Genomic DNA, 144,179 nt, shown 5'->3' on the forward strand with positions numbered 1-144,179 from the left:
AATTTTTCAATTTTGAATTGTTAACTTTTGTACTTGGAAAGAATCAACTTGAATCTGAAGAAAATCGCATAATCCAGACTTTCAACTATGCTGATTTTAAAACTTCCATCAAAATTTTAAACTTGTCATAATGATGCTACCAATTAAATTACATAGTACATCCTAGAAGCCATGTAAAATTTGGCAACCTTCACAAGGTCTCAAGGTCAAAGACAAATTGAAAAATGATATGAAAACATAATGCAGAGAGACAATGAAAATATCCTCCTAATTTACAAACAAAAATACATTCAACATGACAGACACAAATTAAAGCAAACATAATAATCTTTTCCCGTAAATCGTATAATAGAAGCTCAATTTGTATTTACAAAACATGCATGCACATGCTGAAATATGAGGAGGCATGAAGTCAAATTTCTAAAGGTTGTTTAAAGAGTTCTAGCTTTACAGCTTTCAATTTGTCTCTGCAATTTTTCTTCTAGGCTATAAAGGCTTCCTCGATCGAATATACTCGTCCAGAGGTAATGATACCATTTTGCAAAAATATCCTACATGTATATTCTATGCATCATATCAGTATTGGCGAAGCAGTAATTTAAAGCATACTCCAGACACCAAAAGGGCAGAGGGGTGGGGTTATTTTTCAAGTTATTTGAACAAGCCTTCATATAATACTTTCCAATTAGCTTTAGTATCTGCCTCACTGAGAACGGAACATATACCTGTCTCCATTGATAAAGAGACTGATCATTTTTTTTCTTAACTTGATTTAAGTTTTCGAAGACAAATGAAAGCTGTAAAGCTAGGATTTCTATATCTTAACCCTTAATAAAATCTCAAATCATGTCCCTTCTTACTTTAAAGTATTAAAATCTAGTTTGCAAAACCTCTTGGCTCAAACAAACCCAGTAGAATATATTCATTCTATTCATGATGATCTTAAATCACATGACCCTTACTAATCACATGACTAATCATGTGACATCATTAAAATTTGAAACTTCTAGCAAGTACTGTTCCTTTTTTAAATTTCAGATTCTCAATTTTTAAAAAAATTATCTTTCATTCAAAGATGCGCTCTTGATGAATTTCTCTAAATAATTCCTAAAGTTATTCTTTACCTCTGTGGGAGAGGGGGATCAATTGAAATCATTCCTCTTGCCTCCCCCCCCCCATTAATCTCCCCTTTCCTCCACATTACCCCTTTTGATCCTCTCTCTTTCCTTCTTTCTCCCTCCCCCCCATTCTTACCTCAATCTATCCCCTCCCCTCGCGTTCCTAATTTTTTAAATCTCAACAATCATTTGAAATACAATGTTCAAACATGTAATTAAACACCAAATTAAATATTGCTAGGATTATTATATCCCTTTATATTTAAATCCTATGAAAAAAGAAGTCATTTCCCAACTATAACTGCATGAAACTACTAAGGCATAAATAAGTTGAGAGAATATTAACACCCAATGAAAAGGCAAAGCTTTGTAAAATCTAGTAAAATAAATATTGAAAAAAAAAACACCGCAAAATCAAATATAAAATTACCTAAAATCACCATGCCAATGCACGCAAGCCATAAATATAAATGCATTTTTAAATCTATGGTCATTTTTACATATCATCGCAAAGCCATCATATTATTGCTGATATGAATGAATTGCATTTCTATTTTACTTTATAAAACTTTAAACATAGATGTATTCATGCATGAATTGCCTGTATTTTTAAGGCCATCTTACAAGAATGACTGTAAAAATGTATGTCTATGTACTGTACATGTACGTCACCTCCTATTACAGGCAATTTTTGGTGTTCGGTGATAACCATTAATGCTGCCGATATTGAGCACAATTCTCATATAAGTCAGACATCATGTTTTCATGCAAAGGGTCATTTGTAATTTCAGATTATTGCAGTAAGGCATCCCATTGGATTATTGTGTAAGTTGATAGATCATAATCATAAAAAAAAAACATGATTAATGGTGAAATTATACCCTTTGCATCAATGCTTCTTAACTCGTATAACATAAGCTTAGCATTAAATAGGTCATTTTTATCATAAAAAGTAAACATCATAAGGAAGATAAATAGCACCATTTAAAACTAAGGGAAAATCCCATAGAATGTCCAGAGAAACATATATCTAAGGCATCGAGTATGACACTCCATCACAAATGATTGAATAATACAAATTGACTCTTTTTTGTCGTTTTCAACTGTGGGGATGTGAGGTGAGAAAGAGAGTATTTGAAGCTTTGAAATAACAATCAATTTTTCATGACTTCGAGAAAATTCCTTGAAAATGTAATCAAAATGTTAGAAATTTCGAGAAAAAAAATCAGAGATAACAGAGAAAAGAAGGGTTTAGGATGGAGTGAGACCTCTCACAGATTCAGACCTCCCCCCCCCATTTTCATGTAAAAAAAAATGAGGCTGCATTCTTACTAAGTGTTCAGATGGGATTATCATATGAATGTGAAGAATAACGTTTGCATACATACAATCCTTTCCGGTTACTCGACTCATACACCAAACTATCTCTAAAAAAATGACCAAGATAATGGGAGTTTCTGGTCCATAAATGTAATAATATGTTCAAATCCTGGAAATGAAAGTTTGGCAACCATATGTGATTTCTAAATATAACAGATGATTGATTGGGGAAAAATTAATAAAAACATGGCATTTCACCTCTTTCTCTCTTAGTTTAAAAACTTCAAGTCTGACTTGTTTTTTGTGGTGGAGAGTCACACAAAAAAAATATTCCTTAACCTTAGGGCACAGAAGCATCAAGTTTAAAGGGGAAGTTCAGTTGCAGAAATATAATTAAAAAATTTAGTGGATGTTTGACGGAAATCCATTAAAGATTAAGAAAGTTATTAGAAATGTAAGTTTTTTTTTAATTTATGACGTCATATACAAGCAGCTGCCTCGTAAGCTATGTAATTACTTATTGGGCAATATTTATACTATTAATATTAATACAAAATGCATTGAAATTTCTATTTTTAATGGATCATTTCTTTTCTTTCTATAGTGGGTGTATTAATTTGCCTTTTAATATATTGAAGGTACAATAAAAACCCATTTCCCTTTTTTTTTTTAAAATAATATTTCATTGACCTTTTTTACTACATGGTATATGGGGAAGCTGCTCCATATGCCTCACAATTCAAAAAAATAAAATTCTTTTTTTTGAGTTTTTAATCTTTGACGGATTTTCCTCAAACCTTCACCAATAATTTTTATTATTTTTCTGCTATTTTCAAATGAACTTTTCTTCAGGAAGAACTTCCCCTTTAAATTCTGCGCTAAGTAATCAAGAACAAATTACTTGTCACTTTTTTCAAATTATTGTTGAAAATATACAAAACTGCCGGCATTCTATAAAAAAAGCATGAGTTGTAACTAGATAGATATGGAGAAAAGGCCGAATCTGTGTGTGCCCCTAACAATTCTGAAATCATGTTCATTATTTTCACACCATCTACTATTTTTTAAGTGCAGCAAAAAGAGTGCACAATATCGATGTCTTACGAATGATCTCTATCTCATTAGCATAAGATATGCAAATTTATGCATATATTATAATGAGCTGTTGCATCATTCATCAGTAGGGCTCCTGTTCTTCATATCGGAGATGACAGTAAAGACACATAGAGAAGATGAGACCCATGATCTGAAATAATAAATAATCAAAAGATAAATAATACACAAGTGATTATTGGTATACTCATGTTCTGTTTGTTTATACTAAATCCCCAAATAAGCCTGTTCATGGTTGTAAACTGCGCACGAGCAGAAAAAGGTCATTGGAGAAAACCATGAAGGTGGCTTTTAAATTCACTGACATAGGCATTTGTGACTTGATGATTATTCATGTATTCCTTTCAGAGGAATAAATAGAGCCTTCATAATCACTGGTATTTAACAGTAGCCTAAACAATAGTAAAACGTACCAAAGGCAGACAATAAAACAGATTTCCAAACTTTATCCCTGATGTACTATTCTAGTCACCTGGTCTATACAATGCCTTTTGTTCTTAGAATTTGAATACTCTACTGGTAAAACTTACGCAACATCTACATTTGAAAATGATAGTGCTTATCCTAATGAAAAATCACAAAGGTCATTTGAGAATAGTTGATCATGAGCTAACCGTGAACTGGCTTATTATTTTTGTTTTTATTATCTTGATTGATCGATTTGAATAAGTGTGTAATTTCAGGATCAAGGGCGGAAATCTCTCCCAAAAGGTAGGGGAACCAGGGGCTGGAAAAGTTGACAAGCAGAAAAAAAAAAGGAAAAAAAAGGTTATCACCACAAATGTAAATTCATTTCAACCAAAATAAATTTGACAAGGAAAAAAAAAGTTAATAACCTCAAAAGTAAATTCATCTCGTCCAAAATACATATTTTATTTTCGATTTTGAATGATGCATTTCTTTCCATCATAAAAGACCAAAAATAGTAGGGGGGACATTTGATATTGTGTCCTCCCTACTATTTTGGGTAGGGGGCGCATCCCCCCCCCCCTGGGATTTCTGCCCATGTTCAGGATCATCAATTCACAAGTTCTTAGTAACTTCTCAATGATCTTTCCCCTATTCTTGTAAATGTGCTTAGTTAGGCAATAATTTGTTTTTTATCAAGTACTCAACATTTCTTGGTTTGTATGTTTTTACAAATGCTTCTATGAAAGTTTTTATGAAAGTGGTGATTAAAATTTCAATAGTATAAAAATATTGTTTCATAAAGCTGTCTGCAAAGGCTGTAGTGTCATCTGAACGGGATGGGGGAAACACATTAGAATATGTCCATTGTTTGGGCATGACATGGTTATTGGTAGATTTTTTTTGTTCTGGTATGTCACAAAAATTTCAAAGTTTAGCATATTGCCATTTATAAAACAATAAAATAAATACTTGAGTGAACTTACCTCAGCACCCGCTATAGTGGTTATTGGTAGATTTTTTTTAGTTCTGGTATGTCACAAAAAATTTCAAAGTTTAGCATATTGCCATTTATAAAACAATAAAATAAATTCTTGAGTGAACTTACCTCAGCACCCGCTATGGCTAAGCTAACAGCACCTATTATGATAAGATGATCTTCAACAATCAATGACAGGCCAACTACACAACCCTGTAAAATAAAGGTCAAAGGTCATTAAGCACAGCAACAATTATGATAAAATTATCTTGAATGACCAGTGACAGACCAACAACACAAGCCTGTAAAGATCAAGGTCAAAGGGCATATTAAGGTCAAAGGTCATTAAGCACAGCACCAATTATGATGAAATGATCAACGATAAGTTACAGACCAACTACACAACCATGTAAGATGAAGGTCAAAGGTCATGTTATCAAAGAAACAAATCAATTATTCCAATCCATCTCATCACGGTCCCAGGGAAAGGATTTTTAAAAATGCCAGCACTATTAAACCAATATTTTATTCCCTTCTTTGAGTCTTGGCTGAAAAAAAAGGGAGTTCTGAGCATTGCTTGACAATTATTCATCAGGAATGATGTATTGCCGTATCATGATCTTTACAGCTGGTGCCACAACTGAATACCCGAACATGTAATGTCATAAGCCCATAAAATTCATATGAATTTACCCATTAGTAATTATTTGAAGGATTTGTTCCGACGGTGAGGCAGAGACATATGACTTTGCAGCGGCTGTCAGGGATGCTACCATTCCCTGCAAATCATTCACCTTCCATTAAATTTTACCCCTATCTTCATATGCAGTCCCACACATAGACTTACCCGATGGTATATATTTGAAGGATGTGTCCTGACAGAGCAGTAGGGACTTATGGTTTTACAGCAGCTCTCCGGGACGCTACGATTCCCTGCTAACCCGCTGACCTTCCACTCACTCTTGGTCCAGTCTTCAAAGCTAGCAGCACCACAGCAGTTGAACTGAAACAAGGAAACAAATAGTCTAGATTTCAAAAATGCTGATGTAACAACAAAGTCTTCTATAAGGCAGTCCTATCAAATTATCATGGCTTGAATATATTTTGACTTCATTTCATAAACTATTCAAGCCATGATAATTTGATCGACTTCCACACTTTCATATAAAGCGCAAAGCTGATGCAGATGATATCAAAAAGGTCTTGCATATAGAGGCACATGTAAATTTTACTGAACTGCCCATAAGAAACCTGACCATAGGTTTGTGCATCTTTTTGGCAGGAATCCCGAACAAAATCTTTCACTACTTCTTTCTGCAGGGAAGCCCTCTTCTGCTACTACCAAGCACACATAGATACTCACACTCATCTGTAAATCATAAACCATTGCAGTTCATTGCTGATCCATAGTTCTTAGACTAGGGCACAGCCCAAATAGACAAAAGATCAAGTATGCTTAGACCAAGCATGCATGGATCCACTACTTACACTATTCTGTAAATCATCTACCGTTGCAGTGTAAGCACTGTTACCGTCTAGTCCATAGTTCTTAGTCATTGAACTGTTCATACACTTCTCAAGTTCAACTTGTAGCTGCATAACAAAGGAAGTAAAGGCGAGAGAAAAAGGACAGCAAAAATCATTGATACAAACATGTACATATACAGGCAACAAAAACTGGCTATTCAGAACCTCAATGTTCAACAGATATTGGTAAAGTTGTTTACTCAAGTCAATTCAAATTCAAATTGATAGATAACAATGTGAGTTTACTTTACAATTACTGACAATTAAAAACGCATATGATACATGATCAATTGCATTGTGCACCAATTTATCAATTAGGAGGAATTACCAATTTTTCCTCCAAGTTTAAACAGGCATGATATTAACCTCTGAAAAAAAATCTGAAAAATAGCCAAGGGTCGCTAAGTCACCGCCCAAGTCCGAGGCGCCTCGATAGGGGTTACAAGCTCTTGCATAGTAAAGAAATCAAAAGTGATTTTTTAAGGTGAGCCTGCATGATAGCTTTATCATGCAGTAAAAAGCAGTAAAAACAGCATGAGAATGTTCTTGGGCAATGGATTTCATGAAAAAAAAAATATTTATTTTTCAAATACAATTATTATTATTTTTTTTAATTATTCAAGAAATGGGAATTCTCATTGTTTAATCGAGAGACTATCATGCCTGTTAAAGGAATGGAGGGAAATAAATTGCAAAGAACGCTGAGGATCAGAGGAAGCAATTTTCTTTTTTCTTAATTTCCTCAAAATTCGTAACAAAACAACATTTTCAATTCTCAATAATTTCACTTTCTATGGCGACCATAAAAATGGCAACTTTACTTCCTTCGAGGTCTCTTCTCTGTTTGATACATACCTCTCCTCTGTAATAATAGACAAAGACACCGACACCTAGCTCAATCAGACACAGAAGCAGCAGCAATGTGAAGTACTGAAATTTAACCAAAAAAAGAATGATCGGCAAAATTTATTACAAACAAAAGTAAACAGTGTACATGTACATGTTCATGCCATGATTAAGTTCACGAAGATGAAACGAGCCATGCAAAGACATACAGTGTATAGTGTACGTGAGATCAGGGAATAATTTTCCTGGCATCGCATCGCAATTTACTCCACATTTTTGAAAGACTACATGTACATGTCAAGAGCTACCAAGTCTCACGCATTATGCGTGAGACTCAAGCATTTTGGACTCTTGTTCATCCCCTCAAATCTCTGTCTCACGCAACTATCACAGCCTATCCCCATATATATTGTACACAATGTCTACGATCTCACTCAGATTCACAGAAAATCTCACGCATAGCTGGTCTTTGAACTTGGCATCTCTGACATGTATGTGTATGCATAAAGTCTTTTGTATAGCATATTTTTACATAAGACTGTACATTACTTAAGCAATGCAAATGCATCAGAAGACAATTTTCCTGGTATCGCATCACAATTTGCTCCTCATTCTTTAAAGACTGCTATGCATAAAGTCTTTCGTATAGCATGTTTTTACATAGAACTGTACATTTCTTAGTTGAGGGCTTTTGTCTTAAAAAAATAGCCAAAAATGCTATTCAAATTTGTAAAGCAAAATTATTCCCTAGACTCGAGACCATTAATCTTTTTTCTTGTAATTTTTGGCTATTCATTATAAGACAGAGTGGAAATGAAAGACAGAGCGAAAGTGACAGTAATGAAGTGATCAAGTGATAAAATTATCACACAACTTAAAAATTGAGACACTTCATACATGTGGAATGTATTGTACACCTGTACAGCCCATGTACATACATACATGTCTAGGCTTAAAGAAAACAAATGGCAGCCTTCTTGGTGAAAAAAAATCCCACCCTTTCCTGTGTATCTCATGTACCGTCTACAGACAAGGTTCACGACATGCGCCACTGGTGTCACATCAGTGCTCATATTCTGAACTTGGATTTTAATATCTTAATACAGATTCCATCGGCCTATTAGAATATGTAGGATGGTCAAATGAGACACAACCCTGTACAAAATATGTCCCCGTACATATGTTCAATTCATTTATAGTAGTACACTCAAAATACAGTGGTGTTCAAAACTTGTAAACCCCACAAGAAAATGAGCACATTAACTTTCAAGTTCTGCCATGTTTTAGATATTGAATTGTGAAGTCAGGTGATCAAAACATTATGTAATTCATGAAAGTTCATTTCTACAAGCTTTTCGAACATTGCAATGTTGTGCATTTTGTGGAGAGGTTCGCTAAACTTTTGAGCACAACTCTACATCTGCTACATGTATTTCAATTTACATGTGAAAAGCATATTAATTTCAAGAGCATGAATTCACAAGCATAAAAAATACATGTACCCCCCATGTACTATCATTAAGAGAAAAGTGTCAAGCAGTAAAAGTGAAATACATGTACAATTGGGTTATAAAATGCATAAACCTTACCAGCAACAGACAACCTTTGACCTCCTGCACGGCACCATAGCAACCCGTCGCCACGACGATGATGACCACGCCCCCTGATATGATAAGTGCGTATGTCGAGATGATGTAGGCATGTGAGCATAGGACCTCCGTGTAATCAAACTTTGATATGACCGTCCAGATTCCAACGCCTAATACACCCGCTCCACCAATCTGCATAATGCATGTAAATAATAAAAATAATAATAGTTTCATCAATATAGCACTTCATACGTTTCAGCGCTTCATACATTTTTTTCTATTAAAGCATTGTAATTATTATTACCCTGGTGGTCATAGGATCCATCACTGTTCCACACTTAGGCCAGTATTCTGAAGTTAGGTTTAACTTTAGACCATGGTCTAACCCTAGATTATGGAAAGCCAAAAAATGTCACATTTCCTTACATTGTATGCTTCTTATGCTTACTGAACTCTTTCCTACATGTAACTTGTGAACGGTAAGGAAAGCTATCTTATTTATCCTTCCGAAACAGTTATTAAAGAATTATTTGAGTGACAAAATGAGCTACTATGCAATTAATTTCAACTGTATAAAGATTGGCTATCCATACATGTACATGTAGTTACATGTAAACCACAACTTTAAACCAGAATTCAAATCAAACCCGTCTTCAGAATACGGGCCATAAAGTGCACCATCTCCACTCCCTGGGGAGTATCCTGGCCTACATGTAGGCAACTGTTTATCAGTGCACACGTGCCAATCTAATCACATTGACATTCACATCTTACCGGGTATCCATTTAACACCAGGGTGGAGAGTGACAAACATGGATGAGTGCCTTGCCTGAGGACATTAGCGCCGGGTGGGATTCGAACACTCGACCCTTGGTATAAGAGTCAAGTGACTGAACCACTACACCAAGACAGCTCCACAAATGTGGGAAAACAAAAAATTTCCTAGATATAGGCCCCCTATCTAGTTTGTTTCATCACAAAATAGAATATGAAGTATACATGTATTTAGGATTTATGATTTATGATTCAAATCAGCTTTGTATCTTAATAGAATTTTTTCTGTGGCTATTTTTGTCAGCCCACCAGCCTAATTTTAATTTTGGTCAAAATTTACATACTATCAGACTCTATTATAACCAGGGACCTTTTTCAATTTTTCAGGGGTGTATAGGGTTATTTTGAGGTAAATTAACCTACACCCCCATGTAAATATCATTCATATTATTTGAATTTGATAATACATGTAATTGACACTACCAGGCTACCATTCAGCTTTTTAAAAGAAATCCAGCCAAATTATCATCTACAAAGCTAGGTAATCTACATTGTCAACAAACACTATGTAAAGTACATGGTCAGTCTTTGGACCTTCTTCTTCACACAAAACAGTTTCATAATTTCTTTCTATACCATATTTGACACAAAAATCTGTTGTTCCTATGGAATTTTAAATAATAATGTTACATGTAGGCCTTCTTGAGTTCTAAACTTGCATCTAAACTTGGTATCATAAGGTGGTTTCAGACCGCCTCGAAGTTCGCCAGTTCCAGGTATTCTCTGATCGGGAAATTTACCCCGATCAGAAAATACCAGGTATTTTGGTAATGTGAAAGCAAACTACGCGTAATCTCCCCGAAAGAAAATACCCGCTAAATAGTAGGTACTTGGCGAAATTACGAGAACTTTCGTGGGGATTTTTCCAAGGTCGCAGGTATTTTGGCGATGTGAAAGCAAATTACGGGAACTTTTATCCCAGCGTGTCGTTGGGCACGGCGGTGTGGGTGGCTGCTGGGCTAGTGATTTTGAATCTCCCGCCTTGCCTGCTTATCAGACCACACTGCGCATGCTCGTAACTTCGGGAACTTATCCCGAAGGATGTGTTTCGGGGCGGTGTGAATGCAGGAATAATTAACGGGTATTTTTTAGCCTTAAAAAGTTCTCGTAATTTAACGGGGATTCTTGTGATCGAGGCGGTTTGAAACCGCCTACAGAAGGTGGTTTCAGACCGCCTCGAAGTTCGCCAGTTCCAGGTATTCTCTGATCGGGAAATTTACCCCGATCAGAAAATACCAGGTATTTTGGTAATGTGAAAGCAAACTACGCGTAGTTTCCCCGAAAGAAAATACCCGCTAAGTAGGTACTTGGCGAAATTACGAGAACTTTCGTGGGGATTTTTCCAAGGTCGCAGGTATTTTGGCGATGTGAAAGCAAATTACGGGAACTTTTATCCCAGCGTGTCGTTGGGCGCGGCGGCGTGGGTGGCTGCTGGGCAAGTGATTTTGAATCTCCCGCCTTGCCTGCTTATCAGACCACACTGCGCATGCTCGTAACTTCGGGAACTTATCCCGAAGGATGTGTTTCGGGGCGGTGTGAATGCAGGAATAATTAACGGGTATTTTTTAGCCTTAAAAAGTTCTCGTAATTTAACGGGGATTCTTGTGATCGAGGCGGTTTGAAACCGCCTATAGTAGGGGGGGGGGAGAAAGCTGCATTTCTACTTTATTTTACCATTTTTAAGCGAGTCTTTTTTTTTACTTGTAGGTGATGTACATGTACATGTACAGTAGTTTCTGGGTGAGGTTGCTCTCATAAACATGCATGCAGTTTTTCTACAAGGTGCATAAAAATGGATCAATAAACCTTTGCTTCAAAGGACTTCCCAGTCATTATCATAATTCATATTTTGCCCTTGTCCCTGTCTTGGCCAGGCAAAAATAGCCCTCCGCTCCCAAGTGAGATAACATGACTGATGTCACACCTGATTTGGGCATTCAATATCTATGGTATGCAGGCCAACTACATACACAGCCTAGTCTAAAATAACAGACCCATATCAGATCACATACTGCAGGACAATATGAAGTTTGTGTGAAAGTGGACTGTGAACAGTGTGAATTAATACTTTCGTACATTCCAAAATGCAGTATTGTGCTATTAAAGCATTGGTGTGTATAATGATAAAAGCTTACAAGTGTAAAATAGGATCAATGAGAATTAAACTCTGTAGACATAAAAGTAAAATGTACTTAATTATGAGATACATGAACATGTATATTTTATTTCTTTGTTTTTGTTTTTTTTAAACCAGTACATGATTGAGGCCTGTATTCAAATGTAAATGTAGGCCTACATGTAAATATGTACAATGAAATCTTAACACTGACTGTCCTCCAAGACTGTACAGGTGTACATGTTCTGTAGCATTGGTGTGTATAATGATAACAGCTTGTGTAAAAAAAAAAGATCAGTGAGCATTAAACTTTGTTGCTATGTCAGTGAATTCCTTAGACAAAAGTAAAATGTATATGTACTTAATTATGAGATATATATTTTTGTTTATTTGTTTGTTTTTTACATCAGTACATGATCAAGGCCTGCATCATAGGCCTACATGTATGTACAAGTAGAACAATAAAATCTTAACACTGCCTGTCCTCCAAGACTACTATACATGTCCTGTATTTATACTCATGGTGATATCACCAAGATTAAATCATAAATGCATTAAGAGGGGATGCATTCAGCAGTGTGTCACAACCATGCATGGTCACATCATCTTGGTCAAGTCAAGTACATATAAATTAGCAGCAAATATTATTTCATTAGCTGGACTTATCCTTGACTGGGAGTACATTATGTTGTACACTGGCCTTCCCCACATCTGCAGTGTGCAAAAAACAAGAAAAACCTCCCCACTTTCTTTGGCATTTCACTTGACTTTAATGATCTACTGCAGGACATATGGGCATACTGCACGAAAAAGCAGTCCTTGATAGAAAATACATACATGTAGGCTTTTAGTTTAACTTTCATTTCTTTTTATGCCCAAATAAATTTTCTTTGCCATACTTCTCAAATTTCAGAGAGCTATGCATTTCATACCATCTCCCTAAGAAAGAGTCCTAAGAAAAAAAATAAACAATGTAAAATTCGTATTGGTAAAACAAATCATCACATGCCCAACAGACATGCACTGTACATTGAGAACAACATACAGTGTACATTTTTGTGCAGGTCTAAATTTTACAGGTGTAAGATCATGTTACTTCATGTATGCTACAGATTATGTTACAGATTAAACAAACACGCCCTTGACATTTTCGGCTCACTGGGGTACATGTATGACAATGCATTGTCCCGAGATGACCTCATTATCATTGCAATGCTTGGCCACTGGACCAATCATTCTCCAATTTACACTACAGTCATGACTCACTGCAATACAAATACCATGGACCGTCGAGTTGGTTGAGTTGGCATCTCCATGCAAATACAGGGGACTACCAGTGCACAGCACAGGTTTCATTTTCAAGATGTGATCATAGCCTCTTGGTATTTTCAGTGAGTCCCTATGGGGTTTTTCAACCTGATGTAACTACATGCTTTGTATTTCAAACATTTCATGTTTAAATACTTGTTCATGTAGGCATATGAACAAGCAATAATTATTATTTTCATTTCTTGTACTGCATTGTACATGTACATATATTACGTGCTTGATTCTTTTAGAAAATATTGTTGTCAAGGCTATTACTTTCATATAAAATGAATAGATGCGTATTATAGGGTACATGTATAATGTGCAAAATTCCAGCCATGATAATAATCTTTTTGTGTTAAATATTGAAATTATATAAAAAGGATATTTAAATTTAAATTTAAACACAATTTAAGCAAGTTTGGAAATTGGAATAAATGTGATATTCCCCAAAAATTGCAAATGTTGTTTAGATTGAACTTTAATTTTTTATTGCTTGTAATTGTGAAATGTGAATAAATACATGTATCTGTACCTCGATCCAGCTAAAAAGAAAAGGCGAGACTGCACATTACTGCCTCATGCATACATGCAGGCTCTAATTTAGAAAAAATATAGACAGATTTATTTGTATTCACGATTGCCTGTATCAAACCTTAAAGTAGACAACCGAAGAATCAAAAGTATTTTATAATGACTTTTTTTGGTCATCATTGTAAAGGGGAAGTATTACTAATCAGATATATAACTTCACCTTTTAAAATAGTGATTAGAGTTTGCAGAAATCAGCTTTCAAAAATGACTTATTTTCATGGCATATTTCTGCCTTCGTCCGTCCTCTGGCGAGCTCCAGCTGAGTGACGTCACACCACGAGCAGCGAGCAGCTGAGCTGACAGCAGCCCATTGAAGACGATCTTTCCAATCAGCGTTTTTTGCTCTTAGAATAGTTTATTCCTCTCAAGATTGGTCTTATTACATAGATAAAAGTTTGAATTTTCTGAACAGTAAAATGAAATGCACATTTAACATATTTTGGTAACCGATATTTAGCTTAGAAAAAATTGTTTTCAAGAAATATACGTGAATAAACAAAGCATATTTTCACTTAGAAATCATGCTTGCACCACATTGATATTATTATCAATATAAAGCATAGACATTCGTCTTCACAACTGAATAAAAATTATGAAATTTAATTACGTAGCAAGTTCAGGAACCACAAAAAAACACGGCAATATATGATCGCGAAATGATTGGAATTGCACTTGGATTGCCGAAGCATTGCGAGGCAACTGCAGCGAACGCACTTTGTTCATATATCGTTATGAACACGGTCTATATAACATGGTCTGTGGACAAATCTGTACGCACGCAGTTTTTTTATGAGTGCGGGGATCCTGGTTCGAAACTCTTTGATTTTTTTTTCGTTCTGGATTTTTTTTTTAATTATGTTCCTTCCTCATTCCTATCAGCTCTTTTTTCTCTTTTTATTTTCATGTGAGATTCTATTCAGTCCTGTATTTATTAAATCTTACTTCTTAATTGCTGCTTTTGATTTTCAAGTTCTTGATTAGATTCTCTACTTATATTATTTGGGCAGCGACTCACTCACTCACTGACTGGAGTGGAGCAACACAATGACGACTGCAGTGGACAAAATTGGTCTTTACAGTCCACAATTCAATAAAAACGGGCAAAGGAACACAGTTCTGAATCACGTTTGGTCTGAAGTTGTCGAAAACAGAAATTGAATATCACATTACATGAAGAAAACGGTAAATTCGGAAGATATTGAACAGGTCAGTAAGGTGATTCAGTGCATGATGCACAGAGAGATGATGAGCACGTCGATTGTGTGACGTCATAATTCTCGACCGTTTTCGGCTGCGTGATTGTCGGTCTGGGGGGCTGAGAAGGGTGTCTAATAATTTCATTTCTTGCATTTCCACGACATCTATAAGACTTTTTAGTGACATATTTGTGTATAAAAAGACAATACCTTTCCATCCATATATAATTTGTCTATAATCATCACTTTCGTGAAATTTTCTTCGTGTGTCTCCTTTAAAAAAAGCCCTGCAGAGGTTCTTGTCAACATCATCACCAGCATAGGATCTCTATCATCGTCATCATGTTTATTGTCATCTTCATCGTTACCATCATCATCATCATCGTCATTCTCATCATCATCATCATCATCACCATCATCACCACCACCATCATCATCATTATCATCATCTTCTTCATCATTCATCATAATCGTCATCATCATCATCACCATCATTATCCTCAACCTCCTCCTCTTCCTCATCATCATCATCTTCATCATTATCACCATAACCACCACCATCATCATTACCATCATCATAATCAGCAGCAGCAGCATCCTAATCATCATCACCATCATTCTCATCATCAATATCATCATCATCAACATCATTATCATCATCACCATCATAATCATCATCATAACAATCTTCATTATCTTCTTCTTCATCATCATCATCATCACCATCATCACCACCATCCTCATCATCATTACCATCATCTTCATCATCATCATCATAACAATCTTCATTATCATCTTCTTCATCATCACCACCAACATTATCATCATCATAATCATCATCACCACCACCACCATCATCATCATCATCATAATCATCATCACCACCAACATCATCATCACCACCACCACCATCATCTTCATAATCATCATCACCACCAACATCATCATAATCATCATCACCACCAACATCATCATCACCACCACCAACATCATCATAATCATCACCACCACCACCATCATCATCATAATCATCACCACCAACATTATCATCATCATAATCACCACCACCACCACCACCATCATCATCATCATCACCACCACCACCATCATCATCATAATCACCACCACCACCATCATCATCATCATAATCATCATCACCACCAACATCATCATCTTCATAATCATTATCATCACCACCGTCATCATCATCACCACCAACATCATCATAATCATCATCACCACCACCATCATCATCATCATCATCACCACCAAAATCATCATCATCATCATAATCATCACCACCATCATCATCTTCATCACCATAACCATCCCCATTATCATCATTGACATCATCTTCATCATCATCATCACCTTTATCACAATCATATTCTGTATCTTCACCCATCACCATAATCTTCATCATCATCATCACAACCACCACCATCAGCTGCGGCAACAGCATCATCGTCATTCTTATCATCACCATCTTCATCATTTACTCCATCATCCACCATCATTGTGACCATCACCAATTACACAATCATCTTCTTCATATCCATTACCATCATCACCAACATCATCATCATCTTCATAATCATCATCACCACCACCATCATCATCATCATCCAAGAATAGTGGAGGTTCTACATGTAAATCAATGGAAATTACACACTGCACACGAGAATCATACATAAATGTAACCAGAGCAATACTACAAGTATCATTCTTTCTTTCAATTTGTTGCTCAGAAAAATAATAATGAAAATAATCAAACAACCAGTTTCCATGGTGATGACTTACCAATAGGAAGAAATTGAAGATGAAGAGAACATACTTGAGCAGTGAGATCCCACAACAAGGTTCCTTGTCATACTTTGACCCCATTTTCGATAATTCAAATTAAAGCCAGTTCAGGTTACAGGTCAAATCTGGCAGAAATGAAAGAAAATAGCGAAAGTCAGGTTAGACCAAAAGCTTCAGTTTCTGTTTCGTTGGTTGTTCCACTGGACTTTGTCTTACTTCACTCATGAGGAAAAAGTATATGTTCAATTTAAGTTTTAAAAAAATGTATAATTATTCCTCCAAACAGATGGATTTCAGCTGTGTAAAGTCAGGTGAGAGAGGAAATGATTTGATTCTTAAGATTTTTTTTAAAGCTAATTTTGATTGGACAAAAGTTTGTCTCTTAATGCTTTCATTCACTTTCTGAACCGGGGGGGAGGGGGGGCTATTTCATTGAAGCTGTTCGTAAGAAGATGGACTTAAAGAACAACTGGTGATGCCTTCTTGTGGACAAAAGTTTGTCTCTTAATGCTTTCATTCACTTTCTGAACCAGGGGGCCATTTCATAAGACTGTTCATAAGAGCGACTTTAAGAACTGGTGATCCTTTCTTGTGGTACATGTAAATGCTAAAAATTGTGTACACCAAAAGTATATAATCCGTGGTGGGTATGTGAAACGGAGAGGAACCCTATTTATACATTTTTACACTAAAATTTCCACTCCAAGGCATAGCATTTTTATCTTATGGATGAAAAAGAACAAACAAAGCCGTTCCAAAGCATGGCATTTTGTTCTTATTAAGAAAAAAGAAATCCATTCCAAAGCTTTGCATAATTTTCGTTACGCCGTTCCGGGCGCATTGATCCATCACAATGAGCTGCCTGTTTGGTGAAAAGTGACCTGCAGAGCGATGTCCGACCATCATCTCTGCGCAAGTGCACCCGGCTTCCGTGCCGCTGGGCTAGCTGCATGCATGTATGCCCGTTCCATAGGGATGCAAATAAACGCACTCGCACACAGGCGAACCGTTCCAAGGACCCCCGTTTTCACAAACATTTGTAGTTCTGAGGACCCTCCTTTTTAATAGCCCGTTCCAAAGCCCCGGTTTTTTTTGTCTAGCCCGCGGCACATACATGTACCTAGCACTTTTCGAGTGGGTTTCGAGTGATATCGTCTGAATACATGATAGCCCCACATATTGCATTTGTGTGTGTGTTGATACACTTGGTTTCTTCTGTAGCTATGTTTTAATTGAGCCAAAAAGAAACTTTTAATTTTATTTGTGATAGTTTCAGCTTTCTTCCTCTGTTCTCTTTCTTTCTGTCTTTCTTTCTTTCAATCTTTCTTTGTTTCTTTCCTCTCTTCTTTCATTTATTGTTACTGTCTTTCTTTTCTACTGTCGTTTGTTCTTTCATTCTTTCTATCCTGTAAATATTTTTCTCTCTTTCTTTTTTGATTTTGTTATTTCTTTTCTTCATTTTACCTTTTCTATATTTCTTCCTTAGTTCCTGTCTTCCTTCTTTCAATCCTTCCTTTCTTTTTCTTTCTTTCTTTCTTTCTTTCTTCCCTGTCTTTCTTTCTATTTTCCTTCTTTCCATCTCTCCTTTTACCCTTTCTTTCATTTTTTATTGCTTCTTTCCTTCTTTCTTTCCTTCATTACTTTCTGTCTTTTGTTCTTTCTTTCTTTATTGCTTGGTTAATTTCTTTTCTTCATTCCTTTATTTCTTTTGTTCTTTCTTTCTTATTTTTGTTCTTTCTTTCCTTCCTTCCTTTCTTTCCTTCTTTCTTTCTTCCTTTATTTCTTTAGTTCTTTCTTTTTTTCTCTCTTCCTTCACATCTAGCCTTTCTTTACCTTTTCTTTTTCCTTCCTTTCTTTCTTTTGTCTTTCATTCATGCCCTCATTTTTCTGGGGGTTTTTTAGGGGGGGTAACAAGAAAGGACAGCAAAATAAACTCGCGCCTTTTTCACATGTTTTCTTTATTTTGGGGGACCAGTAGATTTTAGGTTCGGACCACTAAAAATCTACTGGTCCGACATGAATACATGTAGGTTGGACCAGTAGAAAAAAAGGGTTAGTGTGGAGCCCATCACTCTTAATTTACAAACAGCTTTATAAAACACCCACCAGCTCCTCTACTGATGTGTGTGCACTAGTACTCTAGTGCGTAACTTTGATCTAGGACTAGACTAACAATTTTTTTAATAAAAACAAGTAAACCTGTTTCTATCACCCACTGACAAAATAAATGCAAGGCTTTCTGCAATATTTTTGATCATATACAGAGTGTATGTCTTTTCTAAACATGTTTATTTTCACCTTCTGTTTCAATATTTCATAAAATCTTGAAATATGTTGCCACGTTTTGCAGCCGGAATTCGACAGCCCCTGCCCTTTGTTCGTTATACCGCATCGCGCATTCAAGTCAATTGATGCGTGCGAGCGCCGCTGAATTGAACCGCACCGCGATATAAAAATGCAACCTGGCAGTTGCAGCAGCCACTCCCCCTCCTGCATTACGCTCAGACTGACAGACCCCATTTCGAATAAAGGCCTAGAGGCCGCCTGGTCCTAGATCCCGCCTAGTCCTAGATTCCTCATTCAATGAACAAGGTTATGATATAATCTTGTTCTCTGTTACTCCTTGTATGGCAAAATAAGGTTGGCAATGTTTGGCTTGTACTTGTACATACATTTTCTTTTTTTCTTTGGGACAAATGCTTGATTTTTTAACTCTGTCAGTTTCCATTACAGCTATTCATCATATAACTTGGCTCTTGAGTAAATTTGATTCTTTAAATTATTTTTTCTTAATTAAAAATAGTGATTGAAAAATGACAATGTTCTTGTCATATTTCTTTCCACCAATAGAGGGTGTACACAAAAATAAGCCCAAGATTCAAGTTTTCGAGTGCTGTGGTGAACAAAAATAATATATTCCCAAGTTACATGTAGATCTAATAATGAAAAATAAATTGCAACTGTATGAAAATTAGTATTTTGGGTCACAAAATAGTCAGGCAGCATATGTAATTATTTATTTCGACAAATTGGCTAAGTCTGATTTTTCACTTTTATGTGATTATGACATCACAAGGAACAACTTTCAACTTGGTGACAAATTTCTAATGGTCATCTTGACCATGTTAGGGGTCAAAATAAGGTCAATAGGGGTCAATTTTTTAAATTGCCCCAAGTCTGTTGAGTGACACATCAAATTGTTTGTCTTGTTATACTGAACAAAAAAGTGTACACAACCATATACTCTTGACCTTCTGTTAAAAAGTTATGACCGGAAATGTCAAAGGTCAACGAACTTTCGTTAAATGGCAAATTACACTGAAGGCGTTAAGGAAGCTCATTTTCCGTGTTTTAATGCATGTGTGTACTTCTTTATTTTCGATTTTTGATAAGTCCATCGTCAGAAGTCCTTATCCAGAAGATATAAAGGGTCAAGACAAGGTCAGGGAAAGGTCAAAAGGTCAACAAACTTTCATTGGAAGCCAAAATACAAGTCTAAAAGCGGTTAGAAGTCTCATTTTTCGTGGGTTCTTCATTTTAAAAAGTCTTTATCTAAAGAGACATTATATTTTTAAGGGGTCCAATGTGCTTATTTAGTAACAAAATTTGTCACTCAACAGACTTGGGGCAATTCAAAAAATTGACCCCTATTGACCTTACTTTGACCCCTAACATGGTCAAGATGACCATTTGAAATTTGTCACCAAGTTGAAAGTTGTTCCTTGTGATGTCACCAATCACATAAAAGTGAAAAATCAGATTTAGCCAATTTGTCGAAGTAGCCGGTAAATCATGACATATGCTGCCTGACTAAAAGTGATATTTCAAAAAAATTTTAAAGTGTGTGCTGTGTACTTACAGTGTTGGCATACCCGCCACAGGTAGGATGGTTGCAGTGAGCAAGCACCCTGCCCCTAAGCACTTGTTCACTGCAACCATCCTGCCTGTGGGGAATCTACAGGTTGGACTATGGTTAGACCAAAAGCTTCGGTCTCTGTTATGTTGGTTGTTCAGCTGAACTCCGTTGGCTTCACACACCAAATACAGAGACCGAAGTTGTAGCGCGATCTGTACAGGGGACTCAATGGCCATATGTTTATGTACTTAAGATCGGATAAAACGGGGAAGTGAATTTGCGCGACAGCTGAGGTAAGTCACTGTTTTTGTCCCTTTTAACTTGATTTTTCTCCGTTTTTTGGCTATTAATGCCAAGAGGGAATATTAATTTGCATTTTGGTCGCGTTAATTTTCAAAATTTTTATTCATTAAAGACAAAAATTGAAAAGCCCCGACGGGGGGATTTTGCATTGCAAGTCCCCTAATGGTGGGTGCACGATAGCGAGCCGTCTGTGTACGAGGAGAAATTTAAAAAAAAAAATGTTAAAAAACTCCTCGAAACAGACGGCTGCCAGCTGTCTAGACTATGGTATGCCAATGCTGTACATAGCACACACTTTAAAAATTCATTGAAATATCACTTTTTTGACCAAAATTACTAATTTCCATACAGTTGCAATTTATTTTTCATTAGTAACTTGGGAATAATTTTTGTATTCACCAGAGCGCTCAAAAACTTGAATTTTGGGCATATTTTTGTGTACACCCTCTATTGGTGGAAAGTAATAATCGCAAATTATTTTCATTTTTCAATGTCTAATTTTAATTAAGAAAAAATAATTTAAAAAATCAAATTTACTTAAGAGCCAAATTATATGATAAAAAGCTGTAATGGAAACAGTGTTTACAAAAATCAAGCATTTGTCTCGATAAAAAAGAGGAAATAAGCCAAACATTGCCAACCTTATTTTGCCACACATGGAGATGTAACTGAGAACAAAGTCAAGGTTATCATGGTTATATCATACATGTATTCATAACCTGTCCTTGTTCGTTGAATGAGTGCCCCTGCCTAAGTTAGATCTCGTTGAGGCTAGAATGCCAGCAATATCTGTAAAAATTCAGTCGGCTAGATCTAGAATCTGAGGTTTCTCATTACTAGAGTCATGAGACGCCTTTTTTTTATGGGTCATTTTGAACATAAAGTGATAAACTAATGAGTTACAGAAGTTACGATTAAATAAAATTAGCAGGAACGTTCTGAAACTCGGAACAAAAAAACACGCAGAAATCTTAATTTTTAGCGACCAGTGGCAGTGCTTTATTTGAAAGATCTTTTGGTAGGGTGCGAGTTGTGGATAAATTACATACACTTGACAACTGACTTGACTTAACACACAAACACCGACTCGAGAGAAAAACTTTGCATCCGCAACGCCGTGCTATGGTCCAGAGTGAGTGGGTGTGGTGACGGGGGAGGTTCGGCTTAGTGTTTCGGACAGGTCAGGTGCAGCGACCAATCCTGGTCGGTCCGACGGCGGAGAAAGCTTAAATATGGAAAATAGAAAATAGCTATTCTATCGAGATAAAAACATAATACTAAGTACATTATAATGTAGAGCAAAAACACAAATTATACCCAAAATACTCACGAAAATCTAATGATTCCAGTCAAAATCACCGGGTAGAGATCCAGAGCACAGCTGCCAGACGTCGGCATAGAAATTCCCAATCTCTAGCTCTACAAGCAGACAAGACGTAGAGGGCGTCAACATCATATCGGGGCTGTCAGTCGTATTGGGCCATGGGTGCAAAATATTAGTATTTTTATAGATTTTTTTCTTAATTATCTCATCTTCTTTCACAGTGCATGGTACTACCAGGGGCGGATCCTGGAGTTTTCGATAGCGGACACATTTTCCCCGAGGAAAAATTTGACATGCCAAAAAGAAAGAAAGAAAAAAGGTCTTCACTTCGAAGAGGGTGGAGGGGGGACACATTTCTGTAACGGTATTTTTACACGACAAACTTTAATTGTGGCTTTGAAAAGGGTGACAGGGACGGCTGTGCCCCCCCCCCCCCCCCGGTACTACAATTTAAAGGTCAAGTCCATCTCAGGAAATGTTGATACGAATCAATAGATAAAAATAAAACAAGCATAGCGCTGAAAATTTCATTGAATCGGATATGAAAATTCTAAAATTTCTCTTATTTTTCAAAAAATATTAGGGTCTATATTTATTAATGCACAACTCACTGTGAAATTCAGAGTCAACTGAGAGAGTCAATGAAGCCATAACAATTTGTTTTTGTTTTTATATTGTTTGAATTATGTATACAATATTTCAATTTTTACAGATTTGTTACCAACATGACTGAACAAAAAATGTTCAAACAATGGTAGTTCCACATGCTTCAGGGAGAAATAAAACTTGATTCCACAAGTAGAAAATTTAAATATTTCACAATAATGAAATACCCCAAAAATAGTGAGTGAGTGATGCCATCAGTCCCCTCATGTGCATATCGACAGATGCGTATGTAACTTTTTTTGTGAAATTAAGCAAAACTTTAAAATGTTGTACGCTTCCTTATTTTTCATCCGATTCTTATTTTCAGAAAATGCTAGATTGATTTTTCTCTTTTTATTAAATTTAAATTTTCCTTGGGGTGGATTTGTCCTTTCACTTAAAGAATGAAAAGAATAATAAACTTTATTAATGCATCATTGCCTTTTTTTCTCTGTAGATAGGGCCTACAGAATGTCCAAGCTTATTCAGCACTGTGTATGATATTATATACAACTTTTTGTTCTTCTTTACTATTTAATCTAACATCATAGTACTTAATTGCATTTAAATCAATCATTGACCTAAAACAAATATGTAGGGACTGAAAATGAAAATAAGTTTGCAGAAAAGCAGTCATTTAAGCCAGTGAATTTATGTTTTTTCTTATATAAATAAGACTTAGTGAATATTTGTTAATGTCCTGATAAAACGATTGGATCTCTATGTCATATTTGTTTATCTTTTCTACTGAGTGCTCTATATTGCAGACCTTTGCATCAAACTAATTCACAAGAATGCTTGCATGCGTATACAACAGGTGCTCAAAAGACTCTTGCCAAAATAGAGAGAAGATAATTGAGAGAGTGACAATTGCTCAATCATAATGTTCTTCGCAGGTCTCTCTTTTTTCACCTTTTTCCTTTACCTTATGCATACATACAACTTTTTATAATAAGGTTTGATTCATCTATGGCATTTGAACAATTTCCTTCTAGGAATTCTTGGGTAAAAGTGCTCCACGAGGGTAATTATGTGTCCGACCAACATTGGGCATTTCTTTTAGGCATTTTTATTTATCCAGTGTTATGGAAATGTTGACCAATTGCTGCTTATTTCATAATCCTACTTGACAATATGCTTCCCGCATTGGGTAAAATATTGTTCAAAATTGGTTGGACACATAATTGTACTTGGGGTGGTAAAAACTTTACCCAATGTTTTTTACAGTGAAGCGCGAGGTGATTTTTATTCAGATTTTGACCTAAAATCAAAACATCCCGATTAAACAGATTTTTACAGTGAAGCGCGAGGTGATTTTTCTTCAGATTTTGACCTAAAATCAAAACATCCCGATTAATCTTAAACAGAATGCGTATCTAACAAAACAATTAGGCCTAATGCAAATGCAGACTGCTGAACATAATACTTTTAGGCCTACTGACTTAAAGAGGGGATATTTGGAAGGACTGTTTGCAGGAATACTGAATAGATAAGTGCCTTCACCGATTGAAACTTTATTGGATAAGCTGGAATCTTATCTCTTCTAGTGAAGAGATATATATATATAGATGGATGGATGGATGGATGGATGGATGGATGGATGGATGGATGGATGGATAGATAGATATTCATAGGCTATAATGCAAGGGCGAAGCGGGATCGTGCTAGCTGGAATTGGCCTGGGAATATGGACATTTTAAGCACTATGGAGAAATTCGATTAAGTAGCCCAAGTCTTATTTAGAATAATCGAACGAGAAATTGACGAGAATTAAAGGCGAGCTAATTTTTAATTCACTGATGATGTTAGGTTTTTGTCGATACATATAACACGAAATTATATTATCCAACTTATCAAATAATGTTTCGTTCATTGTCCTGATAAGGAAAAAAATGTTTCGTCTATTAAATTGAATTTTTGGATTAAATTTATTTAGTTTATTTCATTTCTATATTCATTTTTTTTCGACAAATCAGGAAAACATGCATGAATACAAATAAATGTATTATTCAATATAAATCAATCATAATGGCAAAATGAAAATAAAAAAAATAGAGCTTTCACAATCGAATTGGTAATGATGCAAAGTATCTTGTCTGTTTGTAAGAATAAAGTTAAGATTATACCCAGTTGTATGTCGTACAGGTTGTCAGGACAATCGATTTTTAAACAGTCATTTCGATTTTATTATTGCAGGTTTCATCAATTCTTAGTACAATAAGTGTTTTTAAGAATTAAAGAAGATTGCAAATAATGAATTAGTATTTTCGTGTTAATCCAAAGACAAAAAGAAGGCTTCAAATATTTAAAGTGTCCCGAACCCCCATCTTAAAAAATTAGTCTTTGACAGGCCCTCTCGTCATCCCGGGCTCGAAAAGCCTAGAATGCCAAATAATCTGGATGAAAATAACTTTCTGGCTCCCGATGGCGAAAGCTGGATCGGCTGGTTTGCCACCGGTTTGCCCACTACTTAAACGAAAACGGAAAAAGATTATTCTTCGAATATACAAATATAGGCCTTTGATACTGGCAATTAATTAGCAGCACGCTGATCGCACACTGTGCTGTGCTAACCAAAATGGCACCAAGCGGTGCCAAGTGGAAGCATGAAAAATGGCAGCAAGATCATTATCGATATCGATAGAGGGCGCTTGAACATTTTACATTTCTGTTCATTACGCACATGTTCACTGTCACTGAGGGGCCCGTTGAAAATCTTTCAATTGATTGTCAAATTTTTACCAGATACACTGAAATATGTCAGAACAGATGGAGGTATGTATTCACGTAATGTATTTGAAGTGCGTTGGAATGTCGATTTAAGTTTGAAATGCCTGTGATTGAGGTGTGTAATAAATTCTAGAAAATTTGTTGGCTTTCTTATTCGCGTCGGCACGCGAATTTCAATATGTGGTGCTATGCATTCCGTTCTTTGTTGTGAAGTGCGTGATACGTGATGAGTGAGTGCATGCAGAATGAACGTGATGCGTGATGATGATGGCTGGAGATGCGTTGCTTGCAGCGGGCATGGCAGCTGTCAAGTCGGCGCATCGCATGGCCCAAGGAAAGCCACTCGCACGTTAGAGATTGAATACTGTAAACGCTGTTATTTTTCGCGGGATTAATTTTTCGCACTTGGCGGTTTTAAATAAAACATATTCACGGTTATTTGAAATTCGCGCTGCACACTCCATTATCCATAATCAAAGTCACTTGCCCATCTGTGAATGGTTTTAATTAAAATTTCAGCAATGAAATTGTATTTTGTGATCATAATTCTAGCTCAAGGGTGGCATAATTCAGCATTTTTTGTATCTAATCATGAGAGCTTTTGTGACATTTAGCGCAACTTTTCTTTGCGGGCGGACATCGGGGAATGCAGAACGGAGGCGCTGCTGGCCTGGTAATGGTAATGGTATGGACAGCCAAGCACCGGGGAAGGACCGGGGGATTACGGCTATCCAAAGTGCATGGGATCAATCAACAAACATGGGCGAGCGAACCAACATCTTCTAAACAACTAAACAGATATAAGCGTCAATCAAACAGCAAAAGCAATTTATATTTCAACAAAAATCATAATTTAAATACTGATCTGCGACTGTTATAAAAATGCGAACAAATTCTTGCAATGCACATGAAATTGGGGCTTAAGCATGCTTGCGTAAATGCCACTCTCTAGATCAATTTATGCAATCTCTGCCAAAACAATACACGCAATTGAACTGCGTTTCAAAACTTGCATTAAAATAGATGCTCATAAATTCACATATTTTTAAATTCGCGCTCGCCGATCTTGCCGCGAAGTACACAAAAGTTTCCACACCGCTAAAATTTCCACTTTTACAGTAGTGCGAGTTTGACAGTTTGTACAGAATCCAATGAAATGACCACCAAAGTGTCTGTATAAATAAAATGCATACTGTGCCAAAGGATTCTGGAAGAAATTGTGTAATTGCTGAGAAATCAGCAAATAAGCACAGGATTCGGGTAGAGCGTCTGGCCCGACGCCCTAAGCAATAATTATACATTGTCCTACGTGCGCTTATCTGTGTTGGAGATCTTCGGTGTGAACATTTTTCAGCGTAGATTTCAAGATTTCACAAAGTTCAGTTAATGTAACTGTACCAGATCTAGATCCTCGATGATATACTGACAAGTCTTGTTTTACAGACTTTCTCATGAAATCAGTGTTTACTGCAACTACTGGAATTTCTCTTTAAGTTCTGCTTAATTCCTCCTTTTGACAGTAGAGGCGCACAGCCAATTTGGGAGACTGTCTCCCATGTGGGAGATTATCTCCAATATCAGAGACTTTCGTAAAGAATTTGGGTATCCAATTTCAGAGACAGTCTCCAGTTTCGAAGACCAATTTCCTTTGTTTACATGAGCTGCAAAAGGATTCCCTATACTCATATAGCATAAAACTTGTATGGAATACATGTAGGTGAATCATGAAATTTCAAGTCTGAAAGTGGTGAAGAGTAAGTGGTTTGAGAATGATGTATGCTACATATTGAGGAGAATCTTCGACAAGAGCATTTGATCTGGAAGATTACATGGAAAGATATGATAAAAGCAATGAGGTTGGTCTGAATGTGGAGGATACTCAAGATAAAAAGAGCGGAAAGAGGAAATGTATTCATGGTGCGATGTTCAGTAAACCTTGGAGGGAAATGCTAACTGATAGAAATGATGAAGATGATGGTGTAAAATGATTATATTGATGGTGGTAATGGTGGTGGTGGTAATAATGATGATGATGATTATGATGTTGCTGATGAAGATGATGATGATGGTGGTGGTGTTGGCAGTAGTGTTGGTTGTGATGGTAATTATGATGGTGATGATGATGATGACAGTGACGATGTTGCTGATGACGCCGATGGTGATGATGATTCTAATGGTGGTGGTGATGATGATTAAACATATTTTGTCATCGTTTATATCTCTTCAGACACAAGTCCCAGTACCAGTGAATGGAGACGTTGGGCAGGGAGATGGACACGCAGATAAGAAGGTCAAAACAGAGGATATGACCTCAAAAGACTACTACTTTGATTCTTATGCACATTTCGGCATCCATGAGGTAAGGTAGCAAGTTCATCTGACATCATCTTTAATAGGCATTTATATAGCGCCAGCCCATCTGTGTAGAAATAATCTATTCCGAGGCTCAGTGTTTATTATTATAACCCCGGCTTTAGCTTGAGCTAAAGTAAACTAAAGGAAGTAATCCTGCCAGGTACCCATTTGCCTCACCTGGGTTGAGTGCAGCGCAATGTGGATAAATTTCTTTTGCTGAAGGAACTTACGCCATGGCTGAGATTCGAACCCATGACCCTCTGTTTCAAAGTCAGAAGACTAATCCAATGGGTCACAACGCTCCACGTATATCTTTAAAACTATGGGGATACAGATGCTGATTGGCTGAATTGATTGGCTAAACTATTTCATGTGACTAGTTATTTTATATTGTGTTTCTATGACATCTGCACCGGCGACAATTGCTCCGCTGTACACTAATCGTCTATCGAGTGACTAATTCAACCCTGAATTTAACAATATACCCTACCCTAAGCCTATCATTAAACAATATTGCAACCCTAAGCTTTATAACCTAACCCTACATCTTAGACAAAATAAAGCCCAGAGCAATTGTCGCAGGAGCAAATGTCGTGTCACGAGTATAGTTAACAGGCTATTTGCTAATATCTGCTGCTAATGACTAGTTTTATGGACAAGCTGTGGTTTAGAGAAGAACCTGCATCACCATATGAACAAAAAAAAAAACACCCCAAAACATGATACATGTATATTGCCCATTATTGTGATTGGGGATTAAAATGGAGGCATTAAAAGGGAATGAAACCTTTGGAACAAATAGACTTGTGTAGAAACAGAAAAATCAAAGAATAAGAATAAAGAAAGTTTGAGAAAAATCGGACAAATAATGAGAAAGTTATGAGCATTTGAATATTGCAATCACTAATGCTATGGAGATCCTCCCATTGGCAATGTGACAAGGATGTGTGATGTCACTGATGAACAACTTTCCCTTTGGTGGGCTATAAAATACCCTCAAAATGTCTCTTTTTGCTTTTTCTAATGATGATACAAACTCTTTATCCATGATGTATTCTTAAAAAATATGTAATACATGCCCTCATGTAGAAAGAACACATGATCTATGGATAGATGTGATAAAAGAGGCAATTCAAGTGAAATTTATACTAAAGTAATGGGGAGAGTTGTTCACAAGTGACATCACACATCTTTGTTGCATTGCCAATTTGCTGTCTCCATAGCATTAGTGATACAATATTCAAATGCTCATAACTTTCTCTATATTTGTCCGATTTTTCTCTAACTTTTGTTGATCTGTTTCTTTGATTTTTCTGTTTTCACACAAGCTATCTTGTTCAAATGGTTTCATTCTCCTTCAAGCTGCCCCTCACCCCAATCTCCCCCATGAGATCAGCTTAATCCTTCAATAACTGTCGATGTTTTTGTTTTACAGGAAATGTTAAAGGATGAGGTTAGGACGTTGACGTATCGTAACGCCATGTATCACAACAGACACTTGTTCAAAGGGAAGACGGTGCTTGACATTGGCTGTGGGACCGGGATACTCTGTATGTTTGCTGCTAAAGCCGGTGCTGCTAAAGTCATAGGGGTAGGTTATGTGCACATGTTCTGAATTCGGTTTTACAGAGAAATGCCTGTTGTAATGATTTCAGAATAAGTATCTCTTTCAGAAGGAGAATCCAATCAAATGACTACCAAGTGTCTAAAAAAAAGAAATTTTGATCTATGCAAATGGGTTCTCAAAGACATTTTTATTATTGCTGAGAAATTACCAAAACAAGCCTGAAATTTTGAGGGATTTTGCTAAAGGCCCTGTCTCATTGTTCCGTGCAAGCGTTGCAGGTGAGCTGCGGGAGATTGCCCGCAAAAAAGTTTTGAGCATGTTAAAAACTTTCCTGCGTGCAAATCAGACTTGTGTGCACTTCTGCGGTCATCTGCGTGGTGAGATATGTTCAAGATACTGTCAATGCGGGTGACCTGCGGGTAGCAAACAGTTACTCGCAAGTCACATGCAAGGCTTGCACTGAACGATGTTACAGAGCCTTGAGCAACAACAATACACTGTCCCACATGGGCTTTTCTGTGTTGGGGATCTTCAGTGTAATTGTTTTTCATCCTAGATTTCATGATTTCACAAAGTTAACATTAATTTAACTGTACTTGGGGCCTGTTTCATAAAAGTCTTGCCACTGTTGTAACTTTGACATAATGGCGACTACCATGGTAATGGTGCTCAACAGCCAATCAGAATCAAGGTTCCCATGGTAGTTGCCATAATGGCAAAGTTACAACAACAGTTCCAAGTCCTTTATGAAACGGTCCGCAGATCTAGATTTACAATGATATAACGACAGTTAATCTTGGTTTTACAGACTTTCACATAAAATCAGTCTTTCCTGCAACTACTTTTATGGATGTTGGCTTTTTCTAGGAGTTGATTATTAATTTGCTGATCCTAGGTTTCATGAAAAGCAATGGAAGAACATGCAAAAGAGACTTCTTTGTGGGAAAGCAAACTTGATGTTCCAGCAAGATATGTTTTCGGCAAAGCCTGGTTATAGCCTCAGAGAACTGTTAGGCCAGGGATTTGACACCATTTTTGTCTCACCTGCGAAGCAAAGTGAGACTATAGGCGCCGCTTTTCCGACGGCGGCGGCGGCGGCGTCAACATCAAATCTTAACCTGAGGTTAAGTTTTTGAAATGACGTCATAACTTAGAAAATATATGGACCTAGTTAATAAAACTTGGCCATAAGGTTAATCAAGTATTACTGAACATCCTATTAGAATTTCATGTCACATGACCAAGGTCAAAGGTCATTTAGGGTCAATGAACTTAGACCATGTTGGAGGAATCAACATCGAAATCTTAACCTGAGGTTAAGTTTTTGAAATGTCATCATAACTTAGAAAATATATGGACCTAGTTCATGAAACTTGGACATAAGGTTAATCAAGTATCACTGAACATCCTGCATGAGTTTCACGTCACATGACCAAGGTCAAAGGTCATTTAGGGTCAATGAACTTTGGCCGAATTGGGGATATCTGTTGAATTCCCATCATAACTTTGAAAGTTTATGGATCTGATTCATGAAACTTGGACATAATAGTAATCAAGCATCACTGAAAGTTTTGTGCAAGTTTCAGGTCTCATGATTAAGGTCAAAGGTCATTTAGGGTCAATGAACTTTGGCCGAATCGTGGGTATCTGTTGAATTACCATCATAACTTTGAAAGTTTATTGGTCTAGTTCATTAAACTTGGACATTAGAGTAATCAAGTATCACTGAACATCCTGTGCGCGTTTCAGGTCACATGACCAACGTCAAAGGTCAATGAACTTTGGCCGAATTTGGTGTATCTGTTGAATTACCATCATAACTTTGAAAGTTTATGGATCTGATTCATGAAACTTGTACATAAGAGTAATCAAGTATCACTGAACATCCTGTTCGAGTTTCAGGTCACATGATCAAGGTCAAAGGTCATGTAAGGTCAATGAACTTTGGCCATGTTGGGGTTTTTTGTTGAATAACCATCATATCTCTGTAAGTTTATTGGTCTAGTTTATAAAAAAGGGAAATAAGAGTAACCATGTATCACTGAACATCTTGTGCGAGTTAGAGTAGTATTTAAAGTGAGCACTGCTGCTATATTGAACTGCGTGATGCAGGTGAGACGGCCAGAGGCATTCCACTTGTTATTTCAATCACACAGTGTAGAACAGAATATCTGATTAGCAGATGTTGTGTAATATCACTGGAAATTGCCTACTGGTAATGAATACTGTAAAATGCTATGGAGCTATTTATAATTCTGGCGCAATGACAGGTTGATTTATGTCTCTAACCATTATTTATGCATGATCTAAACAAGGAAGGAAAATTATGCTTGTGTGTTTTTATTAGTACTTTTATTACATTATTATTCCTTTGAGGTTTGAAAAGATTTTCTTTTAAATTGCTGTTTTGCTCAGTAAAATACATGGTTTGGAAGGAGTAGAATAAGGCAAAAAATGTTGTTTTATATTCACATTGTACATTTTCGTATTTCATGTGAAGGACTGACTTATTTTTCCCTTGTTATCAATGATATTTATTTTCCAGATTGAATGCTCAAGTATAGTTGACCATGCAGAGAAAATCATCAAAGCAAATAAGTTGGATCATGGTAAGTTGTGATTGTGTCAATTATTCAAATGAGTGGCGTTGATAGACTTATATGATATGTTTATGAATTTCATTTACATGTAGTGATTGAGACCGTGAGGGGTAAGGTTGAAGAAGTCACTCTAGCCGTATAGATGGTTGATAATATCACATGGATATCATTCTCTTTAGTGATCAAGATCTTGAGGGTCGAAGTTCAAGAGGTCACTCTACCTGTAGATATTTAATATAAATTTTGCAGGTTTATTCTCTTAACCCTCAAAAGACTGGGCTATTTTGGAGGCTAGACAAACTGGGGGGGGGGGGCCTTTTGGGCCCCCCCTAAGATCTCGGCCGTTGGTCGTCCGATCGCAACCAAATTTGGCACACACATCCTTTGTCATGTCCTCTAAAAGAAAACATAGTCAAAATACTGATATTCATTGTATTTTTTAATATATGCATAATTAATTACATGTACACTAGCTGGTGAAAACAAAGCATAAGAGATATCACATAATTTATGCAAATTATATTCATAATTATGTGAATATGCAAATTTTTATCAAAAAATTGAATTTTTCATACTTTGGTACCTATTGTGGTCCATAAATTCCTGTTTCAAGGTTTTCAGCTGTAAGAAGAGGTTGTTTATCATGGAATTGTGTTATTTCGTGCTTGAATTATTAGATATGCTTATGCAAATTAGTAATTACTAAATATGCAAATAAGTACTCTGCACGCGTTATGTAGAGAAATACAACATTTGGCATGTTTTATTGCATTACACTCTCTTGCAATGAGCCAAAGCAATCTTGGAAGATAAACAAGTGATGTGTTACATGTACACTAGCTGGTGAAAACAAAGCATAAGAGATATCACATAATTTATGCAAATTATATTCATAATTATGTGAATATGCAAATTTTTATCAAAAAATTGAATTTTTCATGTTTTGGTACTTATTGCGGTCCATAAATTCCTGTTTCAAGGTTTTCAGCTGTAAGAAGAGGTTGTTTATCATGGAATTGTGTTGTTTCATGCTTGAATTATTAGATATGCTTATGCAAATTAGTAATTACTAAATATGCAAATAAGTACTCCGCATGCGTTATGTAGAGAAATACAATAATTGGCATGTTTTATTGCATTACTTTTCTTATGTTTTTCTTTGATTTTAATTTCTTATGTATTTCTTTATTTTGCATTTCTTATGTATTTCTTTATTTTTTTATGCAATAGTTTTTCATATCCTAGAACTGCTACTTGAATTCACAAGTGACATAATATAGAAAGAAACAAAAATGTAGTTAGAAAACAATGTGTATAACATTCATTCAAATACCATACACTTTACACACAAACGAATACAAATTTCAATTTCTTACGTGACATGTGATACGAAAATGTTACGTAACTCCGCAACCACGGCATGGGGGTATACAAATTTGGTATCAAAAGTTGTGCAAAACTCAAGAGAAAAAAGTCATGAAAAAAGTTATCGCGATTTATGTACAGGGGGGGGGGGCCTAAAAGGCCCAGTCTTTTTAGGGTTAAGTGATTCATGAATTTTGTTTAGTGAATGAGATTGTGAAGGGTAAAGTTGAAGCGGTCACTCTACTGATACAGATAGTTCAAAATATCACATGTTCTCTTGAAATCATGTGGAGTAACCTTGAAGAAACCACTCTACCGGTAAATAGTTGACAATATCACGTTGATTAATTTGTTATTCTCTTTTAGTGATTGAGATTGTGAGGGGTAAAGTTGAAGAGGTCACTCTATCGGTACATAGTTGATAATATCACATGTTTATGATTGTCTTTTAGTTGTTAAGATCATGTGGGGTAAAGGGGAAGAATTCACTCTTTCAGTAAATGGTTGATAATATCACATGTTCATCATTCTCTTAAGTGATTGAGATTGTGAGGGGTAAAGTTGAAGATATCCCTATACCAGTAGATAGTTGATAATATTTACATGTTTATGATTGTCCTTTAGTTATTTAGACCATGTGGGGTAAAGTTGAAAAGGTCGCTCTATTGGGAGTTAGTTGATAATATCGCATCTATATGATTCTCTTTTAGTGATTGAGATTGTGAGGAGTAAAGTTGAAGAGGTCACATAGTTGATGATATCACATGTTTTAATTGTCTTTTAGTTATTTAGATTGTTTGGGCAAAGTTGAAGAGGTCGCTCTACTGGGAGTTAATTGATAATATCCCATGTATTGTTATCTTTTAGTGATTGAGATTGTTGCATATAAAGTTGAAGAGTTCACTCTTTCAGTAGATGGTTGATAATATCTCATGTTTATTATTCTCTTTAGTGATTTAGATTGTGAGGGGTAAAGTTGAAGAGGTCACTTTACCGGTAGATAGTTGATAATATCTCATGTTTATTATTCTCTTTAGTGATTTAGATTGTGAGGGGTAAAGTTGAAGATATCCCTTTACCAGTAGATAGTTGATAATATTTACATGTTTACGATTGTCTTTTAGTTATTTAGACCATGTGGGGTAAAGTTGAAGAGGTCGCTCTATTGGGAGTTAGTTGATAATATCGCATCTATTTGATTCTCTTTTAGTGATTGAGATTGTGAGGGGTAAAGTTGAAGAGGTCACTTTACCGGTAGATAGTCAATAATATCTCATGTTTATTATTCTCTTTAGTGATTTAGATTGTGAGGGGTAAAGTTGAAGATATCCCTTTAAAAGTAGATAGTTGATAATATTTACATGTTTATGATTGTCTTTTAGTTATTTAGACCGTGTGGGGTAAAGTTGAAGAGGTCGCTCTATTGGGAGTTAGTTGATAATATCGCATCTATTTGATTCTCTTTTAGTGATTGAGACTGTGAGGGGTAAAGTTGAAGATATCCCTTTACCAGTAGATAGTTGATAATATTTACATGTTTATGATTGTCTTTTAGTTATTTAGACCGTGTGGGGTAAAGTTGAAGAGGTCGCTCTATTGGGAGTTAGTTGATAATATCGCATCTATTTGATTCTCTTTTAGTGATTGAGATTGTGAGGGGTAAAGTTGAAGAGGTCACTCTACCGGTAGAGAAGGTTGATATCATCATCAGCGAGTGGATGGGCTACTGTCTCTTCTACGAATCCATGCTCAACACCGTTCTCTTTGCAAGAGATAAATGGCTCAGTGTAAGTACATATCTCAAGTTCATGGTTGACTTTTGAAGTTGTTTATGTAGGCCTAATATCTAATTTGTACAGTATGTATATCAGCTCAGCCCCCAAATAGAAATATGCGGCATTGGTATTACTTTTACAGATAAATGCCAGTTGTAAAATTTACGATTTCAAAGTGACTTCTTACAGAATTAAAGTGTTGTTGAAGTGTCTGTATGTGTGAATAAAAAAAATATGTGCTAAATTCTGGAAGAAATTGGGTCATTGCTGAGAAATTAGCACAATAAGCATGCAAAGCTGCCAACTGATATGTTGTACCAATATTTAGTATGTTTTTTTTTCATAATAAAAAGTGACAAAATATGATTTTTTTTAATGCAAAAGAGGCATACTTCATATGTGTAATTTATCAATTTTTGTATCAAAATATGAATTTTTCCTTCCAAATATGATTTTAATTATGGATCAGTTGGTTTTTGGTCAGCAGAGGTTAGCAGCTCTGAGCACGTCATTGTCAGGACTCTTCTATAAAAAAAGAAATAATGCACTACCCCACATGTGCTTATCTTTGTTGGCATTCTTCAGTGTGATCGTTTTTGTTCAAGATACATCACAAAGTTCAGTTAATGTAACTGAATTGGGAGTTTTGGCATTAAACTGCACGTCTGTACATGTGTAATTCAACGTCGGTTTTGAAAACAAACTTGACTTACACTTAGTGTTACGATTACTGCATTTTTACTAAGGTTAGTACTAAAAAAATTCTTAAATGTATGTACGATCTGATTGGTCTACTTATTTGATATTGTTTATGTGATCATTCATATTTCAGAAAGATGACGGTCTGATCTTCCCAGACAGAGCTACGTTACATGTCACAGCTATCGAGGACAGGCAGTACAAAGATGAGAAAATCAATTGTAAGTTTTCACTTTATATGTAAATCCTAAAAAGCCAGGGAGTCAAATCAACACCCCTCCCCACCCCCCCCTCCATGATTGCAATTTTCTAGACCATTCCACTTGCTGAATTTTTACTTTCAAGTCTCACGCACCTTTTGAGAATAAATTTTTGGCACCCAGGGCCCCGTCTTACAAAGGTTTGCAATTGATCCAATTAATCGCAGCTATGGATAGCCAGCAACATCAACATCTATTTACATGTTCAAAATATTTTCTAGCTTTGAGGTGTATTCCTGCATTCATTGTTTTCTTGAAATTTCACTGCGCTTCTCTTTATTTACAAAGGACATTGTGCAAATTTCTTGGAGGAAAAAAATTGACACTGTTGGATTTCCATAGAGATTGATTGGATCAATTGTAACTCTTTGTAAGACGAGGTCCAGGTGCCTGTTCTTAAACCATTTAAAACAATTAATGTAGTAAGCTCCATAGCGGTGTATTTAAAATATTAAATAGCATATTTAATTTGTAGATAGGTTGATTGTTGACAACTTGCTTTGATTGTTTTCTCTCAGACTAGGTTGGGATAATGTATATGAATTTGATATGAGCTGTATTAGTTAAGGTTGATGATTGTGTTTGATGCGGAAGCGTTTTGGTGTAGCAGTTCTGAGACTCTCGCTTTGTAATCAGAGAGGGTCGTGTGTTTGAATTCATCCGCAGCCAAGCGTCAATCCACACTTAACCACTCTCCACCCAGGTATATAAATGGGTACCTAGTAGGATGCGAAAGCCTGTGTACAAGTATGCCTAGCAATTGATTCTTTGAACTCTTATTGGAATGCTCCCCAGGGAAAGTAAAAATTGTATATATTGTGTGTTGGCATGCAAGGATCCGATGACCAGGTTAATGATAACTGCAATGTAAATCAAGTAGAAACATAATGCATTAAGTGCGATATATATGTATAGTTATATGTAAATGTTATTTTCTGTTGACTAGGGTGGGACAATGTATACGGATTTGATATGAGCTGTATCCGGGATATCGCCATCTCAGAACCTCTGGTAGACGTTGTCGATCCCAAACAACTGGTCACCAACTCGTTTCTTATCAAGGTAAGCTGCCAAATCCTCATAGTTGAGGTGGGTGTTTCATAAACTTTTTCTTAAAGTATGAGCGACTTTCTGAACGACTTCATTACATGTGCATGTGGTAAATGTTTCACACCAGATATTCATTGGTATTGATTTAGTTCCAAAGTAAGGGTCTACCAGACCTGCCAACCAGTACATTTTTGCAACCAAAATACGGCATTACGTTTTTTCTTTAAAAATTTTTTTTTTGTGTGTGTGTTTTTTTTACAATATCGTAATTTATTGAGAAAAATCATTTCTCTATTTTATAAAACTTACACAAATATGGTTATTAGATCAATTGAATTTCAGGCAACTTTTATGTTTTCAATCATTTTGTTAAAACCAGGTGAGATATACACATGTTTACATTTGTTTTTCATCTGCAAGAGCAGTGCGCGTTCTACCTTGCATGCAGCTTGAGCGCCGCGATGAGCGAGTGCTTGCATTTTATTATGAAATACACTTTTTAGGGGAAAATGCACCTTTTTTTATCACAGAATGCACTTTTTCATTCCCAGGAGTTGGCAGGTCTGGTCTAGAGTTGTTCTTAAAATTACTCATAACTTACAAATAACTTTATGAATACCCACCATTGTCCAGTTACCATTCTTTCTGTTTTTAGTCCTCAAATGTTTAAATGAAACCACTCCTTAAACTCCCGCCCCGCTGAACTTATTTTGCAACTCTTGTTGTCTCACAGGAGATCAGTATGTATACAGTGAAGGTGGAGGATCTGACGTTCCAGGCTCCGTTCCAGCTCATCGTTCACAGAAATGATTACATCCAGGCGTTAGTGACGTACTTCAATATAGACTTTACTATGTGTCACAAGAGGACTGGCTTCTCAACATGTAAGTAATAATATTGGTAGTGGTACTAGATATAATCAAATATTTAAAGAGATGAAGATTAATGCTCTCAAATAGTCATGGCTGAATCAGTTTGTGAAGTGAAGCCAACATGGACAAATCGGCTCAGGACATGTAAAATGTTTGCTTGTTTTATTCAGTAGCAACGTTGAAGATCTGACCGATTATTGCTTTTGTCAATCTATTTCACAGCACCCGACTCCCACTACACACATTGGAAACAGACCGTGTTCTACCTGGATGACTACATCACTGCTAAGAGAGGTGAAGAGCTCTACGGAACGTTCTCCATGAAACCCAACGCAAAGAACAATGTAAGTATGAATGCTCCGTCTCTTTCCTTATGGGGGCTTTCACACCGGGGGCAGGGAGTGCTTCACAAAGATTTAAGTGTGACTAAAGGCATACTGGGGTCCCTCCATTTCCATTTTAATTTAATTTCTATTGAAAAATAGTACACTTATTTAAAACCTACAATGTGTTGCCCAAATTGTCTAAGTGTTTTTTTCACAACATATGTATTATTATGATTTTTTTTTGCAATGGATAAAAATATTTATGTTTATATATGGTATACAATTTGTTTTTGTTTGATGGAAGTGAAATAAATAAATTTGAATACTTGATGCCGATGCACACATGCTATTTAACACACAATCTCATTGATAAATACACAGCAGCACACGGCCTATGTGCACTATCTGATCAATTCCTTAACACGTTGTATAATGCATCTAACTGGGAAGCTAAGTGTGACTCCAAGTCACACTTAAAGGTAAATGCTAGTTTTGGTAATGATATCAAAATGAGTTCGTACAGAATCCAATGAAATGACCACCAAAGTGTCTGTATAAATAAAACGCATGTGCCAAAGGATTCTGGAAGAAATTGTGTAATTTGCAGAGAAATCAGCAAATAAGCACATGATTTGGGTAGAGCGTCGGGCCCGACGCTTTAAGCAATAAGTATTCATTGTCCACGTGCGCTTATCTGTGTTGGGGATCTTCGGTGTGAATATTTTTCAGCATAGATTTCAAGATTTCACAAAGTTAAGTTAATGTAACTGTACCAGATCTAGATCCTCGATGATATACTGACAATTAAGCCTTGTTTGACAGACTTTCTCATGAAATCAGTGTTTACTGCAACTACTGGAATTTCTCTTTAACTTCTTGTGAATGAAAACATGCCCTGACTATGACATGTATTCGAACCCATGACCCTCTGTTTCAAAGGACGAGAGTCACTACTGCTAGACCACACATTAATCTGAGATCAATTAATCCTGTCATAATCTGGGCAATAGATTTTCCTTGTTATTTTCCAAACAAGAAATATTCAGAGTATTTTAAAGATATAGTAAGCCCTCCGTTCCCTCTCTTAACTACAAAATATTTTTTTTTGTTCTGAACATGAAATAAAAGGAAGCTGATTCTTTCAGTTTTTTGTTTCGTGTTTCTCTATTAACATGTGAAACATTAGGAATATACACTTACAAATTGCTCTGTGATATCTGTTAATGAAAGAGCTGCCATTGGACATCAGGAAGCAAGTGACTGATGAACTGAAATAAAGTTCTAAATGTGTTCTTATACCAATTGATTTCTTCCTGTCGGAAAAAAATGTCATTGTAAAACGCTGGAGCTGCTTTGAGATGAAGCGGGTTGACCAGCATGCTAATGCATCGGTTTCATAAAAATATCAGACTATTTCTGCTCTTTTTTCGGAATTGGCGCCTCTATTACTTGCTTCTTTATGTCGAAGTCGAGCCAATTGAATACAAAAGCCGTTTCTTACCACTTATTCTTTCCTAACAGTATTTGTTGCTTTTTTTGTTTTGTTTTTGCAGCGAGACTTGGACTTTGAGATTGGAGTGGAGTTTTCCGGGGAGCTATCAAACTTCAAATCAAATTTCACGTATCACATGCGATAGATGACGCCCCTCATGAACCCATAGGGATACAGGTCAATCTGCTTTTGCTCATCAAATTGGGAGCATTCATCCAAATTGGCAACATTCACATTGGCAACACTCAGTTGCTCATCTATTTTCACAATTCAAAAATATTAATATGGGTATGACATCGGTTGAAATTAACCTCAATAGCATATTATTATACAAAGCAGTTGTCAATTTGCATTTTTAAACAGTGTTTTGCTGTTTTAATCGCATTGCCAATTTAGTGTGTAATGATTACCGAAGTCAAACAGCTTTTATTCTGGAACAGCACAACATATAAAGGGGATTCCACATGAGGTCACAAGCAGCCACCTTGGAGGACATAACAATAACCTTTGCATTTGACCAAAAAAAAGAAAAAAAACAATAATTGACCGTGGTTTGATGCACAGGTTTTTATTGTTTATCCTCCATAGGGATCCACATTACACTGCAAGTGGTGTAATGATATTCAGTTCATTGTTTTCTCTGAATTCCTATATCCTCCATAAATTAAATCTTAGTATACTGATTGGTTCAAACAGCTTCATGTGGCCAAACATATTCCAGCTATGCTGTTGAAGCAAAAACGCCCACTAAAGAAAGTTTGCTATTCCGTGATATCAATGATGGAATAGTGCACTAGTCCATCTTTGATGTCGATCACAGATATTGCAATATCTTGGACACACCGGTCAGCGAGGTGATCTCTCCCGGGCAAGTCCCATGAAATCCGTGTCTCGCTGGGCGCGTGGCTTCAAGAAAATTAGGTCAGTCAACGCAGCTCGTTATCTATGTTTTGGTTCAGATTTTACAAAAGGATGAACTATGAGTACAACAACTAGATTATCAAGATCTATTGCTCTAGCTCATTGAAAGTAGGTTATAAAACAAATATACCAGGCCTTTATTTCGAAAGTAAAGAGGGAATTATTCATCCCCGGTTGTTCTGGCAATGTTACTACATGTATTTTCCCCGCGGGTGATACAGTATTGACAGTACAACTTCGGACAAATAATTCCGGCTATACTACCGGTAACTCAAAGCCTGGTATATTTGTATAATTTTCATTAGCATTATGCCATTCCTAGCATTCATGTTAAAGGGAAATTTTGAAAGTGCCTCTTTACGGAAGCAACGCGAGTATACAAATGATGGACGGATGTGAGTGCATCTATAGTAGGTTTGTGAGCATTAGGTAACTATAGAACTGTTAAACCCACGAGGTGCAGCTGATTGGGTTCAGACTAGGTTCCATAGTTACTGCATGCTCAGTAGTCCCACTGAACACACGAAGATACCTGTGTATCATTTGTTTTATAGAATAGTGGCATGTTTTTGCTAAAAATACAAGTTTTTTTACAACCATGGATAAGTCATTACTGACGCATGGCAAGCCATGCACCCGGTAAATTTGCCATGCAGTAGTAACTACAGTTTGCATGGCAGAGTAACCGCATGCATGGCTGGCCATGCGTTGGTAATTACTTATGAATGATACTCATTCTATAATATGGGTCAACTCGAGATTCCATGCCTCTGTTGATATCTGGAGCCAATTTTTTTCTCCGTTATGAGAGAAGACCACCTTGAAATAAAGCTTATGTTTGATATATCTTTAATATGAGTAGAAAATAAATATCAGTGAAAATCAAATTTGCGATTCATATTACAATTTATTAAGTAAGAAATTTTAAAGTGGCAATTGAGCACACATGAATTAGTAACATAGGCATATTGTCAGTGTGCTATTAAAACCATGTATCTCAGAATATTCAACATTATGAGGACAGCGCAGAGAGAGTCGTATCTCTTTAAGTATTATAGCAATGCTGGCAACCTTATGTTGTCTTAACATAGTTTCCTTATTTTCGTGTCAAAGAATGGTTACCATTTTGTCATATCTCTAGAAATAGAGCTTCCTGGTATTTTGGGCTGACATCAAATATTTTTGCTAACTTCATTGTTCAGTTCCACTCAATGCTCCGCAGCATCTATTCAATAAAAAAAAATTCAGAGTAGACTTCACTGTAACCAGGGTCCGTAACACAAACGTTAGCGATTAATTGTATGCTTGATTTTCATGATTGATTGTACATTGCAGTCAATGGAGTCAATCGTAGAGATATTCTCTAACAATGATTGCTAAGCTTTTTGTTATGGGCACAAGGATTTCTATTCATTTCACAAAATAATGTTATTGATGTTTGTGAGGCTTGCATGAGAAATTCCATTCTTTTTTGGCATAAATTTGATTTGATGGCCTGTCCCTTTATGAACATGTTTGTAAATCTGTCATCATTTTTTAATCATGGTGAGCTGAAAAATGTCTTTTTACTGATTTTTGTACTTTTTATTATGTTTTATCGAAGAAATTGAAATTTTGGTGGAATTCTGACTATTATGGTACGTTTTGTGCATCTCTTCAGGGTAAATATTAAATTGTCCGTATTTAAATACAGGTTCGTATGAAGACATCGAAATATTAATATTTTCCAACAATGTGTGCCCACCATTTTTCTGTGCCCACCATTTTTCTGTATTCTTCAACAATAACTCTTTTATAGTTCTACTAGACTCCTAACCTAAGTCCTCTTTCGTAAACATATCTTATTGCTGAAATTTGGGGATACATCGGCAATGTCGGTTTCTCTTGTCAGCCTAATGGCGGGTTTAGAGGGAAGGGGGTAAATATCACTAAACGGTTGTTTCAGTGCCCTGTCTTACAAAGAGTTACGATTGATCCAATCAACTGTAATTCTATGGAAATCCACCAGGGTCATAATTTTTTCCACAGGAATTTTGCAAAATGTCTGTTGTAACCAAAGAGTAACACTGAATTTTCAAGAAAACGATGAATGCATGAATATACGTCATAGCTAGGAAATATTTTGAACAAACATGAATAATAGATGTTGACGTGGCTGGCCTTCCATAGTTGCGATGGATCGGATCGATCACAACTCTTTGTAAGACAGGGACCAGGTCTCATTACACCATATTGATTGACACCATTCATATTTCATCGATTTGTTAACAAATTAAAAAAAAAGCTCTTTTAATCGGCCCCATTTGATGAAAGCTTAAATTGTAGTGCAAGGAATAATAATGAGTAGAATCATACTTCACTGTGGCAAGCCTCTTTCCTAACGGTTTGTTCTAAACATCAATTTCTCAAAAAATTTTGGAGTCGTGTTCACATGACCCAAGATGCAATGTTCCTATGACATCCTATTATGAGTAAATATTTTTGTCAATTTTTTTTCATTAATATCTATCTCTATGGTTGATACACCCTGAAAGTGGCCGATGTACGATGTTCCATACCACACACGTGGCTTGTCATAATTAAGTGTGAATTTGTTCCTTTAAACCCCTTCCCTCTTGTCCGCCTATATTTTACATGTCTGCAGTGCGATATATTAACATGCATTTTAATGGACCACTTTATACATGAAGGCCTCTTCTGTAAATCTTAACATGCGACTATCTCTGATATAATAAGAATCATTCACTTGGGTGATATGTGAGCGAACTTCTGGCAAGCATTAGGGTTGTGATTTGAATTCGATGTAGTAGAAGCTTGCCAGGGCTGTTATCAAATGTGGAGTGTTTCATGAAGCAAATTGTCTGTGATTTTCTTTGACTCATTTGCTCTTAGCCAATCAGGTGCAAGCATTTCAGTAGCTTATAAGAGTTTTTTATTGGAAATAATGACTATTTGTTTCATGAAATACTCCCCTCATAATGTAGGGGGGAAAGAGCTTTTGTATATTATGTGAAGCAGTTGACAATCTGCGAAACTGTGTAACTCGCTGTTTGCTGCCCTCTATTGGCTTCTTATGGTGTAATTAAGTATGTAGCAGCACAACGGCAAGATTTCTTTGTAAAGTTGCATTACTGTATAGATGGTATTTAAAGTCATTTGTACGTTATCTCAATCTGTTTTTGAGTTAGTGATGTTTCTGTTTCTGCATTGTGTGAAAGAGTACGCAATGCTGTGAGTGAACATGATATTTGAATGAATAGAGTAATTGTCCATCTGAAAAAGCTCTGAAAATTTCATCAAAATAAATTTGTTGATGATGATGATGGAGATGATGATGGTGATGTTGATGATGATAATGATGATGGTTGTGATGACGACGATGTTAGTGAAGATGGCAATTGTGGTGGTGGTGATCATGATGGCAGTGGTGGTAATGGTGATGATGGTGATGATGATAATGATGATTGTGATGACGACGATGTTAGTGAAGATGGCAATTGTGGTGGTGGTGATCATGATGGCAGTGGTGGTAATGGTGATGATGGTGGTGATTATGATGATGATGGTGGTGATTATGATGATGATGTTAGTGATTATGGTTATGATGGTGGTGATTATGGTGATGATGGTGGTGATTATGTTGATGATGGTGGTGATTATGTTGATGATGGTGGTGATTATGGTGATGATGGTGGTGATTATGTTGATGATGGTGGTGATTATGTTGATGATGGTGGTGATTATGGTTATGATAGTGGTGATTATGGTGGTGATTATGTTGATGATGGTGGTGATTATGGTTATGATGGTGGTGATTATGTTGATGATGGTGGTGATTATGGTTATGATGGTGGTGATTATGGTTATGATAGTGGTGATTATGGTGATGGTGGCGATTATGGTTATGATGGTGGTTATTAGGGTGTTGATTGTGGTGATTATGGTGTTGATGGTGATGGCAGTGATGGTAATTGTAATGATTATGGTGATCATGGTGAATATGATGACGGTGGTAGAAGGTGGTGATGATGGTTATTGGCAATTGATTGTACCTATAATTATGGTGATGATTTGGTAATTATTGTGATTATAATGAGAGTGATGGTGGTGATGATAATGGTGATGATTATGATGGTGATCATGGTGAACATGACGGTGGTGATGGTGATGATTTAATGGTGATGATCATGGTCATGGCAATGATTTTAGTTATAACTAGAATGGAGATGATGATGGTGGTGAGAATGATACTGATGATGATGGTGATGATGATGGTGGTGGTGATGATCACGACGATGCTGGTGAAGATGATCGCAATTATGGTGATGGTAATTGATGATGATGATGATGGCAGTGATGGTGATGGTAATGATGGTGAACATGTGGTAGTGGTGGTGGTGATTGTGATGATTCAATGGTGATGATCATGGTGATGCCAATGATTTTAGTTACAACTATGATGATGATTTGATAATCATTGTGGTGATTATGCTGAATGATGATGGTGATGATAATGGTGATGGTGATGGGGATGGTGGTGATGATGATGCTGCTGATGATGGTGATGATAGCGACGATGCTGGTGAAGATGATGGCGATTATGGTGATGATCATGATGATAGTGGTGATGATGACGGTGGTGGTGATGACGATGATGGCAGTGATGGTAATGATTATGATGATGGTGACCATGATGAACATGACGATGGTGGTGGTGATTGTGATGATCATGGTGATGACAATGATTTTAGTTATTACTATGATGATTTGGTAATCATGTGGTGATTATGCTGAATGATGGTGGTGATGATTATGATAATAATGGCGGTAGTAGTAAGTATGGCATAATGATGATGATCGTGCTGATGATGATTGTGTTGATGATCATGGTGATGATGATTTTATGATATTCAACTTTCGGTCTAAAAGTATATTAAATTCATCTATGTTTGGTCTCGTCCCATTACATAAATGTGATAGACCTCAACTGTCATCGCCAAAAGTATTCTGTACACGGTTATATAGTATTGTCCCGTATACACAGGGCACTCACAAACCACTTAAAAGCCGTTTGTACACCATTCTGTCTTAAAACTACTTAAAAAGTAGCTCGCTTCGCTCGCACATTGATATTAAACTATGAAGCTATTACAATAGCTATCGAAAAAATCGTGATAGGGCTAATGTAACTGCCTCAACCAAGAGTGATAGATGCATGGGAGTATAATGCACACGGTTGTATACCACCGTATACAAAAAAGCTGTGGGCCTTATAAAAAAGGAATATTGAGCCCAATTTATTGCTATGATTCCCACTGCTCGGATCAGATCTACGCCACCGTCCTGTCACATCTATAATTAGAGAATAAGCCGGTCCGTAGTTCCACTCTGCGCATGATCAGAGGAAGGTCACTAATTGGTATTTTGCGGATGGGTTAAAATTCAATTAGATAAGCACCAACTTTGATGTCTTGATTATTCATATTTTCTTTTGAATTATGTTTTTCATTTACATCCACAAAAACAACAACAATGCCTACACGAATGACTGGTATTTCACAGTTTGCCAGGTACATTGTACAACATAATAATAATAATAATGGTGGCTACTTATATAGCGCTATAATATGCATTCAAAGTGGAAATGCAACAAATACCTTCATGGAGTGTTCGTCATAGTCACCTGGTCTATTCATTTTCTTCATTCTGCTATGTAAGGCATGCTATTACGTAATATCTTGCTTTGAAATCTGCTTGTCATGATGAAAGAAATGAAAGGTCTTTGACAAAATTGTCCCTAAAGTAATTACGAACTGGTCTATTAATGCTACTATGATCAGCAATCTAAAATAAGAATGTATAATTTTCAACTGATTGGACTACATACGCAGTAATTTCTGTTAAAGGTCAAGTCCACCTCAGAAAAATGTTGATTTGAATCAATAGAGAAAAATCAGACAAGCACAATGCTGAAAATTTCATTCTAATCGGATGTAAAATAAGGAAGTCATGAAGTCATTTTAAAGGTTCGCTTATTTTTAACAAAATAGTTAGGCCTATATGAACGAGCCAGTTACATCGAAATGAGAGAGTCGATGATGTCACTCACTCACTATTTCTTTTGTTTTTTGTTGTTTGAATTAGGCAATATTTCAATGTTTACGACTTTGACGATTAGGTCCTCGTTGCCTGCAACCACAAAATGTTAAAATAATGGAATTCCACGTGTTCAGGGAGTAATATAACTTCATTTCACATGACAATGACGAGAAAATCAAAATATTTCATATAATAAAATACAAAAGAAATAGTGAGTGATGTCATCAGTTCCTTACTGACCGAGATGTGCATATAACTGTTTTGTGAAATGAAGCGAAATTTTAAAATATCATAACTTTCTTATTTTACATCCGATTTTGATGAAATTTTCAGTGTTATGTTTGTTGGATTTTCCTCTTTTTATCTAAATCAAGTTTTTGTTGGGGTGGACTTGTCCCTTACTGTATTTTTTTATACATTTTTTTTTTTCATTCTAAATCCCCCTTTATAACAATGTCGCACTTCACCTTTCAATATTATGCATGGAAATAAAATATAACTTTTCCTTTTTAATCAAGAGCTTCCATTTTTATGTCTAGGGCCCCGTCTTACAAAGAGTTAAGATCGATCCGATCAATCGCAACTATGGAAAGCCAGCAACGTCCACATCTGAAATACATGTTTGTTAAAAATTATGATGTCAATTCATATACTTACTGTTTTCTTGACAATTCAGTATGCTTCTCTTTGTTTTCAAAGGACGTTGAGCAAATTATTTAATGATAAAATTTTGACATTGTTGGATTTTCATATACTTGAGAATGGTTGGATCAATCTTAACTCTTTGTAAGATGGGACCCAGATGTGTGCGTATGTGGAGACTTAATCTTTAAATAATTCATATTTTGCACAAAAATATTTATGGCACGATAAAAATAGATTCAAAATACCATGCCCTTCTTTCTCGATCATACGCAATATTTAATTGTTCCAAAACATTAACCTTTTGTTAGTATTAAGTATATTCTTTTGTAAACGTTTGCTGCACCGGTGAAGGGCAAATTTTCAGAAAGGGGATATGAATTTTCAATTCAATAAAGATGAATATTATCTTTATCCCACGTACACAGCTAAGCTAGGCACGCGTAGGCGTTAATTACAATTTAAATAATTGTACAATCCCGATTCGTAGAAATGGTAGGCCTATATTATGTAGCTGCATTGGCCTGCATTATCTGTATGATTACTTCGCTCCATTTGGCATATATTCAAAAGGCAAATTCACATTACAATAATTGATATATGAGGACTTCGTATAATAATGATGATTAGATATTGTCAATCAGCTACTGACGTGCATGCATTTATCTATCGTCACTATACCCATTTCAATTTGGAAACAGAGTTAAGGGGTTGTGATCATGGTGGTTGAAGAAGAAAAAGACTAAATACTTTTTTTTTCATTAATTTTGAATTTGGATATAACCGTGTATATTATTTCTTTTCTTACGTCAGTCTTACTTTTGCAAATTGTTGCATTTGTGTTGTTATATTATGTTTTCGTTATCTTTTTTGTAAACTCATTTTCACTTTTGTATCTTTTGCATTGTTCACAGCCTTGCTGAAAAGCAGCTTTTAGCAGAAAGCAGGCTTTTTAACCGTGATTAAACAAAATTAAAATGCAAAAACGTTCAATACTTTGAAAAATGATTGCATAAATAAAAAATCATCGGGGCTTAGCAACTAAAAAATACACATTATGCATATTAATATTACAATTCTAACATGTCTAACAGAAAAAACATAAGCTACAAAACGAACTCAAAACCTAGGATATATTTCTAGGAATTTAATAACGTCATAGAATAATTCGTTCTCTTTTGAAACGTATAGACCCCCATTCCATGATGTCTCTACCCTTAAAAAAAACATGCACTTTCTGATGCGCACTCCAGTTGATTACTATGATTATTATTTACAAGCAACGAAGGAAAAAGAAAGCGTAAATGTCACCTTGGTTTTGCGGAACACAATGTATCGTACTATCAATGGTATTCCATTGCTATTCACCGTTTAACATATTTATTCCCCTTTCAACCTAATGAACCAAATTTTTGATAAGTTGGTTGGGACTTCAGTGTGGCACGATCACCAACCGTCCGACTTGTGGTTCTCCCGCTATATCGCAGCGGCTTTGAAAATGACGCGTGGGACTGGAAAGGGTTATTTTCTTGCCATTTTCCTGATATTTTGTGGTAAGTCCTGCAGTATCATTTTTCATTATTGTGAAATCGATTTTTGGCCCCCGATGGATTAGAATTAAATCAACATTGCGATTATGCAAGATCGATAGATCTAAATCCTTGTAGTATAAGCTATATAGAAAAGGAACATTTATATCGATTGCATTCTGAGTTTGATTTTAAACTGTCGTAACACTTCGTAAGACTGGCCCCAGGATAAGGACCGTTCTAGAAGAATCCAGTCATTATTCAATCTACTTCTCCCAAAGATTACATGACAGCGGGAACCGCAAAAAAAAAAAAACTATGACTGATATTTAGCTCGAGAAAGTCCATAGTACGGGGATGTTAAAGTTCAGATTTTTTATCTGATTTTCATATTTATTTTGTTTTGATTTGAAGCTTAAGTTCAGCTTATTTTTGCCTTTCCTCTGTACATAAAGTATGGGAGCTCTTTCTATTTCAGACTTTTTTAACACTCTAGCTTTTTTCAGACCTTTTTATTTGGTTACACTTCGTAATTACGAAGCTTCGTAATTCCGAAGATTCTTTATTCCGAAGGTTCGTAATTTCGAAACACGTAAATTGCCTATACCTCGATGTTCGTTAATCCGAAAACGAAAAAGGGTTCGTTAATCCGAACATTTGTGGCGTTATTCCGACGGTTCGTTATTCCGAAGGTTCGATAATCCGAAAACGAAATAAGGTTCGTTGTTCCGAAGGTTCGATAATCCGAAAACGAAATAGGGTTCGTTGTTCCGAAGGTTCGTTAATCCGAAAACGAAATAAGGTTCGTTTTTCCGAAGGTTCGGTAATCCGAAAACGAAATAAGGTTCGTTTTTCCGAAGGTTCGTTAATCCGAAAACAAAATAAGGTTCGTTAATCCGAAAACGAAATAAGGTTCATTAATCCGAAAACGAAATAAGGTTCGTTAATCCGAAAACGAAATAAGGTTCGTTAATCCGAAAACAAAATAAGGTTCGTTAATCCGAAAACGAAATAAGGTTCGTTAATCCGAAAAATGAAAACCGGGAAAGCAGAGGCAGAGGCAAGGGGGGTGGACACTTGCCGTTCAATTGTTATGAGGATGGGAAGGCAAGGGCGGCCAAACGAATTTTCGTTTGGGGGGTAAAGCCAAAAAATGAAACTCATACGTAAAAATGGGCACTTTGGTGATATTTTCACCTTAAGATTATCAAAAAAACTCTTTTTTGAAATGACTTCTTATTATGGCAAAATGTATATTTAGCCTTTATTTTTCAGGAGAGTATAATGAGCGAGCGGCTTGGTAAAAAAACCAAAGGTGAAGTTGTAAAACTCGTTTTGGGGGTCAATTATTCTTTAAATGGCATTATTGCGAGGTGTTGCGAGCGTGAATCACAAGCTAAAACTTTAGGGAATTTCAATAAAAATGGAAATAAGTTTTTAAAAATCCGAGCAGATTTCTGCTGTCACTAAAAAGATGTACATCTAACTAAAGAATTAACACGAGCGCAAAACGCGAGCTTAAACATACTGACGAGAAAAGGAATCTCAAAGAAAGAATTTAGTGATCTCTTTAGGATACATATTTCACCAATCGAATAACTGAGAGTGCGAAGCGCAAGCTGAAAATTTGCAATATTCCAGCCTGAAAACTTTACTTTAAAAAAGTATTTTATTTCGAAAACATGAAAAACAGCATATTTATTTTTGAAAAAGGATCTTTCCCATTTTTGGAAAAATATGCATTTCCCTGATTTTTATTTCATTTTTGGGGTGCAAGTGCGCCCTGCCTCCCTCCCGGCGGATCCAACTTTTGTCAAATGGGGGGGGGGGGCAATTTTTTTTTCAGCCATATTTTCCTCGATCGGCAGCTTAAAGTTGGTCTTTTTTTTGAAAGGGTAGTCCTAACAGTCAATAATTAGCTTTATACTTATAAAATAAAGTAAATATGTAATAACATGATAAACCCTTTTTAAATAATGCGAGCGCGAGCTATATTTCTTTTAATATGATGGGCAATATGTTTGTGATCTTCAAAACGAGATGCCTATGTAACTAGATAATAACTGCTAGCAAGAAGCGCGAACAGAAATTTTAAATATAAGCTCTGACCTGATCTAAAGGGGACATTTTAAGAACTTTTTGCAGTTAGCCATGAAGACGATGCGTGTTTCAACCAGTGGCGGCGGAACGTATTTTCCTTTTGTGGGGGGAGCCAAAAAAGGGGCCAATAGGGGCATTTTGGTGCAAACGGATATTTTCGCCATAAGATTATCATCTGTGTAAAGAGGTTGTGTGTTTTGTAGTAATTAAGTTGAGCAAAAAAATTTAAGCGATCTCTGATTGGTAAGTTATATATTTACGTTTCATTTCTGCGAGCGTAGCGAGCAAGCGGTTTGGGGGAAATGTAAAATTCGCCTATTTGGTCAATTACTGTTAAAAGGGCATCCTTGTGAGATGTTGCCAGCGAATCACGTGCTCAAACTTTTGGAAATTTCATGTAGGCCTAAAATTATTAAAATTACATTATTTACCCAGGGAAGCCACTTCAGTTCTGAAAACTGTTCTCCCAGCTATTATTAGGCCTATTATTATCCGTGTTTGTTACCAAAATGAATAATTTTCATTTTCGGAAATACGAACCTTATTCAATTTTCGGATTAACGAACCTTATTTCGTTTTCGGATTAACGAACCTTCGGAATTACGAACCTTATTTTGTTTTCGGATTAACGAACCTTCGGAATTACGAACCTTATTTCGTTTTCGGATTAACGAACCTTCGGAATTACGAACCTTATTTCGGTTTCGGATTGACGAACCTTCGGAATTACGAACCTTATTTCGTTTTCGGATTGACGAACCTTCGGAATTACGAACCTTCGGAAATACGAACCTTCGGAAATACGAACCTTCGGAATAACCGAACCTTCGGAATTACGAAGCTTCGGAATTACGAATGTATGCGTTTTATTTGTGACCACTCACACCCCTGATAGTAATGCAATAATGACATATTTTTATACAGCTTTTAATAAAGCTGTTTATCTATATATAGTTGGCTATTCGAAGACGCACTGTTATCACCTTGGCTTAAAGGTATTTTTTAACTTTGTGAGAAGCCAATTTAAAAAATTGTCAAACCAAGATGAAACATGTGTACAAGTGCTTGTATTAGAACTAATAAACCCTGAAAACAACCATTATTGAGAATGAAAAGCTAAAACTACAAGGCTAACCCCGATTTTGTAAATAGGTGTCTTATAGACGCCTAAATAGTACACATAAGTGTATGGGATGAAATTAAAATGGTGTTTCCGGTCACTTTATATTTTAATATTTGAAGCACTAAATCATTATTTTCGAACGCAATTTTTTTCTGGGCTTGGCATTTTTGCAACATATTACAGACACAGGTGACAAGTGTGACCTTCTAGCTCAGATTTTTTAAAAGTCAAACCAATGTTAACCAATCACTTCTTTTCCAGCACTTGGTGCATCAAACTTAAGGATTAAATCGGAGCCGTGCACACATTCATCCCTCCTGGGTCGAGCGCAGCAAATATGGAAAAATATCCAAATAATTCAATGACATATTATCTACAAACAATATTCCATATGCGTATAAACCATTTAAACATGTTTTTTTACCAATTCATTTGATTTCCAGCTTTTATTATCGCCTCCGTAGCTGATGGGATTCCTGAGGAATGCCCCTTTACGTCACTATCTTGTGGTTTCTCTGTCTTGGACAATGGTGATACCATCCAACTGGTTCCAAAGACAGTATCCGATGAAGACATTTGGTTGCCACCTGAGTTCGATCGAGTACTCACTCATAAACTGATTTGTAAACAGCCAGGTAATTTCAGCTTTCGAGTAAAAATAATAACAATAATAATAATAATGATGATAGTAATAATAATAATAATAATAATAACAATATGAATAGTAATAACAATCATCATTATCATCACCATTACCTCCTTCATCATCATCATCACCAGCACCACCATTATCACCATCAATATAGTCATTAGCATCATCACCATCATCATCATCATCATCATCATCACCATAATAATCACCACCACCACCAACATCACGACCACAATCATCATCATCATCCTCCTCATCATCACCGTCATTAACATCATCACCACCACCACCATGCATTGCCACCATCAATATCATCATCATCACCATCATCATTTGATGATGCCCATCACCATCATATTTCTTGTTCCTTAGGAACAGATGGTGAGTAAGATTTTGAAGATCAGCCGAAACTGCATGCCGGGGGGGGGGGCACTCAGTATATAATGCATAGTGAGTATGTGCCGCGGAGGGGACCCCCATTTTCACACTCAAAAAAACTTTCGAAAAAAGGTGCGCCCAATTTGACCTCGCTTTACGATGTGAAGCCAGCTGGAGATCATGATTTGCTCTGAAAAGTGAAGCATAAACAGCACTCCCAGAACCACGTTTACGATCGGCGTTTTGAATCGGCGTTTGAAATCGCTGATTCTGTCCTCGCAATGGAAGCATAAACACACCCTAAATGAACTACATTGGCTATACCTGTTCTGATAGAATTCATTATCGAATACTTGTTCAAACCTATCAAAATCTCTGTCAACCACACTACCGTGCATTACATTTCTTCATCATTATTTCCACCACAAATGTCTGCATACTCTCTTCGTTCTGCAGCTGCTCCTTCCTATGTCATACCAAAACCCAGAAAACAAGCCGGTTTCAATTCCTTGCAATCTCTTTGGAACAAACTCCCTCCATCTCTTCGAAACCTCTCTTCTCTTTATAACCTCTTCAAAAAACATCTCAAAGAACACTTATATAACCATAAACCGTAACTTGTCTTATGCAATCAACAGCGCTTGGTATCCTCTGGAAAAAGTGCTATATAAATCCGATTATTAGTATTTTTAGTTTTTCAAGATTAGCGCCAAAAGCATACATTTTAAACATGTTAGATATTATAATCCCCTGAAAATCCAACAATTAAAGTTTGCGAAATGTATTTTTTGTCTAACTCACCCTTAGATTGCCTCTCATCACCTTGTCTGAATGGAGGTAGCTGTGTGGAGACACTTGATGGATTCGAGTGCAGCTGCCAGTCGGGATATTATGGACCGGTTTGTGGTAGGTCTATATGGTCGTAGCTGATTCGGAAATGGGGGAACGGTGGGATCGAAGCACCCCAATTCCTGGGAGATCCGCCAAAAAAAATTAATAGCCTACGAAAGAAGTCGGTGAATTCCGGTTCCTGGAGGCATAACGACTTTTTTAAAGTCAGATTTTTGGGAATGAAATAATTTGTCGATTCGACCAATTTTGAGGTTAAAAACTCGTTGTTTTGAGATGGTTGGGAGGAGAATTTCGGAAAATCGGTATAAAATTAATATACCAGTCGTTTTTGTGATTTTGTTTGTTTGAATTTATTTACTTGTTCATTATTATTATTTTATTTTTTTTAGGGGGGGCTGGGGTAGGCAATGCTATGTGCCCAATAATTATCAACTACTAGTAATCACCGGTGGTGACTATCTCCTCGGGTCCAGCCATGGCGTTATTTCAATCACCTTTCCATAGTTAGTCCTAAAACAATTTCATCCGTTTTCTGAAGCAGCAAAAAAAAAAGACTTTTACCTGGTGCCATGCATGTAATTAGTTGATATCTCATGGACACTGACTAACCAGCCTTCACCGTTTCTTTCAAACTTAGCCTGGACTTGTCCAGATTCTTGGATCTATTTTCGAGGGAGCTGTTATGGTTATTTCTCTGAGGGAGCTACATTCGAGACGGCCCAATCGAATTGTCGTGATGTCATCATATCGGGAAGACAAGCAAACATACTGTCCATTCACAGCCGGGAAGAATTTGACTTTATTTGGGACATGGAAGGGGTATGTATTTTTGAATGAAATATCAATATTAGAATACGTTTGCTAGCAAATTAAGGATTCATGACTGGTTTGCCCTGCAAACCGTTTTGATCGGAAAAGAGGTTTGACTTTGCAGCCTAATGACGTTCCTGAGACTTGTTTATTGAAGCACTCTCTTGTTCAAAACCCCATTTTCAGAGCGCAAAACGACACATGTGGGTGTGTGTGTGGTATGTGTGTGATGGTGTGTGTGTGTGTGTGTGTGTGTATGTATAATAATAATTGGTATTTATATAGCGCTTTTTCAATTTACGACTGTCAAAGCGCTTCACAATTATTATTACCCGGTCACTGGATCCATAGCATTCCAAGCAGCCTGTTAGGCGCAAACTTGCTAAACCAACCACAATGACGGTTGTTTCCTACCAGTACCCAATTAGCACCTGGATGAGAGTGACAAAGTGTTGATTGGCGCTAGGCCATGGTGGGATTCGAACACACGACCCTCTGATTACAAGGCGAAAGTCAGAACCGCTACACTACTACTCCACAGCGCTTCCACATAGGCATAGGCCCTGACAAAAACTTTAATTATATATATATATATATATAATATATGTATATATATATATATATATATCTAATTAAAGTTTTTTGTCAGGGCCTATGCCCTTACCAAGTAGTTGCCGAAAAGGCAAAGTTACAACAGTTGTAAGACCTTTATGAAACGGGCCTCTATAGTGCCCATTTCATAAAGAATTACAATTGTGGTATAGGCCTACTGTAATAACAATAAAAACGTTGATTGTGAAAGGCTGCTGAGCACTGTTACCATATAGTATATATAGTTACCATTTATGGCAAAGTTCTAATAACTGTACAACTGTACAACTGGTCCCTGATCACCACTAGTTATAGGTGGGCGGCGCTTAGACCTTGTATTTGCAAATTTTGCTTCATGACGTAACGTATGCAACCATTATCTGTCAGCATAATTTTGAATGGCATTTTTGCAGACCATCATTGGTGATTGATAGCGCTGTCCATCTCGGGTACGTGAAATGAAAGTGGTACGAGGCCAGGGGAGAGGGGCACTTACATTGTCGAGTGGATACCATGCGCGACCAATTAAAAAAAAACACGTAAAATTGAAGTCTTTTTCAATTACGTTACGTACTACGTAACGTAATAAGGGTGTAAAACACTAAAATAATGAAAAAGGGTATTATTTTCGTTAAGAATTAGCTACGTGTTTAGAGTCAAATTAGCGTCGGTATAAAAATCAAAATTGACTTGTTTGATAAAGAATCTACTTTTTGCCCCAAGAGTCAGCACTACGTGTTTAGAGTAAGATTTGTAGATTTGTACGAAGTGTGGGAGGTATATAGGGTTATACTAAACCCAATGATGTAGGTAAGGGTAAAACCTACGACCGACGTCCGTGACATAACAATTAAAATACTGCTGTACTTGTTTAGGGGTTCAATTCAGGGAATACTTGTCAAGAGTATCGTTCTGCTTCCAATACTTGATAAAGGGTAGGGTTTCGTCACACGCCAATACTTGTTAAGAGGTGTATATTCAGAATATGGAAAATACATGTACCTGGTTAGGGTGCTTTTCGGGACCCCAGCAGGCTAGGGTCGCGCATGTTATCCACTCGTCAATGGAACTGGGGTTCAATTCAGGGAATACTTGCCAAGAGCATCGTTCTGCTTCCAATACTTGATAAAGGGTAGGGTTTGGTCACACGCCAATACTTGTTAAGAGGTGTATATTCAGAATATGGAAAATACATGTACCTGGTTAGGGTGCTTTTCGGGACCCCAGCAGGCTATAGGGTCGCGCATGTTATCCACTCGTCAATGGAACTGGCACCCCCCCCCCCAGTACGAGTGGATGGTAATCTTACAGCTAGTTTCCCTCTCTCTTGGTTAACCCAAAACCCAAAATATAATCATAACGACTATTCTTTATATACACATATTTTCCAGATAAACGCTTACTTGTGGTTAGGACGCCATCAACCGGGCGGAGGACCTTTCGTAACGTGGACGGATGGCTCACCAGTGGACTTCACCTATTGGACTCCAGGGCAACCTGATACCGACAAACCATGTGTCTGCATGCACATGGATGACGGCGAATGGCACACTGTCGAGTGCAGTGCCTATGACAGAAGTTATTTCTGCAAGATCTATTTCACCCTGTAATCGATTAACGACATAATCAAATCAAATCAATTCGATGTAAAATACTACAATGAGCGATATTTATTTATGTATATATCCTTAAAGATCATTTCAAATGAATGATGAAACAAGTATGTATATTTTATGGTACTCGAAAAGAAAAAATGTGTTATATATATATATATATATATATATATTTATATAATCAACACAAGTATTTGATTTGATGTAGAAGAAATTCTCTGAGAGCTTCAAAGAATAAGGAAAAAACAAGGTTTGAAGTTTGGGCACACTGAAACCTAAATTTCAGTCAAACTTACAAGCAGTAAGAAAAACTCTTGGATCTTGTCTTTATTTAACATTCCAACTTCGCATTTTGATAGTATGAAGATGAATAATTGCTCTTTCAGATAAGCTAATTTGCATTTATTTACTTTTGAAGACGAAGTTATTCTTTTAGCTTTTTTTACAGAGAACCTTCTTTGGCGACTTAATTATCGTTGGTCTTAAGGCGACTGGTGACATAGAACAGGTCGTAGTAGCTTTAGCGCAGAGTCCCTAGTTTTCCGCTTTCTAAAATGCAAGTTTAGTGTCCATAGGCTTTCTTGACATCAAATGTTCCATGTTCTTCGATTTAAAAAATCATGTCCTGTGTTCTCCTGCGTTCCAACGCCAATATTCTTCTTAAAGGGCAGCATTAATGGGACATTTTCGCAATCGCGGTAGACGCTTTCTATAACACAGGTAGTCTATTGTCCAAAAGCCCTTCATAACCAAGCAGCTTTTGTCAAGAGTCGGTGAATCTACTAACAGCCGTGTTGTCCGGGAGACCGTTTCATGAAAGTTGTCAGCAATGACAAGATGTCTTACTCCGACAGTTACCATAGTAACAGTCTTAGGCCAGTGCCACTCAGCCAATCGAAACCAAGTATTTCATTGAAAATTGTCAGCACTGACAATTGAGTCAGTGCTTACAGCTGTCATGAAATGCCTCCTCGTGGGCCGTTTCATAAGGCTCTTCCTAAGTTAAGAGTGATTTTAGGAACGCCTGCATGGTGAACTTTTCGTATGCGTGCAACAATCGCCAATGAACATTTTGGTTTAAACCATTTACCAAAAGAAAGGATCACCAGCAGTCACTCTTAACTTACGAACAGGTTTATGAAACGATCCCAGGAAAAAAAAACGACAAGGGCCTATTTGCATTTTTTTCGTCCGGTCCAAATCTTAGACGTTGTGCTGTTGCGGTTCACCAATCTTCCACAATGACTTCTAATCTGTTCATTGTGACTTGGCGGGCATTTTCAATAGATTCAATGTTCCAGAAATCGTCCGCGATGTGGATGCGAAAATACGCTATTCCTTGTACTTCGCCGACATAAAGGACAACACGATCATTTTAAGTCATTACACATGTAGTGAAAATCATTTGTCAGTATCACTAAATATAACTTAAATGAACAAATTGATTCATGTACGCGTGATTGCGATTTGCAGATGTTCATTCTTTAATAATTACACATTTAAAGTAGCACGAACGAAAAAGAAGAGAAAGGGAAGATAAAGCCTGAGGAGAAACTGAGGTGAAAAAGGGGTGGAGAAGAAGAAGGGAAGAGAGAAGAAAGATAAGCTGTTTGAATGTTGTTTCCAACGAACGTAGAGGGCAGCAACACAAGCGTGTGTGTTGCTGCCCTCTACGTTCGTTGGTTGTTTCCTTTACTATCATTGAGAATACGTGCGAAATATGTTGCATTATGGGTTTTTTTATTCATTTTTAGTTATTTATTTTCCTCTCGTGGGCTGGATTGCCCTCTTCGCCGGCCACAGGCTGTTCTTCTAAGGGGTACAGTGGACACGTTTACAAACATAAAATGTACAAAAAGTACAAAAGAAAACATAAATCAATCCTATAGGTACGGAACGACTACAATCCCATGCTTCTTCCTATTCAAGTCTAAGGATTAAACTATATGCCAACACGGAGGTCATGCCCTTATATACCCATTCTCCTTTCATTATATTTGTTTGTGAGTTTTCTTCTATTTTGTTTGTTGTTTTTTATAACCATTCTGTATATCGAGCACCATTCCTTGCTTATCACATTCAACGGGACCATTGTGACGTCGCTATTACCTTGCTATAATATTTTAGAGTAATGTAATTTGCAGTATATGTGCACGTTAGCTGTGAAAAATGGGCATCCACACTTTTAAAGGGATAGTCCAGGTTGGAGATATTTTTATCTCAATAAATAGAGTATAATTCACAGAGCAAAATGCTGAAAGTTTTATCAAAATCGGATAACAAATAACGAACTTGTTGAATTTTAAAGATTTGCATTTTTCCGGTGAAACAGTAAATCTATAGGCATGTCTTCATGAAGATTCTTTAGGTGGGCTGATGATGTCATATTCCCACTTGTTCTTGTGTATTTTTCTTTTAGGTTTATTCATTTTTTCGAACTAAAACAATTGGATTGACAAACTGACTAGGCATTAGTTATTCATTGCCACAACTTATTTTATCATAATGGAGACACATCATTTACACATGTATGAAAAAATGAATCAATTGTGATTTTATGTAATAACATAAGAAAAAGGAAAGTGGGGATATGAAATCATCATCCCACCTAATGAATATTCATGGCGATGTGCATATTACTGTTTTCACAAAATATTTTTTTACTTTAAGATCCAATTACTTCGCTATTTCTTGTCCGATTTTGATGAAATTTTCAGCAATTTGCTCTGTGAGTTTCACTCTTATTTATTTCAATGTAAATATTTTCAGCCCGGATCATCCCTTTGAAGCATTAACACTTTCTATGCAATCCATCTGATTTAAAATGGAATTCTTCCCTTCTACTAATGACTTAATTAAATTTACCAAAGAAAAAATTGTGACGTCACAGGGTGACAGATTCAAAACATCATAACTCTTGCATTCATTGAAGAATTTTCATCTGATAGGCATTCAACCACTTTTTATCAATATGTTTCTCAATAAATTGTCTCGTATATCATTACGACCGATGTAACGTCAATGTGAACTTCTCTTGATTGATATAGGCCTATTCGATACTGCAAACTTTTAAATGATCTAGTCACGTGATCACTGAGATTTAATCTGATTCAAGCAATGACGTCATCTCGCCTGGGATGACCCGTCCATGTTTCTTAATGATAAGTGATATCCGCCTACTTTAAAACCGATATCTTTAATGTATGTATTCGAACCGCGCCTTTTTGTTCAATTCGATTGTTATCATGTATTTGCACTTGACGACGTCCAAAATTAGTCTGTAAATACAGACTCTAATTTAGTCACTTAAACAAATTACACCATGTCTAGACTGAAGAATAGACTACAAACTATGTCTGCGTCACTAAGTATGCAAACGCAGCAACATAATACAAGCGGATTTAGTCTCACCACTTCAGACTCTGTATTATATACACTATACGAAGCAAAGGGTCTGTTCTTGCCGACTAGTCTCAGATGACCATTGTCAACACAACTGACCAACGCATAAACGGATTACTCCATAAAACGATTCCTCATCAGTGGACACAATCATTTAATGATTTTGAAGCATACGTGAGGGTTGACAAACTTTTTATCGGACCCAACTGCTGGAGCTGGACAAAAAGACATTTTGTGCTACTTTTTTCGTGAATTTGAGAGTCAAGGTAAGATCTGCTCCTTTTTTATTGTTTTTGTTACCAAATGCATTGGGATGTCTCCTTGGAGTCTTGGACGCTTAGTCAGCGTGGGTGTGGGTGTGTGTGTGATTTTTTCATGCTTTTATTAAGCAGATATTATTATTATTTACGTCTGGGATCGACCTTTAACGTCACCATATGAGAGACGTTTGGTGTTTGTTTTATTTTTAATCATGCATAACAAAAATAATCACACATATAATGTAGGAACTAATAATAGACTGTAAAACTGTGGTGTTAAAGCTGACACCAGTTGGTGTTAATATAAGACCACACCCTGAGGTGTAATAATAACACCCTAGAGTTTAAACATAACACGAAAAAGTGTAAATGTAACAACCAATGGTGTTGTAATAACACCTATATGTGTTAAACTAACTTAACACCGGTGTAAAATAACTGATGTAGTCCTCTGTGTACACCAGTTACACCACAGTTTTTGCTGTGCATAAGCATAAACAAATATGTTTGAAGCGCAGAGTCCCTTAAATAACATCGTATGTAGTAATTTGTTTAAGCAAAATATTGCCCTAATTTGATGAAGAAGCATTCATTAAAAAAAAACCAAAGCTTAAGATAAAACAAAAATAAAATAATGCTCTTATAGCGTATCAAGACATAAATATCATTTGCATCTTAAATAAATTCAGAGACATTTTCATATACCTCAATTATGAGGAGTACTTTGTCGCCGTCTAAAGCAATTAGTTCTGACAGTCCCTTTATAAATTTATCATTAAAACATGATTGCACAGAAAATATTCATATATGCAAGGTCTTGTGAAACATAAAAGAGCATAAATACAATAGTGCCACATTCCATAAAATATGAAATTCAGAAGAACGAATGGTGAATCCAGATTATAAGCACCCTAACTGAAAAAATGTCAGCACTTAAAGCACAAGTCCACCCGAACAAAAGTTTGATTTAAATAAAAAGACAAAAATCCACCAAGCATAACACTGAAAATTCAAAATCGGATGTAAAACAAGAAAAATATGACATTTAAAAGTTTTGCTTAATTCGAAAAAACACATCCTGGTCGGTATGCAAATGAGGAGATTGATGACATTATCCACTTGCTATTTCTTTTGTATTTTTTCTATAAAATATGAAATATTCTCATCCGTAAAGTGAAACAACGATCAATTCGTCCCTGATTATGCGAGGTAAGCGTTGTTTATATGGTTCAGTCAAGTTTGTCCCTATTGCCAAATTTGTGAAAAAGAGAGAAATATTGTATAATTCAAACAATTACAAAAGCAATTGTAAGTACAGGACATCCTCGACTGTTACTAAATTTTGCATATCACTTTTTTGAAAAATAAGCAAAACTTTAAAAATGTTAGAACGTTCTTGTTTTACATCCGATTTTGTTGAAATTTTCAGCATTATGCTAGTTTGATTTTTCTCCATTTATTGAAATTAACATTCTTCTGGGGTGGACTTGACCTTTAACAAGCACTTTTGAGAACTTGTGTACTTAATGTAGCCCTTGACTTACCACTTAATTTTAGAGCGTTGTGCTTATTTACTCCAAAATGAATGATTTTTTACTCCTTTTCAACCCCCTTGGTATAGTGAGGTCAATAATCACTCGAACTGGGGTGAATTAAGAGTGAACAAACGAACATTTCATACGAATGACATTTGAAAAAGGGTGAGATTCACCCAACAGCAAGCGTGAAATCCACTTTAATGTGTTGATTTTTTAATGATAAATATGCCACCAAATTGTTATTACTTTATCATTGGTACCATTTAGTCCTACACATTTAAAATGTTGGGCAAAATACTATCCATTCTGTTGGGTAAATGTATGTTGGTTAAATATATATATATATATATATATATATATATATTGGGTAATAAACCTGCTCAGTTTGATAATAATTGCCAAATATAATTATATAAATATATAAATATATATATATATATATATAACAGAAATAAATACTCCGTAATGAAAATATTTTCATTACGGAGTATTTCTTTCTGTTTTAACTATTCATTGGACCAACTCCGAGCAAAACATTCCCACTTTGTTTATATATATAACTATTTATATTTGGCAATTATTATCCAATTGAGCAAATTTGTTATCCAATTTGGGCAGATTTAACCAATAGTTGTGTGGACAGAATTTTGCCCATTGATGGTTAAAAAACTGGCCTTTTTGCCTAACCTTTTTAAGAGTGTATATATGAGATCTGTGTAGTTATTCATATGCTCATTACATTTTTGTTTTTGTTCTAACAAATTTATTTAAAACTAATCGATTTCTAATTGAAATGATCGCTCGATGATGAGTAGCCTATTCGAACATCGGCCAAAATAAAATTACTACGTAAATTATTTTGAATAAAGTGTTTATTTCAACGGTAACCAAAATAATCTATGTGTTTTACGCCTATAGGCTATACACTGAATACCAATCAACTTAGCAATTAATTGATAGGAGAGCTTAGTTACTAATTAACATGCTTTGTTAATGAAGCTCTATCGATAATCCCTTTGGAAAACAAATACTTGTTGACAGACGAGGATCGGTATTTGAGGATTACGTAATCTTACAAGGGCGTGTCATAGTGTAATACTTGGATACTGTGTCATTCACAATAATCATCTTCATATGCTTATGTTATTTGCTAATAATCATTCTTTATAAGCATTTAGATGTTTCTATCCTAATTTAAGAGAGAAAAAACATTCAGGCTTTAATATGTGAGGGACTTTTCAGTAGATGTAAACAGATATGTTATCGTCATCATGTTTCACGAGAGATTACTCCAAAGAACATTCAAGTACATAGGATTTTCTTTATATATATATATATATATATATATATAACGATATTACGTTCCGCGTGTCGGACATCATAGATGATATTATGAAGCAAAGTGGTAATGCATTGTACTTAGTTCCAACTGAGTTTATATATATATATATATATATATATATATATATATTATATATATATATATATATATATATATATATATATATATGTATAAAGATATACATGATAATCTCTGTGACACGTAAGCATAAGACACTAGTTTATTTTCAATTAAAATTTTTACGTTTAACCATAGTAAGGTAGCTTATAGTTTAGGATACTTCGCGCATTTGTTATCAACTTTGGTTATCTCATAGAGCTAGCTCCATGGTTATCTCATTCGTTACATTATTATTCATTGCTGGTATCAGGGTAAGGGATTCCAATTACAAATTAATTTTGAATGCATATATATATATATATATATATATATATATATATATATACATATATATGTATGTATATATATATATATATATATATATATATATATATATATATATATATATATATATATATATATACATATATATGTGTGTGTGTGTGTATACACACACACACACACACACACTAAAGAGTACCATTGTACTCTTCGTTCATTTCTTTCACAGCATATTCAAGTAAACAGAGAAGCTAAAGCTGTATATGTATATTTTCTAACATTTACATACACATAGGCCAAAATCGATTCTTACAGAAATGTGGACTTTGTAAGTCACAACCTCAATATTAATGGGGAATCCAACCCAAATAAAAACTTGTTTTTATAAGAAAAAGAAAAATCAGACAAGTTGATAGGTGAAAGTTTGAACAATATTGGACAAATAACAAGAAAGTTATAAATTTTTAAAAGTTGTAAATATTGGTAATCACTATACCTATGGAGACTTCAAATTGGCCGCTTATGTGATGTCATAGTGATGTAAGGCAAGGACTACTCTTCCATGTACTTCAATACATATTATGGCTAAAATGTCATTTTCCCCAAAAGTTTCATTTCAAATTGTATTTTTATTTCAAGAGGACATTAAACAATATACTACCTGGGTTATATTTAGATTACTGCCCTAGGGGAATGGGTAATTAGGAGAAAACCACAAATCCCTGATAATAAAGTACATGGCCTATGGGAAAGTTGTCCTTGCCCCTTGTCATAATTTACTTACCCAGTTGCCAATTTGATATCTACATGGTATTAGTGATCTCAATTTTAAAGCAGCTATAACTTTCTTATTGCTTGTCCGATTTCTTTCAAACTTTCACCATTCTGTTTAATTCATTTTCTCCTTCCCAACACAACATTCTATGGCCAAGGCTGGATTCCCCTTTAAGCGCCATTGATCATACTGCGAATTATCAACATTAATTTACATAGTACCATTTTATTAGCTATTAATATTATTACTAGCATTTCCTTATGTAATTATATATACTTTCAATTGATATCAATCCGTTGTGTCTTATGCGCTAGTAAGAACCACCTATAGCATTATCATTTCTATCATATTTGTTAGTATTACGTTGTTAATGACATCTAAATTATGTGTTTTCAATTACTTAGCAACATGAATAGACAATGAGCAGACATTGTATGCATACCGAGTAGTAACGAGGAATACTGTATCTGTAGTCCTGCTACATTTATATTCAGTCTGGGAAAAAAAAGAACTTCTAACGATTTGAATAGTGAGCTGGTAACTTGTAAGCATTAAATGTATTTGGGTTATATGCCCATATTATAGAAAAATACGATATGCAAATTGAATAATAACGTAAAATGTCAATTTCCCAATGAATTTAATCGTTGTTTAGTATTTGGTAACGAGCTTGATGTGTTATCATTTTTTTTCGTAGAACCATAAACGACTAATTTGACATTGAAATTATAGGTTAATGATTAACTAAGTAGTTTCTCATCTAACTAGTCCCTATAATGACGTCATTCTTATTCATGCCTGATCCATTTTACACCACACAGTAAAAAACTATACAACGCTGTTTACTATATGAACCTTACAGTAATTGTTTAAACAGTTTAAACAACTGTTTAAATCTCAAGCAACAAAGTTTAATTTTCAATATCTAATTTTCAATAAATTAAAATTGATTGTTTAAACGGTTAAACAAATACTGGAAGGTTCATATAGTAAACAGCGTTGTATAAAATCTGAAACAGCGTTTTTACTGTGCCTGAAGAGCAACACCATAGTAACGTTAATAAATTGTTATAATAGTGTTAAGTGTTAACAAGATCTCCCTTGCTTTGACAAAGGGAATGGGGTGACACATTAACCAAATTTGAGTTATTGATGCGCTTATATAATTTTTACAAATCTATTCCTTCTAATCTTCCAGGCTGACTTTAATGTTAAAAGGCTCCGATCCAACTTCGTACATGGCACCCGGGGGGGGGGGGGGGCCACTTCCATTCACCAGTGGATACCATGCGCGACCATGGGGTCTCGAAAAGCACCCTAAACACGTAATTTCCATATTCTGAAAATGCACCCCTTAACAAGTATTGGCGCGTGAAACCCTACCCTTAACAAGTATTGGAAACAAAACGATACTCTTGGCAAATATTCCCTGAAATGAACCCCTAAACAAGTACAGGAATGTTTTATTGTTACGGGTCCTTCGGTCGTCGGCTTTACCTTATTTGGTTTAGTACGACCCCAGCTTCTACACCTCGCGCAAATCGGACTCTAAACACGAAGTGTTGGGGCAAAAAGGACATCCTTTATAAAACATTTTAATTTTGTTTTATCATCCCCGCAAATTCGACCCTAAACACGTAATTTTCCTAGCGAAATAGATACCCTTTTTTCATTATTTTTGTGTTTTTGACACCCTTATCACGTTACGTACGTAACGTGCCCTATCGTGAAAAAGACATCCTTTTTTACGTGTTTTTTGGTCGCGCATGGTATCCACTCGTCAATGTAAGTGCCCCCCCCCCCCCCCCCCGGGACATGGCATCAGTACACTTCGCTCTTTTAAAGCGGATACGAACCTGGAGCCTTTTAATCGCACCACCTCTAGTCCTCAAATACTCACATATAGTCAGGTTCCTAACCCATAATGCAACATTCGGAGAGTATAGTCTTGTAATATAAGCATACTAGAACAATATCACACGAATTTTATACTCGGTATATTCAGACCGAAGTAAAAATGATACCAAGGAGAAAAAAATATTTTTTTAAAGAAAGGTATTCTCTATACAAAAAAAGTTATAGGCTTATTAATTCTCGGAATTATTAATATTTACCTCAAACGGCAGATTTCAAGACTAGCTATTTATGACACACAATCGATGAGAAACAACATACTGAGTGTGAAACTTTATTTTGTAACTTGCTTTTTTCTGCCAAAGTATAAGGCATAATAATTCTAAATGCTAGATTAGTTCTGGGAACATGAATATAGGCCTACGTACCTCTATTGTAGTGGAAGAGCCGTGGCGTAGTGGTTCTGACTCTCGCCTTCAAAACAGAGGGTCGTGTGTTCGAATCCCACCGCGGTCTATAGCGTCCTTTGGCAAGGCGTTAATCCACACTTCGCCACTATCGACCCAGATGCTCAATGGATACCCGGTAGGATGCAAAAGATTTTGTATGTTTGATTTTACCAGCGCCACAATGAGGCTGTGATGAATGCAAGGAATGCTCTCCAGGGAGTGGAAATTGTGCACTTTTCGTGCGGGATTGAAATAAATCCATATGCTGTAACGCGCTTTGAGCCATTCTGGGAATAGCGCTTTATGAAAAAATGGCTTTTGCAATGATTTTCACTTTATTAATGTCTTTTCCTTTACTTTTGTAGATATAATTCAACATGGTGGCTGGTTGCGGTCCAAAGATTGCTAAATTGATCCTCTTCATATTGAACTTCTGTGTATGGGTATGTATCCAATATCTAAACTATAACACAATTTTCTATTTTTTCCGATTTTATTCTACTGTCATTTTTTCAGACATGCAATAGTGTGCATGATATTTCATTTTAGGGGACCTTGTCAATAACATATACTTATGTCTGGGACTGCTATTGAACGAGGGGATGTGTGTACTCAGGATTTTCCAAAAAGGGAGGGGAGCACATTTCCCCTAGGTAATTGGAATATCATCCAAAAAAGGGTCTCACTAAAAAAATAAGGACGTCCCACGTAAAATTTGACAAGCAAAAAAAAAGTCGCCAAGGTCCTCACTTGCATATGAGCGACATATTCCCATCAAAAATATTTCCCGTGACTCTCAAGGGTGGGGGGGGGGGGGGGCACGGGCCGGATGTGCCCCCCCTGGATCCGCCACTGCGAGGGGGAGGGGGTGTTGTTGTTGTTTTTTTTATATCCGGTCAGTCTCGATAACTCGTCATATAGATTTTTTATATAAATGTTTCTATCAGGTGATTTTTTTTTCGAAATTCCCCTTATGTTTTTCAATTCAATCCAATTCTTTATTCCATTTCCACTCAAACATAATACAAAGTAATATAAAGTAATACAAATCAAATACAATTTTACAGACGAGCATTCTTACTTCGTAAAAGAAAAAAATATAATATTGAGCATAAATGGAAATGAGGGGGTCCACCAAAACGCAAAGCTTGTTAAATGCAGATCCCCCTTGGAAATGAAAAAAAATATAATTGACTTATTCAAATATGCATTTATATAAAGGAAAGAAAAAGAGGAGGGACAAAAGGTCCAAATCATATTGATGTATACATAAATACAGAACAAGTGCAAAGATATTCACACAAAGAGGTCTTCGCTGTGAAGGATATGTTGCGCAATATGCAGGAGAAAAAGCAGAAAGAGAGAGAGAATGACAAGACATAGAAGACAAGACAAAACAAGAGACAGGACAGTACAAGAAAAGATAACATAATAAGTAAAAAAAAAAGGAGGAAAAGTCAGAATGTGGAAGGGCTGACCACAAACCAGCTTGATTAGGTGAAGCCCGATTTTGTTTATAGTTTATATTAATGATTTTTGTAGATCATCAGATGTTCTTTCTTTCATTCTCTTTGCGGACGACTCTAACTTATTTTTTTCACATAAAAATCCTCTTCACCTTGCTAATACAATCAACTCTGAACTAAAAAATGTCACCCAATGGATAAGAGCAAATAAATTGTCAATAAACTTACAAAAAACAAAATATATGTTGTTTAGCAACTCTATTAATACACTTCCTGTTGATATTATTTTGGATGGAACTCCCTTGGAAAATGTATCCCATATTAAGTTTCTTGGAATAACAGTCGATAATAAGCTCTCATGGAAATTCCACATAGATAACATATGTAAAACTATTTCACGCAACATTGGTATAATTAAGAAGCTTAAATTTTGTTTACCATTATCATCCCTGCTTACGTTATATTCATCCCTTATATTACCTTATTAAAATTATGGAATTTTAGCGTGGGGCAACACACATCAAACACTCTTAGACAAATTACTCCTATTACAAAAGAAGTCTCTTCGTGTCATATGTCACACAGCATATTTGTCTCATACTGACCCATTATTTTTGGAACATAAAATATTGAAAATTAAAGACTTGTATTTGTTCAATCTCGGTCAGTTTATGTACAATTATAACAATAACAACCTCCCAAATGTATTTCATTCAATGTTTCCAAAAAATCAATCCATTCATAACTATCCAACAAGGCGATTGGGTGAATTCCATTTACCACTTCTAAGAACTTTGCTGGCTCAGAACACATTTATATATGAGGGACCGAAGTTATGGAACTCACTTCATAATGATATAAGAACTGCAAAATCTTTGAACTCTTTTAAGACTAAATTCAAATTATCTCTATTAAAATCTTATAATGTATCCTCAAATTAAATCTAATTCATCATCTCTGTCAAGAGGTTAGTCATCATTTTTACTATAAAGACTATAATTAAAACATAAATCATCCCTTTTTTTATTGAAAAAAAAAATCTGACACAAGTCCTTCCCAATTGTGCTCGGTATCGAACCTCATACATTATTTGTGTCTATCCTCTCATCTTTTTTCTCTTTCCTGTCCGCCTTCCTACCGCTTATTTATTTACGGCATCAATCACATTTTTTCGCGCATTTTATTCTTTCCAGGTCATTTTATATATTTTTTTCTCCTTTTATACACATTGAATCCAGTTTGCTTGAGTCCACGATGGCATGTGTTCTACCTACGTTTAGCAGCACCCATCCATCTTCTCAGGGCATTCTTCCCTTTCTCTTTTTTTTTTGGGGGGGGGTGGGAAGGGTGGATATATTTTAGGACGGGTTGTTTTGTCCTATACAAACTATATTTTTTGATATCTTCGTATTTTATATTTTGTGAGTATTATTTCTCTCTCATTTATTTTTTTCTCATTTGATTACATATGTCTGTATTTGTACTCTATTATTGGTTTTGTTATCTATTTTTGAGGGGCCCACATTGTACAAGCATTGCTTTTTAGTGGGTCCCTCCATTTCCATCTTAATTTAATTTCTATTGAAAAATAGTATACTTATTTAAAACCTCCAATGTGTTGCCCAAATCGTGTAAGTTTTTTTTCACAACATATGTATTATTATTTTTGTTTATTTTTGTTTCTTTGCAATGGATACAAATACTTATTTTTATATATATGGTATACAATTTGTTTTTGTTTGATGGAAGTGAAATAAATAAAATTGAATTGAAAATTGAATTGAATTGATTATAAATGGACAATATAAGATGGAAAAAAAGATAAAACAATAAAGTATTTCTAATAGTAACTTAATTAACTTTTTATACCCTTCGATTCACAAAATTTGGTACGTATAATTGAGTTTTTGCAGATTGTTGTAATAACAATCAGATACGACTGGGTGCTATTTATTACGATTGGGACCGAACTTTAACGTTACTATCTGAACGACATGACCAGGACTCGAACCTTATAGGTTACCAGGTGACATAATCAACGGCGTGTTCGTTATTTTGTTGTTTATTTCAATTCTATGTTTCATTCATATATACGCTTTCTTCTTCTTTCCTTTGTTGGCAACCAGTCAGGATTGACTATTTTTGCCACAGATTTTTGTTCATTTTCAATAGCTTGTTATTAGTATTTCCTTTTCCATTCCTTTTCTTTTTCTCTCTCTTTTTTCTTTTCTTTTCCTTTTTCCTTCCTTTTCTTTTCTTTTCCTTCATTTTCTTTCTCTTTTTTCCTTCTTTTCCTTTTTTCCTTTTCTTTTCTAATTATTTTTCTTTTCTTCTGTTTTCTTTTTTTTTCTTTTTCCCTCTTATTTTTTCTTTTTCTATTTTTTTCTTTTTTCTTTTCTTTTCTCTTTTTTTCTTTTTATTTCTTTTTTTTTCTTCTTTTGTATGCGTTCTGTTTTGAGTTAGGCTCACTTAAAACATTTTCCATATAAAACATTGTATTACAGGCGGCAGGTATTGTACTGATCGGAATCGGATCATGGATAACCGCCCGGCAACAAGACTACACGGATCTGTTCTCTGAGGACACGATATTGATCGTTACAGGGGTAACGATAGGGGTGGGGTGCTTCATCTTTATCGTCGGCTTCTGTGGATGTTGTGGGGCTCTGAAAGAAGGAACGTTCTTATTAAAACTGGTAAGATATTGCCATGACAACGGTATAATAATAATAGAATACTTAATACCAAAGATATAAAATGTTTAATTATCACCTAATACAAAAATGTTTCCAAATCTGTATTCCGTTAAAAAAATATGTCCTGTGGTAATTATGTTTGGTACCTATCTTGACCACACAGCATGCTACAAGAATGTAATTTACCCCAAGGTTACCACAATAATGATGAAGAAATTCTATTTCCGAGATTTGAGTATACTATCATGGTTACAATGATTATAGCCATTTCGGGGGCCATATATTTTTTTGAAATACCCGGCCTCCCAAAACTATTGTATCTAACCCGGCTGGATGATCCGCGCCTGGATGATGATGATGATGATGATGATGAAGATTGTGATGATGATGATTATGATGATGGTGGTAATGAAGATGATTTAATGATGATGGTAATGATGAATATGACAATATTGATGATAACGACGATGATGACGACGATAATGATAAAGAAATTATATTTTCGTGATTTAAAAACATTCTGTCATGATTATAGTGAGTTTAGCTGTATCCTTCTTTTTACTTTCGCAATGTAAGAACAACTGTGATATCAAACAATTAAGTTATTGACTGCTAATACTCTTGCAATCCTATAAACATATCATTCAGTCAAGTATGGACTTTGCCATTCAACTCCGCTACGCCTTGAAATGAGAAAACTTGACATCATTTTATATTTTGTACTATTCAATAGTGAGGGTTTCAATATCTGCTTATTAATATATAATTATCCCTATTATTCTCTTGATAGTATTTTTTCTTCATGGTTCTAATCATTATTCTGGAGATCACCGCCGGTATCCTAGCATTTGTCTTCGATGATGAGGTAAGGACACCTGGGCCCCGTCTTAAGACTTACGATTGATCAAATCAATTGTAACTCTATGGAAATCCATCAGTGTCATAATTTTTTCTACAGGAAATTTGCAAAATGTCCTTTGTAAACAAAGGAAAACACGCCAAATTGTCAAGAAATTAATGACTTCATGGATATACATATCTAGAACAACTTTTGAACAACCATGCATTTCATTTGTTGACTTTGCTGGCTTAACATGGATGCGATTGATCCTATCAATCGCAACTCTTAGTAAGACGGGCCCCAGATGAGAAAAGGTGGATGATTGATGCAAAGAAACCGAGAGAGAGATAGAGAGAGGGAGAGAGAGAGGGACAGTAGACAAAATTATATCTACAGTAGATGTGGACCAAGTGCCAAGAGAGAGAGAGAATAAAACAGATGGAGGGGGCGGCACAACGGGGGGAGAGAGAGAGGGAGTAGATGAGACGAGGATAAATACTCAGAGAAAGGGGAAAAGAGAGAGAAAATAAAAATGTATATCTACAGTAGATGTGGAGCAAGTGGACAGTAAAGAGAGAGACAGAGAAAGGGAGAGAGTAGGAAAGGGAAAGGGAGAGAGAGAGAGAAATAAAGAGAGAGATAGATAAGGGGGTATGTGATATGTATGGGATATGTAAACATATGTCCTGCCTCGGCAATAATAAGCCAGGACCTGGGCTACTTTGACTTCCTTTGTTAATTGTGTTTGTAAACTACTATGTAATTGTTTTATTTTATACGTCATCTGATCCTTTATGAATATTGAAATGAAGTGATACAAAATCATATGAAAAAGAGAGAAAACAATGTTAGGCGTAGCTCAATCAAAGTACACCAGAGCTACCACGGGGAGCTACCCTCCATTATTGAAATTTCGGTGAAGCCGAAAACATTTTTCTGCCTGGAATCGGACCCGAGCCCATGCACGCTTTGAACGCCTGTTCAATTCGCGGCAGAGACATTTCTTCGGGATCACCAAAATTTCAAAAAGGGAGCATAGCTCCCCGGGATAGCTCTGCTGGGGAACTTTGATTGAGCTACGCCTACCCAATTAATGTTCGCTATATTCACTTCTTTCACAATATACAACATTTCAATAAACAGAGTTACCAAAGCTGAAGCCATATTTATAGATAGATAGATAGCCCGGGGGGGGGCACTTCCATTCACGAGTGGATACCATGCGCGACCATGGGGTCTCGAAAAGCACCCTAAACACGTAATTTCTATATTCCGAAAATGCACCCCTTAACAAGTTATTGGCGTATGAAACCCTACCCTTAACAAGTATTGGAAACAAAACGATACTCTTGGCAAATATTCCCTGAAATGAACCCCTAAACAAGTACAGGAATGTTTTATTGTTACGGGTCCTTCGGTCGTCAGCTTCACCTTATTTGGTTTAGTACGACCCAACCTTCTGTGTTGGGGCAAAAAGGACATCCTTTATAGAACATTTTAAATTTGTTTTATCATCCCCTCAAATTCGACCCTAAACACGTGATTTTCCTAGCGAAATAGATACCCTTTTTCATCATTTTTGTGTTTTTGACACCCTTATCACGTTACGTACGTAACGTGTCCTATCGTAAAAAAGACATCATTTTTACGTGTTTTTTTTTTGGTCGCGCGTGGTATCCACTCGTCAATGTAAGTGCCCCTCTGATAGATAGATAGATAGGTAGATAGACATATGGATGAATGGGTAGATGGATGGATGGATAGATAGATAGAATAGATAGAATAGGAGAGAAAGAGACAAGAGAGAGGGGAAGATTGAAAGAAATTGTGTAAGGGATATTTTTCGTTTTCAGTAACAAATACATACTCAAAATCAAATTCGTTTAACTTTCATTTTTCTCTTAAGATTTCGGAACAAATCTTAGGATTTTGTTAAATTCTAGGCAGAAGTAGCCCCTTTACCGTTCTGAGAAAAAAACAATGTTTAAGTTAGTTATAGGTTATAATTGCCTCATTTACTCCCACACACTTTACATTCTCTCTCTCTCTCCCATCTACGATTATTATGATTTTATTATGGTCTCGGGAGCCCAGCCTTAGAAAGGCCTTTGGCCTATGCTGGCTCCCTCATATTCTCATTTATTCTGTTGTTATTCTATTTTTGTATCCTTATCTGTATATACATGTAGTGTATTCTTTGATTTGTATGTTGTATGTTTTTTAATGAGAATTTGAAATAAATGAAATGAAATGAAAAAAAAATACTATGTCTACGATTATTTTTTGTTCTTGTTTTGGACAGCTTGAAGAAAGTATGATTGAGGGAATGACATACACCATCAATAACACCTACCCAACAACTGATGCGTCCAAAGAGTCCATCGATGGTGTCCAAAACGGTGTAAGTATATCTTTACTTCAATTTTGTAAATGGAATATATGTTTTCCCGTTGATAACTGGTGTGTTGGCTCAGTTGGTAGAGCGTCCGTCTCACAACCGGGAGGCCAGGTCGGGGTTCAAACCCCGGCCGCGTCAGACCAAAAGACGTAAAAAGATGGGAGTTGCTGCTACCCTGTTTGGCGTTCAACGATTGAAGGGTTAGAGCCTCGTCGATCTGGCGCTGCACAGTGGCCACCGGGCCCACGATCAATTGGGCAAAGCAAATTTTCGGAGTATTTCATTTCATGTCTATTTCGAACAATAAATTCTGGATTTATCTTTTATCTTATCTTTAATCCAGGTCACAATAAAATCATGCAAAATAATAATTCCAAAAGATCAATTTTCAGTTCCGGTTCAAGTTCATCCTTATCTATAAATTTTTACAGTCACATTAAATCCGATTCAATTTGTTTAATTCCCTATTTGAAATCAATTTACAAATAGATATCCAGTTTTCAAATTAATACCAATAGTGGCAGGGGTCGTGAAAAGCACAAATTAGCGGCTTGGGGTATGCAAAATAAAACATTTTAATAGAATCATAAAATATATATATATATAAGCTTGACACAAAAGAGGGAAAGATATATCGCAATGATAGTTTTTGAGAATTAGAATCGAATATTCTCATTCTAATGTAATCCAGAATTCACTTTGTACATAACCACAGTCGATAAGGGTTAATCTTGAATTCATGCAATTTTGAACTGTCTTACTCCACAGTTTGTTCAAACGCAATAAAGAATTCTTTGAAATATATTACCGATGGCTCTTGTAATAGTGATTCAGCATCCATCTTTAGAACCACACAATATTTTCTGGATTAGCAGACTCCTGAGGTCATGGTACCAAATGCATAAAAGTTACCATTATGGTAATTTTGTTACCATCGATGGATAAATACCATGGCAACAATGCTCAGCAGCCAATCAAAATCAAGGATTCCATGCAATCAACAATTGATTGGCAAATTTGCAATCAAAGTTTAGTCAACGAGCATGAATCCCCTCGACATGGTGATGACGAGGGGGTGGCTCGTATATACATGGTCATGCTTATTTTGCATCCACCAACATTATTTATATTCTTATTCTAGGATCGCTCAATCCACCTCATCAGTGGCCCACAATCAATTTGCCGTAACAACCGTGGTTTCCGAAGCCATTACTTGGTCGAAACTTCTCTTTTCAATTTTTGTATGTTCATGATTTAGTAATGAAATGTTGCATAATGTTTTGTGTGAACTGAATGAATAAATGTATAAATTATCATATATTTTTCCAAAATTTTGCAATTTGCTTTTATTCTCTTCTAGTTCGATTGCTGCGGAGCCATGGGATACGCAGACTACGCTAACTCACAGAACTTTGCTAATAATCTAGCTGTTCCCGAGTCCTGCTGTATCGATGGAGCATCCGTTACCCAATGTCAGGCCGGTACGAAGGGAAATCCCACTAATCCAGAACTAGTACACAGTCAGGTAAGAAAAAAAAACAGACGTAACTTTACATACTATGGAAAAAAAATCAAGTTTAAATCATATTTTTGGTCCGGGCTTAAAGTATTTATAACTTTAATTTTTAACCCGGTCACCGGATCCTGGCACGCCCGCACACAATGTGTGCACTATCTGCACTACCTGGAGAGCATTCCAACAAGTGTTCCATTAAGACTCTGCATTTTGCTATTAATCAATTCATGATCAATTTATCTGGTTGTGTCTGAACCTTTTTTTTTTATTTGTTATAATTTACCTGTTATTTACAAAATAATTTCTGGCTCTTTTTTTTCAGGGATGCGTTGCCGCTTCCGTCGATACTATCCAGGATAACTACTTGATCATCGGGGCTGTTTGCCTTGCTCTTCTTGTTTTTGAAGTAAGTTACACTCGGGCTGGTCGATATAATATAAGCTCATAATGAACGTAGGCCTATATATGTGATGGATTTTTAGGCTCGGCTATCGGCAAAATTTGGCTGGCGAAAATCGAATAACATCAAATCTTTTTTAGGCTCGGCAATCGGCAAAATTTGACTGGCAATAATCGAATAACATCAAATCTTATAAGATTTGATGTATTTGATGTAATTTGGCTGGCGATAATCGAATAACATCAAATCTTATAAGTTTGATGTTATTCGATTATCGCCAGCCAAATTTTGCCGATAGCCGAGCCTAAAAATCCATCACATATATACGTTCATTATGAGCTGCAACTCCGCGAGAGCAGGGAATCTAATATACACACACACACACACACACACACACACACACATATATATATATATATATATATATATATATATATATATATATATATATATATATATAATAAAACAATGTCAATATTTGATTGATGTTATTTTATTTCCAATATTTTCAATTATCCAATTATACCAACAGATTCTAACGCTATGGTTTACTTGCTGTGTCATTAGTGGAATAGACAATCAAGTTGAACCATTTTAGGATAAATAAATTCCCAGGGAATTCCAAGGCAAGATATTAAATCAAGATTTAAAATCGCAGCTTGTTCATCGTGCAGTCGCATTCATGGTTTGCAGTGCTCCATGTCATTTTCATTCCATTAAAGTTTCTTAATGAATTCCATTTATTAAAGAGTTGATGTGAATATAAAGACAAAGTCATATGCGACACTAAAGATTGCATCATAATCGGTTGTAAAATAAGAAAGAATTGAAAATTTTCATATTGCGCATATTTTTCACAAGACGCACAGCACATTCATTTTCAGAATAATAAGAGAGGAAATGGTGGCATTCAGTCACTATTTATTTTTTATTATATTGCATGATTAATAGAATAATATATCAGTTTTTGCATATTTGACAATAAGGGGGCTCTTCATCAAATCACAATAGGATAAAAAATTGGGTAAACTTAATTTGTTACACTTCGTAATTCCGAAGATTCGTTATTCCAAAGGTTCGTAATTCCGAAACACTTAAATTGCATATTTACCTCGATGTTCGTTAATCCGAAAACGAAAAAGGGTTCGTTAATCCGAACATTTGTGGCGTTATTCCGAAGAAGGTTCGATAATCCGAAAACAAAATATAAAGATTCATTGTTCCGAAGGATCGTTCTCGGACTATCGAACCTTCGGAATTACGAACCTTATTTCGTTTTCAGATTGACGAACCTTCGAAATTACGAACCTTCGGAATATTCGAACCTTTGTAATAACGAAGCGTCGGAATAACGAATGTATGCGACTTAATCCCCCATCCAAGATAATTCAGGGGTGACATTACCCTGCCTTGCTATCTGTTTTTCTATATCTGTTTTTTTTTAATCTCTTGAAACTTATATATATATACCAGTCCAGTGTAGCGGCATTACATCATTCGCAAAGCTAGTAAACTGAATCATATGTTGTGGCAACTACTTCATTAATATTCACGTCACCCTTTCCTTCCTTTCTCTCCCTTTTCTTTATTGTCTCTCCATTCTCACAGATCTTGACCATGGTATTTACCTGTTGTGTCATTAGCGGTATTGATAACGGAGAATATGCATAAACATTGAGCGAATGAGGCATGTTGAGTATTAATCTTTCATTTTTTAAAGACACCTACACAGCAAAAACTGCGGTGTTAACCGGTGTACAGAGAGGACCACACCAGTTATTTTACACCGGTATTAAATTGGTGGTGTCAGTTTTACACCTATATGTGTTATTACAACACCTTTGGTTGTTACATTTACACTCTTTGGTGTTATGTTCAATCTTTAGGGTGTAATTTTAACACCTCAGGGTGTGGTCCTCTAATAACACCAATTGGTGTCAGTTTTAACACCACAGATTTTACAGTGTAGTTTCATTTCATAATCAGATATTTAACACAAAATTGTATTGGGAATTGTAATGAGCCAAACGATATGGGTTGGGGTTTTTTCACTCCAAAAACTTAATATAAGCGGCTTTTCACACTGCATTTCCTTAGTAAAGATTGCATCAAATTGAATAATAAATAATAATAATACATATGATTTCTATAATTATATAGCGTCTTATCCATTTTGATTAAAATGTTCAAGGCGCTTAGAAGAGAACAAAACTAGAAGTACAAGAAATGTTTTAATATCACTTAAATTAATTGATTAAATCAACCCCATACGATTTAACCCCCGACTATCCTCAGCCCCATACTATCTTTTTTTTTTGGGGGGGGGTTCACACTGTCTTTCTTAACCCCATACTCTTTAACAACAGGGTTTAGCGGACTATCGCAAAGATCATGAATATTCACGATTTTACCACATAGATTTTACCACACTTAGCCCCACTTTTCTGCATCCTGCTCGTTTCACACTGCATCTCTTAACATCGCAATTGATGTGGTCATGCAGTTTTGAGCATTGCGTTTTTAGCAATCATTGATCCAAGAGCCCTCCCGGAGACTCCGATTTTTAAGACCAAGATTTACTTCCAGAGCTACCAGCGGGGGTGGCAGGGGGAACGAGTCACAACTCATGCAGGGGACGTACCCCTGCCCCCCCCCCTGACGAGTCACATCTGATCTATTTGTAATGTAAAGATGAATGCAATGAAAGCAGACGTGTGCCCCCTCTTTTGAACCTTTTTTTTTGCTTGCTTGTCAATTTTTTTCGAGGACGAAAATATCTTCTTAAAAATTTGCCCCCCCCCCTTTTGAAAATCCTAGGTGCGCCACTGTCCAGAGCCCCCCTATTTTCGACTTTGGCGTTACACATAGGTATCATGTTATAATTCGAGCCCCCCCCCCCCTTGTGTTAACCAAATGCTAGACAGGTAGAGTCTATCCAAGAAATTAATTGATTATGATCATGTTTATTGGTCGGACGCAATTATATTCATCAACGCATTGGATAATTTCAACATAGGGTTCACTTTTTAAGAGTGTTCTTTTCTTTAGTCACATCTGATTAGAACAGAGCCATTTCTAGGAAAATGATAAAAATACGACCAAGGCATATATAAACTGCAACCGGCTAATAAATTATTTTTTGAGGTTATATCTACGATTGCGCTATTCACTCATCGCACACCGCCATGCAGTATATATATTTTTAACACTGTCATACCCATAAGTACGCTACTTTGTGATTTTTTAATAATACCATGCATAAAAGCGCATAAAACACATTTAGAATAACGATTCTGATTATTTTCAGGGTAGAAAGTTATTTGTGATTTATTTTGTTTGATGAACAGACACTATATAGAACTATATAGTTCATTTGATAACTTGACAATTTATTCAGAAATATAAAATCGTGTGAATCAAATCTTTTCTTTTGTAGAAAATATTTTTTAAGAGAAAATTATCATAGACTATTATTTGCGTAAACAGAGAAACAAGCATTATGCTGACAGTTTCATTACAAATCGTATGTATAATATGACAGTTAGTTATATCCACTGGCGGATCCAAGGGGGGGGGGCATAGCCGGCCCGTGCCCCCTTTTGAGAAACAATGTCAAAATTTGTAATGTAAAAATGCCATTAAAACAAAAGTGTGCCCCCCTTTTTTTTTAAAGTGAAGTATTTGTTTACTTGTCAAATTATTTTCGGGGACGAAATATTAATTTGGGGTTAAAAGACTGTTTTTGTTATGGCTTGTCAATTTTAATTTTGTTCTCGGAAAATGTGCCCCCCTTGAAAATCCTGGATCCGCCCTTGGTTATAGCAGACGTACCCATGATTTTCATACAACAGTTACATACATGTCCTAGGAGATATAGAAATTGAGTCATGTGCTCATTATTCTTTATTCATAAAATGAGAAATACGCAATATTTGGGGTTTTATCGTATTATGAAATTCACTTAGTTTAGTCGGTTTGCACATTTTAAAAAAATATTATTTCGACTTATTACTGGAAGCCAGTCGAGGGCCTCTTTACTCCAAATCTTTGATCAATTACTCACAACTAATACTTCATATGTTATATAATAAAAACGATATTATACACTGTTAGTGTCAGTGTAATACCATCTGATCTGTTATTTATATATAGTGACTCGTTGTATGCAAGAACTGTTGTGAAAATTTATAGAACAATGTGTGATACTTTTCTTAGTTTACATTCAGTTTGAAAAATAAAAATTATGATTATATTTATTTTTTCCGTTTGTATCATATTCAACTTGCTGTGAAGATGATACTGACTTGTATTTATGACTTCATTTTCATGTTATAATTTTTTATTATTTGAAACGAAACAGTATTTTTTCATGAATATTTTCTTTCCTTTCCCCTTCTCTATTATACCTCCCTGTGCAGGTACTGGCCATGTGGGTCACATGTTGTGTAATTAGCGCCATCAACGAATATGAATATAAATGAGCAAGTGGGCGTGTCTTCAAACTTGGATCCACCAATCACGGAGCTGTACAGATCCTCTCAAGGAAAATGAAGTACTAACTCCATTAGCTCTGAACAAAAATGATGAAATTAACAAAAGGATCAACAATAATCTTTGAAAGAAATAACCCTTCCCTTTAGAAAGATACAGAAGCCTCCTGATATATATATGAGACCAATCTCTCCTTTTCCCTTTTTTGTTAATGACATTAATTATTGGAATATACATGATTGGACGTATATATCCCTTTTTTACATTTGTAAATATATCAGTATTCATATTGTTAAAATAAAAAAAATCCTTATCGTTTGTTCCTCAACATTAGGCCAAATATTTTATAGATCGTGGCCATTTTGAAAGAAAAATAAATGTTATTGAAGCTAAAAAAAATCATTGTAAATGTATCATAAAATATTGTAATTCTTGAATAAACTTTTGATGAGTTGGTGGAAAATCACTGGTCAATTTATTTATTTGATTTTAGGGCCAACATTTTGGGTTGATATCCACGTCATAGGCAAAGGATACTGTCAAATATCTAAGCACAAGGAAAATACATGCATATCTGATTCTATCAATTGGCTTTTTTTTAAGAATTCATTTAGTGAGTGAATTTGCCGTTCTGTGTAAAACCTGACAATTAAAGACCCCCCCCCCCACGACTAATATGTGACATGTATTGCATCTTTTTGTAATGAAATAATCAAATATAATGAAATAATAATTGTATTGATTACTTTCGTTGTTTTTGTAATTGCTTGAATTTGAAAAAAGTAAAAATTTTCGAATGTTATGAGAAAAAGAGACAGGGGGAGAGAGGGAACAAAACGGTTTGATGGACGGGAAAGTGAGGGAACGGGAAAATAAGATAGAGAGTGGGGTGGAGGTGAGGGAGAAAGGGAGAGTGATAAAGAGATGGGGAGAGGGGTGGGGCGAGTCAGAGTGAAATTGGCAGAGCTGGAGAATTAGGACATATTTTTTAAGTAGAGGCTTTGCGTTCGGGGCGTTAGCGAGTTTTTCATTTCATTTATTGTTTTTTGCAGCTTTTTTCACAGCAAAAATCTGGACAAGAAAGTACATCTCTAACATTAAAATATCAAGATAATGAACAAATAATTTTGTATATTCATTACCGATACACACGTCACATTTATCAAGTAAAACTGCGGCGTGAGAGTGCTGGAAAATTAGGGTATAGCAGAAGTGAAAGGGGAAATGAGTGCAGAGATATAAAAAAATGCGAGAAATAAAAGAGAGAGAAAGGGGGCGGGATCGGGTTGTAGAGAGAAGGAAAGGGGGGGGGGGGAAGGGAGAGGGGGTGTGGGCATGAGCATTGAAAATAGAAGAAAAAAAATATTCCAACCTCCCCCCCAAAAAAAAAAAAAAAACATGGTCCAAGTCCAGGAAAACAAAACGAGAAAAGAAAATTTAAGGGAAAAAGGGTGAAATACGACACTTGTTGAATATCATGTAAAAACCTATTAAAAATTAAGATGAAAAGTAACAAATTTTGTTGCTCGCATCTTCCTCCCCATATATGCCATTTTGCGCCCCCTCAAAATTTTTGCCTAATTATGCCACTGGTGGTAAATTGCAAATTCGTCCACCTTCATTTAGTCTAATGCCATTCGGTCCATCAACATTTTGTCTAACCATTTGGTCCAATCATCACTTTGTCTACTCACCAATTCGTCTATGACCATTTCGTCTAATAACCAGTTGGTCTAATACCCATTTTATTTTCATTCGATTTTGCACAATTAACACTTTAGTTTGATTAGACCAAATGGTATATGGACCAAATGGCTATTGGACCAACTGGTTATTTGACGGAATGGCATTAGACTAAATGAAAGTAGACCATGTGGTGTGTAGACGAACTGGTGTTAGACCAAATGGTAGTAGACGAGTTGGCAATTGGACGAATTGGAAATAAAGCCCACTGGTTGGTCTATTTCTCAGATAGTCTAATACTACATCATGGGCTAAATCAGTGGCGTAATGAGCCAAAAATTGTAAGGGGCGAGTTATTGCATATCAGGCAAATTTTGTTTTTACATTTTTATAAAAGAATCAAATTGTGTGATCAATTTTGACATAACACTGTATTCAGAAAATAGTATATTTTACCCTTTCCACTTCTTGGTAATATATTTTTGGAAGGGGGGGCAATGCCCCCAAGCCCACCCCCATCTGTATGCCACTAGACTAAACCCACTCGGACTAACCATCACTTGGACTGTCACGTTTGTTCTCATGCATAGTTACATGGACCCCCCCCCCACTCTCTCAATTTTAAAATGGCTTACTGCATATGTTATTTCTCTCCAACTGTTATACTCATTTTTCTCCTCTCTCTCTCTCTCTCACACACATTTTATGACCAAGGTTGGATTCCCCTCTAATCCAAGGTCATAGAAGGTTGTGACTGAGGATCCCCCTCCCCCCCCCCCCCTCACCTGCCTTGGAGTAGTCTAGATCTGGACATTAGTATTTATCTGGATAAAAACCTTAACATATTCATCCCACACAGTATACACACACATGGTCTTTTCAGTTCCTTATCACTTCCTTTCTTTAGTAGAGGAAGTGAAAAGACCTGAAGGATGAATGAGTTTAGGTTTATCCAAATAAATAAATACGAACATCCAGTGCCGGCCGCACAGAAACGTTGTTAGCGCTTACAGTATGCCCTGTCACATATTTTAGATTGTTCAGTCAGAACAAATTTAGGTGTAAGCAATGCACTGTTGTAACACTAAGCATCGCTGCCACATCTGAGAGTTGGCAATAACATTTCTGTGCAGTCAGTACAGATCAAGACCAGCCTTGGAGTAGTGCATTCTTATTTTTATTACTTGTGTTGCAATTTAGAAAAGTCATATGGAAGAGTGACTTGTCCAAAAAAGGGAGGGTTTTACTTAAAGAACATTAAGGCCCAAATTTTGAAAACCCACGGTTGAGTCCATTGTTTATGCAGATTTCCTGTATAAATTACACTAATTTTACTGTGTATATTAAAAAATGTCCAATGCTGATGCGCGCTTTTGTCAGAATGTGCCAACTTGACGCCTGTTGCCTTGGTTATCAACGCTATTTTATTCACGAGTCCACTGTTTTGAATTAATGAGTCAACTCTTCAAACAGTGGACTCATGAATAAAATAGCGTATCTAACCATGGTAACAGGCGTCGATTTGGTGCACTCTGGCAAAAGTGCGCATCAGCAATGGACATTTTTATACACACGCCCCATACCCGCTAAATAAAGCGTAATTTATACAGGAATTCTGCATAAACCATGGATTTAACCGTGGGTTTTAAAAACCACCTTGGTGAATTTGGGCCAAAATGTTTTGTCCCATGCCCTCCATGGAAAAATACAACCAAGAAGTCTGTTGAACATTTGTGGATCAAAGCAGTAGTATTCTGCTTCTATTCTCTCTCCTCCCTCTGCACTTCTTGCCCCTCTTTCTGTCTTTTTCTCTTTCTCCTTATCTTTCTTTCTTCACCTCTTGTGGGGTAGGCGCGGGGGAGTTTTCTTTTCTGTGTTGATATTATGTCTGTATATATATATTTGTAATAGTGCACTATTTCTTTATAATTGCCATTCATATTTTTGAATGTCTTTCACTTATGTATTTCTAGATGTTGTCATGAAATGTATGTATGTAAGTCCCAAAACAAATTTCCTTTATGGACCTTAATAAATTGAATTGAATTTTAGACATTAGCAATATTTCGTCAGCTCCAACTCTTAGGACAATCTGCCGTTCCGTTTCACCAATTTGCGACAAAGACCTCCAAGCTATTCCTTGTGATTTGAATTGCATTTTAAAAGGAATCAGTGCATTTTATAGTATCTCCGTTGCAACTGCGAACACTCCCTAGCACGTTTCTCCATCGCAGCTGCGAGCACTTCCTAAAATACCCAATCAAATACAACAAAAGTGAACAAATGAAAGTTTCAAATTTGATATCCTCTTCATACAAACAAACATTTATTTGACAAACATGACCACGTCACGCAGGACTGGAATTCCAATAGACATTCCTGATTACAATCCGGGTTTCCAGCGCTGGAAGGTCCCAGTGATGATGATGATTTCACGATGATGATGATGAAGAGAAAGAAGAACGAGCGAATAACCAGGAGTGTATTGTCATACCATCTTGCAACAGTGATCTTCATTATCTGCAAAGTTTGGTTTACAGAAATCTATGCCTTGCATCGTCGAGTCCTGTTCTTTTCATACGAGATTCAAAGAGATGGTTGCCATGGTAACATAGAGCTTTTTGACGATGCTTTCAGTTTGTTCATGTGAAGAGGAAGAACAGTATGCCGACCGGAACATCCTAGAAGTTGAGCTTCGTTCGCTTCCAGTGACGTCTCTTGGCGTTGTAGCTGCATAGTTAAAAACAAATGGTAACAGAAACAAGAATCGTGTCATTTTCTTATCAGTGTTATTTTTGAGGATGTCCACCCTTTCAGATAACACTAATTTATAATTTCATATCTTGGCATTGCATCGGTTAAGCTACTTAGCTTTACTAGAAGCAGAAAATAAAAAGAAACTTATCAAAGGTTTGATGAAAGTCCATGAAATAAAAAAGTTACCATAGTTAATATTTTTTAAATTCAAAGTCTTAATGCTGTGACCTTGAAAGTAGCTCTCCATGTGATCTGAATTCCCTAAAATGCAATTTTCAGGAAATTAAACATGATTGCTGGTTCACTATCTGACAAATTTACACTTTGATGTACTTACAATTTTTTTTTTGGGGGGGGGGCAAGAGGACCCCCATCTGTACACCACTGATGTTGAGCCTCACCTTACTTCTGAGAAATTAGCTAACTGTCGTGCACTGCAAAAATACTGGTGTTAATTCAACCAGTTCAGTGTCTATACAGGAAAACACCAGAGGGGTGTTGAAACAGCACAACTTCGGCTGTGGGCTAACACCAGGGGCGCGTTTCATAAAGGACTTGCAGCTGTTGTAAATTTGTCATCATGGCAACTACCATGGAAAGCTTGATTATGATTGGCTGCTGAGCCCTGTTGCCATGGTAGTTGCCATTATGGCAAATTTACAACAGTTGCAGGTCCTTTATGAAACGGGCACCAGATAGGTATTTAAACGATACTAAATTGTCTTAAACTAATATCAGTTTAACTCTTAATTGGTGTTGTTTTCAACGTTTCCCTGGTGTTTTCCGATATAGATAATGGACTGGTGTTAGGATTGTAAGAAAAAAAATGAATCATTTTTTATACTATTTTTACACATTTAGGCAGGGTGCTACATAACTTTTTAGAAGCACTTGCCCAGTCGGGCAAGTAAATTTTAAAAAGTTCAAATGTGCTTGCCCCAAAATCCATTTCCCTTGTCCGAAAAAATCCTTGAAAAAAAAAGTTTTACCTCTTCAAAAGAAAGTATTGCAGTTTTATAAACCATTAACCCTTTTCTCTCTTTTGGCAGGAACTTATAATGCCATGACCAAAATTAGGGTCAATATCATATCATATTGACCCTAACTTTGGTCATTCTCTAAGAATTTTGCTTGCCCAATTTGGGCAAGAACTTCTGGTCTTTACTTCAAATCACTTGCCCAACTATTAACTTTTACTTGCCCCAAGCAATCGGGCAAGTGCTAATGTAGTACCCTGATTTAGGGAAGACTTACCGAATCCTGTTACCAGTCCTGAGACGCACCCACTGTGGAATGGGACGGTTCTGCTTCTGCTTCTTAGCAAGCTTCTGCTTGATTTTGAATGTCTTGTGGGAAGGCTGTAGAGAAAACAGAAAAAACAACCAATGGAATTATAGTGAATATCTAATAGGAAGGATGAAAAGATAGGGATATGTATAAATCACAAGTGGAGCACCTCTGGCAGTCTCACCTGCCTCACGCGATTCAATATACAATCAAGACAAACAAAGACCAATTCACTGCCATTTCAATATCCTACTTTTGTCTGGGGGTGGCCTCTTTACCTTGTGCTTTTTATCTTATTGCAGTAGCCTATGCAGAGACCTTTAAAAAAGATTTGTCATACATTACTTGTACGAACTCTAGAAATTTGGAATGTGTCTGTTTTTTCCCCCGACTTTCACGACAGCATGGAAATATGGCTCCTGTAAAAGAAGCATTACCCATGACATGGGTAATCGAAGTACATGTATCATATTCGTAAATTCATTTTTTAGAGATTTATTCTAATACCAAATTATTGGATGATGTGCTTGTTTTGAGCTTCACTTTGGTCAATTTTTATCATGACATGTTGAATCGAATCGGAAGGCTCTGGAAAGATGGCGCAGATTACTCATTTTCAATGGCGACTTTTTAAAGGGGACTTCGTCTGTCTTTGGAGTTCAAATTGGGACTTGCATGTGGTGAGTGATAGTGCCTGTGTATAAATGTGTTTGGTGTAGGCCCGTTTCGGGTACACGTGTACACGGGTACACGCACGGTCAAGTCAGTGCACGTGTACTAAATTCCATCACCGTGTACACGGTAGCATCTGCATAAAGCTTGCATGGGACTACAAAGTCAATGAACAAGCTCACAGCCTCACATTAAATCTTAGTTCTCAGACACTGTACATGTTTTAATCACTAATATGCCAATATATTTCAATTAATCTTGAGTGAGTTCACTTCCAAAATCGCCGATTTAATCCACATTCATTCTTGAGACTCGAGTTTTTGTACCACGAAATGGGTCTGCTCCGGTCTCGAAAGCTCAAAAGCGTTGCTCAATCACACTCAGAGCCAATTTGAGAATCACCAATTGCGACAGCGATCATTGCTATAACTTACGTGTTATACGCTCGTACAGATGTGCTACAAGCCTACAAACATACGCTCCTCAAATTGGCAACAAAATAATGAAAATCAATCGATAACTTCAGTTACGCTTAATTCTGCAGCGATCTGTGCATGCATGTACGGTACAGTATACAAAATGCGCATCCAACGAGCGTCGGCGCTAGCTAGGGCCCTGCACTGATTTTATTATGAATTCTTTATTAATTTAATGCGCTGCTAAGCTGAGTAAACTTTTAATTTGCACCAATTTTTGTGGATTGATACTTCAAACTTCTCAGGTAAGCTTTAAAACCGTGACTTAGGCTATATATAGACCCCTTTTTATGACATGTTGATGCGGGTCCGTGTCGACATGAAAACATAACTCGCTCTCAGTGTTTACTACGTGTACACGTGTACACGACCGAAAAACATGCCGTGTACACGTGCATCAAAAATGGACTTTCAAAACGGGCCTAGTTTGGTGTGATTGACCGTGCTGGCTTGTGAATAAGTTTTAGTTTGCCATGACATGTCTTGGGAAATGTGTCTAGGCTCCATGTAGACTGATATCTGCTGTTTCGAAGAGTTTTTTTTGTAACATTTTCTTTCTCTGCATTTACTTTTACGCACGACAGAGCAAGTGCATTATTTGTTTTCTAAAATAGCAACACAGAAACAAATTCTTAAAAAGTTACAGTACAGTTTTGTTGGACTTCTCCCGCACTGGTTTCCTCGAGCGTGCAATGTCAGTTTTCGTTGTGCACCTTTTGCACTGCCGTGCAGGGCACAAAAAACTCATGTCATGTGACGTGTATTGGCCAACCGCGATGCTTGAAATAATACACCTATTTTATAATACTACTTAATTCCCCCCTTTTGATGGGGGGAAAAGGGTACAATAAACGTCTATTCATATGATTTGGGGGCAGGCAATTTGATTTTCTTAAATTAGTACTCATGGTACTTTTAAACCAATATTTGTAAAGTTAAAAGGTGATTTTACTCAAATTTTCAAATTTTTATAGCCTTTTTAAAGCCAAAATTAGGTTTCATCTTGTGATTCTTTCAACGACAACGTTGACTACTGTAAATTCTGAAATATTTGTGGCACATTAATTATCGCGGATTTCGCAGCAAGATCGTCAAGCATCAAGCATGTTCAAATTTAAAAATACGCAAATTTAGGAGTATCTGGTAGAATGCACGTTTTGAGCTGCGGTTCAATTGCGTGCATGGTTTTGGCAAAGAGACTGCATAATTTAACCTATGGCAATAGATGGCGACATCTATAAAGAAAACTTGTGCTAAATTATGTCACAAAAGCTCATGCTTCGGGTTCGATCATAAAATTAACAACAATGCTGACTTACAGTAGAGGCGCTGGTCCAAAAATTGGGATTGTCCCAGAAAACAAGGATATCCTCATAAACCAAGACAAATCGTGTCTTGATAAATTGAGACTGTCCTTGTTTATGGGGACGTTTTTTTTCACTTCCCCCTACGGGACAAAGACAGCAATTACGGAAATTGAGTGCTAAAAATAGATTCAGTGACCTCAATTCCCCCCAGTTCACCGTCTATTTTTCATGACTTGCCGTCTTCCCCGGGGGGGCCACTTCCATTCACGAGTGGATACCATGCGCGACCATGGGGTCTCGAAAAGCACCCTAAACACGTAATTTCCATATTCTGAAAATGCACCCCTTAACAAGTATTGGCGTGTGAAACCCTACCCTTAACAAGTATTGGAAACAGAACGATACTCTTGGCAAATATTCCCTGAAATGAACCCCTAAACAAGTACAGGAATGTTTTATTGTTACGGGTCCTTCGGTCGTCGGCTTTACCTTATTTGGTTAAGTACGACCCTACCTTCTACACCTCGCGCAAATCGGACTCTAAACACGTAGTGTTGGGGCAAAAAGGACATCCTTTATAAAACATTTTAATTTTGTTTTATCATCCCCTCAAATTCGACCCTAAACACGTAATTTTCTTAGCGAAATAGATACCCTTTTTTCATTATTTTTGTGTTTTTGACACCCTTATCACGTTACGTACGTAACGTGCCCTATCGTGAAAAAGACATCCTTTTTACGTGTTTTTTTGGTCGCGCATGGTATCCACTCGTCAATGTAAGTGGCCCCCCCGGGCGTCTTCCAATAATCTTGTTATAAAACCTGATATGTTTACATTGACTAGCACACTTGATTGGTGTCGGCACTTGACAGGTGAATGAACATTCCTAGATTTCTTGTGTGAAGAAATCCTTAACTGAGACAGTCCCTGTAAACTGGGACGATCCCAATTTTCTGACCAGCGCCTCTACTGACTTAGCTTATGCCGCTAGTATAGGGCTAGAATTGTGAGCAGACAATACATTTTTTTGCCTGAGTTTCTGACAATGTTATTTAAAAGTAAAACAAGCCAAACACACACGATATTGAATATGCAGATGGGGAAAAGGGAAGTGACTTTGTGATTGTGGAGCTGGAGACAGGTGAGTGCACAGTGCAGCGCGAATTCAGTACCCGTCATGCCCGTAAATGTTTTAGAAAACCACCCAGAGCAATAGAATTAATCCCGCAAAAATAACAGCGTTTAGATCAGGTGTAACGTTACATTAGTTCAGTATAATGAACTTAGTTCAGTTACGACTCCCTCGAGAAGTTATACCCACAACCCACATCAAAAATATAAACACTCGGGACTACACATCATAGATTGGAAACAATATAAGTTATCGCACAAATCTCTTTCAATCACTAACATCTTAGCGTAAATCTTGCAATCTGATTATTATTTGAGGATTTGAACAACTGAATTATTTCAAACTTTAATCATATTGTATGTTTTCAATTTAATACATGATAAAAATATGATTTTATACCATGGTGACGATGCTTATTATAGTAGCAATCAAGACCCAAGACGAAGAGATTTATTACGCCGCATGATGGCAGTATTACATTTTATACGAATGCTCGATCCATATCCGATAGAGGTATGCATTAAAACAAGAGGGAAAAGAAACTTAAATTATAGATTTTTTATACCTAACACCCGGTATTCGAACTTTGCGAGCCGTGTAAAGACGCTTAAAATAGTAATGAATAAAAATAAAAGTGAAGAATTCATAAAAAGCACTTCCAGCATAAAATGTGAAAATTTTCGATTGTACTCATATATACCCCTAATACCGAAATGGATTCATCCGCAAACTCAAACTTAACTCGAACTTGAGAGCTGAGGTAATCGCAAGGCAAAGTAAGCAAGTAATTCTGATAATTTTGTTTTTAGATTAATTGAATTGTACTTTTAATTTCTCATAATTTTGTAGCCCATAGATTCTTTTCACGCTGAAAGCCCAAAAGCCTGCTAAGGAATGGTGTGGCTCCTGAATACTGCCCACGGTATTAAAAGTCCCTTGTTGGAGCGGTGCTTGGGTTGTTGCTAGGTTTGCTCACATTTTCTGTCCCCGGAGTTGCGGGACCGGGCGCTTGCCTCGACTCGATAGGTTCCAAGCCTCGCCCTCGGCCCTCGGGCTCAACGATCAACTTTATCAAGTTCATGGCTCAAATCAAGCAGCCGCGCACAAATCAGACGGTTGTTTGAGGGAATTGATTTAAAGTGTAAAAATTTAAAGCATGTATACCGTATGTCATGAACTCCGAGTCCGAACTAGCTGTGAGTAAGAGTAGGTACCGTAATGGGTACCGGTATGTTGCAAAAAAAAATCTCAGAAATAAGGTGTTTTCTTCATGGCATCATTTTCTTCAAGACCTTTAATTTAAAACCTCATTTATCTCAATAGCCCCAGAAATAAGAAAGTTATTGCAGTTTTAAGGTCATATAAATCGCCTATTCAATCCTTATGTATTCCTTTGTTTTTTAAGCCGAAAGTTGTGATCTTAACTGGGCCTGGGACCAAGGTGCACTAACAGAAAACAGTGCAATGCGCATGCATTTGCATATGGAAGTGCCCCAAAACACTCCCAAAAATAACAGACGCCGCCGAAACAGGGACATAAAAAACATCTTAAGTGTCAGTAGATTTCATTCAAATTTTACCACAATATAGTTTAAATGTTGCTCTATCGGGATGAATACATTTTAGAGTGGGATGATAACTGTAAATGTGAATAGCAAGAGGTTGAAAGCAAGGCCAAAGTTCAGTAGCAAACAGAGTCGCAAGATCACCAAGTGAAATTTTTTTTCAAATCTATACAGCTGCCATAAATATTCAACTATGTAAAAACAATGATGCCATGGGGAATAACCTTTCTTTGCACATGCAAAAACAATACAAAGCAAGACCTCCACAGTCGCCCTGCCCTGCAATTCTAGCCAGCACACTCAATGCCTCATTCAGAATGCACCTAGAGGGTGCAACATACCTAGTATGAGGGCCAGTAATGCCAGTATTGCATAAATTTATTTTACAGGCATTAAAGAAAATCACAATGGTTCAAGTTCAACTTACCCTCCGTTCCACTTTCCAGCTATTTATAACCCCAATCTCCCATACTTTACTTTATCATGGTATAATTTTATTGATATCGTCTGAATGTATACTATTGTAATCTGTATCTTGTTTGTTCTTGACTTAAAGTGATTGGTTAACATTGGTTTGACTTTTTAAAAATCTGAGCTAGAAGGTTACACTTGTCACCTGTGTATGTGATATGTTACAAAAATGAAGCCCAGAAAAAATTGCATTCGAAAATCATAAAAGTCAAAAGTGCTTCAAAAATTGAAATATAAGTGACCGGAAACACCATCATAATTTCATCCCATACATTTATGTGTACTATTTTGGCGTCTATAAGACGCCTATTTACATTAATCGGGGTTTGCCTTGTAGTTTTAGCTTTTCATTCTCAATAATGGTTGTTTTCAGGGTTTATTAGTTGTAATACATGCACTTGTACACATGTTTCATCTTGGTTTGAGAATTTTTTAAATCGGCTACTCACAAAGTTAAACAATACCTTTAAGACTATTTGGGAAATAAATCTTTAAATGAATTTGAATTTTAAAGATGCCTTTTATTCATGTTTTCACATTGATCAAGGATTTTTTTTCTAACTCTATGTTCAAGTCGTGAATGGAAATGGCAGGTCCAATTTTTGTGGACTTGCCCTGAAGATGGTTTGTGTAGTGTGGAGTGCAAGGATCATAATAATAATAGGCATTTATAAAGCTCCATCTATCTATATATAGATATTTCGAGGCGCACAAGAAAAGAAAGTTTGGATGAGTGTCAAAGTGCCAATAACTAATGTTAGAAAAGATTAGACTTCAGTTTGGATTTGAAAGTCTCCAGTGATGGTATAATTCTTAAATTTAATGGCAAATTATTCCAGAGAGAAGATGCTGAGGCAGAGAAAGCTCGTGCACCATATGCTACACGTGTCTTGGGAGTCTTAAGAAGTTGCAGGTGTGATGATCTTAGGCTACGAACAGGTTTATAAGTAGGAGTGGGCTATAAATGGGTGATTTTTGGTTTTACTGTGGGAACAGTTTTTTTGTGTTCCTTTTACCTTATCTCAACATGAAATGACAATATTTTTTGTCTCGGGTCCGAGAAAAAAGTGTGCCGGGCCAAAATCCAAAATGGCCGCCAAAACCCCCCAAAATCACAGTTTGGGCCACAACTTCTTTATTTGGTGGTCTTTTTCTCTGGTTTTGGTGTCTATTCATATGTTTTAGGGGGCAGGCAATTTGTTTTTCCTATAATTAGCACTTTTAAACCATTATTTGTAGAGTTAAAAGGTAATTATACCTAAATTTTCAAATTTTTATAGCCTTTTTTCAGCCAAATGTAGGTTTTATTGTCCTGGAGTTCTTGGATATTAGATGGTACATGTACGAGGTCAACAATAGCAAGCAGCTTTTTAGAGCTATATTGCTTTTATTCCTCTGATATAAGTTTAACGGATATTTGTGAAATATATCTTTTTAAATAAAAATGTTAATTATCCATAGGGGCAATGCAGTGTACAATGTACTACTGTACACACTGCACTGCATATATATTGACCACCATGACATATGACAAGGCCTGTATATAAACTATAGTGTCATAGAAATAAGCTCTTAAGGTTTAAAATTAGATTGTGAATTGTGAATTTGATTGCTTGTCAGCTGATGTACATGATGAAACCAGCAACGTAAATTGCACATAAAATATCACATATCATATACGTACATCACATATCTACATGTAGCCATATCTTCTTCATTTGGAGGCTTTTTTACCTGGTTGTGGTGTCTAACTGGCCTATGTTTATGGGGTCAGGTAACTATATAATCATGGTAACATTGATCAACAGCCAATCAGAACCAAGGATTCCATGTAAGTTACCATTAAGTTAACATAATGGTAAATTTTTATGCAACGGGGCCCAGAATATCTAGTGTAAATGCCATGTTGTGGGGTTAATTAGCTTTCTCCGCCCCCTGAATTAGCATATTTGACAAAACATGTCCTCAGTTTCTGAGACAAAACATATCTTCAATTTCTGAGGCATCTAATTCTAAACCTAAGAGCTCATTTCTACATGTATAACACTATAGTTTATACATGCCTTGTCATGGTGGCCAATGCATTTATGCAGTGCAGTATGTACAGTACATTGTATACTGTATAGCCCCTATGGATAATTAACATTTTTTTTAATTTAAGATATATTTCACAAATATCCGTAAAACCCATAGTAGAGGAATAAAAGCGATATAGCTCTATGAAGCTGCTTGCTATTGTTGATCTCGTACATGTACCATCTAATATCCAAGAACCCCAGGACGATAAAATCTACTTTTTGGCTGAAAAAAGGCTATAAAAATTGAAAAATTTTGGTATAATTACCTTTTAACTCTACATATAATGGTTTAAAAGTACTAATTATAGGAAAAACAAATTGCCTGCCCCCAAATACATATGAATAGACACCAAAACCAAAGAAAAAGACCACCAAATAAAGAAGTTGTGGCCAAAACTGTGATTTTGGGTGGTTTTGGCGGCCATTTTGGATTTTGGCCCGGCACACTTTTTTCTCGGACCCAAGACAAAAAATATTGTCATTTCATGTTGAGATACATTACAAGGAATAAAAAAAAACTGTTCCCATATTGAAATTACAAAAAAAGTATTTTTGACCCATGTATAGCCCACTCCTATTATAAGGTATGACAAGGTCTTGTAGATATTTTGGTGCCAAACCGGTTAACACTTTCATCACCTAAAGTTGTAGTCTCTTCCTCTAGAGACCCCCAAAATCAAATTAAAATATCCTTAGAGACTTTCAAATCTGAACAAAATTAAGCTATTGTGAAGTGATAATTCTATTTCTACTCCTCTACTTTTTACTTTTCTTTGATATTTCTTCAACAATTCAGGTTTCTTCCACAGTAAAAGTCACCTGGAGATTTACATGAAGGCGATCACTATCCTAGATCTTGTAACTCTATGAATCAGTGACAGTGCAGCTCCGCCTTAGATGATATAAACCTTGGTTTATCAATTGATGATTTCCACGAGCTTCCCTATTTGCCTCGCTTGTAATGGCAAAGCTCACTGGGGCGTGTCTTCCATGATGTAGTGATTATGATTGGCTGTTACTTAAGGGGACTCTTCCATTAGTTCTTGGGGAGGTTCAACAGCAGTGGCAAAAGACATTCACCATGTCATTTCTGCAAGGAACATCTCGCATTAACTTTGAATATGACCTTGTGAGTATATATATATACATTTACAAGATACATGTATTTGTAGGTGTCATCAATACATTAGGAATATAGTGAATTAGAGACTCATAAAAATGTCAGTGTGTCATAGATTTAGTTGGAAGATGGAAGGATAATACTTTCCATGAAAGGAATTGCGAAGTTGGTAAACAAAACTTCCCACAATACTTCTTGCAGTCTGCAGATGTATTTGCTGAGTACTGTAAACGCTGTTATTTTCGCGGGATTAATTTTTCGCGCTCGGGCGGCTTCAAACATATTCGCGGGTTTTTAAATTCGCGCTGCATACTCCATAATCACAAAGTCACTTCCTTCTTGCCATCCCTGAATGGTTTTAATTAAAATTTCAGCAACGAAATTGTATTTTTTTATCATAATTTTAGCTCTAGGGCCGCATAATTCAGCATTGTTTTGATCTAATCATGAGCTTTGTGACATTTAGCGCAACTTTTCTTTGCGGGGCGGACATCGGGAAAGGCAAAACGGAGGCGCTGCTAGCTGATGGCCTGGGATAGACGGCCGAGCACCGGGTAAGGATCGGGGGGACTATGGCTATTAAAAGTGCATGGGATCAATCAACAAACACGGGCGATCGACCCAACGTCTTCTCAAAAACTAAACAGATCTAAACACTCACCAATCAAATAGCAAAAGCAATTTATATTTCAACCAAAATCATAATTTAAATACCGATCTGTGACTGTTAAAAAAATGATTTACGCAAGCTTGCTTGCGTAAATGCCGCCCTCTTTAGATCAAATTATGCAATCTCTTTGCCAAAACGATACACGCAGTTGATAGATGCTCATAAATTCGCGTGTTTTTAAATTCGCGCTCGCCGATCTTTCCGCGAAATGCGCGAAAATTTCCACACCGCGAATATTTCCACTTTTACAGTATTTGAAAAGGTGAGATTGGGTTTACATTGTAATATCACCAAACAATAGTTTGACCATGTTTCTGTATATCTTTGCTTTGAATTCATTTCTTTTGCTGCTCCATTTGAGCAACTCCATTAGAGCACATCCATTATAAGAGTGGCTTCAGTACATTAACAAAATAATAAGAAATTTTGTATTGTTTTCTTTATTTCCTTTAGAATCCCTATGAGAGCTTTATGAGAAATCACCTCAAGCACTATGGCTATTACACAGGTAAGTTTGGTATCTTGACTGCAATAGACCTGGGGGTGTTTCACAAAGGGTTAAGAATGACTTTATTAATAGAGTCCTGCTTTATAGTGCTGAGGCGCACATGATATGTAACACGCAGTCTTATTGATTAATACACAGTAACGTGTGTCCTCTTATGATTTGACCAATTCGGGGATAGCTTTTGTACAGCATACAACTGGAAAGTTAAGTTCGACTCTAAGTCATACTTTACTCTTTGTGAAACAACCCCTTGGATCTTGTTTCATAAACTTGTTCTATTTGCAATAACAGTTTAAAGCAACTGAAATACTTTAATCTGATTGGCTGATAGTGAACTTGTTATTGAAATTATGCATTTGTTATTGTAACAAGTTTTTATGAAACAGTACCCAGGTCAGCGGTGGATCTAGGATTTCGAAATAGAGGGGCGCAAAGATCGATTTTGAACATAGAAGAGTGTTTATCAAAATATACTGTGGGGGGGGGGGGGCTTGCACCCCACTCTGGGTCTTACATGTAGCTAATGACTGATTCTTATGACTAGTTCTATAGAGCTCTACACAATGATTCAATTCACTGTCTTATAAAATGTATAAATACATACGTGTACACATTATTTTGCTCAGGTATTAGAGCACTTCTGCACTTTTGTTGCCTTTATAGATCTAGACAATCCAAATGCCCATTGCTATTCCACAATTGATGGGGGGGGGGGCAATCAGAGCTGTTCCAAAGGCACATTACCTATTGTGTGTAATTCTTTATTACTAATATCCTCAATGATGTTTATTTTCAAACCAGTATTTTAGCACACAGGGTGGAAGTTTTGTTCAGTCTTTTCTTTGCTATATTTTCCTTGGCTCGACTGCACTATTACACATCACCTGAATTATTTTTCTGTTGAACATTCTTTTTTATTAGATTATTGTTTTTTTGTATGTTTTGGGGAAAAAGGTTTATACTCATAAAGAATCATAATTTTGCAGTGAAGCATACCCTCACTGATTATTCATTCAGTCTTCGCCTGTTTAAATAAAGAAAAATAACTTACTGCACAACTTTGGGTATGATCATGGGCATCGATGCAGAGGAATATCTTCATTTTTTAATTTTTTTTTTTGGGGGGGGCATGAGATGCAACAATAGACCAGTTCGTAGTTATTCATGGACAATTTCGGTCAAATGACCTTTCATTTCTTTCATTATGATAGGCAGATTTCAAAGCAAGATATTACGTAAACTTGCCTTACATAGCAGGATGAAGAAATTGAATGGACCACGTGACTAGAATAGCACACCAATGAACACTTGTATTTATTGCATTCCTACTTTGAATACAAATCATAGCATGTTGCACGATGTACTTGGCAAACTGTTAAATACCAGTCGTTCGTGGACGCATTGTTGTTTTTTGTGAATGTAAAAGAAAAACAAAAATTCAAAAGAATATATGAATAATCAAGACGTCAAAGTTGGTGTTTATCTCATTCTCATTAGATTTTAAACCACCATGTCACTTCAGTACAAATGACCTTCCTCTGATCATGCGTAGAATCTTTTGATCATGCGCAGAAAGGAACTACGAACTGGCTTATACATTGTAGATCCCCCTCCCCCCCACAAAAGATAATTCTCTGTGCTGACATCCATGGGAATGATGGTTATTAAATTGAGAATACAGTCAACTAAAATTTTTCAGGGAAAAAAAGTGGCACTCAAATCAAGTCATATACAAGTACCAGTAGACCTATTCATTCATTGGAGGCTGGCTTAATGCTACCTGTTCGAAACATCTTTCAAAGATGCAAGCAAGCCTTGTGGATCGTACATACTGTTCTTATTCAGACTTGATTTCCATTGAACAGATCAATGTCAATGTTCTTTTAATATAGTTGATCGTTTTTCTTGTTGTATTGCTCTGTTTGTGATAATGATGATTATCATGAAGATTAATTGCTCTCATAAAACTTGGATATTTTGGGTCCATTTCAACAGAATTGCAAAGTCAATTTGCAATCATTGTAATTACCATGGAAACCTTGATTGTGATTGGCTGGTGTAGTTGTCATAATTTCTAAGTCACTATAATCAGTGTTCTAGCTACATGTATAGCCTTTTTCGTGATGGTTGCAATTTCACAGTAGTACAAAGTACTTTGAGGCCAAGGTAGTGTGGTCTTAAAGCTGAAAGCAAATGAACATCATGTCATGACAACCTGACATTCGCAAATCTTTGAAAATAAACCAATTTTTAATATACGGTGTATCAAATATAAAAATGTTTATTGTAAATTATGCAAATAAAACAAGATTACTGATGGAAATTCTTCTTTTCAAGGAGTTTTGTTTGAAACACTTTTCTATTTGAAATTAGTGGTGGTCGGTAATGGTGTTTTTTTTATGAGTGGTGGTCAGAAATCTGTGACGGTTGAGCCAACCACTGCCGAACACTGTCCTATAATACGATGGGGCCCCATATCAGCGATAATTTCATTCAAACATCAAACTGCTTTCTGCTCCGTCAGAATGTATACCCAGTTTAAAGAGTTGACTGTATTCATAATCACTTCTTTTACACATTGTGATCTATACACTAACCACCCACACGCACACTGTGTGTTAGGTCGCAATGAGAATTACCGGACTCCCAACAAGGCCTTGAATGCATGGGACCGTGGCAACGGTTACGAGCTGAGTGATGGGGCGTCCGATACCGAATACGAGAACCAAGCCCTTAAAGATGACGACAAAAATGACCTGGGTGAGTTTCACTATTCTATTCTGTTGAATTCCATTCTTTCCCATTGACTATGTACATAGCGAATGCACCTGTAGCGAAGAGTGGTGACAAAGTTTCACGAAGAGGCCTCTATTTTGAGCACACTAATAATTTGTGAAATACTTTTGTTTGATTAACCTGTATTAAAAGGCACTGTGTTTTATTTTTCCACACTAATATTCTTTGTTGATGTCTTGTATTTGTTGGGTACTCCATTCTGAACCTTCTATGATTTGGACGAATAAAAAAAATCAGACAAACAATACAGTAAAAATTTAGATTGGATGAAAAATAAGAAAATTTAGACATTTTTAAATGTTGTGCATTATATCGGTCAAACAGTTTCATGCATGTTTTCATGATTCATGAACATTAACGATGGAAATGATAATTAAATGTTATATGTCTCACTTATTCTTTTATATTTTTTGTATGAAAATACTGTATATTTCCTTGAAATTTTGTCCTTGAAGAAAATAAACTATATTTTATAAATGTAACTTGTGAATAGTAGTATCTATACTACTATTCACAAGTTACATTGAATGGCAATTTTACACGTTAACAGAGGAACCAGTTATCAAAACTTGTTTTCACTTTAGGGAAAAATTCAGATATTTCAGAACTACTATAAAAAATAATGAGTGCTGACATCATCAACTCATTTGTATACTTGCTGTCTTGTACTGTTTTGTGTTCAAATTAAGCTAAACTTTGAAAATTCATTCTTAAGATTACCAAAATTTTACGTCTGATTTTGATGAAGCCTTTTGTTTGTTTGATAGACTTAGCCTTTAAATTCATTCACTCGTATATCTTTACCGACGAATCTCTCAAAGAACTTTTGTTTCCCATACTAACAAATTGCTTATCTTTTTCACGATTAAACATTCTCCACCTGAAACTATTTGCTCATGTTTTGTCTTTTTTCCATGCCAAACTTAAAACCTTATTTTAAATGCTATGTTTGTTGTTGCTGAGCTACCATTGAATTTATATAACAGAAATTCCTTTTATGATCATTATCAATGAGTTTCTGTTGCGATGATCTTACATGTAGTTACATAAATCACTGTATTATCACCATATTATTACTTTTTGTTGCTGTCTATTGTATGCTACATTTTACTCTTTCAATTATGCCCCTATTGTTGTTTTTACTGTGTAAAAAGATACAGAAATATCTGTATTGAATATTTCAGCAGAGTAAGTACCCCCTCTATTGATAGCTAAAAGTCCAACGTCGATAACTCTGCTGATCTGTCAATACATTACCTTGCGTCCTATACTATCCCACTAATTAATTTACTGCCCTTTTCCGCATTCATCACCACTTCACATATTCAAGTATCCTGGATGCGGTTGCTAGGCAACAATGATATTAAGTTTAATAGCTGATTGGATGATGGTGTTTCACTGTAATTGAGTGCAAATTGTAATATAGGTAGATTCGATTGTAATTTTAATTTGTATTTCAGAATTTCCACAGAAGGCGCATTTAATATCAATTGATGTTACCTTAGAAATATAAAATAAATACTTTTCACCATTTACAGGTAAAGGTTTCATGACTCCTGCTTTGTTTGGCAAAAACAAATGTCATAGGCTCATTAAATAAATCTGTTTATTCATTGCTCCTCAAATTGGTGATAAATTTTGAATTTGCTATTAATTTAAATCACATTTTCAAGAAAAAAAGGATATGCGTAGGCCTACATGTAGTTTATACAGTATGTTGTACATGCAACATCAGAGTCAAAGTGAATCTTATAGGCATATGTTGAATAACAAGTGATTTTGTTGATTTTCATGGCAATTAATTATTGATAAATAGTGAGTGATGGACATCACTAACTCTCTCATTTGCATGTCACTGAGTTGCGCATATGACTGTTTTGTGAAAATAAGTGAAACTTTAAAATGTCATAACTTTCTTATTCTACATCCGATTTTGATGGCATTTTCATCAGCATTATTTATTCGAATCAACATTTTTCTGGGATGGACTTGACCTTTTATTTTTGCCTGCTCTCCTTATCCCGAAAACTTGGATACTCACATGTACATAAAACCAAACATGCAATTTCCTGTACACTCGCTGCATAGGGTACATGCTCCTGATTATTGACTTTGTAGTTTACCAACAATTAACAATAGAGGCTGGATACTGATATTGTACTTGTATTAATCACCCTCAAAGTATCTAAACAATGAAGACTGTGGCTTCTTTTTTTTTTAGTTTGGAGGATCTTTTGAATTATGTGTATGTAGGTTTGCAAGGGCAGCTGATGGATTTCTGAATGCTATTCACTATTCAGGCAGGGAGCAATCAATAGTTGCGTTCATACGGTGGCTAATTATTGATTAGGAGAGCTTGCACACCTGAATAAACTTTGACAGTGATATTCCAGAAGACACCTCATAAACTTTCAAGTGAGACTTGGTCCCACTGATTTCCAGTTGATGATTAAGTCATGGAACCAGAAATGCTGTAATGAACCCAGGGTCTCTTTTTATAAAGACTTGTTGTTATAACAAATAATCAAATCAATGATTTTAGTACTTAGCCTAAAATTGTATATTGCAAATTTGTTTTAATTATTTCAACAAGCTTCATGTAATGTGCCATTGTGCATCTATTAGTGCTCTGGGAGAGGGGTCACATTTACATTTGAGCTACATGTGGTTTGATACTGTGTTCACACAATTAGAAACAACGAATGAGGACCTCATCAGCTTGTGGATAGATCAAGCATAAACGAGTAGAAATCATGTAAATTCTATTCTTTGACTGTTGCTTTTGAGTGCATCTTCACATGCTAAGCTTTATCGTACTGTGAGCAATTTATCAAATTTTCAATGAAACTAAATACAGACTCTTTTCTTATTAAGTTTATCATTGTGTGAACAGATCTAATAATAGTCTTCTGTGCATACTTGTGAAGACGACTTAGAATCAATAATCCAAGGTGATAGATAAAGTGAGGGTCTATTGAAGGCGAGAGTATTGATGCATTGTGCTGCTTTCATTCTAATAGAGGAAGCTTGGATACTAGTGAATTTACATTGTACAGTATACACATTATTTTAAGCTTTGATTTAAATGAAAACAGAATTACTGCAAAGATACCAACTCCATGTACCCTCTTTTGCAACATTAAATATGACCTTTTAATGAAAATATACATACAAAACTACAATTCAGATTTCATTGAAGTACATCCCTCCCCCCCCCCCCCCCCGGATTAAATTGGCTATTGCAAAGGATTAAAATACTGATTTTTTTTCTATCCAAAATTTTTTTTTTCTCCATTCCTCAAGAAACTGCAGTCCATTCGTTGGATGATTTTTCTAACTGCACTCATATGTACACACAGTCAGTTTATAAATTGAAACTGCCTTCAGATTCTTTTACTAATTTCCACTTTAATTTGTTCCTGGTCAAGTTTTTGATCAATACATGTCAGCATTGTCGACCTCTGACTTGTACTTGTGCATGGAGATTGGGTCGTAAAATTTGTTTTCTTCGTTGTGACAATATGTAGAGAAGATCAATACTTGGATTGAATGGGAAGATGAGATAGAGAGACTAGTACCCTTTTCATAAACCCATCCTCCAATTAGCCGCCTAAGAGTAATGCGGATAATTCAATAAAAATTGCGTTCACAAACTCCGAAAATAAGCCGCATTATTTTTATCAGCGCCCGTCCTGAAAAAGGCAGATAATCGTCATGACAACTGGACACGCCCCCTCCGATGCGGTTTTGTTGGAAAAGGGTAACCTTGTGACCGCACCATGGCAATTATCCGCATTATTTGGAAATGCGTTCATAAACTCAAAATCTTGTCCCGATGCTGCTATTATGCGGATAATAGCAGCATCAAAATAATGCGGTCCTCCTCCAATTTTACGACCAAATTATGCTGCTATTAGCCGCATAATTGGGTTTATGAAAGGGGTGTAGGGCAGTGGAAAGGGAGGATGTATGTTCTCATTCAAATTAAGAATGAATTATACATCATCGTTGGGAGGACAGAAAGAGCGTGAGAGGGAAAGGAAGAAGGGGAAGGGAGGGAAGAGAGAGATAGAGAGTGAAAAAAGAGACTGCAAGGAGAAAGAAACGAGGGAGACAGGAATCATACCTGTAGAGGGGGAGGGGGTGTGTATTGTGAAGAGGGATAGGGGTGGGATGGAGGGGGGGAAATGCGTATGTAAATCAAAGGGAATAAGGAGAACACTCCCCCCCACAAAAGGTCACTTCTGGGGCCCCCTAACACAAAGCTTAGCAGTGATAGAACATTTTTCTATGATTGATTCCATTGGCTAAAATGTACAGTCAATCGTAAAAATAAAGCGTACGATTAATTGCTAACCTTTGTGTTACGGGATCCTGGAGATATTTTGTGAAATAAATAATTCAAGAAAAAAAATACAAAGAAAACAATACATGTACATATTTTTTAGCATCTGCTTACATACTATACATGTGGGTATAAAAGGATCAATGATTATTGAAGATGTGTATGACAGCAAAATAGCAAGAAAAAATAGAAAAGAAGGCTAAAATTGATTACACAAAATACACTGTCTGTCAAAAGACAGTGGACCTTGGGTACAAGAGAACCAAAAATAATTATATGTAGCCAATATCACTGCAAGGACATTGTAATGCTTCAACTTGTGTGTTGTACATGTAGATACATTGTACATACTAGCAGTGGCAAAATAACTAGATAATTGCATGTATCACTACATAATAGATTGATGCTGCTCAAAGCAATTAAAACCAACACTCTCATTACCGACAGTAATGCATGGACTCCCCAAGGGCATCATCCCCATACCTTTCATCAATTAAAAACAGGCTTCCCTGGTTGCCCATAGCGACGGGGCCTATAATCCATTTAATGTCATCCCGTTATTGCTTGGTGTTAGAATGTTCATTGAGACGAAATGATGTGTTCCGTGGTGTCGAGCTGACCCAGCTTTTCATTATCGTCTCCCCCGTCGATGCATTATCAATGCAGTCACCTGCTCCAGCTTTTAATGAATATTTTTTCTCTCACTGGAGCCGATAAAAATATATCTCTATTGAGGCCTTCTCTCACTTTATGCTTGTCAATGTACCTTTGGAGAAAACACTCTTTATTTGTGCTTACATCATATACGTCAGGACCAATGAAGGTGTTACTTCACGTTCGGAGTGAAGGAATTTTGTGCCTTGGATTGCGAATGGATTTTTATTTGAACAGTAATTTTTTGTCATCCCTGAACGTGGAAGGATTTTAAATCTTGGTAAGGTATTTTGATCTAGCAGTTGGATGATTACATTTCTTTGCGCAAACTCTTGATATGTACTGAAATGTTGTTTATTTTGTTATATTCACATTGTTGCGTACATTGAAATAATATATTTTTGTCCTCTTTTGTGTATTCTCTTTTTTGTTTCATTCAATAATGTGCATTCATTTTTCACTGCTTTGTACATGTTCTGTTCTTTGTGAACAATGCTGTGCTCCTCCAATGCTTTGTCTCCTCCGGGTCACAATCCGCCACTGTGTACTATAATGTATGTTTTCTCTTATACCCTTGAATCTTTATATCAGGATGAATTATACTTTCAATGATGGATTCACTACATTCTTGTATTTCAGTTCAACCATAATGGCGCAGTCACATTTCCCCTATGTCGGTCGTACAGCAAGTCGAAAACAGCCATTTTAACATTTTTTGTACCAGAGTAAATGTGACTGAGGTATTCATAAAATCATTGATTTCATGTTCTAATAGATAAATCAGCTATCAACATTGAAAGAATGATTTATTTTATGATCTTGTATCATTTTCTGGTAGATAACTCGGCAGACAGGCAGAAGCGCACTACTCAACTCATTTTCAACTACAGTGCTGGCAAGATGGTAAGTGAAAGATGTTTCAAACCGAGATTTCAAATTATGGTTTGTTTGGATATGTAATATTGATGGTCAAGTCTTTAATAACAAAAAGTAAATTTGAATAAATGTGACCAAGCCACCCCAGCCTAACCCTACAATAAATGGCTTTGGAAGGTTCTATGCAAGAAAAGTTGAAAGCTGATTGGAAAACAAATTACGAAAGTGTAGTTAGTGTACTCACTGTATTGTGGGCCACTGGTATGAATGACATTGCCCAGTTTTCCTTGTCCATTTTGAAAACTCAGCATTTTATGTATTTTACACAGTTTTTTCTCAGTATGAAAACGTTTTCCCATGAATTTCTTGTCCTTTTGTAAGGTTCCAAAGCTTCGCGAACCTCGGAATCTGTATGCTCTCTCAAAGGATCCAGGACCTCAACAGGCTCCTAGGTGGTAAGTATTCAAACTTATCTCACAAATTTACTGTTGTAGGATCAGGGGAAAATGTAAAAATTTATGGGGGTGGGCATTTATCAAAACAATATTATAAGCAAAAAAAAAACAAAGCAAAGAAATGACCTCAACTAACATTGGGGCCTGGAAGGAAAAGCCGGCTTAAACCTGGCTTTAATCTTGATCTTATCATTTGAATTCTCAAATTTAGGGTCTCAGTCCGCGGTATATTCTTTTTGGTATGTGCTGAAATTAGCGATTATATACAGCAAACTCGACATCAACAAACGGTATTGCTGCCCTCTACGTTCGTTTGGCAAAATCTGACTAAGAATTCGAACGAAGACGTGGAGATCAAAGCCAAGGTTGTTTCCGACGTTCTACATTCGTTTGGCAAAATCTGACTAAGAATTTGAAAGAAGACGTCGAGACCGAAGCCAATGTCGTTTCCGATGCTAAAATGGGCTGCAGTTCATGTTAAGGATCGATTAAGTTACATTATTTGGGAACAAATATGAATTCAGTTCGCGCATTGAGGTAAACGGTTTACATTTTCTAGCTGTTTATTTGGTATTTTACCAAGACTTAACAGCTTCCGATGCTGTTTTAGCTCTCAACTCCTGACCAGCTTGTCCCAAGGGAAATCCCCCAATTTGCCAGGCTCCGAGTGCCAGCCTGGCCCGGCTCCCAGCATTGACCTCAACAAGCTCCTAGATGATGGTAGAACCAGGGGCATATCCAAAATTCATTGAAAAGGGGAAAAGACACTTTAAAAAGAAAGTGAGCATGAAGAAACAACTTCAACAATTATGAGGATTATTCATTTTCTTCCAAATTTACATGACTGTGGAATGATTTGTATCCAATTTCTGAATTTGTAATAGGCCTGCAGATGTCGAAGTTCTACGTGAAACTGTTCAACACATCGATGATATACCCTCAGAGAGTGAGCCGTTCTACCAACCAAGTAAGACAATGTCATTAATTTATGATGATGATGGTGCTGATGATTGTGATGATGATTGCAATTATGATGATTATTGATCATGAAGACTATGATGACAATAATGACAAGGAGGTGGATGATAACGAGGAAGGTGTTGATGATGATAATGATGGTGACGATGATGATGATGATGAAATGACAATGATGAAGATCGTAACGACAACGATGATGATGGCAATGATGAGGATGGTGTAAATTATGATCATGATGATGATGATGATAAAGATGATGGCGATGGCATTCAAGAAATTCCTTTTTATCGGCTACCCAATACTACACCCTAGTGGAGAGTGGAAAATATAGATTAACATCTTGCCAAAGGGAGTGAGTGATGTGGTGGGATTTGAACACTGGACCTTGGGCCCAAGGTCCGGAGATGTATCCATTCAGCCACAACACGTCTACAATGTCAAATGTGACTTCATTCTTTGACTTTAGGTGGTTTTGAGAAGACACCGATGCCGTTACCCGAAGGAGAAGGAAGAGTCGTCTACCACCACCCTCTTACCCATGAAGAATATGTAAGTCATACATGTATGAAACTCCTTGAGTACTGTGTTCTGCATTCCCCATCTGCTTTGAAATAGGATCACCCAGTTCCAGGAGGCAATGGGTTTGCCCTATATGAGGCCCAAACTTTACATACTTTCACACTTAAAAGAAGAATTTAAAGATTACCGTCCCAAGAGCTTGAAATGTTTAGGTTTACTGTGAAACTTGAATAATACGATTATACATGTAGGTCTGTGTCTTGAATTTTTTTGGAAAAAAATATTTAACACTATTTGTGAATGGCATGTAGGGTTAACCAACGAGGAGGAAGGGGGGGGGGGGGTCTCGTCAAACTAGGAAACATCTATGAATGTAACTGTTTGATTGGATGTTAAATGTGATGACTCAGTCCTAGATTATTTGTAGCTTGCACCCAGTAAAAATATTGCATGATCAAACTGAGAAAATAAGAAGCCCTGAGAAAGTCTTTGAACTAGCTGCATTTGGTTCTGTCATCTTTATAGTTTATTAGGTGTTTGTCCTTATTTCATGATGACTGCCATTTACCAGTGCTGGGGGCCGTTTCATAAAGCTTTTCGTAAGTTAAGAGTGACTTTAAGAACGACTGGTGATCCTTTCTTACGCACTAAGCCATCGCCTATGGTGCATACCATTTACCAAAAGAAAGGATCACCAGTCGTTCTTAAAGTCGTTCTTATCTTACGAACAGCTTTATGAAACACCCACCTGGCCTGGTGGTAGAGCCACAGCCTGGCAAGCAGCAGGTGCCTTCCATGCTGTTTTCTTTTAAATCTTATTCAGTTTCTACGATCTTGCTTTGGGGGTAATTGGAATGGTCATGTCCCATACCTCACTCTGGGGTAACAGAAATGGGCATGTCATCATAAAAGCCTTCCGTACGCTTTTCTTTATGTCATTTCAGTTGCTTCTATCTCGTTTTAGGGTAAGAAGAATGGACATGTCTTAATATGTAGCATTCCATACTTTTTCTGTATCGTCTTATCCCATGTTGGGGGTAAAAATATAACCAGTCATGTCAACATAGTTAGACTTTTTTTACCTCTTTCATTTCCTGTGATCCTGTGTTTGGGGTAAACAAGACTGGCCCTGTTCCATAAGATAGCCATCCATACTTCATTCTTTACCTCATTCAATTCCTAGGATTCCTGTGTTTTAGGTAAAATAGAAATTATCTTGTCCCAATAAACAGCTTTCCATACTTTTTATTTTACTCTATTCAGTTCATACAAACTTATATTGGCAGTAATACTAATGGGCATCCCAATATATAGCTTTCCATATTTTTGTCTTTACCTCTTTTCAGTTCCTACGATCTCGTGTCGGGGGTAATAGGAATGGTCCTATACCAAGAGCTGCTAAGCTGAAGTCGTCCGAAGACACTACTTTGATCTTTGAATCCCGGTTTGAGAGTGGCAACCTAATGAAAGCAATTCAAGTGTAAGTGTATGAGAGTTTTTATTGAAATTGAGTAATGGATGAAAAAAAAAATGAACAAACAAACCTTACAAATTTTGAAAAATGTGAACTTGATTCTAACCTAAAATTTATAACAATTGTAATAATAACCAAATAATGAATTTATAACTCATCTGGCGTCCGTCGTCTGTCGTCATTCCACAATTTTAAAATGCTTTTTCTTCGTCATTTCAAGTCCAATTTCAATTCTTATTGCTTTATATGATAGCACTAGGTGGGGTATTCAAAACTTCTACACAGAATTTTGAAACTCATTAAATATGCTAATTTATGTGCATTTTTCAAAATACACAAATGATGCTTCATCTGTTTTTAATTGTTGATTGATTTTTTTATTTTTTTCCTTCCATCTGGTAGAACTTCATGTGGTTCACCAAACTTTCACACAGAATTTTGCAATTTTGAGTAAAATTATGCTCATTTATGCAAAATTTATTCATAATCACAAAAAATGCTTCTATGTTGTTTCTTCATCAATTTAAATTTGTCACAAATATAATTCCATACAGTGTCAACTGGGCTGACATTAAATACATTGTGTTAAATTTTGTTGCAAGATGCCAGATGAGCTCCACAACATTGATGTGCTAGTTGAAATTGTCTACTTTTCTATCTTTTATGGTTTTATACCCTGATAAAGGAATCACATAAAAAATAGCATCCTGTTATTATGATCATTTATAACCAGTGCTCCTGCTTTACATTAATACAGGGAATAATATAAAGTAGCATTTTGTTTTTATCTATAGGTATTGAAATATAGCCTTGTCACTCGGTCACAAATGTAACCAGCCGTTCAAATTACAACAAGATGTAATTCAAAGTAGTATTCTGTTTTTATCTATTAGGTCTGAGTGTGAGTTTGAATTAAAGTTGTGGTATAATCTCTACACTCGATCCTAAACCTACTCAACGGTTTCATTTTAGATTTATACAAGATGTAATATTCTTTTTTTATCTTAAGGTTTGAGTTTGAGTACGAATAAGAGTTAAGATTTGATCTGTACACTCATACATGTAAACATAATCTATATCATTCTGGTTTTATCTGTAAGTCTGAGTTTGAGTATGAATTAGAGTTGAGGTATGATCTCTTCACTCATAAAACACAATCTATACTATTTTGTTTTTATCTTTAGGTCTGAGTTTGAGTATGAATTAGAGTTGAGATATGATCTCTACACACATAAACATACTCAGTGGTTCTACTTCAGATTCGGCAATACAAGACGTAACGTTCGCTATCGGTTCACCATCACTAACTTCATGAAGGTAAGATTATTTTATTGCACAGCTCCCTCTAATTCTATATTTTGTCATTTTTTTTTTATGCATGATCTCGCAGCGGCATTAATTGTCGAGTGCAGCATTTGACTTGTATCAGGCTGATATTCCTCTGTTGTCTTTCAATTTGGTTCTATGATCTTTGATTACTGTTGGTTGCTTTGCACTTTTTTTCATAAATCATTGTGAATATTGAATGGAGTGAAAGGAGTGTATGTAAAAGAATACCTCCTAATTATTAAAACGTTAATACATACCGCATGAAAGTGGTATCAAATTATTTGGGAGAAGATACTCTTTCAGGCCATATATATAACAAGTGTGTGTTTCATGGTATACATGTATATTCTGTTTTAAATTGGAGATTTATGAGATCAAGTTTTTTTTAGTTAAACCTGAGAGGTCTCTAGGGGAAATTTGCGGCATTGTTCTTATCTTTATGATTTCTTATATTGCTAAGACCATTCATTATCAAATTTAATTATGATTATTGTTCTTGAATACAGTCTGGTAGTTTATACAACAGCGGCATGAGACCGTTGATGTATTCAGAATGCAATGCTCAAACCAAGGGAATAGGCTGGAGAAGAGTGGGTGATGATATCAAATATTACAAAAATGACGTCAGGTGAGTCCTTAGCTTTTTGTCTTAACATCTGATAACCAGGGTCCTGTAACACAAAGATTAGCGAATGCTCCTACGCTTGATTTTTCCGATTGATTGTACATTGTAGTCTATGGAATCAGTCGTAGAAAAATATTCTACGATCATTGCTAAGTTTTGTGTTACGGGCCACTGGTCCCCGTCTTACAACGAGTTGCGATTGATCCGATCAACCTCAACTGTGGAAAACCAACATGTAATTCTTGTTTGTAATGTTTTCAAGATGCGATATATTTTCATCTTTTCATTGTTTTCTGGGCAATTGAGTATGGTCCTCTGTGTTAAAATAGGACATTGTGCACATGTCCTGAAGAAAAAATTATGATATTGATGGATTTCCGTAGGTTCAATCACAAATCTTTGTAAGACTGGGCCCAGGGCCAGGGTCTGTCTTACAAATAGTTGCCATTGATCCGATCAATCGCAAATATGGAAAGCCAGCAAAGTCAACATATAAAAGGCATGTTCAAAAATAATTCTAGATTTGAATGTATATCCATAAATTCATTGATTTCCTGACAGTTTGGTGTGTTCTCCTTTGTTTACAGAGGACATTTTTCAAATTTCCTGTAGAAGAAATAATGACACTGATTGATTTCCATAGAGTTACAATTGATTGGATCAATCGTAACTCTTTGTAAGAAGGGGCCGAGGATGATGTTTCATAAAGCTATTCATAAGTTATGTACGACTTTAGAAGTGACTCTACAGACGACTTCATAAAATGAATAAAACATGTTCTTTGGTGCAAAGATAGCTGCACAGGGATATATCCTTGAGCAAAAGAACGGGTTACCAGTCGTGCACGACTTATAAACATCTTCATTAATTGGCACCCAAGGCTCCAGAGTATTTATGTATTAACATGTATCTGAATCTAGGAACATGCACATCTTACTTTAAAAGCACTCTGGTCAGCCAGCGAGCCTTTGTCCAATTTTTTAGAGGAATGCATGTACATGTAAGACTGTAGAAGACATATTAATAATCAGTAAAAGTAAACATCCACGATGAGTTTGTATTTTTTATTCAAATATTCTTAAATTTTGGAATTCAAGCAGGAGCTTACAGAAGGGTTTTGAATTGAGGCTGGGTCTAAAGTGGGGAGGGGGGAGCTGTCCATACAGACAAAATCATGAAGATGATAATTGTCCCCTTTTTGGCATGTAAAGTCGGTAGATGAATCACCCCTCCCCCATCAGTATATGTTTTAACCCTATCTAGCCGGGGGGGGGGGGCTTTGGAGGCCCCACGTCAACGAATCGCGTGATATTTTCGCCGTGCAAAATTTTTTGACCGCGCCGCTCACTGACTTTACTTTCAAGTCTTGCACAACTTTTGAGACCAATTTTGCGTCACTCGGGTACGTGGTTCCGAAATTACGCAACATTATGTAAGTGCATGTAAGACCGAAAATTGCTCAAAAACATGATTTCGTGTACAGAGTCAATGCAAATTGTGTTTTCAACCAAAATTCATAATTGCATGATCATTTTTAGATTTGCTGGTCTAAATTTATTCATTTTATGCTTTTTATGATCACAGAAGAGTCCCCAACAAATTTCATTAAAAAAACAATGAAAAACAAAAGGTAAAAAAAACAGAGAAATACATAAGAAATTGCAAAAACAATATAATACATATGAAAATGATTTGAATACACATTTTTTTTTCATGTACACTTGCTAAGAACACCATAAAGAGTTTCTATACCGAAAATTAGTACGTTTGGAGATTTATTTAGGGAGTTAGAGGAAAAAGTATGATTTCGCATACTAATTACGCATAAATTAGCATAATCACTTAATAGCCATTCACATGAAATAAATTACTGTACAATCTTGTAGATTATGTCCCAGGCAACCTGCGTGCCAATTTTCGGCACGATCGCGCAGTTGATGGCCGAAATCTTAAGGGGGGCCTGGGAGGCCCCCCCCCCCCCCCCCCCCCCCCGGCCATATGAACTCCCAAAATATCCCGGCCTAGATAGGGTTAACAGACTGATAATTGAAATGTTTTATGTTGCACGTACGCCATAGGCTACTGTAATGTGCTGTTCATATGCTAATATTTTATCTCAAGGTTTGAAAAATTTGTTTATTTGTTGTATTTCTTTGATATGGTATTATTTATTTCAATGTTAGATATACCGTGTTTCTTGTTTTGATTAGAAATGTTTTTATGTATTTATATTGGTTGTTTGTTTTTTTGTGTGCTGATTTTAATCTGTGTTTTGTATTACCCAGGCTGAAAAATGTCAAGAGAAGTTAAGTAAAATATGTGTCTAAACATTCATTATAATCATCATCTAACCACCCCATTATCATCAACCTCTCGCCCCTCTCCCTCCCCCTGCCCTCCTCACACACCACACCCTAACTTAGCACCCCATACCATTCAATATTAATGCAGCTCTAATACAAAGTAAATCATTTCAGGGATCACTTGCACTACAAGCACCTACCATATTAAAAGGCAAAGCTCCATCATTCTTTCACTCGGGAATTCTTCAAAATTGTTTTCGCCATTTGCTTAAAGGGGTGGTCCAGGCTGAAAATATTTATATCTTAATACACAGAGTAGAATTCACTGAGCAAAACGCTGAAAATTTCATCAAAATCGGATAACAAATAATAAAGTTATTGAAGTTTAAAGTTTAGCAATATTTTGTGAAAACAGTCGTCATGAATATTCATTAGGCAAGCTGATGATGTCACATCTCCACTTTCCGTTTTCTTATGTTATTACATAAAATCATATTTTTTTCATTATTTCATACTTGTGTGAATAATATGTCTCCCTTATGATGAAATAAGTTGCAGCAATAAATATCTAATGCACTAAATCAGTTGTCAATCCAATTTTTCTAGTTCTTGGAGGAAAAAATTTGAATAAACCTAATTTCATATAATAAAATACAAAAGAACAAGTGGAGATGTGACATCATCAGCCCACCTAATGAATATTCATGACGACTGTTTTTACAAAATATTACTAAACTTTAAAATTCAATAACTTTGCTATTTGTTGTCCGATTTTGACGAAATTTTTGGCATTTTGCTCAGTGAATTCTACTCTATTTATTAAGCTATAAATACTTTCAGCCTGGACCACCCCTTTAAAAAAATCAGCATCTTTATCAAAAACCTACTCGGCAGCTGAAGGTTTCACAACCTAGCACAGGAGGTAGAATCTTCTCTCCATGCATACCCGATTGGTTTTGGTTTACGATCATTGTGGGCTGCCCAAAGGGTGTATCCTGCTAATTGATTGCTTTCTGGTTGCTTGCGACGATCGTTCAATTTTCATCCAGAATCAGGATCATCATAGGGTCTATGCATAAGGTTACATAAGGTTCAATTCTGGACGCAGGATCTTCTGTTCCTCTATGTCCAGCTCCTGGTGATGAACAGTGACGTCTGAAGAACCAGCGCGGTCCGGGGGAGGAACCTTATAATCCAATTTAAATTCTGCATTACGCCACCAAAAATCAATCCTTTTTTCAAATTGTAATACATCCTTAAACTCTACTACAAGCTCAGGAAGACTATTCCATATGTTGCAGATTCTCAATGTAAAAAAGTATTGGCTCTAACCTTGAAAAGCTTGTGTGCATGACCCCTTGTACTAGCGAGACAGTTAAGTTGCAGACTATGATATCATTTTGCGCCAAGTTCTACAAATTTTTGAATTTGTCGGGTGGCAGCCCTTATTAGTTCATCATACATGTAGTTGCATAGACAATCTGCAGATGGGCACGGTATATTGTATGGACATTCTACAATCACGACGGACATTGTACGATCACGACGGTTTATATTGTGCAGTCAGTTTAGAGACATTGCACGATCTCATTAAAGCCGTAGGATGACCTACATGTAAATGATAAAGAAGGCATCTCCTAATTAATGCACATTGCAGCTGAATTCGCCCCTAATCTGAAGATCCCTCATCAAGCACGAGAAATCTAAAGCTCCCTAGCTTTAATAGGGGATATGGGAAAGCCTTCTTGAAAGCTACATTGTATATACATGTATTTCATGATTCCTGTACCTTATGGCCTTGTCTTATTGTTCCATGCAAGCCTTGCGGGCAATCATCTGCAATTCACCTGGAAAAAAGTTTTGAGCATGTCCAAAACTTTTCTGCCTGCAATTCAGACTTGCATACGCTTTTACGTGTGACATACATGTACATGTGAGATACTGTCAATGTGGGCAACCTGCGGGTTACGGGGTAGCGAAAATGGTCATTCCACGCCTCATCACCGGCAAGGCCTGCACGGAGTGATATGACAGGGTCTTAACATTGAGTGCCAATCAGCATTTGCACCATAATTGTTGGTATTTGGTAATTACTAACATTGCTTTAATCCCTCTCCACACAATGTGGTAAATGATATTAAATTAACCAGTTTGGATGCAGTTCCATGTTGAAGCCTGTCAAAAGCTTTCAATTGGTAAAGCTTTAAATATGTGAATTATATTGGAGCATTATCTGTCACTTTAATCTCAAAAAGTGTTGTGTCTTTTGGATTCTTTTTCATCGAGATTGCATCTAGATCAAAATAGATATCATTAAGCTACACTGTACAGATAAAGATTATTAGCCCATCGAGCACTGAGAACTGACGTGTATTTAATGTATACAAGGAAATGTAGATAGTTGGCATCTGACCAATCAAAATGGATGTCTTTATTACCATTTATGTGCTGATGTTGCGATCTTGCATATTCGTACAATTATATTCAACAATCTCCCCTAGACCGTCAAATTAGAGAAGCTAATAAATGGTAATAGATCTTGAATAACATCTACATGAATTGTGTATATTTATTAGTATCAATGCTGCAATATGGAAATCTTGAATTAACGAAAATAACTTGGAAACAATTGTCATTATTATCCCTCCAAAAAATTAATTCAGCGTTCAAAGAGTTAAAATCATAAAACATGCTTGTATTTCATATCGTCTACTCTGTATCAGTATTGGGACATATATATGAATTCATAAAGTAATAAAATGGTATGGTGACAAATATTTTTAGGGGTTTACTAACACCTAAAAGAAGCTTTTAATTCCTGCAGTGTGAATTGTAACAATGCTATTTAACCTCTCACGTGGTTATTTCTGATATTCCTTTGGAAACTTAACTTAATCATGCACTCGAAGGTATGCAACTGATCATTAACCAAATGAATACCATTCAAATACCTTGCACCTGTGTGTAAATTCATTAAAACATTTGAGAATCGAGAGCTTGTGTTAATGTCAATGTTGATTGTTTTTAAAGAGACCTTTTTATACAGGATATTGTAATTTCATTTACATGTGTTGTATAGCTTCGAGGAAAAATCAAAAGAAATAATAATTCACATCTTAAATTCATACATGTAAATTAATGAAGTAATGAGCTAGGATTAATTTTGGTCACTATTGTTATCTGGTACATGCATTTGTGCCCAGGCAGCTAATTGTGTCTGTTCTTAATCATCCAATTTCTTTGCCTAGTTATTAAACCATTGGGGGATTGGGAAAGATGAAAAAAGATGGTAAAAATTTGCAATCGGCATTTAAAGTGGTAAATTCACCTGTAATGAAGCCAAAAGACAAGGTTTTTTTTTTCAACTAAAAACCTCACCAGGTTTATAAATATAGATTAATGTATAGATCATGAATATCAAATGAGTATAGGAATGTATGAATGATGCAAGTCCATTTCTAGGCTGAATTATGAAAAGTTAAACATGAGAAATTTTCATTTATATATGATACCATATTGTATGTGTGTGTGTAATTTATATTTTGGAATTCCACCCAGAAATGCTAATAATGAATGAAAAAATCCCTAAAGTCACAGTGGTCATGCACAAAAAATCATTTTGTTTTTCTTGATATCCATAAAATCAAGATTCCTGGGCACAGGTTGTTCTATCAGAGTCTGTTGAGAAGCAAAATATTCATTTATTTTTTTGTGCTTTCTGGTCACCTTACAGGAGGAAAGATGTGAAAGGCGATAGGAACTTCTACTATTCCCTGACATGGACGTTTACTGTTCCACACGATAATGATACATGCTACTTTGCCCATTGCTATCCATACACATACTCAGACTTACAGGTAAGTCAATAGTACATTATATTGTCCTATGATAATAATACATGCTACTTTACACATTGCTATCTGAACACATATTCAGACTTACAGGTAAGTCAATAGTACATAATATTACCCCATGATAATGATACGTGCTACATTGCCCATTGCTATCCATACACGTACTCAGATTTACAGGTACGTCAATTGTAAATTCAAATGGACATATTTAATCTGGCAGCTGTTCCATAAAGCTTTTTGAAAAGTCCTACATGACTAAATAAAAAGTGACTCAAGCATTAAATGAAATAACCAAAATTTTATGTGGTATGTAATCAAAGTAATTTAGAAATCAAATATCAAACTCTTAACTTTGCAGTTGAATACACTTTTATCATAAAAATTGTGCAAAATAGATGTATTAATTATTGTTATTGCTACTTTATTGTAATATCTTTTTTTTTAAACAATCAGTATTGCACTTTTTCCCTCTGAGTTGTTCCATGATATTTTATCGGGCTACAATTGCTCCGATGGAAAATCGCCACGTTAAGCCAACCCTAAATCCTAACCTCCAAAACTATATAAACCCTATTATTTACATTATTCTGAATCATAAACTTTTTACAATCCTCCTCTTACCCTAAGCTCTCTGAGATATTAAGAACTGAGTAAATGTTGCAGGAGTATACATCTGTGTCATATCCCAACCTCTGATTAGTCCCTTGAATCAGTCAATAATTTGTTATAATCAATCAAAGAAGTCTAAATTGTTGTACATTGCCCATCACAGAAGTCAATATCATTGTATTGCTACTTTATGTTTGTAGGATTACCTTCAGAATCTTACCAATGATCGAGTCCGTAGCAAATACTGTAAGCAGAGGATCCTATGTAGATCATTAGCAGGCAATGTGGTCTATGTTCTCACCATCACATCACCATCTCTCAATCCTGATGATGCCAAGGTAAGCCGTCAATGTGTTCTATTTATGATTGCATTCTCTGATGAATGCCACAATGGTCATCAGTAGATGAAGGCTATACACGTAATTGTAATCAATAAACTTCAGTGTTAGATTAGCATGCACTGTGGTATATGTTCTAACCATCACATCACCATCTCTTAATCCTGATGATGCCAAGGTAAGCCGTCAATGTGTTCTATTTATGATTGCATTCGCATTTGAGTGCCATAAAGGGTATAGATGAATGCCATAACGGGCATCAGTAGTTTATAGAGATCTCAAGAAGGTGATGTGGTATTTGTTTTTACAATCACTTCACCATCTCTCATTCCTGATGATGCCAAGGTAAGCCTTCAATGTGTGCAATTTATGATTGCATTTGCATTTGAATGCCATAAGGGACATCAGTAGTTTGTAGAGATCTCAAGAAGGTGATGTGGTATTTGTTTTTACAATCACTTCACCATCTCTCATTCCTAGTGATGCCAAGGTAAGCCTTCAATGTGTGCTATTTATGATTGCATTCGCATTTGAATGCCATAAGAGGCATCATTAGTTTGTAGCGTGCTCTAGAAGGCGATGTGGCATTTCTCACTGTCATTTCGCCATATTCAAATCTGATCATGCTATAAACGTAAGGTTATCAGTGTGATCTATTATTGATTGCATTCTCTGTTGAATGCTATCATGGTTATCGAAAGGTTAATGCTTTTAAATAGTCATCAGCAGAAGGTAGAGATCTCTAGTAGGCAATGTGGTATTATCATCATTTAACCATCTTTAAATCAGATGATGCTATAAAGGTAACGTTATCAGTGTGATCTATTCTTGATTGCATTCTCTGTTGAATACTAAAAAGGTCATCAATTCAACTCTAATAGGAACTATGGAATTCACTAGATAAATGTTAAGTACTCCACTCCATGAAACTTTGCATTTTTATGGCAAAATATTGTTTTGTAGATTATCATGGCCTATAGTCTGTTTATAAAACAGTCATTATTGTTGTACTATGGTCCCCAGAGCAGTCAATATTGTTGCACTACATTTATGTCCATCAAAGAAGTCAGTATTGTTTTACTATCCTCACGATCATTCAATATTGCGTTGTACTCTGTACCTCAAACAAGTCAATGTACTATTTCCCGCCCAGCAGTCGATATTATTGTGCAATCTCTCTCATAGCAGTCAATATTTTAGTACTATATCCCTCAAAGCAGTCATTAGTTTTATATCCCTCCAAGCGGTCAATATTATTGTACCCTGTACCTCAAAGTAGTCAATGTACTATTTCCCTGAAAGCAGTCAATATAATTGTGCTATCTCTCTCATAGCAGTCAATATTTTAGTGTTGTATCTCTTAAAGCAGTCAATATTGATGTACTACAGTGTATGTCCCACTGAGCAATCAATATTGTATATTCTATCACTCAAAAACAGTCAACATTGTCATACTACCATGTCCCTCAAAGCAGTCAATAATTAATGATATTACATGTTTCTTTATGATTGACTCGTAGGTGAAGAAAGCAGTGGTGGTGACATCTCGTGTTCATCCTGGCGAGACGAACGCCAGCTGGATGATGAAAGGATTCTTAGACTACCTCACCAGTGAGATGCCAGATGCAAAGGTAATTTATCTGGGTCCAATCTTACAAAGAGTTGCGATTGATCCAATCAATCTTGACTCTGGAAATCCAACAATGTCCTTCAGAAAATTCAGTGTGCTTCTCTTTTTTTACAAAGGACATTGTGCACATTTCCTGGAGGATAAGAATATGACATTGTTGGATTTCCATCTTTGTAAGACATTAAAGGTAAATGCTAGTTTTGGTAACGATATCAAAATGAGTTCGTACAGAATCCAATGAAATGACCACTAAAGTGTCTGTTTGTATAAATAAAACGCATGTGCCAAAGGATTCTGGAAGAAATTGTGTAATTGCTGAGAAATCAGCAAATAAGCACAGGATTCGGGGAGTCGGGCCCGACGCCCTAAGCAATAATTATACATTGTCCCACGTGCGCTTATCTGTGTTGGGGATCTTCGGTGTGAACATTTTTCAGCGTAGATTTCAAGATTTCACAAAGTTCAGTTAATTTAATTGTACCATATCTAGATCCTCGATGATATACTGACAATTAAGCCTTATTTTACAGACTCTCTCATGAAATCAGTGTTTACTGCAACTACTGGAATTTCTCTTTAATTTGTAAGATGTTAATTTCATTGAGAATGCGAAGGATTGCTGTAAGCTGAATGAATTGAGGGAAAGATTGGTAGATAGCTAGTTATAACAATCTCCAAATGAGTTCAAATAGAATCCAATCCAGTGAATGACCACCTACATGTAAAGATTAAAAATATGTCATGTGATTCTGGAAGAAAGTGTGTAATTTTTAAGAAATGAGCAAAATAAGCATGACATTTCAGTCAGATGTTCGGTTGTTTTCAGGCAGTGATGATAGACTGTCCCACATGCGCTTATTGGCGTTTGCAATCTTCTGTGTGCTCTTTCTTCAACTAAGATTTTCATGATTTCACAAATTTGTGTTACTGTTAGTGTACCAAATAAAGATCTACAATGACATGGTGACAAACTTGATTTCAAAGATTTTCCATGAAATAATTGTTGAACAACATTCCTTTATCTTCATGTATTTTGTTTTTTGCTTGCAGCTGCTGCGTGATCTGTTTGTCTTCAAGATAGTGCCAATGTTGAATCCCGACGGTGTGATCGTCGGAAACTACCGATGCTCTCTCGCAGGGAGAGATCTTAACAGGAACTACAAGACGATACTCAAAGACTCGTTCCCATCGGTTACACACACCAAGGCTATGGTCAAAAAGTGAGTTGATGATGGTGGGACAGGTGGTGATGGGACTGGTGGTGGTGGTAGTGGTGGCGGTGATGATGATGATGATGATGGTGATTATGATGATAATGGTGATGATGATGATGATGGTGATGATGATGATTAAGATGATGATGGTGATGATGTTGGTGATGGTGATGATGGTGATGGTGGTGATGTTAAATATGATGATGATGATGATGGTGATTATGATGATGATGGTGGTGATGATGATGACAATGATGATGATGTTAATGATGATTATGATGATGGTGATGATGGTGATGATGGTGATGGTGATGATGATGATGGTGATGATGATGATTGTGATGTTAATGATGATGGTGATGATTGTGGTGGTGGTGATGATGATGATGATGATGATGGTGTTGGTGGTGGTGGTGGTGGTGGTGATAATGATGATGATGATGATAATGATGTCGATGATGATGATGATGGTGATGATGATGATGGTGGTGATGGTGATGATGATGATGGTAATGTTGATCATGATTTTTGAAGATGATCCTTTTGATGATGACTATGGTAATGGTGATTATTGTGATGATGATCTTTATCCACCTCTTGACAACTTCTGCAATGTGTACACATGTCTCTTAATACCCTATATCTCATCTTTGCTAGGTTAATGGAAGAGAGAGAAGTAATAGTTTACTGCGACCTCCACGGTCACAGTAGGAAGCAGAACGTCTTCATCTACGGCTGTGACAATAAGAAGAATCCAGATCTTCGACTGAAAGAAAGAATCTTTCCCATCATCCTCTACAACAATGCTGGAGAAAAGGTTGGTCATGCTCTTTTTTCTTCTTTATCTCTTGTAATGGGCTAGAGTTAGGATACAGGGTTACTACTTCATGGTAATGATACATGCTACTTTGCACATTGCTATCCAACACATACTCAAATGTATGATTTATGCATAAATTAGCATAATTAATTATGAGTATGAAATCTTATCATTTCAGATATAAAATTACAATACAGTTTTGTTGATTAAATCGCACTTTACAATTGTGCACATTTTAATGGGAGTGCCTTATTCATAAATACAATAAGTTTGTTAACCCTATCTAGGCCGGGGTATTTTGGGAGTTCATATGGCCGGGGGGGGGGCCTCCCAGGCCCCCCCCCTAAGATCTCGGCCGTCGACCGCGCGATCGCGCCGAAAATTGGCATGCTGGTTGCCTGGGACATAATCTCCAAGATTGTATAGTAATTTTTTTCGTGCGAGTCGCTATTAAGTTATTATGCTAATTTATGCGTAATTAGTATGTGAAATCATACTTTTTCCTCTAACTCCCTAAATAAAGCTCCAAATGTACTAATTTTTGGTATAGAAACTCTTTTTGGTGTTCTTAGCAAGTGTACATGAAAAAAATTGCGATATCAAATCATTTTCTTATGTATTTTATTGTTTTTTGCAATTTCTTATGTATTTCTTTGTTTTTTGACCTTTTGTTTTTCATTGTTTTTTCAATGAAATTTGTTGGGGACTCTTCTGTGATCATAAAAAGCATAAAATAGATACATTTAGAGCAGCAAAACTAAAAATAATCATACATTTATGAATTTTGGTTGAAAACACAATTTGCATTGACTTTGTACACGAAATCACGTTTTTGAGCAATTTTCGGTCTGACATGCACTTACATAATGTTGCGTAATTTCGGAACCACGTACCCGGAGGACGCAAAGTTGGTCTCAAAAGTTGCACAAGACTTGAAAGTAAAAAGTCAGCGAGTGGCGCGGTCAAAAAATTTCGCGCGGCGAAAATATTGCGCGATTTGTTGAGGGGGGGGCCTCCGAGGCCCCCCCCCCGGCCTAGATAGGGTTAACATGAAATCTAATACATGTACATGTATAGTCGACACAAATTTGTCATGACATACTTGCCTCAAAAGATCCTCACTATCCCTTCTCGTACACTTTGAACTCCTTTCACAATGAACATGTCATGTTGTGTTTCATTTCAATTTCTTGCAGATTCTTTCTATGTAAATTATACATGTATGAATGGCAAATGGTGGTGACATGGTACCTGATTGTTAAGAAAGCATGAATGCCTGTTAGCAAAAAAACGGAGGACCGACATCTTAAGGTCCTCTCTGAGGGACCTGGTACTGAGGATTAATGCCGTACCAAAGGGCACTTGCGCACCAAGTGGGAATCGAACCCAGGTTACCAGAATTCAAAACCCCCACTCTAACCGACTGAGCTATTGTGCCTCAATGCAAATTGCATGAATGTTATGTAAACTGATAATTATGAAAAGATATTTCTCTTTCTCTCTTCCAGTTCAACTACAACAACTGTAAGTTCAAGGTCCAGAAGAGCAAAGAAGGAACAGGACGTGTGGTTGTCTGGCAGATGGGTATTATGAACAGTTACACCATGGAGGTAAAAATTAACACCGAATGTTGCTTGTATTAACAGTAGGCCTATAGTTGATAACACTTAGCACCTACATGTACATGTATAAGGTGATGTAAACACTCAAGTAGAATAGCAGAGAAGGAATGGGATGTTTGCTGGTCTGGCAGATGGGTATTATGAACAGTTACACCATGGAGGTAAAAATTAACACCAAATGTTACATGTATTAACATTATGAATGATAACACTTAGCACCTAAGGTGTAAATATAAACACTCAAGTAGAGTAGCTAGGAAGGAAAGGGGCGTGTGGTTGTCTAGCAGATGGGTATTATGAACAATTGCACCATGGAGGTAAAAATTTGCACTGAATGTTGCATTAACATTATAAATGATAACACTTAGCACCTAAGGTGTAAAATAAACACTCAAGTAGGATAGCAAAGAACTAATGTGACATGTGGTTGTGGGTATTATGAACAGTTACACCATGGAGGTAAAGTTTGGACTGAATGTTGCATGTATTAATAGTATAGTGCTAAGGGGAAGATTTTAACACTGGTTACAAAAGCAGAATGGGACAGAGATTGTCAGGCGTAAAAAAAGTTGCTGTAAAATCTACATAGAGGGCTGAAATGAACTAGAATTCTAGTTTGTTATGTTCTCTTTAAATATTTACTTTTTAAAAATTGTATGTCAACGTAGTAATAAAGGGAGATGGCTTTGACAGGTCAATGGCCATTCTGACCCCCTACACCTGCTACATTTTATTTTCTTTTCTTTTACATTTTTACTTCTTTCTTAGTTTATTTTCTTAAGTTCTTCATTTTTTTGGCTGTATCGTTTCATCCTTGCGCATGTGATTGTGCATTTTAAAGAAATACAATTTTGGATAATTGAATAGAATTTTGATTGTAATCATTTCTTTAGTTCAAAGAAAAGCAGAATACAAATAAACAAAGTGAGACGATGAAGAGTAACAGGCGAAACCAGGTCCATGAACCTATACTGGTTCAAGGCAGGTTAACATGTACATAAAAAGTAAATTACAAAGGCACAACATATTGATTGCGAACAAAAAGCAATCATAGAATTAAACTGAGTAGGTGAATTTGCATTAATCCAAGGCTCGACATTAGCGGTGGCCCGGGGCCACCAAAAATTCATCTCGGGCAACCATTATTGAAAAAATGTTAAGTTTTGGTGGCCCGAATCGGGCAACCAATAATTTTCAAAGTAGCGCAATTTTTCTCCCGATTTTGCATGTATTTATCAACTTTCTGCAGTTCAAATTGCAAGCCAATTCGTCATGCGCCTTTTTTGTTAATCTACACACAAATACACACACACAAAGATTGCATAGTCATGACAGTACGTAGGCCTACTACCGCTAGCATACAGTAACTATTATTCAGCCGGCCGCGCCTGCTGTCTGGCCTGGCTGAGCTTTGCGTGCATGAAACCACTGCAGCTAGCTGTGCACGAGCAGACTATTCAGACTCAGGGAGCTGCGATACGAAATGTTACTGCTAAGAAATCTTCCCCAGAACTCTGAAAAATCTATGTCAAAGTCACATTTTACACCAATGAAATGCCCTTCTACAGTCAGTATTTAATACTGAAACCTGATTATCTGCAAGCATTAAAAGTAGGAATTATGACCTCGCTTTTGACTCAAAAAGACCGATTTCCAAATGCATTAATACACATAAAACACATAGGTGAGTACATCACAGTCCCGTATGTGCATTTGTATGTATGTTGATATTTGGTTTATTTCGAAGCTGTGTCTCTTCTAGCCAAAAATAAATAGGCAGCTTCTTTCTTTCTTGTTTACAAATGACTTCTTAAACCACTCTTAAGGAAGTAAATACTTTGGGAAGGCATTTCATTGATATGAAATGTGAATTTTTCCATCATTTTGTCAAATATAGGGAAGGAATTTTCTCACTGTTTTTTCCAGATAATTTTTGCCGTTTTCTCATTTTTTTTCTTTCATTTTTTTTACAGTGATTAAACCATTTATACCCCTTCCCATTGAATATGCCTGATTAAAGAACATGTTTCTACTGAATAATAATAATAATTTTCCCCATTTTTTGATAATTTTGTCTTATTCATTTTTCTTACAAAGTTACATTTTCTTGTTTTTTTCTCAAATGTTTTTTTCCTGTTCTTTGTTTTCATTTCTTTCTTCATTTTTTCTTTATATAAATTCTGCAGCATATTTTTCTGTGATTTTCTCCTGCTATAATATGCTGGAAAAGAGAAAATAAACTGGATTTGGGGCCTGCATAATCTAGGTTTTATGATCAAAAAGGAAGAAAGGAAAAATAATTGTTTTGTAAATCTATCTGAGTTTGCTAAATGCACTATTTATTTACTTTACCATTATGAGTGTGTGTCGACACGGAGATTAAAAATGCACAACCTGGGAACAATACAATTCTTTTATTCTCTTTCAATCATTTCATATTTACAATGATAGAACAATTTATATATTACCACAAAATAAGCAAAGTAAAATAACAGCAAGCACGATTTACATACAAGATGTACAAAGAATAGTGGTACGTGTTAACTAGTGACTGCAGAATATTTCACTTTGTTTTATTCATTTTAAATTAATGTTTTTCTTTATATTTTTCGGGCCACCAAACTTTACTAATGGGCCACCAAAAAAAATTATTTGAAGGTTTTGGTGGCCCGAACGGGCCACCACCAAAAAAAGTTAATGTGGAGCCTTGATTAATCATTAGAATAGCTTTGAAAAGAAACTTGCTTACATGAGCAAAGGCACAAAGAGAGGGGGGGGGGGGGGGAATGGCATGAGCAATGGAGCATTCCATACATCCGTTATGGTAGCAATAATCATAACTTAAGATTTTGTACCTTATCCCAATGCTGATCCTTCCTACTGTATTGAATAAGATGTTATATAAGATAGTCAAGACAGAAAGCCAAGCGCGATTGGTCCATAACGCGTCATGTGATATGATCAAAATCAATGTATTTTCCCAGCCGGTCCACCTTCGATGAATATATTGACCAACCGGTCCATGAATATATTTTTCTACGTGTATGGCGCCCTCTTGTGGATTAGATGTTACCATGCATTATCGGCCTGCCTTGGGTCCTGGACCTGGACTGGGCTCGAACTTAGATTTAGATCTAGGGCTAGGCCTAAACAAAGTTGATTTGAATAGAAAAGGGTCATTCACTGCATTAGACCAACGTTACCTAGATATCTATAGATCAAGATCTAACGTTAGATGTATACCAGTTCAATCAATCACTTTGAATATCATAAACATGCTGCATGTTAGGCCTAACTAATCTTCATAATTAGAGGCTATCTAATATAACAGATATTGACTGATGGGATGTGTAAAAAAACATTCTTTGGACCACCTAAAGGATTAATATTTTCCCTCGTGATCATATTTTCCCTCAGCGCTGTGCGCTTCGGGAAAATATAACCCCTCAGGAAAATACAAATCCAGCGGTCCAAAGAATGTTTGTATTACACACCCCATTAGTCAATATCTGTATAATATCCATGTTTTATTTCAAAGGCCTCATTCTGTGGCTCTACGGCCGGTGACAAGAGACTCACTCATTTCACAACGGAAGACTTTGAAGCTATGGGATACCATTTCTGTGATTCACTACTAGACTATTGTGATCCTGATAAATCTAAGGTAGGCCATACACACTACATCCCCATACAATGAATCTCGTGTTTGTCCAAAAATTCTATACATCTGTCCCATATAATGAAACTATTGTTAGTTAAATATTCATCAGTCCCATTCATTGAATATCATGTTGATGAAACTTATTTCAGTCCCATACACTCAATTTCATGTTTTTGACCAGTCAAACGTATGTCATTCCCACTTATTGAACATCATGATAGGTAAAGATATATCAATCTTGTAGAGTCTGAAATTTCTTAATTATGAAGCATAATTATGCAAAGATCAAATCTGATTTTAGGCAAACCCCAAGGAAATAATTTTTGTGAGCACAAAGGAATATATCAGGCACATAGAATCAATATCATGTTGGGCAAACATATGTCTGCCCCATACAAGTAATTGTTATATTTACATCTTCACTTTAGTGGAGCGTTGTGGCCCAGTGGTTTAGTCTCTGGACTTTGAAACAGAGGGTCGTGGGTTCGAATCGCAGCCATGGCGTAATTTCCTTCAGCAAAAAATTTATCCACATTGTGCTGCACTCGACCCAGGTGAGGTGAATGGGTACCCGGTAGGATTTACTCCTTGAACGCTTTAGCGCCTATGAATATGGCAGCTTAGCTTCAGCCGGGGTAATAATACGATACCAAGTATCAAAGCGCAGTTGAGTATATGCACATGGTAACTGCGCTATATAAATGTACATATTATTATTATTATAATTACTACATTGATAGTAATTGTTATCATCAGCCACAGAAATACATGTACAGTGAATAAAATGCTGATCATTTTATTTAATATGATAAATCATCAGTATTTAATTACTTATTGTTGAGATGTTTTTTTATATTGAATCTATCTTTTTCTCCATCATGCCTTTCTCATGATAATGGTAATTCACATTATCTCATTCTACCAATGTGTTAATGAAAGTAACTGTGTATACATGTACCATGCATGCTTTTTGTTAATATACCTCCAGCAGCAAGTGCCAAGTCAGTCTTCCTGGTTTTGTTTTGTTTAAATATACATGTAGCAATTTTAATTCATAACATTGCTCCTCAAATTTTCAATCAAATGTTAAACTTGATTTGTCTAAGTTTGACAATTTCTGCATCTGTATGCTTTGTTTTATTGTTACAGTACTCCTATTTTTTTTAGTATATTTTAATTTTACAGCTCTGAAATATCTTAAGCTAGCCACATCTTATGTGTATTCTCTCTTCATTCTGTGCAAATTTTAGCTAGAAAATATCAAATCAATAACTTTCTCTGGAAGTTAGAGCCATGCTCCTGGAGGGTGTTTCACAAAGATTTAAGTATGACTTAAGTCGCACTTAAGTGCCGACGCGTACATGATATGCAACGCGAGATCTTATTGATAGATACGCAGTAGTGCGCGTCCTCATGGCACGATCTTACCAATGTGGTCAAGCCTTTCATACCATACACAACTCGCCATTTAAGTGCGACTCTAAGTCATACTTAAATCTTTGTGAAACACCCCCCAGGTTTATTTGCTTTCTTTAGAGGTTATCAATGCTTTCAAAGTACCAATGAGATCATCATTTGTGTTAAGTAATTATTGTTTGTACACAAGTATGCATGCACATGATTGTAATGCTTGTATGATTTTATCTTTTTTGTGTTTGAATATTGTATTCAATACTGTTAAATTGATACTGTTGCAGGCAGAATTGATTAAAAAAAGAATAGTATCATACATCATAGAAATAGTAGGTCCATGCATACATGTACATGTAGGTATTATGAAAAAAGTAATACGAATTACATACGGTACATGTATGATATATGTGTACATTTTAGGACACTTATGGGGTGTTGCAAGAAACTAGCGATCAATTGCAAGTCTATTTCCGTTCCTGAAAGCATATGCCGTGAAATTAACTGCAAATTTGCGATTTATTGCTAATCTGCTCCATTAAACAAGGAGTGTAATCTGATTTGCTATAAAATTAAATTGCAACAGAATATTGTCAATTGATTGCAAATATTTTTTTGCAACACCCCCTATACCAAACTGTGACCAACCTATTCCCATAATACTGATAATAGTAATACCCAGGTCATTGGATTTATGATTTTTACCGACGATCTTTGTTAGTCTGCAAGCTCATACTCAAATTTGACACTTTAACCAATTGTACCATCTCAAGAGTAAAGACTATACTCCAAACTTTCTGTCTGTGGTAGAGGCACCCACAATACATTTATACAGAGTGAATCTAGTCTCACTACTTCAGACTCTTTATTATGTACTATGCAAATTGCCAAAAGCTAAAGGTCTGTGCCTACAGACTATATCTCTTTTGTCATCATACATGTAACCATCTACTTGTAATATAGGATCAGCAGTATTTCAAACTGTATTTAATAACAGTTTACATTGAGGAAGTTCTTACAAGAGCCAGTACGCAAGGGAGAACAATACTCTTTCTTGTGTGTTTTATGTACATTTTCAGTGGATTTTGTTTTTATGTGAATCTTGTGTTTTGCATCACTTTCATGATGAATGAGTTACCTTCTAGTTCATTGTCATATATGTAAACATGGCATAGAAAACTTTGGGGTTAATGAGGAAAATTGAGCAGGAGAAGAAGAAGAATTCTGTAGAATTTGTTAGAAAAGAAAAGGAGTGAACATAGTGTTCCAAATTGTTCAGTTTTTGTCTCACCTGCGAAGCAAAGTGAGACTATAGGCGCCGCTTTTCCGGCGGCGACGGCGGCGTCAACATCAAATCTTAACCTGAGGTTAAGTTTTTGAAATGACGTCATAACTTAGAAAGTATATTGACCTAGTTAATAAAACTTGGCCATAAGGTTAATCAAGTATTACTGAACATCCTATTAGAGTTTCATGTCACATGACCAAGGTCAAAGGTCATTTAGGGTCAATGAACTTAGACCATGTTGGAGGAATCAACATCGAAATCTTAACCTGAGGTTAAGTTTTTGAAATGTCATCATAACTTAGAAAATATATGGACCTAGTTCATGAAACTTGGACATAAGGTTAATCAAGTATCACTGAACATCCTGTATGAGTTTCACGTCACATGACCAAGGTCAAAGGTCATTTAGGGTCAATGAACTTTGGCCGAATTGGGGATATCTGTTGAATTCCCATCATAACTTTGAAAGTTTATGGATCTGATTCATGAAACTTGGACATAATAGTAATCAAGCATCACTGAAAATTTTGTGCAAGTTTCAGGTCTCATGATTAAGGTCAAAGGTCATTTAGGGTCAATTAACTTTGGCCGAATCGGGGGTATCTGTTGAATTACCATCATAACTTTGAAAGTTTATTGGTCTAGTTCATTAAACTTGGACATTAGAGTAATCAAGTATCACTGAACATCCTGTGCACGTTTCAGGTCACATGACCAAGGTCAAAGGTCAATGAACTTTGGCAGAATTGGGTGTATCTGTTGAATTACCATCATAACTTTGAAAGTTTATGGATCTGATTCATGAAACTTGTACATAAGAGTAATCAAGTATCACTGAACATCCTGTTCGAGTTTCAGGTCACATGATCAAGGTCAAAGGTCATGTAAGGTCAATGAACTTTGGCCATGTTGGGGTTTTTTGTTGAATAACCATCATATCTCTGTAAGTTTATTGGTCTAGTTCATAAAAAGTGGACATAAGAGTAACCATGTATCACTGAACATCTTGTGCGAGTTAGAGTAGTATTCAAAGTCAGCACTGCTGCTATATTGAACCGCGTGATGCAGGTGAGACGGCCAGAGGCATTCCACTTGTTAACTGAATTGCCCAGTTTTATAGGTTTTTATTTCCCTTAAAAACTGAACATTCAGATTTGGGGGTTTTGTGAATATGAATTTGAGTGCATGTATTTGTGTACACATCAATTATTTTTTTTTTTTAATACATGTATATCCAATTATCCATTTCTGTATTCTTGTTGAGCAAATTATAACACTCCCAGGTATTCTTGAGGCTGAATTTTCTCTTAGTGTATGCACCAGATTGCACAATGGTTAGTCCAAAAATGCAAAAGCTCTCTTCCGGTGGAGGGGGGGGGGGGGCACCCTTGGTCACGCTGCTCCCTCGCATTAATTGGTTCATATTTCTGCATTTCAAATATTGGCAAGCCTGTGAACATTTTATACTTATCATTATCATTTTATACTTTCACCCTTGATTGACCTATGATTGGCCCATGATTCTTCCTCCTAGTGCAATACAATCCTTTCTGACTTGGAGGAGAAGCTAAGGCAGGAGATCTTGGCTCATCTGGAGAGGACGGGAACACCCCTCCCTCAAAACGGGTTCATCGATCTCTCGGCTGAATATCCGTCAGGTTTAGAATCCAGGTAAGCTTCTTCAGGACACGTTGATAAAAATTATCCTGTAATATAGGTGGAGGCTGCAGCCATAACTTGACTGTTACACTATTTAATATGAGTGATGCGTCAGATATGGCAGGACTGCAAACAAACGACAAAGAGTTGGTATGAAGCACTCACCATATATACGCCCTTGTTATGGTTTAGTAGTCTTTTGTTTTTATCACCTGTGATTTGGTGCAGATTCTATGTATGAAAAACAGCTGATGGACAATCACCATTGAATGTTCATTAGTGATTATGTAGTGCATAGGAAATGTTCATTAGTCGTTCTTAAAGAGAAATGCCAGTCTGTAAAACCGGGCTTAATTGTCAGTATATCATCGAGGATCTAGATCTGGTACAGTCACATAAACTTAACTTTGTGAAATCTTGAAATCCACGCTGAAAGATATTCACACCGAAAATCACCAACACAGATAAGCGCACGTGGGACAGTGTATTATTATTGCTTTGAATGTCGTGCCCGACGCTTGACCCAAATCCTGTGCTTATTTGCTAATTTCTCAGCAATTACACAATTTCTTCCAGAATCCTTTGGCACGTATTCTTAATTTATACAGACACTTTGGTGGTCATTTCATTGGATTCTGTACAAACTCATTTTGATATCGTTACCAAAACTGGCATTTAGCTTTAAATTGCGAACAGCTTTATGAAACACCCCCCCCCCCTCTTCCAGAAGGTAATGGGTTAATACTGAATTGCAAGGGGTTTTTTTTATACAGGGACTGCCTGGTTCCAGTTGGCAATGTGTTAAGAAGACACAGGCTCAAATTGATTAATTAATTTATCATTCTCCCTCTCTTTTTCAGTACAACTGGTTCAGACAGTTCAGCTGATGACGGCCTACCTGTTCATCTCATCGCCCTAGCACCTAAGGTGAGAAAGCATCCAGTCAAAGGCATTTTCATATGAATAGAGCCAAGATGTTCGTACCCATCATGCAACAGAATCACCCCAGCCCTCCCCCCATCCCCCCATCCCCCCATACCTGAGAGTTGGTCATGAAAGTTGTCAGAACTGACAAGTTGTCTTTCTCCGACAGTTACCATAGTAACAGTTAGAGGCCAGTGCCTTTCAGCCAATCCAAACCGAGGATTTCACTGAAATTGTCAGCACTGACAATTCAGTCAGTGCTGACAACTTTCATGAAACACCCACTAGGTTCTAGGGAGAGGAGCTTGAGCTGTTGGTATTCTGGTTGCTTGCTTACAAGCTGTCATGCTTTCTTTGCAATCATGTAAAAAGAAAACTCCCCACCACATAGAGTTATTTGTAGCAATCTTTGTTTTCCTTTGTTACAGTGTAAGTTAGTTTATGCTTAGCTACCTTTAATTTTTGGTTTTGTTCTAATCAGCTGAGCAAGAAGAAGAAATTAAAAACGAGGAAGGAACGGGACAAGAAGAGACAAAACTCGGAGAAGAACAAAGAGAAAGATAAAGAGAAAGAGAAATCGGGAAGCGCTTCGAGCAATCATCAAGGAGATACAAACAAGGAGAGTGAGGCGGAGAAGAAATCAGCCGCAGCGAAGGAGAAGAAAGAAAAGGTAAGCAGGGCCAGTATTCCATTGAAATCTTAAAAACTACAAACTGGAAAAAAAAGAGAGTTTGTTAGTGCCTTTTAAAAAAAAATTGCTTGTGATGGAGACTGTCTTTTACATGTATAAGTGGCAAATTCCAGTATTTCCAAGCTGACACAGTAAAAAATCTATTTCTGACTAATGTCTGAGTTAATGATTGCGAGTTGAAGAGGGTCACAGGCTAACTTGTGTGCTCTAGTTGGTTTATACCTAGTCAAACAGAAATCTGATGGAGCCTGCGTATTCAGTGTTTTGTGGACAAACAAGAGTAAGTTGAACATCATTCTCTTGTTTCATATGAAGCCAGTGTAGGGATATCAAGGCTTATTATAAAATGTCATTACTAGAGATTTTCCTCTGATTTGTATTCAGGTTTTTTCTATCGAACAGAGCTATAAACAGAACGAGGTAGGGTAGATCCTGTGTGGTTAATCATTGGTCTTTAAAGGGGAAGTTCACCCTGAAGAAAACTTTGTTGTAAAAATAACAGAAAAAATAGTAAAAAATATTGGTGAAGGTTTGAGGAAAATCCGTTAAAGAGTAAGAAAGTTATTAGAGTTCAAAGTTTTCGATTTGTGACGTCATAAACGAGCAGCTGCCCCATGTGTTATGTAATATAAAATGCATGAATTTCAAATTTTGTATGGTTCCTGATAACTTAATTTTGTTTTCTTTTCATGATCGGGTGTGAAATGATTTGTCTATTGATATCCAAAAGTTACAGTGAAAACCATTTTCAATTTTCTGAGAAAATGACATTTCATTGATTTTTTACCATTCGCTATGTAGAAATGCTGCTCGCATATGACGTCACAAATCAAATAATTGAAATTCTAATAACTTTTTAATTATTTGATGAATTTTTCTCAAACCTTCGGCAATATTTTTTATTATTTTTTCTGCTATTTTTACAATAAACTTTTTGTCAGGGTGAACTTCCCCTTTAAGTTTCATTTGAGTGTGATGATTTGTAGGGTTGTGTTTCACAAGGCTGTTCTTAAGTTATGATGACTTTATGTACATATGGTTACCAGGGGGGGGGTGTTTGCACAAAGATTTAAACCTAAATAGACTGGGCTATTTTGACGCCTAAGAAGAATGAGGGGGGAGTTCAGCCCCCCCCTCCCCTTATGATTTCGGCTGTTGATCATGCGATCTCGACAAAAATTGGCATGCACGAATGGCATAATCTCCAAATCTCTAAGGTGTAATTCTTTGTAAAATCTCATTGTGGATTAATTATGCTAATTTATGCATAAAATCAAGTTTGCTCTAATTAACTAAATAATGCCCCTAAAACAGTAATGTTTGGTACACAGACTTGCAGAGTTGTACTTAAATTCTCAGTATAATGTGTTGTGAAACACATTGCAGCATCGTGAAAGAGTACTCATGCCAAGAGAATATGCGTGCTACCGAGTATTAATCAATCATTGCATTAAGAATTTCATCTGCGCATGTGCTTTCAAGTACAACTTTAAATCAGACTTATTTTTTTGTGAAACACCCCCTCCCCTCCCCTGCTCTTGGCTGCCATATCAGATTCTGAATCATAATAATGATAATATTCATCATTTGTGTCGTGCTTAATGCAAATTACATGTGTTGCAAATTATTACCCTGGCTTTAGCACAGTGCTCGAGGATTTTCTTTCCACTGGGTAATAAATCTGGGAAGAGAGTGGCAAATGAAGATACTTGTTTGACTCTTATTAAGCCAGAATCTTTAATTCAAATTACTGGAATCCAAGTGCACTGAATTTGATAATTGATATATATCATTGCACGCACCACGAGCTTTCCACAATAATGGCATAGCTCTGTCTAAAGCTATTGGGAACCGTGTCAGCAGAGAGATCAAGAAAGCTAAACAAGGTCACTATGTTGAGAGAATCAAAGTCCACAAGAAGTCAAACCCTGCAGAATGGTATAAGCAGATTAAAGTTATGACAAATACGGGGTCAAGTAATACTAGCATTCGAGTTCCAGGAGTTGACGACAATAAGCAGATTGCTGGTAAGATCAATGAAACGTTCACTTCAACCGCCAGGGACGTTCCTCCTATGAAAAGGGAAGATCTGCCCTCATACCTACCGTCACCTCCTCCACGAATCGAACCATGGGAAGTGTTTAGGCAGCTGAAGAAAATAAATGTCAGCAAAGCAGTTGGCCCTGACTCGATGCCTCCTCGTATCATAAAAGAATTCGCATGTGAAATAAGCGAACCGCTTGCAGATATATATTCTGTATCACTAGCCGAAGGCTGCGTACCAGAAGTGTGGAAAAAGGCAGTGGTAATACCTGTGCCTAAGAGTACCCCTGCAGTAATTGATAATTTAAGGCCAATATCCCTGACGGATTCCTTTGTAAAGGTCTTCGAAGGATTTGTTGTCAAGTGGATCCTGAAAAGCCTAGCACCTCATCTCGACAGGAAACAATACGGGAACATGAAAGGGCTTTCAACGTATCATTATCTCGTAGATATGTTGCACACTTTGTATCTGCATGCAGAGAAAAGTAAATCAGTATCTGACCTTATCCTAACAGACTTCAGTAAGGCATTCGATCGAATTGATCACACCATAGCGTTACAGAAGTTAATAGCCTACGGAGTAGCTCCTGATCTTGTGCAATGGGTCATGGATTTTCTAACCAATCGGAAGCAGTGTGTTCGCTACAAGGGCTCTGTTTCAGATTGGACTACACTTCACGCTGGTGTACCTCAAGGAACATTGTTGGGGCCGATACTGTTCCTTGCTGTCATCAACGATGCTTGTGAAAGTGACCATCTATTACACTGGAAGTATGTAGATGATATGAGTATCATTAACACAAGGTTTGCGTATGAATCTCCGGAGCTCACTGTCAATGCCTTACGGAAGTTACAAGATTGGTCCCACCTTAACGGAATGACCCTCAACCCAGTCAAATGTGAAGCAATGCAAATATGTTTCATGAAGTCGCCTCCTGAGCCCCCAGTGTTCAGAATTAATGGCTAGTCATTGAAAACCCTGGACACTGTTAAAGTTCTTGGAGTGAGAGTTCAAAGTGATCTTAAGTGGCAGTGTCATGTAGACTACATGCTCCAGCGAGCGAATGGGAGAATGTACATGATCAGGATATTGAGGAGCCACGGTCTTTGTGTGAATGATCTGTGTACAATCTACGTTGGCTACTTAAGACCCCTCCTGGAATATGCGTGCCCTGTGTGGAACGGCGGACTCACGAAACAACAGATTGCCTCCCTAGAACGAATTCAGAGGAGAACTGTAAGAATTATTCTAGGTCCCCGCTTCACATCATATGACTCTGCACTAGAATCACTCCACTTAAAGTCTCTTGCAGATCGAAGGAAAGATTTATGTCTTTCCTTTGCACAGAAACTGGAAAAGAATGAAAGACTATCACACCTGATCCCTAAGCCGAAGGATGTCGGCAGAACCCTAAGAAACAGTAGGGTCAGGCAACAATTGAAATGTAGGACTCAACGACTTCGACAAAGTGCCATCCCTTACCTTATTGACTTATTGAATTCTATATAACTGAATATTCTCATAAATTTTGTGAAGATTTTGTTTACTTTGCTTTTAGATAATTACTTTTCCAACACCAAACTGAACTTAGATTTCTTTTCTCTCTCTGTCGTTTAAATCTTTTGCATCAACTGCATTATAGCACGTTTGCTAATCGCTCTATATATCAATTAATGTATGAGTTCTCACAGAGTTTTTTTTTTTTTTTTTTTTAAATTGCCAAGTCTTCCGGAATTCAAATACATCTGTTAGCCGTTCTAAACAATTATAGCATTACTTTTCAAGTTACTATGACATATAACTACTCACATCGTAACAATATAAACCAGTGGTAAACTATGAACGAACATCTTTCATTTATTTTTTACGAGTGTAATACAAAGTGTCAATGTTTCTCTATGTGCAGTACTCAATTTTTTATGATGATAATGTGAATAATAAAAGGATAGTTAAATATGATAATAATAATGATAAAAATAATAATAATCAAATCTTAGATTAATTATGATAATGAATCAAATAGTAAATGGTTACAAAATGATTGTATTACAATGATGACTGATTTGCCAATAACGTATGTATGTATTTACCCCTTGCATGTGATTTTTTCCCCCAAAATTATGTTTTTAATTCCCGTTTCTCATTATGTTGTAATTTTCATGTATATTTTTGTATTTGTCTGAAAATCTGTAATTCGGCCTTTGGGCCGCGAATGAATTATTTTGTTCAATAAACCATTTCTATTCTATTCTATTCTAACCATCCTCTCTGTGCACTTCGATGCGAAAGTTAAGCGCACTGTATATATTCCACGAACCGTCCTCTCTGTTTCGGTGCCCACTGTGGCGTAAATAATTAACTTCAAGAAAATATAAAGATACGGGATGAAACTTTGGAACCTGAACTTTTTAACGAAGACACTGGTAAATAGTTTGCTCTCCTAGTAGGTGCACTTATTGCTGGTTTAAAAAAAAAAGTTCTTTAAATGCGTTTTCTGGAAAAGTAACTTTCGCAAAGAAGTATGCAGAGAGGACGGTTCGTGGTGCGTGCGAGGATGTGTAAAAGAAAAAAAGATGACTCTGACTTTTTTAAAACCGTAGAAGAATTCTGGTGAGCACAATCACATATCCAGTCATGCATAAAGTCATGCGTAATTATGCACAGATTTTGAAACACTGGTCCACCTGATTGAATGTTTCATGAACATGTACTTACATCGAGGTAGCATTATCATGGTTTACTTAAAATGGTTGTTTTGAAGGTTTTGGGTTTGATTTTCTTGAGGGTTATTGGCATTTTACAACTGTTTCCACACTGCACAATCAGTTTTACGATCCAATGTTGTAAAAAATAAAATTGGTAGCATTTGATGTGACATTCTGACCTGTAAATTTATAATGATCATCGTAGTTTCAAATATTGAAATCTGAAATGAAAATTTTAAGCATTTGCGAGTCTTCCAAAAGGTATAGAAGAAACTTGAATTCTGTATTTGTATAGGACCAAGCAATCTTGCTGTAAGTTGAAAGCAACTATTTTGTCTTAATACTCTGACCACAAGGCTGGTTTGTTTTGATTAAAGGTGTCCAAGATTTGTTCAAAATTTAAAGTATTAAAGATCATATTACTTTTGTTCAAGTTTCATATTCAGAGCAAGAACACGATTTGTTGAAAAAAAACAGGTCTTAGTTGAATCTCATAGTGTACATTAGGCTTAAATTTTGAAACAAGGAAAAGGGAGGATTTATTCCCCTAACTACATCAATTTTTATGATCAGTTAATCTTCTCTCTATTTTACAGAAAAAAGAAACATCAAACTTCACTAATTTCTTTCAAGTTTTTATATCACAGTAGGGGAAACTACATGTAAATGTGCAGTTGTTCTTTGATGCTTTTTGGTTTTATTAGTATATTGGACATTATTTCTTCATTAATTCTGGGTGGCGTTCCCTAAAGCTGTTTGTTAGCTTAAAGAGAAATTCCAGTAGATGCAGTAAACACTGATTTCATGAGAAAGTCTGTAAAACAAGGCTTAATTGTCAGTATATCATCGAGGATCTAGATCTTGTACAGTTACATTAACTGAACTTTATGAAATCTTGAAATCTACGCTGAAAAATGTTCACACCGAAGATCCCCAACACAGTTAAGCGCACGTGGGAAAATGTATAATTATTGCTGCCTTAGAGCGTCAGGCCCGACGCTCTACCCAAATCCTGTGCTTATTTGCTGATTTCTCAGCAATTACACAATTTCTTCCAGAATCCTTTGGCACATGCGTTTTATTTATACAAACAGACACTTTGGTGGTCATTTCATTGGATTCTGTACGAACTCATTTTGATATCGTTACCAAAACTAGCATTTACCTTTAACAAAATGGTGATCACTCTTTAAATCAGAATCTCAATAATCTGTATTCCTTTGAGGGGGGGCAGGACTCACATTTCATGGATGTGAACCTCCATTTCCCAGGCCTGCCAAACTTGTCCAACGCGAGCACTGCTAAGCTACACGTAGCTGCATGCACGACTCACAAAGCCCTTCACTCCACATCACGCTCTTTTCATTCCTGCAGGAAAAGCTTCGCTATCGCCATGGAGACAGATCTTCCCTTCACTCGGCCGGTCGTGGAGGGCGCCAGACGCTTTGCAGACAGGAGTCTGGAAACCTGTACTCGCAGGATAAGAATGATGTCAAGAATTTGAAAAAGGTAACAACTTTTTTATTCTTTTTTTTTCCTCTCTTGGAATGGATATTCTTTTAAAAAGGAGAAGACTGAGGTTTTTATGCAGCTGTTGGGTTTGGAAGAAGCGATGGATCAGGGCCCCGTCTTACAAAGATTTACGTTTGATCCGATCAACCACAACTATTGAAAGCCAGCAACGTCAATATCTAAAATGCATGTTCAAAATCTTTTCGAAATGTGATGTATAATCAAACATTCATTGTTTTCTTCAAAATTCATTGAGCTACTCTTTGTTTACAAAGGACATCATGCACATTTCCTGCAGAAAAAAAATTCTGACATTGTTGGATTTCCATATAGTTTAAGGTGATATTCTGGGTCCTGTTACACAAAGGTTAGCCATTAATTCTACGCTTGATTTCTATGAGTGATTGTACATTACAGTCAATGCAATCAATTGTAGAAAATTTTCTACGATCATTGCTAACATTTGTGTTACGGACCCAAAATCAGTCAAAACATTTTGTAAGACGAGGCTCAGATGGCAAAAGCGAACGGAGTATGTTGGTATGGGCATGTGTTGAGGAAGGATAATGGCCATGTTTTATTATGTTCCCATGGGTGACTCTGCGTAAGGCAAACTCTTGGGACCCCAAAAGTATTCAACGAAGACATGTCTTGACATTAAAGGAGATGTAAATAATATGTTTGCATTTTCTTGGAAAAACATGCCTTGACTCAAGAAAGGTCAAGCAGTAGATGATATAATGATAATAGTAATAACGCAGTTCTTGTATAGCGCATATCACATTATGTCATAACGCCCTTATGTGCTTCCAAAGGACTTTGTTATTATTTTCCTGGCTTTAGCCCAGCAGCCTTTTACAGCGTGGTGGCATTTCAAGGAATAAATTTCTGCCAGGTACCCATTCATCTCACCTGGATTGAGTGCAGCAAAATGTGGATGAATTCCTTGCTGAAGGAAATTACGCCATGGCTGGGATTTGAAACCAAGACCCTCAAAGTCAGAAGACTAATCCACTGGGCCACAACGCTCTGATACGTTCACATCCCGATAGAAACCAGATTGCTCGACTTGGCTTATTTTTTCAAAACAAATTTGCAATCTAGTTTTGTGGGTACAAACCAGAAATGTATGAATATCAACTCTATGAATATCTTGTTGTTTTCAGACCAAGTTACCTAGAAGCCTTAACAAAGACTTACTTCGCTTCTTACAATTGTACCTCCCTTCTTTGCTCCAGGAAATTGTCATTGGACTCTTCAAATCGTCCCTCAAAACTCACATGTATTTCAGCAGGTGTGCCGTAATTAGCTTAATAATTGAATAAGCTTGCACTGGGCATGGTGGGTCAGCGGTAGAGCGCCCGCCTCATGAACGGGAGGTCATGGTCTCGATCCCTGGCCAAGTCATGCCAAAGACTTTAAAAAGTGGGATCTTCTGCCTTCTTGCAAGGCGCTCAGCATTTAGACTGGAGAAGGGAAATATTATGCAGGGCCCGCTGGTAGAACAGTTTCCTTACTGAAGTGGCTACCCTGGGTATTAATAATAATAATAATAGCGGTTTTTATAAAGCGCCTTTTGCCTGAGGATACAAAGCGCTGCTATTATTACCCCGGCTTTAGCTCGAGCTGCCATCACCGGCGCTCAGTGCATGCAAGGAATTAATCCTGCCGGGTACCCATTCACCTCACCTGGGTTGAGTGCAGCACATTGCGGATAAATTTCTTGCTGAAGGAAAACACGCCATGGTTAGGATTCGAACCCACGGCCCTCTGTTTGAAAGGCGAGAGTCAGAACCACTAGACCACGAGGCGCCCGCAGGGTAATAAAAAAATATATATATTATGGGGCAATGTACATGCTGTGCATCTTCATCATCGTACTTGATGAGTGGAATGTTAGAACCTGCTGAGTTTGTATAACATATCTTTGTTTATTTTTCAGACTGAGTACCTAGAGGCCTTGACCAATGCCTACCTGATGAGTGGAATACTGAAGCCAGCTCCGGAAGGTGAGTGCTAAAGACATCACACCATTGACCTGGCACCCCCAACAATAATGAGAAAACAATGTTTGAAGTTCAGAGCTCAACTCAACATGAGATGTGGAATCTTAAGAAATACTTCAAAGCAGTCGTCAAATAAACTCTTGCTTCTTTTTTTTTTAAATTCAACTTTACAACTTGATGTTTTGACAGTATAAGAAGAATGTCTCTTTCAGAAAAGCTATTTGTTCTAGTTTGGCTTTTTGTAGGCCATATTACTCTTTTGGCTACTTACAGGAAACCTTCCCTGAAAACTTCTTGGCCCGAATTCGCAAAGGTGGTTTTTAAAACCATCGGTTGAACCCATGGACTATGCAGATTTTCTGTATAAATTACGCTTCTTTACCGTGTATACTAAGAAAAAGTCCAATGTTGATGCACACTGTTGTCACAGTGTGCCAAATTGACGCCTGTTGCCATGGTTATCCATGCTATTTTATTCATGAGTCCACTGTTTTGAATTAATGAGTCCACCTCAAACAGTGAACTCATGAATAAAATACGTATTTAAAAGTGGTATAACAGCCAATCATATGCTGATGCCATTACTTGCCTTATATTAAACAAATGTTTATGCTAATTATAATGTTAATAACCTGGGTTTTTAATCTTTAATTTATCCATTATCTCATCTGTAGGCCTTATTATCAAATTCTCTAAACTCTGACACGCTCGAAATATAAAATTTTGAGCTTTTTTTAAGGCTGTGGTTTAATATCCAACGATGCGATAATGTCGTTACTATATGATTTATCTTTTTTTTTAATCATATGTAAACTTTGATTATATTTTTGAAGCTTCAAGGTAATATTTTAAATGTAATCATAAAATTATTTTTAATGCTAAAATTTGTATTATTTTTAATTTTTTTTTTCTAAATGTACTCTAAATGAGATGAAAATTACTTGATGAAATACTATTTAAGATTTTGTACATTTATATGATTGTTTCTCCAATACCCACTCTATGGGTGACATGGGAATAAATGTCATTGTCATTGTCAACCATGGTAATAGGCGTCAATTTGGCGTGTTGTGATGAAGGCACGCATCAGTATTTGACACGTATACCCGGTAAATACACATGATATACATGTATATAGGAAATCTACATAAACCATAGGTTTAACCGATGGTTTTTCAAAAACCACCTTTGTGAATTCAGGCCAAGAAGTTGTCAGGGAAGGTTTTCTGTAAGTAGCCAAAAGAGTAATATGGCCTACAAAAAGCCAAACTAGAACAAATAGCTTTTCTGAAAGAGACATTCTTCTTATACTGTCAAAACATCAAGTTGTAAAGTTGAATTTAAAAAAAAAAAGATGCAAGAGTTTATTTGACGACTGCTTTGAAGTATTTCTTAGATTCCACATCTCATGCTCGATTGAGCCCCAAACTTCAAACGTTGTTTTTTCCTTATTTTGTGAAGCTTTCTTTTAGGGGTGTGTAGACAAGTTAGTAATGTCCTTTTTTTTCTTTTCTTTTTTTGTACTCCTTTGTCCCTATTAGTGGACTTTAAATGTTGGCAGGAATGCATTATGAGAAGGTTTTCAAAATTCTTATTTTCTACAGAGACGGCCTCGCTGCGCTATTCTACAGGAAGCCACGGTCTAGGTGCCCAAGGATTGCAGTTAGGTCAAGTCGAAGGGCTCTGTCCGCATCATGAGAAAGCTTTTGCTGAACAATTCGTGGCCAACCAACTAGCTGGTCTTTCCTTTGCAGGTATATCCAGAAAATATTGAATCAGTTGCTTGTTCAGATTGTCACATGAATTGTCATTTAGCACAAATACCAGTTGTGATAACAATCTGATGATTAGTTGAAATGAAATTCACTAAAATTACCACCCAAGTGTTTGTGCATGTAAGCATGACATTCCAATCAAAAAAAAAAAAATACATTGTCCCACATGTACTTATCTGTGTTGGTGATTTTCAGTGTAATCAGTTTTCAGCTTGAATTCTATGATGTCACAGAGTTTGGTGTATAAACGAGAAAATTGATATCTACAGTCAATTGATTACAGAATTTTTATATTAATTGATTGAAAGTTAATTGATAAGCCATCTTTTTAAATTGTTTTAAGTCTAGTAAATGTCGTTATCATTATAATTGTGTTGAGAGTATTGATTAATGATTTGTACATGATACAATATATAACATTTCTTGGGACAGAGGATTACGGGAAATGAAGAAGCTCACATACCTTGCTTTGTAACAGTAAAAGCTCTTCATTTGTGCTTATTGCAATATTGTTGCAGATGATAAATACAACTGGAGCCATACTGCAGTGGAGACGCGGCGTCCCGTCGAGGCGGCTACCTCCTACCACTCTGCTCCGCCCCGGGAGCGCCACGCCCCAGCCACGCCCTCAGACCCAATCCAACTCATCTCCACCACGGCTGCCCATGGGCATCCCGTCCGTGCTAGCAGCGCTCGTAGGACACCTACCAGGCTTGCTGGGAGCAGGAGGGTGTCGTCGCCCTCTAAGACGATTGTATCCCCGGCCGACGGGGTAGTAGAGGCCACTGGAGACTTCAAGAAACTAGGCTCAGAGTTTGTAAAGAGGGGGTAAGTGCGAATTCTAGGGGGTGGTTTCACCAATCTTAATATTAATTTTGAAAAAAAAGCTATTGATGTATACGCCTGATCACTTTCAAGGTCTGTTGTGTCTTCGACTGATGTGGTAGCAGAGGCTACTGGAGACTGGAAGGAACTAGGCTCAGTTTAGTAAAGAGGGGTAAATGTGAATTCTAGGGGGGGGTTCAAAAATCTTTGTATTACTTTTGATAATCAATATTGGTACAAATGCCAAATCACCATCTTAGACTATCGTATCCCTGGCTGAGGGGGTAGCTGAGGCTATCAGAGTACAAGAATCCAGGCTTGGTTTTTGTAAAGAGAGGTAAGTGTGAATTCTAGGAGCATTTTCACTCATTTTGATATCAATTTTAATAAATAATATTGATATTCACGCCACATCATGTTGT

The 144,179-nt window shown here is 36.3% G+C and overlaps 5 protein-coding genes across 9 annotated transcripts in view; 4 read left to right on the forward strand and 1 right to left on the reverse strand.

The window, feature by feature from the left end:
• Positions 1 to 330: 330 nt before the first annotated feature.
• On the reverse strand, positions 331 to 22,307 carry LOC121421040 (CD151 antigen-like). The gene is made up of 8 exons (XM_041615637.1): positions 22,241 to 22,307; positions 16,749 to 16,876; positions 8,901 to 9,092; positions 7,321 to 7,395; positions 6,427 to 6,531; positions 5,786 to 5,941; positions 5,068 to 5,151; positions 331 to 3,684 (listed from the first exon to the last, which is right to left on the reverse strand). Exons 2-8 carry the CDS (start codon positions 16,830 to 16,832, stop codon positions 3,616 to 3,618), a joined length of 765 nt encoding a protein of 254 aa, XP_041471571.1. The 5' UTR covers positions 16,833 to 16,876; positions 22,241 to 22,307; the 3' UTR covers positions 331 to 3,615.
• A 3,229-nt stretch (positions 22,308 to 25,536) lies between these two features.
• LOC121421041 (protein arginine N-methyltransferase 1-like) lies at positions 25,537 to 40,959 on the forward strand. Its single transcript, XM_041615638.1, has 10 exons — positions 25,537 to 25,654; positions 27,837 to 27,968; positions 29,400 to 29,555; positions 32,077 to 32,140; positions 35,138 to 35,283; positions 36,104 to 36,191; positions 37,177 to 37,292; positions 38,014 to 38,164; positions 38,375 to 38,496; positions 40,032 to 40,959. The coding sequence occupies exons 1-10, from the start codon at positions 25,637 to 25,639 to the stop codon at positions 40,113 to 40,115; spliced, it is 1,077 nt and encodes a 358-aa protein (XP_041471572.1). The 5' UTR covers positions 25,537 to 25,636; the 3' UTR covers positions 40,116 to 40,959.
• Positions 40,960 to 54,193: 13,234 nt separating this feature from the next.
• LOC121421830 (brevican core protein-like) lies at positions 54,194 to 57,384 on the forward strand. The gene is made up of 3 exons (XM_041616631.1): positions 54,194 to 54,320; positions 54,904 to 55,085; positions 57,059 to 57,384. Exons 1-3 carry the CDS (start codon positions 54,194 to 54,196, stop codon positions 57,275 to 57,277), a joined length of 528 nt encoding a protein of 175 aa, XP_041472565.1. The 3' UTR covers positions 57,278 to 57,384.
• A 3,432-nt stretch (positions 57,385 to 60,816) lies between these two features.
• LOC121421630 (CD151 antigen-like) lies at positions 60,817 to 81,827 on the forward strand. Of its 3 annotated transcripts, none has more exons than XM_041616394.1 (9): positions 60,817 to 60,948; positions 67,647 to 67,724; positions 71,252 to 71,443; positions 72,234 to 72,308; positions 74,587 to 74,685; positions 76,043 to 76,207; positions 76,521 to 76,604; positions 77,131 to 77,224; positions 81,017 to 81,100. In XM_041616394.1, the coding sequence occupies exons 2-8, from the start codon at positions 67,659 to 67,661 to the stop codon at positions 77,194 to 77,196; spliced, it is 747 nt and encodes a 248-aa protein (XP_041472328.1). In that variant the 5' UTR covers positions 60,817 to 60,948; positions 67,647 to 67,658; the 3' UTR covers positions 77,197 to 77,224; positions 81,017 to 81,100. The 3 variants fall into 3 exon arrangements, with proteins under 3 accessions (XP_041472328.1, XP_041472330.1, XP_041472329.1); XM_041616395.1 differs by lacking the exon at positions 77,131 to 77,224 and adding an exon at positions 78,207 to 78,285 and having other exon boundaries at positions 60,821 to 60,948; positions 81,017 to 81,103; XM_041616396.1 differs by lacking the exon at positions 77,131 to 77,224 and having other exon boundaries at positions 60,819 to 60,948; positions 81,017 to 81,827.
• Positions 81,828 to 91,145: 9,318 nt separating this feature from the next.
• LOC121421044 overlaps positions 91,146 to 144,179 on the forward strand; it is a 68,444-nt gene continuing 15,410 nt past the window's right edge. The window contains exons 1-26 of one of the 3 annotated variants that reach the window (XM_041615641.1): positions 91,146 to 91,180; positions 95,315 to 95,647; positions 96,762 to 96,816; positions 99,439 to 99,576; positions 105,450 to 105,514; positions 105,869 to 105,942; positions 106,827 to 106,909; positions 107,387 to 107,469; positions 108,786 to 108,919; positions 110,098 to 110,230; positions 110,749 to 110,870; positions 113,153 to 113,173; positions 116,904 to 117,027; positions 117,834 to 117,971; positions 119,492 to 119,602; positions 120,652 to 120,821; positions 121,473 to 121,632; positions 123,144 to 123,245; positions 126,796 to 126,921; positions 131,151 to 131,287; positions 132,136 to 132,202; positions 132,681 to 132,869; positions 139,014 to 139,148; positions 141,094 to 141,160; positions 142,762 to 142,911; positions 143,451 to 143,760. In XM_041615641.1, coding sequence (XP_041471575.1) covers positions 95,600 to 95,647; positions 96,762 to 96,816; positions 99,439 to 99,576; positions 105,450 to 105,514; positions 105,869 to 105,942; positions 106,827 to 106,909; positions 107,387 to 107,469; positions 108,786 to 108,919; positions 110,098 to 110,230; positions 110,749 to 110,870; positions 113,153 to 113,173; positions 116,904 to 117,027; positions 117,834 to 117,971; positions 119,492 to 119,602; positions 120,652 to 120,821; positions 121,473 to 121,632; positions 123,144 to 123,245; positions 126,796 to 126,921; positions 131,151 to 131,287; positions 132,136 to 132,202; positions 132,681 to 132,869; positions 139,014 to 139,148; positions 141,094 to 141,160; positions 142,762 to 142,911; positions 143,451 to 143,760 — 2,942 coding nt within the window. In that variant the 5' untranslated portion in view covers positions 91,146 to 91,180; positions 95,315 to 95,599. Of the gene's footprint in view, positions 91,181 to 95,314; positions 95,648 to 96,761; positions 96,817 to 99,438; positions 99,577 to 105,449; positions 105,515 to 105,868; positions 105,943 to 106,826; positions 106,910 to 107,386; positions 107,470 to 108,785; positions 108,920 to 110,097; positions 110,231 to 110,748; positions 110,871 to 113,152; positions 113,174 to 116,903; positions 117,028 to 117,833; positions 117,972 to 119,491; positions 119,603 to 120,651; positions 120,822 to 121,472; positions 121,633 to 123,143; positions 123,246 to 126,795; positions 126,922 to 131,150; positions 131,288 to 132,135; positions 132,203 to 132,680; positions 132,870 to 133,274; positions 133,311 to 139,013; positions 139,149 to 141,093; positions 141,161 to 142,761; positions 142,912 to 143,450; positions 143,761 to 144,179 lie in introns of those variants that run through there. The other 2 variants (XM_041615640.1, XM_041615639.1) reach the window with 2 other exon arrangements.

Source organism: Lytechinus variegatus, chromosome 9, assembly GCF_018143015.1.
Source record: "Lytechinus variegatus isolate NC3 chromosome 9, Lvar_3.0, whole genome shotgun sequence".
NCBI classification, from domain to species: Eukaryota; Metazoa; Echinodermata; class Echinoidea; order Temnopleuroida; family Toxopneustidae; genus Lytechinus; species Lytechinus variegatus.

Coding starts and splice junctions, on each gene's coding strand:
- LOC121421040 (XM_041615637.1), bottom strand. CDS start 16,832: ATGGGGTCAAAGTATGACAAGGAACCTTGTTGTGGGATCTCACTGCTC. Junction 9,093..16,748: donor TCTTCAATTTCTTCCTATTG/GTAAGTCATCAC, acceptor TGCATTATGCAG/ATTGGTGGAGCGGGTGTATT. Junction 5,942..6,426: donor TAGATGATTTACAGAATAGT/GTAAGTAGTGGA, acceptor TCCTTGTTTCAG/TTCAACTGCTGTGGTGCTGC.
- LOC121421630 (XM_041616394.1), top strand. CDS start 67,659: ATGGTGGCTGGTTGCGGTCCAAAGATTGCTAAATTGATCCTCTTCATA. Junction 74,686..76,042: donor TCGATGGTGTCCAAAACGGT/GTAAGTATATCT, acceptor ATTCTCTTCTAG/TTCGATTGCTGCGGAGCCAT. Junction 76,605..77,130: donor TTGCTCTTCTTGTTTTTGAA/GTAAGTTACACT, acceptor TTATACCAACAG/ATTCTAACGCTATGGTTTAC.
- LOC121421041 (XM_041615638.1), top strand. Junction 29,556..32,076: donor GTGCTGCTAAAGTCATAGGG/GTAGGTTATGTG, acceptor TTTATTTTCCAG/ATTGAATGCTCAAGTATAGT. Junction 37,293..38,013: donor CCAACTCGTTTCTTATCAAG/GTAAGCTGCCAA, acceptor GTTGTCTCACAG/GAGATCAGTATGTATACAGT.
- LOC121421830 (XM_041616631.1), top strand. CDS start 54,194: ATGTATTTTTTGTCTAACTCACCCTTAGATTGCCTCTCATCACCTTGT. Junction 54,321..54,903: donor ATATTATGGACCGGTTTGTG/GTAGGTCTATAT, acceptor TTTCAAACTTAG/CCTGGACTTGTCCAGATTCT. Junction 55,086..57,058: donor TTATTTGGGACATGGAAGGG/GTATGTATTTTT, acceptor CATATTTTCCAG/ATAAACGCTTACTTGTGGTT.